This window comes from Coptis chinensis, chromosome 7, assembly GCF_015680905.1.
Source record: "Coptis chinensis isolate HL-2020 chromosome 7, ASM1568090v1, whole genome shotgun sequence".
NCBI lineage: Eukaryota > Viridiplantae > Streptophyta > Magnoliopsida > Ranunculales > Ranunculaceae > Coptis > Coptis chinensis.
In genome coordinates, this window is record NC_141462.1 from 81,625,536 (window position 1) to 81,769,714 (window position 144,179).

At 37.4% G+C, this 144,179-nt stretch overlaps 9 protein-coding genes, 5 long non-coding RNA genes and 2 pseudogenes across 23 annotated transcripts; 10 read left to right on the forward strand and 6 right to left on the reverse strand.

Moving 5' to 3' along the window:
• Positions 1-21,290: 21,290 nt before the first annotated feature.
• Positions 21,291-21,803, reverse strand: LOC147489294 (uncharacterized). Its single transcript, XM_086574609.1, has one exon. It carries the CDS (start codon positions 21,801-21,803, stop codon positions 21,291-21,293), a length of 513 nt encoding a protein of 170 aa, XP_086430735.1.
• Positions 21,804-28,374: 6,571 nt separating this feature from the next.
• LOC147489295 (uncharacterized) lies at positions 28,375-30,489 on the forward strand. The gene is made up of 3 exons (XR_015202520.1): positions 28,375-28,683; positions 29,778-29,927; positions 30,239-30,489. It is a non-coding gene; the product is annotated as an uncharacterized LOC147489295 (long non-coding RNA).
• An 820-nt stretch (positions 30,490-31,309) lies between these two features.
• LOC147489296 (small ribosomal subunit protein uS11y) lies at positions 31,310-35,328 on the reverse strand. Its single transcript, XM_086569973.1, has 6 exons — positions 35,233-35,328; positions 35,023-35,142; positions 34,892-34,937; positions 32,507-32,592; positions 32,240-32,369; positions 31,310-31,638 (listed from the first exon to the last, which is right to left on the reverse strand). The coding sequence occupies exons 1-6, from the start codon at positions 35,233-35,235 to the stop codon at positions 31,571-31,573; spliced, it is 453 nt and encodes a 150-aa protein (XP_086426099.1). The 5' UTR covers positions 35,236-35,328; the 3' UTR covers positions 31,310-31,570.
• Positions 35,329-35,416: 88 nt separating this feature from the next.
• Positions 35,417-38,877, forward strand: LOC147489297 (Polynucleotidyl transferase, ribonuclease H-like superfamily protein). Of its 6 annotated transcripts, none has more exons than XM_086569967.1 (8): positions 35,417-35,538; positions 35,610-35,681; positions 37,264-37,387; positions 37,475-37,562; positions 37,797-37,934; positions 38,026-38,113; positions 38,231-38,351; positions 38,458-38,877. In XM_086569967.1, exons 1-8 carry the CDS (start codon positions 35,457-35,459, stop codon positions 38,633-38,635), a joined length of 891 nt encoding a protein of 296 aa, XP_086426093.1. In that variant the 5' UTR covers positions 35,417-35,456; the 3' UTR covers positions 38,636-38,877. The 6 variants fall into 6 exon arrangements, with proteins under 6 accessions (XP_086426093.1, XP_086426098.1, XP_086426094.1 ...); XM_086569972.1 differs by having other exon boundaries at positions 38,463-38,877; XM_086569968.1 differs by having other exon boundaries at positions 35,422-35,505; positions 35,580-35,681.
• A 3,146-nt stretch (positions 38,878-42,023) lies between these two features.
• LOC147489298 (heparanase-like protein 3) lies at positions 42,024-45,757 on the forward strand. The gene is given in 10 exon segments (XM_086571240.1): positions 42,024-42,384; positions 43,313-43,349; positions 43,454-43,637; positions 43,760-43,908; positions 44,314-44,544; positions 44,629-44,757; positions 44,760-44,817; positions 44,891-45,016; positions 45,100-45,199; positions 45,287-45,757. Coding segments are annotated over 10 exon segments (1,626 nt in total). The 5' UTR covers positions 42,024-42,159; the 3' UTR covers positions 45,674-45,757.
• A 5,810-nt stretch (positions 45,758-51,567) lies between these two features.
• LOC147489299 (mediator of RNA polymerase II transcription subunit 18-like) lies at positions 51,568-58,596 on the forward strand. Its single transcript, XM_086572771.1, is given in 7 exon segments — positions 51,568-51,657; positions 51,806-51,869; positions 52,039-52,138; positions 57,407-57,464; positions 57,555-57,911; positions 58,324-58,369; positions 58,371-58,596. Coding segments are annotated over 6 exon segments (675 nt in total). The 5' UTR covers positions 51,568-51,657; positions 51,806-51,821; the 3' UTR covers positions 58,437-58,596.
• Positions 52,146-55,696, forward strand: LOC147489300 (uncharacterized). Its single transcript, XR_015202166.1, has 2 exons — positions 52,146-54,143; positions 54,884-55,696. It is a non-coding gene; the product is annotated as an uncharacterized LOC147489300 (long non-coding RNA).
• Positions 58,597-64,090: 5,494 nt separating the features above from the next.
• Positions 64,091-65,010, forward strand: LOC147489301 (auxin-induced protein 15A-like). Its single transcript, XM_086571670.1, has one exon. The coding sequence runs from the start codon at positions 64,300-64,302 to the stop codon at positions 64,723-64,725; it is 426 nt and encodes a 141-aa protein (XP_086427796.1). The 5' UTR covers positions 64,091-64,299; the 3' UTR covers positions 64,726-65,010.
• A 9,391-nt stretch (positions 65,011-74,401) lies between these two features.
• LOC147489302 (uncharacterized) lies at positions 74,402-75,432 on the reverse strand. The gene has a single exon (XM_086571699.1). It carries the CDS (start codon positions 75,100-75,102, stop codon positions 74,518-74,520), a length of 585 nt encoding a protein of 194 aa, XP_086427825.1. The 5' UTR covers positions 75,103-75,432; the 3' UTR covers positions 74,402-74,517.
• Positions 75,433-77,306: 1,874 nt separating this feature from the next.
• On the reverse strand, positions 77,307-77,750 carry LOC147489303 (basic form of pathogenesis-related protein 1-like). The gene has a single exon (XM_086574610.1). It carries the CDS (start codon positions 77,748-77,750, stop codon positions 77,307-77,309), a length of 444 nt encoding a protein of 147 aa, XP_086430736.1.
• A 951-nt stretch (positions 77,751-78,701) lies between these two features.
• Positions 78,702-81,742, reverse strand: LOC147489304 (uncharacterized). Its single transcript, XR_015202608.1, has 2 exons — positions 81,176-81,742; positions 78,702-79,341 (listed from the first exon to the last, which is right to left on the reverse strand). It is a non-coding gene; the product is annotated as an uncharacterized LOC147489304 (long non-coding RNA).
• A 677-nt stretch (positions 81,743-82,419) lies between these two features.
• LOC147489305 (uncharacterized) lies at positions 82,420-87,171 on the forward strand. Of its 3 annotated transcripts, none has more exons than XR_015203053.1 (4): positions 82,420-82,631; positions 83,329-83,436; positions 85,791-85,993; positions 86,824-87,171. It is a non-coding gene; the product is annotated as an uncharacterized LOC147489305 (long non-coding RNA). The 3 variants fall into 3 exon arrangements; XR_015203051.1 differs by having other exon boundaries at positions 82,426-82,631; positions 83,350-83,436; XR_015203052.1 differs by having other exon boundaries at positions 82,426-82,631; positions 83,350-83,436; positions 85,800-85,993.
• Positions 87,172-91,975: 4,804 nt separating this feature from the next.
• LOC147489306 (uncharacterized) lies at positions 91,976-98,745 on the forward strand. Of its 2 annotated transcripts, XR_015203012.1 has the most exons (4): positions 92,030-92,249; positions 92,902-92,980; positions 93,652-93,983; positions 98,126-98,745. It is a non-coding gene; the product is annotated as an uncharacterized LOC147489306 (long non-coding RNA). The 2 variants fall into 2 exon arrangements; XR_015203013.1 differs by lacking the exon at positions 93,652-93,983 and having other exon boundaries at positions 91,976-92,249.
• Positions 98,746-108,972: 10,227 nt separating this feature from the next.
• Positions 108,973-113,133, forward strand: LOC147489307 (putative pentatricopeptide repeat-containing protein At5g52630 pseudogene; annotated as a pseudogene). The gene has a single exon (XR_015202157.1). The product of XR_015202157.1 is annotated as a putative pentatricopeptide repeat-containing protein At5g52630 pseudogene (transcript).
• On the reverse strand, positions 112,132-112,945 carry LOC147489308 (putative germin-like protein 9-2). Its single transcript, XM_086572756.1, has one exon. It carries the CDS (start codon positions 112,943-112,945, stop codon positions 112,322-112,324), a length of 624 nt encoding a protein of 207 aa, XP_086428882.1. The 3' UTR covers positions 112,132-112,321.
• Positions 113,134-126,508: 13,375 nt separating the features above from the next.
• Positions 126,509-127,115, forward strand: LOC147489309 (germin-like protein 9-3; annotated as a pseudogene).
• Positions 127,116-144,179: the final 17,064 nt, after the last annotated feature.

Genomic DNA, 144,179 nt, shown 5'->3' on the forward strand with positions numbered 1-144,179 from the left:
CTGATTTCAGGCGAAAGAACTTCTTCATCGGGGCAGGGGAACCTATCTCATACTATAAGACCTCATCTATGTGGTATGGTCTTAAGATGTAGATTCCTTTCTTCGAGCTTAATACCGAATGGATTCTTGATAATGGTGAAAGTATTAATTTTGAAACTTTAGACATTCCAAGTTACATTCATCATATCCTCTGCATGGTGACCCTTTGGTGCAAGAGTTTGTGAGATTTCTACTTGGCCGTGTGTGCTCCTCAGTTTTTGAAATGGTGAGAAGTTGGGTTTTGGATGGGGAGTAGAATGACAATTATGCAAAAAAATCTGTGTTAAGTAGGTTATAGAGTGGAGTTCGTACTGTTAAGACTGATCAGGTTGAAGATAGAGTTGGGAAGATGCTTGGTCGGACACTTGTTACCAAACAAATAGGGTCTCCGGACAAAGTTGTCAACAAAGTCTACTTCTGCGAAAAGTTTTCACTTGTTAGTGACGCATGCTTTGCCATCACTCATGACCGTACAAACCTTGGTCCTCTTATCATTTATGGTAGAAAGGCTGGAACCTGCATCGAAGACCCAACAAAAAAATGTCCTAACATAATATAGAGAAAAAAAGAGTTTTTTTAACATAATATAGAGAGAAAAAGAGTTTTTTTTCTCTCATTGGCGAACAGATTGTTAGGCACGCCCGTGCTCCAAGTATGCCTGGACAAGGGCGGGCCCGCACTCTTTTCTTTGGCGAATGAACAGGTTGTTAGGCGCGCGCGCTCGAATGTTTTCCGAAATAGTATAAATATAAGTTTTTTCTGTAAAAACTTAACCTAACCAAAAGAAAGAAAGAAAGAGATTGTAAGAGAGAAATTGAGTTGAGTATTCATTCTTTGTAAGTGAATTGAGAGCTCTTGTAATCTGTTATTCTGGGCATCTAGTAAAGTTTGGAACTCGCCAGTGTGGACATAGGCAAATTACCGAACCACGATATATCCTTGTCTTGTGGTTGGTTTTCTTTTGCATTATTATATTTACTTTATATACTTGTTAAATTATTAATGAAAAGCGTTGGGATAGTACTTGGAGTGTGTTGAAGTCTTGTCTAGAGAGAAAGATCAATCATTGTGTAGGGTTGATCTATTTATAGTGGATAACGTTATTTCCGCATTGTTTTATTCACAACAATTGGTATCAGAGCGGGGTATACGACCTAAGATTTTGAGTTTTGGTAAAGAACCATATTGCTGAAAATTTGCATAGATAAAGTGTTCGATAAAATTCCTGAGTGAGATTTTTTTTTTTTTGGGTTATTGTGTGTGACTTGAATAAAGGCTCCCAAGATGTCAAATGCTAGATTTGAAGTAGAGAAGTTTGATAAAGAAGCAAAAAAAAAGACAGTGAGGGTGATGTCGAATGAGATGACTTCCACAAGCAAGTGGAAAGGTAGTTCGAAGAAGCCCTTAAAACATGTACGGTGTTACAATTACAAGGAAAAGGGGCATTATCTATATGATTTCCCTAGCCCGAAAAAGAATAACAAGATAAGTGGTAAGTTTGAGAATGAGGATGTTAGTGAAGCAAGTCTTGCTTCTGGCTTTGATAGGGATGATGTAAGTTTTTTGATGTTTATATAAGACAACCACATGACCGATAAGTGGATTCTTGATTCTGGGTGTTCCTACCACATGTGTCCAAATAGGAAGTGGTTTGCTACCTAATGAGAACTTGAGTGGAGATTCTATTTTGATGGGTAATAATGTTGCTTGTAAGACAGTAGGAATTGGAACTATACGGGTCAAGATGCATGATGGTGTGGTAAGGACTTTAACCGATGTGAGGCATGTTCTTGAATTAAAGAAGAACCTCATTTCTCTTAGTGTCTTGGATTCCAAAGGCCACAATTTTGTGGAAATGGTGGAGTCCTAAAGATCCTTAGTAGCTCTTTAGTCATTATGAAGGGTTAAAGACATAGAAACTTGTATACTTTGTTGGGTAGTACAGTGATAGGCGATGTAGCAGTGGATACATGTGTTGATGATTCTGAATGCACAAAATTATGGCATATGCGCCTTGGGCATATAAACCAAAGGGGATTGTCTGAGTTGTGCAAGCGAAGACTACTGAAAGATTTGAAGAAACCAAGTATGGAATTCTGCAAGCATTGTGTCTATGGCAAGCAGTGCAGAGTCAAGTTCGGTACAAGCAAGCAAGACGAGAGGCATCCTGGATTATGTGCATTCAGATGTGTGGGGACCTTCTAGAGTGGCTTCTAAGGGAGGTAACCGGTATTATGTCTCTTTCATCAATGATTATACACGCTATGTGTGGGTATATATCTTGAAGTCCAAGGATGAAGTTTTCGAGACATTTAAAAGGTGGAAAACAATGGTTGAGAAACACATAGAAAGAAAGGTGAAAACTTTGAGGTCTGATAATGGTACTGAGTATACCTATGGTCCTTTCAAGGAGTTTTGTGCACAACAGGGTATTGCTAGATAGTGGACAGTGAGGAGCACGCCACAACAGAATGGGTTAGTAGAAAGAATGAATCACACGTTACTTGAGAAAGCTAGGTGTTTGTTTTCCAATGTCAATATTAGCAAAGAGTTCTGGGCAGATGCAGTGGCCATGGCGTGTTACTTGTATAATAGATCACCAGTTCCGGCAATAGATTGCAAGACACCTTATGAGGTGTGGATAGAGAAACCAGCTGATTATGATATTTTGCGTGTGTTTGGATCTAGTGCTTACTACCATATAAAGGATAGTAAGCTTGATCCTAAAGCTAAGAAAGTTATATTCTTGGGCTACGCAAAGGGAGAAAAGGGATACGGATTATGGTGTCTTGAGAACCACAAGTTCCTAGTCAGCAGTGAGATTACCTTTGATGAGACTTCGGTGCTACATTTTAGCAGGCCGGAGAAGGCTGGAAATAGTTGTGATTCTATAGAATCTCAAGTGATTGAGATGGAAGCGTCAGAGGATGATATAGAGAGTGAGGTTATTAATGAAAGAACTATTCAACAAGAAGTAGAGCTACAACAACCTGAGTAGCAAGCTTTGGCTAGATCAAAGCCAAACAGAAGTGCGAAACAAGTTACGAAGTATGGGCATGATAAGCTAGTGAAGCATTATGGTCAACTGGACTCGGTTACATATGCACTGAATATCGAGGGTGATGAACCAAACGACTTCAAAGAAATTGTTAGAGATGGTCATTACAAAGATTGGTCAGTGGATATGCATGAAATGGTGGAGGCTCGTGACAAGTTTGTACTTGGGAATTTGTTTCATTGCCTACGGGCAAAAGGGCTTTGGGTTGTAGAAGGTTTTCTATGGAGTTGAGTTCCAACATTGGTTGGAGGTACTCCACAAATGGTGGAGGCTCATGCATTGTTGATTGATGCCTTTCGTAGGCATGGCCCTTCGTGGGCGTGATTGCTCTTTGTGAGCATGACTCTTTGTGGGTGGCTCTTCGTGAGCAAGACACTCTTTGTGGGTGGCTCTTCGTGGGCATAGCCCTTTGTGGGCATGGCCCTTCGAGGTAGTTGACGGCAAGTTTCAGGACTAGTGCTTCTTGCTAAATGTGTTCGGCTCGGTTTTATGTGTTAAAACCTCACCGAGGTGGAGAATGTAAAGAAAAAAGGAGTTTTTTTTTCTCTCATTGGCGAATAGGTTGTTAGGCGCGCCCGCGCTCTAAGTATGTCTGGACAAGGGCGCGCCCGCACTCCTCTCTTTGGTGAACGAACAGGTTGTTTGGCACGCGCACGCCCGCGCCCCATCGTATTTCAGCAAGACTTCGACTGTTTTCGGAAACAGTATAAATATAAGTTTTTTCTGTAAAAACTTAACCTAACCAAAAGAAAGAAAGAAAGAGATTGTAAAAGAGAAATTCTTAGTGAGTTGAGTGTTCATTCTTTGTGAGTGAATTGAGAGCTCTTGTAATCTGTAACTCTGGACATCTAGTAAAGCTTGGAACTCGCCAGTGTGGACGTAGGCAAATTGCCGAACCACGATATATCCTTGTCTTATGGTTGGTTTTCTTTTACATTATTATCTTTACTTTATATACTTGTTAAATTGTTAATGAGAAGTGTTGGGATAGTACTTGGAGGGTGTTGAAGTCTTGTCTAGAGAGGAGGATCAATCCTTGTGTAGGGTTGATCTATTTGTAGTGGATAACGTTGTTTCCGTATTGTTTTATTCACAACACATAACTAGTAAGGTACCTATTGGCGGTGTTAGAGGAATCGCGGATGAAGCTACTGCTAAAGTCATTGAAGGTTTGGATCCTAATGCAACAAATAAAGTTACTTCGATGAAACAAGTGAAGAAGCTATATAAACTTTTTCATGCACATGACTGCACCATGTTCGAACTCCCCTTGCTAAAACTTCTAATAACCAGTTGGTACTCGTTGATGCAAAGTTGGGCTTTTGAGGATAATTCCACTTGCTGCCAGAAAGAGAGCTTTGCATTTCATGATTCATCACAGCTAAAGATGATTTAAATAATATTGGTCTAGACAATGCGCTTGGGTGCGGTGCATGATGAATGGTGCAGGTTGGCATCAACATAGGACTGTCATTTATAAGCAGTATATGGTTCCCAAGTTTCATCCTTGAGGACAAGGATGTTTAGAGGGGAAGGTATTGTCATGTCCATATAGGACTAACTGACTAGTTTTCTAGTGCAAGGGTATTGTAGTATTTTACTTGTTGGACTGATGTATAAAGAGAGAAAGGTTGTTTAGAAAAATTAAGAAGAAAATAGTTAAGAACTCAGGTTCTAGTTTCAATGAAATAGAGATTAGGCCCTGCATTCTTTTTGAAGCAGAGATTGTTTTGTTTATTTTTCATTTTCAGTTACTTTACGTTTACTATTCATGAACTCCATTTACCATTCAGTGAACTAGGTTGCGAACTCGATTTACTGTTCACGAACTCGCTTTAAAACACTAACCCGGTCTAGTTCATAACAAAAACCCTCTAATGAGATGGAGATACCGAACACAGAGCTCTGTGCTCAACATATATTTCACCCCTAAGATTAATAATCCATATGAAGAACTTTTAAATTAAACATCTTTGATCTCCTATGACCAAACAAACTGATAATAGTACACAAATAATAAGACCAAATATCGTCTAGAATGTATAGAGGTACCCTCAATCTTCACGTACATTCACTTCTATCTTCTATCAAATTCCAAATCAAGAAATCCCCTCCAATTTACAAATCAAACAATCCATATAAAATCAAAATTATATGGAGAGAGAGAGAGAGGCGTTTTTCTTTTTCTTTTTTTTCTCTTGATTCGCAAAGAAGGTTTCTCTTGGGGGTGGTGTTTTCTTTCTTTTTTAGATGGTTAATTACTTAGTTACCCCAGCATACAGTTCAAAATAAGAGGGTGTATGATTGGTTTTTCTTTTATTAAACTGTGAAAAGACCAAATAGAATTTATTAAAATTACAAAGTAGACCACTTGCAAGGGTATTTACATGAGGAAAGTAAATAGTAATTTGGTAAGGAGTAATAAAAACTATTTGCTGACGTGGCTCAATCTGAGCATTCTCCATTCTCCAAAGGGAAGGGATCGGTTTCATTTTCTTACTCACTTTATGTGTCGTTCATTTGTACAATCAAATTCTAGTGGGCTTGTTGATGTGTATTTGTGTTAAATGATTCAGTTTATTCATGGCTTGGCTTGACAAGCCAGATTCTACAATTATTTTGACTTGGTCCAAGTCTCCATGTCAACAAATTTCTTGGCTTTAGATTTAGCAAATGGACGACACAGAAAGTGAGTAAGAAAATGAGTATTTAAGAGTGAGCAAACAAGCGATTTTTTGCTCCGAGCGTTCTTGCCTACAAGGACTCCAAGCCAATTAATAGCCACACACGTATTACTAGTTCCACCAAAAAAGGGAAACTATAGCTTGCACAAGATTCTCAAAAGTTCTGATTTTACATGTTTGTCCCTCCTCCTAAAACTAAAAAGAAAAAAAAAATACGAAATAAAAAAACGTACATGTATTCATTACTTGTGATAATCAAATATGCATTGTTATCAGGGATAGGATTTGGTTTATCCTACATGATCTTTGACAATCAAATATGCATTGTTACTATGTCAAGCAACTAAGGAAAAGAGTGAATTAGATTTCCACCCCCAGCAACTTTTCCAATTAGATTTCCACCCCCAGTTCTTTCAATATTAGACTTCCACCCCTAACTTCACACCAAAATACATTATGTCTGTTTGATGTATGTGCAAGTACACATATACCCCTCACCAGGTAAAATGACCAATAAACCCTTTGACTCCCCCAAGACCAAAACTCATCTAATTACCACGTGGCATCATCACACCCATCTAATCCAAAGAACCTAAATTGTTTTCCCTAAATGACGTCCACTACCCCTGCCCACCTAAAATACCGAAAATAACCTCACTCAAGTTTTCTCAATGGCCACGTGTCAACATCCTAACCAAATCCATCAACAGTGGAGAACAAAACATGCGCAACACGTCTCATCAAAGAACATTTTCAGTGGCACATGTTACTCTTCTTAGCTAAGCTAAGCTAAAGAAAAAAATTGTTGAATCATCCTAAGTTATCTTCTTCATTGTGAACTCCAACATGATGTAAAGCTCCATCTTGACAAACCCAACTTTATCTAGTTTACTAGACAAATCCATATGAACAAGAACTCAAGAACTCAAAGCAAGTAAGTAGGTGGTAGCTGGTTTACTTACACGTGATCTTACAAAAACTTCAAGGTAAGTTGCTTAAACTTCACACCTTTAATCAGTTTTAACATGTTTTTAGGTGGTTTAAAGTGTGTCAAGTGAGAAATGTAAGACTTTTAGTCCAATGTTTAATTTTCATGATAATGTTATTGTTAAAAACCTTTGTTTGAGTACAATCCATTTAAGTTTTTGTCATTATAACATGAGTTATTGTTTGTATAGTTGAAAATGTATATAATAGTGGAATGTTTTGTTTTATAAATATGTTTGATTCATGCTTGTATTGTAAGTTGGATATTTTGTTTTTTTGGTTGTTATAATAATCAGATGGAAAGGGACTATTTGCTAAAAGAAACTTGATCCTTCATTATCATGGGACGTTTCAAGAGGCACCTGATGGTTCACTATATTCCCAAGATAATTATCGAGGTAGTGTTATGGAGAAAATAAGGAATGTGGACGGGGATAGGATAAATTTTATGGATTTAGTAGATGATATAAAGGAGAACTATTTGTTTGATATTAGTGTAGGATTTGAAATAGTGTACACTTTGAATGGTGAGAAGGTGTATGTTAAGAATGACAATGATTTGATGCAAATGTGGGCTAACATGGAGGAAAATATAAGTGGGTGGAATCATGTATTTGTTGAACTTGAAGGGGAACTTATAGAGCTAGTTGAAACTATGATTGTGCCAACTTCACAAGTTACAACTCCAAAGTGTAGGAAGCCTACCAAGAATGTAAAGAAAATGAGTACAAGGAAAAGAAGTATCACTAAGAATAAGTCTAGCATTAAAGATAATGATGATTTTTACTCAAAGAAGTGTATTGGTACATTAGATGATTCTAATGGAGAGGATGACTGGAATGAGGATTTACCACCAATAGCACCTCTAAGTTCAGGTCCACAAGCTGATATATTAGCTCCGCAAGCTGATATATTATCTCTACCACCACATACAACCAATGCATCTACTCCACACATTTCAGGTCCATCCTTTATTTCAGATTCCACAACACCCATTTCACATGCACCAACACCTTTTTTACCTCCACCACCACCACCACCAAGACCCATAGATGAGATTGAGGATGATGAGGGGTATAAGAGTACACATTCTTCTGAGGATGAGGAAGACCATGTCATTGCAAACAAAGTAGACTTTGTTGACTTCATTGCAGGGACTGACAATATTATTGATATAGAAGAGGGAAGTGAGCAGTCTGTAAACAAACCATTAATTTGGGAGGTAGGAATGGAGTGGCCTAACATTGATGTTTTGAGAGATGATAAAAAAGATTTTTGTATAGGAAATAGGTTTGTTGGTGACTTAATCAAGAATGGCCCATTAAAAATTAGAGTGGTTTGTTTAGGAGAAGACAGAAAGAAGGTACAATGTCCATGGGTAGCTTATTTAAGGAGAGATGAAGATGGATTCAGAATGAGGCTGAATACACTGAAGCCAATACATACTTGTCAGGCTGATTGTGATATGTTGAACATAATGGCCAATGTAAATTGGGTAGTCAGAAAAATTCAAGATCAAATGAAGGTTAGTTAATTATAAGTGTGTGGAGTTTAATTATCTCATATTTGTCATTTTACATTGTACTAATGTAGTAACTATTCTATTGTTTTGTCCAATGTTCATTTTAAAACCATGACTCCTGTTTTCATAAAAGAAGAAGTCACGAGGGTTTTTCATGTCAATATAAGTTATTAGACAGCTTGGAATGCAAGATTCAAGTCTCTACAACAGATTTATGGTGATTATGAGGAAAGCTACAACATAATCCCAGTGCTATGTAACATGGTATACACTTTATAAATGTTTATACTTTGTGATTTCAACTGTCAAATTGATTGTACTGAATAATTGCATGTTTGTTGCTTGCTTGTAGATTCATGAAAGTAATGCTCTATCAACTATTGCAAAATACTCAAGAGATGTTGACACACTTCAGTTTGAAGGAGTGTGTATTTCATTTGATGCTTGTATTCAGGGTTTTTCAGTTGGTTGTAGGCTATTAGTGGGGTTGGATGGTTGTTTCCTTAAAGAGAAATATGGAGGCCAGGTGCTTAGCATGGTTGCTTTAGATGGAAATAATGGTTTATTTCCATTGACTATATACATTTGTAGATCTGAGTGTAAGCAGTCATGGAGTGAGTTTTTGAGTATCATGGCTGAGAAGCTAGAACTACACCCTTGGCCTGTTACCTTTATTTCTGACAGGCAAAAGGGTTTGATTCAAGCTGTTAAGTGCATATTTCCTAGAGCACAACATAGGTTCTATTTCAAACACATGTATAAGAACTTCAAAAAGTTGTTCAAGGGTGAGTATATGGAACAACTTGTATGGGCTGCCTCAAAGGCATATAAAAAGGAAGACTTTGAGAGGTGGATGGAAGTGATAAAAAAAGAAAACATTGAAGCACATAAGTGGTTGCAAAAGGAGAAATATGAAACATGGGCTAGGTCTCATTTTGCTGAGGAACTTAAAGTTGAACAAGTAAGTAGTAATTTCTCAGAGTCTTTCAATAGTTGGATCTTGGAACTGAGAGACCTTCCAATTACCTGTTTACTTGACAAATATCACATTTTGTTGATAAGTTTGAGGTACAAGAGAAAACAGACTTGTAAAGAATGGGATCAAAATGGATTGGTCCCTAGAGTGAATAAACATATATCCAAGATGATTGAAGTATGTCCCCACTACACATTTGAAGGTTCAGATGATCATCTTTTTGTGGTGAAAAATTACCATGGTGATAGGTGGGCTGTCAATATTGTGGACCACACTTGTGAATGTAGGGTATGACAGATGACTGGGATTGTGTGTATTCATGTGGTGAGAGTGTTCTTACCAAGGAGAGTTGAGTGGGTTGAGTACTGCAGCTCTTACTTTTGGGTCTCAGAGTACAAGCTAGCTTACACAAGTAATGTCAAACCCATGAAAGATGTCAAAGATTGGCCTAAACCTGTAAGTATTTATTTATATATGAGGTTTATATATTTGCCAAGTTTAATGTTCTTCAAATAAATTTATGTTCTTTAAACAAATTTGTAAAGTGTTTAATTTTCTTAGGATCCAACCAAACATGTGAAACCACCTCCTTTGGTGAGGGGTATTGGAAGGCCTAGAAAGGAGATAATGAGGGCTGAGGATGAAAATGAAAATGGGCATGTCTATAAAAAGAGGAAAATGACTTGCAGCAAATGTAAAGGAGAAGGGCATAATGCAAAGTCATGTAAAGATCCTGCTGCATCAGAAGTATCAAGCAATGGAAGTAATGGAAGAAATGCAAAGAAAACAACACCAAGATTGAAACCTAAACCGTGGACAAAGTCTAGAACTGTGATAGGAGAGTCCACTGTCATGGACAGGGAAAAGTAAGTTCTAATTGTACTAGGTTAGTCATTGTTACTAAAATGATACCAAATCTAAATTGTTTTTGTCTTGTTTTGTAGAAAAATTGTGTGGAAGACTCAGAGTGGTATTAAAAAGGCAAAATACAAGGCATTAAGAAATGACAGTGATGCTCCTGCAAGTGATGCTCCTCCAAGTGACCCCATAGCAGAACCACCAAGCAATGCACCAGTTAGAGTGGCACCACCAAGACATGAACACCCAAGGAAGAGCCAAAGCAATGGACATACCTTTTTCAAAGCACCAGAGCATAGACATATTATGGGTGACTTAATCATGAAGCAAGGAGAAGGGCAAAGGAATAGTGTAAGTGTTTTACATGCTGCTATGGGTGACTTGATCATGAAGCAAAGAGAGGGGCAAAGGAATAGTGTAAGTGTTTTACATGCTGCTATGGGTGACTTGATCATGAAGCAAGGAGAGGGGAAAAAAAAGAAAAAGAATAGTGCAAGTGTTTTACATGTTGATCATAAAGAAAACGAATACTGCTAGTGTTAGGGCTCCTTTCAAGGCACCAACAGTTGTAAGTAGCTGCTAGTGTTAGGGCTCCTTTCAAGGCACCACCTATCAAGCTAGTGGAGAAGCTATATGTGAAGCCTGTACAACCTAGACCAAAGTTCAAGGTGGTCAGTTTAGACTTGTTACTTTTGGAGTTACTTTTGGGATACTTTTGGAACAATAAACTTGGAACAATGCAATCAATGTATAGTTGGATGAATGATGCTTTTGTAAGTTAGTATGTTTGCATTTGTTTTGGTTGTTTTTTACTCATTTTGGACAGAAACATGGTGTATATTGGGTTTTAAAACTCATTTTGGTATGTGTCAATGTACAGCTCATTTTGGTTACAGACTGATGGATTAATGGCGTATCTTGGGTTTTAAAACTCTTTTAAAATTGGCAGTTATGGATTTATGGAATTAAATTAGCATATTAAGAAAGAAAGTTGTGATATTGTGTTTGCTTATATAGGAAGAGACTCATATATAAATGAGTACTCTATAGAAATAGAAATATTGTGACGAGTTATTGTGATAATTTTTCATCTGTTTTCTAGGCTGGCTAGTCAATGCCTCGTGAATAAACATTGTTCATCTCTGTTCTATAAAGGCATGACCACCCCTCAAGCACAACTCACATCACCAATCACATCTCTCATCTCCTCACACAAAAAATGCAAACAAAACAAACTCAACAAACAATGGTGAAAGCAGGAACAATGAATAAATTTGAGTTAGATAGCAAACAAATTGAACAATCTTTTGAGCAAATCAAGTCATTGCTCAAAGACAAGAAAGATCAGAGGGTGTTCTTGGAGATAATGGAGAACGATGGTAGGTTAAGTCTCAAAGTCTGTAAGCACTGCAATTGCATGTGCTATTTACAATTGGACTCTTATTTTGGTCGATGTGAAGATGAATTAGGATCATATCCTCCACCTGGCTTTGCTCCAAAACTAGGGTTTGCTCCTCCACCACTAGCCAAGGGTTTTGATTTGAAATTTGCATCACAACCAGAACCACCACAACCAACACCACCACTAACAAAAGCACCTCCTCTTCTTATCAGGCGATCATCAAGAGTAGGTGGTCCAGGACCATCACAATCACCTGCACGTCAAGCTAAAGAAATTGTCTTGGCACTAGAAGTAGCTGGAGTCTGTTTGACCAAGAAGAAGTCCAGCTACAAGAAGTAATCTCAAGTTTGTCTTGTTTCATGGTGTGCTCTATAGTTGAAGTTCAAGCATTCTATGTTTGAAGATCTATGTTTAGAGTCAAGTTAGGAGTTCAAGTCAGTGTCAAGTGTCCTATGGTGAGTACTCTCCTATGGTAGTTCCAATGTTTTGCATGTTTTGTCCTATTATTTTCAATGTTTAGTGTTGCTATGTTAGTTTCAAGAGTCAAGAGTACTCTAGTTTCAATGTTTAGAGTCAGTGTTAGTTTTCTCTAGTCTTTTCTTGAGTCTCTTTTCTGTTACTACTCTCCTCTGTTTTCAAACATACACTAATTGATTGAAGACTGACAAACATACTCTCCTCTGCAATACTGTTTTGCATACAGTTCAACATATTTGAGAAGACTGATTGATTTAAGAGTACTCTTGATTGAAATTGAATGAACATTTACAACATAACTAAAACTTGAGTAAAACTTCCGAGTACTCAAAACTTCATTAACAAACTAAAACTTCATGAGTATTTCATTACCAAACTAAAACTTCACTTCAACATTTAAAACTAACTCTAAAACTAAAACCTCAAACTTGACAGGATTACAAGATTACAACGAAACATCCAAAACAAAACAACAATACTGATAAAACTAAGAGTACTCTAGTTACAAACTACAAACTTAACCCTTCTCTTTTCCTTTCACAGTCACATTTGCCTCGAACCCATCACACAAATTATCCATTTCTATTTCAACTGAAACTCTCCACTTCCCATTAGAACTCCCTACAGAAGAGCTCCCCCCATCTACAGATAACAACTTACTAGGTTGTTGCTGAGTTTGTTGCTCGATTGACTCCTTCAGAGCATTCTTCATCCATTGAAAGCCCCAACACTTTGGGTTTGGGCAACTCAAAAACTTTTGACCAAATAAATGAGGTTGTTGTGAAGTTCTCACAACACAACCAACAGTGCATCTCTCGCAAAGAAAGTCGTTCCAGGGACAATTCTAAATCCAATGATCAAGCTTTCCACATGAGAAGCAACCACGATCCTAAAATTAACAAAAGAGTACTTTTAACAAAATTTAAGTAACAAGAAGTAATAGGTACAAAATGGAAATACCTTCTCCAATGTTGCTTTTGACGCGACTAATTCTCCACCACCTCTCATTTTTTTTGTTTTTCTTTCTTCCAGTTCTTCTTCCTTTTTGAGCAAGGAGTTCGCTGAGTGAAGAACAATGGTCATGTTCACTTAAAGGAGTTCGTTGAGTGAAGAACAAACGACTATTTTTGCCACGTGCGGACTGATAAGTTAGTTAGGATGATGCCACGTGGCGGTGATGGATTTGGTTAGGATGTTGACACATGGCCATTGAGAAAACTTGAGTGAGGTTATTTTGGGTATTTTAGGTGAGCAAGGGTAGTGGACGTCATTTAGAGAAAAAATTTAGGTTCATTGGATTAGATGGGTGTGATGATGCCACGTGGCAATTGGATGAGTTTTGGTCTTGGAGAAGTCAAAGGGCTTATTGGTCATTTTACCTGGTGAGGGGTATATGTGTACTTGCACATACAGCAAACAGACGGAATGTATTTTGGTGTGAAGTTAGGGGTGGAAGTCTAATATTGAAAGAACTGCGGGTGGAAATTATAAAGGCGTGATTCAGATTTCCTTTATATATAGAAAAAATGACCGTTTAGTACCATGAACTTTGGTGGTTTTATCAATTTAGGCCACGAACTTTTTTTTTGAGCAAATTGGGCCATGACCTTTCTTTTTTGTATCAGTTTAGGCCACCGTTATCATTCCATTACTTCACATGCTTATGTGGCGTGCCGGATGTATATGTGTCCGACCAAATGCTTATGTGTCACCGTTGAAGTGCACACCTAATCATCGGTGACATGGCATCGAAATTTCAAAGTGTTTCGAACCCGAAATTTCACATAAGTTTCATAGAAATTTCACCGAAATTTCAAATTCACATAAGCCCACATATTGATTTCGACCCAAGCCCAACAAAACCAAAAAATTCACTGTTCATCTTCCTCACCAACTCCTCCACCACCACCACCGGATTATGAGGATTCAACACCTTCCATTTACTTGATACCTTAATCATGCGATTAAAATTTTATGTGGACAACAATTCAGTAGTCAACACTCAACAACACTATCGTCATCAACGTAGGCAATGGAGAAAAAAGAAGTGAAGCGAGCAGCAGGAGCTACTGGTGCGCACCCTGACGCTTCCGGGAAGAAGAATGGAGGTCCAGTCGTGAAAGCACTCAACTGATGAGGAAAGGGCGCTACGCCGCTGGTCTCAAAGAAAAAAAAAGTCCCTGTGGTGTAAGCACTCATTGATTTGAAGGTCCAGTAATAGATGATGGTGGTGGTATCATCCAAAAAGTTGCGTTTGAAGGGACCATGTTAACGTTAACATTACCCCGGATCCTAAAGCCCACATAGGAACAAGCCCTTGATCTTTGCTGATATGTTGTTGCTGAAACTGCACTTGCTTGAATAGGTGCTAAACCAGAAGAAACAGAAACCCCATCGTTAATAGGATCAAAGAAATCACTAGTAACAGGACGTTTTCTTTTCTTCTTATTCATATCTACTGCTGGTGTTTCTTGACTTGGAGATGTAGTTGGTATCTTTAAAGTTCCACCTACAGACATAGCTATAGCAGGAATAGTTCCAGTTCTGTTGCTACAATAATAGCCGGGTTCAAAGATGTTCAAGTAACCATCTAATAGTTTCACCATCCGATTTATGACCAAGTTCTCGGTTAACTAAAATATTCTTGCTGCACATGTTGCTGGCATACGTATCCTTCTTCCTCTTCCTTCTACTTTTGTGTGTCTATCTTTTGTTGATGCTCTTTTTGTTGTTGTTGGTTTTGTTATCTTCATCTGGATAGGTTTATCCCTCTAGAAGGATGAAAGAAAGGCGGGATGCTAAGCATATGAAGACTCTCTTATGATATCATCATGCCACATCAGATGTTTCTAGGTCAATTTCAGAATTCAAAGGGTGATTTTACGATGACGACATTATGACATCATCATGCCACATCAGCTGTTTCTAGGTGTCGATTACAGCAAAGCCACATAAGATTCTGTTAAGCCACATTTGCATCCGTTAGTACATATCAGCATTTGAAATAACGGAAACACACCGGTGGCCTAACGTGATAGATTTTGCAAAGGTCATGGCCCAATTTGCTCCAAAAAAAAAGTTCGTGGCCCAAATTGATAAAACCACCAAAGTTCATGGTACTAAAAGGTCATTTTTTCTTACATATATGGTTGAATGGGAATTAGAAAGGGTTATTATTGGGACCGAGTTCAACTTAGGAGCGAACTGCCTACGTATCTTGCTCTCGATTCGGAGGGGAGAGAAGAATCAGGTCTGGCATAGTTCATAGGAGGAGTATTTATAGATGTTGAGAGTGAATCCTCACCCACCACGTGTAAAGTGTATCACAAACGTGGGGTCTAGATTGAGGAGGCGTGCGGGACCTGTCTTTATAGGTCTGCTGTGATGATGGGGATTATTAGTCTGGGCAAGTAGCTTGCGGCAGTGGTCAGTAGCTGGTGGCAGTGATTTGTACATGTGCATCTCTTGTTCATGATTGCTTCTAGAAGATAAGATGAGTCATGTTATAGCCTGGTTCGCGTGCTGGCGCGAACTGTTCTAGGAACGTTCTCTTATTTTAGGGACGCGATCTGATTCCACAGGTCGGTGAGGTATTTCCATCATGTTGAGTACGCGCCTGATATTCTTAAAGGAGAATATCACTCCCTTACACAGCCCCCTCTCAGTAGGGCGTGCTAATCATGGAAGCGGCTTGCTGAGAGAAAATGGTAGCGCGCGCGGAGCATGTTTAGAGTTGGAAATACTTGACGAGTTAATGAGAACGACCTATGTTATCCTGTGAGATGGTGGGCGTGGATGTTTGAAACTTGTTCATCACGTGAGAGGATCTGAGCAGTTGCAGAGACAACGTGCCGCCCGGTTTTTTCGGGATTTGAAAAGACAGGACAGCTTGTTGGAAGTCGTGTGCAGTTAGGGCTAGGGTGTAATCATGGTGCCTTGGAAACTGGAGGGGCAGTTGTTCAAAGATTACGCTTGCGATTTTTGAAACATCACTTTGCTGCTTCGCCTTGTAGAAACTAAGTCAGTACCGTAACAACCTTCAAGTTAGTTTTCTGCCATTGTTGAACTCCTGCTTCTTGCTTCGTGCTTAATCTTTGCTCTAGAGTTGTTAGGACGTTTGCTTATTTACTAGTGCCTAGAATCGTTAGGGCGAGAGAGAGATGTCTGACTCAGATGATACGTGATCTCAGGAGGTTCGCGAAGTTTCTCTTGGTTGGACTGATGAGGAGGAAGAGAAAGATGAGTTGGTGTGTGGGGTGACTGAGGCTGGTGATGAAGATGAAGCAGTTGAGGAGGCTAGAAGTGGGGAAGATGAGGCTCGATCTGCATCGTAGGTCTTTGAAGTGAGCACTTCCAGTCGTTAATGAAGGGTTAGAGTCCCGGTGGTCACTCTTGCCTAGGGCTGTGGACGGAACCGCTTTGAGGCGTTCCCCTATTTAAGGAAAAATATGGGATAACCGTAGCGATCACGGAGATCCCATGCCCGGATAAAGCTCCGGTTTTTAGCAATAGGTATACCCCACCGAACTATAGGGTTATCGTCTGTGAGGGGCATCTGAGGGCGCATATGACGATACCGTTCTCTAAGATGGTTTGTGAGTTCTTGAACCGCTGTGGCAAAGCACCTGTTCAGTTTGTGGGTAACACGTGGCGGTTGTTCAAGGTGTTTGACCTGCTGAACGCCAGTAGTGAATACCGGATAGAGGTCGCTGATATTATTGAGCATTTCTCCCTAAAGCAATCTCGGTTGCTTAACTTTAGCTTGCAAACCCGAGCTAAGCTGTCGAGCATCCTGGATGGTGTGAGTAACGAGTATTGGGATAAAAGACCGTTTCTACTTGTGGGAAATTACTGTGCAAGCGGGTTTAGTGTGGAGAATAAAATATGCGACTTTACTAGTGGGTACCAGTACGCTCTTTGAGGATATTGACCTTATATTAACTGAGTTGTACTGATATTGCTGTTTTGTTGTCTTTGTAGATATCCCCCTAGAAAAGGAGACGAGCCGAAAGGTGATTGAGAAGTTCGCTAAGTTGACTTGAGCTGAGAAACAAGCGAAGCTTCCAGAAGTCGCACACTTCTTTAAAGAATGGGGTGGACCTGCGATTAGGGAGAAAAGGGAGGTGCAAAAGAGCAGGGCGCGGGGTAAGGTGAGCGGGAGAACGTCGAAGAAGTCTGTGATGGAAAAATGTCGGAGTGATCTGGTGACTAGGGAAGATAAGAAACGCGGTCGTACTGGGGTGAAGCGACCCGCCGAAGGTGCTAGTACGTCTGGGTTGGGAGTTAGGCAAGGTCAAGAGGACTCTCCCTATGATTTGGAGGACTCTCTCTTTGAAATCCTTGAACCTCGCTTGTCGACGAGGAAGGGTAACGACCCCGAGTCTCGACCTTCAAGGTCATGCGAGGGTAATTTGAGACCACTGCTTGGGGGGTGGTGAAGCTTAACCGGGGAAGAGGCGGCTCGAAGTTCGAGAGCGAGACTAATGCCCCGACGTTACGGGTGAGGGCTGAGGTCGCGCCGACCCGGGGTTGTTGGAGATGCTCTGGCAAGTTTGAAGGGAAGGTTGGTATGAGAGATCGGTAAGGGGCACTCGGTCTTTGGGAAAGATGAATTTGGGCGCAACCTGATGTATATAGATGAAATGACTGGGAAGAAGCGCTATGTGAGGAGGTCGGACTGCAGCTACAAGTCCGTACCCATAGTTGCTTGTTTGCTGGAGAGTATGACGCTGGACGATGATAGGAAAGACCTGGATGCGGTGGAGCTGGAGTCGAATCTGAGGGGATGGATAAGGCGATGTGTCTGGTGAGTAACTTTTGCATTCAAACTTGGCTATGTTATTGTGCTATATGTTGTTGTTTGATGTTAACGTGATATGTTGTGCGAGTTATCGCCTTGGTGATATTGGCCGGGTATCGGTTGAAGACGGCCGCTTCGGTTATTTAATTTGGAGAAGACGGAGGTGGAGTCGCTGAGGGACGAGCTTTCGAATCTTCAAGCTGTGCAACAGTTTGAGAAGAAAGAATTGGACACTTTGAAGCCCCAACTCACTGCCTTGACGCTGCAGAAGACATCTGTGGTGAATGAGTCGATCGGGCTGAAGCATGAAGTGGAGGCGTTGAAAGGCCAGTTGGTCGCAGCGAAAGCTTATGTTGAACGATGTAAGACTTCCACACTACAGGCGAAAGAGGCCTATCTCACCATCCATGCTGAGGTGGAGGAATTGGAGAAGAAATATGACGACTTGCAGGAGGAGCGAGAGCGAAGAACTTCAGGAGAACGCGGGGGTGGGCCACTCGAAGATGCTAGCATTGTTCCTGCAGTCGTGCTTCCCCCTATTACTGGTGTGGTGAGTGATCAGCTTCAAGGTTCTGGCGAGCTGAATGTGGTCGTTATCGAGGCAGTTGTGGCATCTACTGGTGATCCGAGCTCTGCCCCAGTGTTGAATGTCAGTCTTGCAGAAAACTTTGATGATGTTGTTTGAACAAGTTGTTGGTGTTTGTGGTTGTAATTGGCCTTTAGCCGTAAACAATAGAGTTGGTTTCCTAGGTTGACCTGGGCAGCTCGTTTTTCTTCTTTGCCTATGATTATAATGACTAGTGGCTAACTGAGTTGGATTTCCTGAGTATTCTCAGCAGCTCGGTTAGTCTGTGAACTGAGGCTTCGCTGAGGTCATCAGTTCGCTCCTTTTCGTGAATGTGAAATATGTTGCTTTGCTCTATATAAGTAGTATTGTGTATAATATGAATGTTTGCATTCTGCAAGTATGGGTATGTTGTTACGACTTGTCGTACGGAGGGTACGGTGGCGACGACCTGTGACTTTGCTGGTCTATCATGCTTGCTATCCGATTTAAACGGTGTAGGTCGCACATGTCTTGAGGACGCGAGGGGCGTTCTCTACTTTGGAGCTGCCTGAGTTACAGCGCGTGCGTGGCACGTGTAAGAATATGGGTGGTCAGGAGTCATGACATGATGGCTGCCAGGTGGCCTGCCGTTTTGGCGTCTCGATGCCATCATGACGTGTCTTGGGAAGATACGTTACTTTACTGTAAATAGTAGTGCTCTTGGAAGAGCAAATGCCTTTGCTCTTCCTTTGCTCTTCTTCTTGCTGCCGCAGTTCTTCTCTTGCCTATGTTGCATCGTTTTACTTCGTCGGTTCACTCAGGTACATTTGGCTTCTTTGTTTAAATGTCCATATCTTTTGTTTTGTTGAAAAGGAACCTGAGGATTGTTTATTTAACCTACGTCCTGCGTAGGTTTCTTTATGGCCAGGTGCCGCAAATATGTCAGGGGAGAGGGGAGTTTAAGAGAGAGCTCCCCTCTGATAATGGAGGAAATGGAGTTCCACCTGCACATTCATGGAGATCGTGGTAAAAGAAAAGCTGTAGCGTTAAGGGCCAAGAGCAACAAGCGACCCAGGAGCTCAGGTCGCTCGACGGGTGGCATTATCTTCAGGTCGCCTTGGCAAGCTGAGGACACTGGTCGGGCTACTGAGGAAGCTAGCGACCTGGGGCAAGGCCACCACGTCGCTGGTGAGAGTTCGCCTCCTCGCATCGGGGATGTGAGGAGCAAATTCTACTATATGGGGAGAACGGGGAAGAAGCGTGCAGTGAAACGCTCTGACTGCAGCTTCCACTCGGCTCCCATACCGACCAGTCTGCTGAAGGGGATCGTGCTGGACGGCAACAAAGCTGAGGTTAAGAATGAAGATATGGATACGCTACTGGGCACCATGGACATGGCTACTTGTTTGGTGAGTGTTTACTTGCTAGGCTTGTCACTTTGTTTCGTAAGGGATCGTAACCTTGAACTTGTCCTTGTAGTTTCTGGCGGGGTACGACAAACTGAAGAGCGTTTGCAGCACGCTGATACTGATGTCAACTCCCGAGTCGAGCTGGGATGTCTGCGAGCTGCGTGGGGAGTTGACAAGACGAAGCTGGACGTGATGACAGATAAGTACCGTGCGGCTGGGGATGAGAACGCTAAGCTTGTTACAGCAATGACTGATCTGCAAGGAAAGTTAGCGGAAGTCACCGAGTACGCCAAGCAATGTCAGGGGTCACGCGCAAAGCTCAAGATGCGTATGCCACGGCCTGTGCTCAGTATGCCGAACTGGATGAGAAATATTTCCAGTTGAAGAAGGCACAAGGGGACCAGGGTACGGGTATGCACGTTGTGCTGAGATCGGCAAGGCAGCCTTCGTCGACCAGTGCTACCCCGGAAGATAAACATGTTGTGGTTGCTCTTTGATGGTGATTTCTCATCTTGTTTTTGAAAAAAGTTTAAGTTGGATAACTGCTTTGTGTGTTCTCCTCTCTATGAGAGTTTTAAACAATAGAGCTGTGTTTTTAGGCTTGCCTGAACAGCTCGCATTAGTTGATACTGAGAACTGGTTTCCACGGAAGTGGCAATTCATTAATTTTGCTCCCATTGTTCAAAGAACAGATCTGGATTTTCTAAGTAGACCCAGCAAATCGGTGGATTGGAACTAGTTTCCTGGCCTTGGCCGAGCAGTTCGATTGGTGAATGTATATGTAATGCCATGTTTTGCTTGCCTGCTTGTAGTTATTATTTTGTGTATGGCGCTTGTGGTATGCCTCTGAGATTTAGTTTAAGAAAGTGTTATGCTTGTGAAGTATTGCTCAGGAGAGCAACCTCCCTGAGGTGATCCTAGAGGTATAGGTCCCCAACTAATGAGAATTAGGGAGGCCATGAGCCGATAAGTTCCTGAGAGCGTTCTGCTTGCGAAGAGCATATTTAGCCTCTGAAGGCATACTGCTCACTGAGAGCGTATGTAGCTCCTGACGGCGTACTGCTCACTGAGAGCATTCTCACGAAGTTGATCCTAGGAGTATAGGTCATCAACTTAGCGAGATTTGGAGAGGCTATGAGCTTGTAAGCTCTCGAGGCGTTCGCTCCCGAGGCGTATTTGACCTCTGAAGGTATTATTGCTTTCGAGAGGCGTTTGTAGAAGGCGTTACTCTCATCGAGAGGCGTTCTCGAAGTTGATCCTAGAAGTATAGGTCCTCAACTTAGCGAGATTTGGAGAGGCTATGAGCCTGTAAGCTCCTGAGAGCGTTCTGCTCGCGAAGAGCGTATTTGACATATGAAGGCGTGTTGCTCGCTAAGAGCATTTGTAGCCCCTGAGGGCGTTCTGCTCACTGAGAGCGTTCTCACAAAGTTGATCCTAGAATAATTTGAATAGAGTGGTTGACAATACGAATGTGACTAAACTATCTGAATTGACAAAGATTAAGAACATGACTGTGTACAAGACTGAATTTTTATTGATAAAATCTCTTTAACAAGTAAGTGTTCCATGGTCGTGGAAGTGGTTTCCCTTCTTGTGTCTTAATCCAGTAAGCCCCATTGCCAACAACTCGATCCACTATGTACGGTCTTTCCCATATTGCTGCTAGTTTGGAGTCATCCTGTGTCTTTTTCAGGACTAGATCCCCAGGCTGGAAGGATCTAGGATGTACTCGTTTGTTGTAGGACCTCTTTAAAATCTGTTGATATGATGCCACTCTGATAACTGCCAGGTCGCGGCGCTCCTCCAACAAATTAACCTCTCGGGCTAGGACCAAGTCATTATGTCCTGACTCGACAAGCTCGGATCTAGTTGTTGTGATTGTCAGTTCGGTGGGAATAACAGCTTCTGTGCCATAACATAAGGAGAATGGTGATTCGCTTGTGCTGGAACGAGCTGTGGTGCGATGAGCCCACAAAATGTTCTCTAGCTGGTTTGTCCATTGGCTCTTGTTCTTTTCAATCTTTTTCTTTAAGTTTTCTAACATGACCTTATTGCTGGCCTCTGCTTGACCATTGCTTTGAGCGTACTGTGGAGTGGAGAATGCGTGAACTATCTTCCACTTGGCCAAAAATTCTTTGACCATTTTGCCTTTGAACTGGGAACCATTGTCCATCACCAAGGTGTGTGGCAGACCAAATCTGGTGATAATGTGAGTCCAAATAAAATTTCTAACATGTGACTCCTTGACATGTGCCAAAAGAACTGCTTCGATCCACTTAGTGAAGTAATCGGTTGCAGCTAAAACGAAGCGGAACCCTGTGCTTTTCTATGGGATGAATGGTCCCATGATATCCATACCCCACATATGGAATGGCCAGGGACTTGCGATGCTGATCAACTCGCGAGCCGGTTGGATGATGTTGTGGCCAAAGGTTTGGCATTTGATGCATTTGAGAACATATGTTTTGGCATCGATTTGCATGCGAGGCCAAAAGTATCCTTGAGAGATTGCTTTGTGGGCCAAGGAACTCCCTCCCGCATGATTGCCGCATTCTCCTTCATGAATCTCAGCCAAAATCAATTGACCTTGAGTTGGACTTATGCACCTCAAGTGAGGTCCTCCAGCAGATTTTCTAAACAACTTGTTATTCATAACACAATAGCGACGTACTTGAAGCTCTTGTACACCCAGCTGTAACGCCATTCTAAGCCCCATAATTACTGCCTCATACTCCGCTTCATTGTTGGAGGTCGCAAAGTCGATGCGAACTGATTTCTCCATTACTTCTCCGGTGGCGATACTAACTCGATGCCAACGCCACTTCCGCCAGGGTTGTTGGAACCATCTACAAAGAGGGACCAAACAGTCTTGTCATTGTGCTTGGGGGGTAGGATGTCTGTCTCTGGCTCCCAATGTAGATCGTCCACAGGGAAGTCGGCAAGGAAATCAGCTACGACTTGTCCCTTCTGCGAGGTGCGTGGGACGAACTCGATGTGATGTTCGCCGAGCTCTTCGGCCCAAACCACCATGCAAGTTGTCTTGTTTTCCTTGTGAAGTATCTTCTTTAATGGGAGGTCGGTAAGTACTTTGATTGGGTGTGCTTGGAAATATGGCCTGAATTTCCTTGCAGAGTATAACAGTGCTAAAACTGCTCTTTCGATGTAAGAGTAGTTCTTTTCAGCTGGAGTTAGTGTCTTACTCGTAAAGTAGATTGGTTTCTCTGAGTTGTTGTCCTCCTTGAATAGAACCGAACTAATAGCAAAGTCTGATATTGCTAGATAAAGCCCCAGCGTTTCGCCGTCTGTTGGTTTGGCTAAGACGGGAGGTGTTGTGAGATACTCTTTGAGGGTGGAAAAGGCTTGGTGACATTGATCGTTCCATGAGAACTGCTCGCCTTTTCTAAGGAGTTGTAGGAATGGTCGGCATTTGTCTGATGCCCTGGATATGAATCAGTTGAGTGCAGTAACCATGCCTGATAGTTTCTGTATCTGCTTCTTCGTCTGCGGGTCGGGCATATCCAAGAACGCGCGAATTTAATCTGGGTTAGCTTCGATCCCACGCTGTGAGACCTGATAGCCCATAAATTTGTCGGAGGACGCTCCGAAAAGGCATTTTTCTGGGTTCAGCTTCGTGCGAGTTCAGCATAACCTGGAGAACGCTTGCTCGAGGTGAGTGAGGTGGTCACCTGTTTTTTTGCTCTTGACGACCATGTCATCAATATATACTTCCATGGTGTCTCCTAACATGTCTTGGAACATGTCAGTTACCATTTGTTGGTACGTCGCTCCAGCATTCTTGAGGCCGAATGGAAGAACGTTGTAGCAATAAACCCCCTGTTCGGTAATGAAGGATGTTTTCTCTTGATCTTCCTCAGCAAGTGGTATTTGGTTGTACCCACTATAAGCATCCATGAAGAAGAGGAGCTCGTGGCCGCAGGTCTGGTCCACAAGTCGGTCAATCCTTGGTAACGGGAATCTATCTTTGGGTGTTTCTTGGTTGACATTGGTGAAGTCAACGCAAAGGCGGACCGTGCCATTCTGTTTTGGAACAGCCACTATGTTAGCGATCTAATCTGGGTAGTCGACCTTTCGGATGAACCCGACTTGCTTGAGTTTATCGACCTCATTGTTGATTGCTTTTTGGAACCGGAGTGATAATCTCCTAGGTCGCTGTCGAACTGGTCTGGCACTAGGGTTGACGTTCTACTTATGGCAGGCAACACTAGGATCTATACCTGGCACGTCAATATACGACCAAGCGAAAATATCTTTATTCATGGACAAAAAGTTTACAAGCTGGGCTTTGAGTGTGGGGTCGAGGTTAGCCCCTACATAGATGAACTTAGGGTTATCTTCCGTTCCTAGATTCACTCGCTGCCTCTCTTCAGCTGGTGCCACAGCTTGTGTTGGGAGAGCATCCTCTGGGGGGTTGAGCTCTGTGGATGCGTTGTTAGTCTGATGAGTGATTGGAGTTGCTGTAGGAGTTGGAGCGTTTTCTGTGGTTATGACCACGAAAGTGCGAATGACTTCGTGGTTATGACAACGAAAGGCTGGATTATCTTCCGATGCGTTTTTTGGCGATAGTAGATCTGGTGGGGCGACCTCTGTGGTCTGAACAGGTGGAGCACTGATTACGGGAGCGATCTCTGGTGTCTTGACGAGTGAATGAGTGGCTGCCTTGGCGACTTTCGGAGTCTGTTCAGATGGATAGGCTTTCTTGTTGGAGCCTCCAGCGCTCTGAGTTGGTGCGTTGCCTCTGACTTCGGCGACTAGGTCTTTGGCCATAGTGTAGCTGGTTGGCTCATCTCTTATGCTGATTGGGGCCTCAGTGGTCTTGTTTGCTGAAAGGATTTGATTACAGTGATAGGCTTCGAGCTGGTTGCTACGAAGCTCCATCATGCCCCTGGGGCCTGGAAAACGGAGGACTTGATGCAGTGTAGATGGTACGGCCTACATTTGATGAATCCAACACCGTCCTAAGATGGCGTTGTAGGACGACTTGATGTCCAAGACGCTGAAACGCGTGTTGAAGCTGACTTTATCTTCTCTTGATCCCACTGAAACTGGGAGTATAATGTCACCGATTGGGTTGGCTCTGGAGCCATTGAACCTATAAAGAGGAGCGATAGGATCTATGAAGACTGACTTGGGTAGGTTCATCTCCTGAATTGTGTGGTAGAACAAAATGTCGCATGAGCTGCCAGGGTCTATTAGGACGCACTTAATTATCCGATCGGCCGATCGGCGTGGGCGACAAAGCGCATCGTTGTGAGGGGAGCGCGACCGTCGCGGAGGTCGACCTGCGGAAGGTGATATCCCGAATGGCGACTGAATGTCGCAGGTAGGCGTGTCCGCTTGTGAAGAAAAATGATAGACTTCTTGAAGAGCACCGACACGCGCCGTTTCTCTACGGAAGAAATAAAGAATCATCTGGGAAAGTGATCATATGGATGATTCTGCCATTGTCACGATCTGACGAGTGTGGGCAGCTATCATGACGAGAACGTCGATGGGGCGTCCTCTGCTGCGGGAGCGAGCTTGGATGTTTTGGCGTTCTCTGCTAGGTGGAGATCTGCTACGCACTCGGCGGGTCATAAGCTTGTGGCGCAAGTCACCGTCAGCAATGTTGGTGTACTGTTTTATCTGTCCGGCTTCAATGAGATCTTGGAGATAATATTTGAGCCCCCAGCAAGCGTCGGTCAGGGCATGTCAGGTCGGTCTGCGGGTTGCCATATGCTAGGCTGGAAGTATGAGACTCGCTTGATCTTTTCTAGTGTGTAGCTGGGAGAGCGTGTCAGGACAGCGAACTCTCTGTTGTTATCCAAACGGTTGCCTGATTTGGGTGCTTGCGACCGGGACCGTTTTTTGGCAGGTGGAGTGTCGTCAGAGATCGCCGCGACTTCTTGGTCGTCTGATAGACCGTGGTGTCGCAAACCTTCTTGCTGCTTAATATATTTGTTGACCCGAGCATACAGCTCTGATAGGGTTTCTGGACGCGATCTCATCAGTGACCTGGAGAGGTCTGTGTTACGCACCCGACAGGCATTGGAGAATGCCAGTGTGGCAAAAGACTCTTTCAGGCCACTCTCCATGCATAACAGTTCGGCTTTAAACCGACCTAGGAACTGGCGAATAGTTTCATTCTCTCCAAATGATAACTGGAAGAGTGAATCCAGATCTGCATTTTTATGTCTATTGTGCGCGTACTGGCTAGCAAACAGATTAGTGAGCTGCTCGAAAGTCTTGATCGAATCTGACTTGAGTGAAAAGAACCAGTCAAGTGGGCCATCTTTGAGGCTGGCGGGAAAGAGCCGACAGTGAAGATGGTCAAACTCCGGGGAGTTGTAAAGGGCCAGGCTTTGAATGTAGCGGGCTACATGTTGACCGGGGCATGTGCTGCCATCATACATTAGGAAACGTGGCTGGACAAAATCTTGAGGAGAGGGTTTACTGAGTACCTCTATGGTGAACGGGGAAGCGCGGTATGTCTTGAGCATTTTCTAAACGATCTGGGAGGCGTCTTTGCGTACTGCGCTCTGGTCAATCCGATGCGACAACTCATTAATCTGTTGATTAACTTCGTTTATGCCGTTCTCAGTGACGTTACCAGCTGGTTGTTATTGAGAGTCAACTTGTGCACGAAGGGCAGCATTTTCTTGCCTGAGCAAGGAAATACTCTCATTGGTTAAGCCTAGCTGGTTTGCGAGGCCTTGAACTGAGCTTCGAGGCTTGCCATGCTTCATGGTCTTGAGATATTTGGCTTTTGGTGTTTGTTTCTTTTGGTTTGTATGAAGATGGTGTCTCAAGTAATCAAGACCACAGACGGCGCTAATATAAAGGCGTGATTCAACTTTTCTTTACATATATGGTTGAATGGGAATTAGAAAGGGTTATTATTGGGACCGAGTTCGGCTTAGGAGCGAACTGCCTACGTATCTTGCTCTCGATTCGGAGGGGAGAGAAGAATCAGGTCTAGCGTAGTTCATAGGAGAGGTATTTATAGATGTTGAGAGTGAATCCTCGCCCACCACGTGTAAAGTGTATCACAAACGTGGGGTCTAGATTGAGGAGGCGTGCGGGACCTGTCTTTATAGGTCTGCTGTGATGATGGGGATTATTAGTCTGGGCAAGTAGCTTGCGGCAGTGGTCAGTGGCTGGAGGCAGTGATTTGTACATATGCATCTCTTGTTCATGATTGCTTCTAGAAGATAAGATGAGTCACGTTATAGCCTGGTTCGCGTGCTGGCGCGAACTGTTCTGGAACGTTCTCTTATCTTGGGGACGCGATCTGATTCCACAGGTCGGTGAGGTATTTCCATCATGTTGAGTACGCGCCTGATATTCTTGAAGGAGGATATCACTCCCTTACAGAAATCTAATTGGAAAAGTTGCTGGGGGTGGAAATCTAATTCACTCTAAGGAAAATGAAGCTATTGTTTACTGGAAATTCTATAGGAAATCTGCAACAAATTAGAATCATTTTTCTCATTCAAATACCAACTTTAAACCTTGACAAACTTTGAATATACGTATGTTTTATCTAAATAATACTCATGCCTAGGAAATATTTTTTATGTTCGTTTTTGAATTTGAGAAGAGAACTGGGAAATATGTCGTGGAAAAAGATGAGAGGTTCGACCTTTTTATCTTTTTGTTCCAACTTTTTTGTATTCTATCGCCGTATTTTGTTTTTTTTTTTTTTTTTAAGAGGGACAAATCAGTAAAACTGAAATTTTTGAGAATCTTAACTTTCCCTTTTTTGTGGAACTGGTAATACAAGTGTGGCTGGTAATTCGCTTGGAGGCACGAACACTGTGAGCAAAAAATCACTCTGAGTAAACCGATCCCTTACCTTCTCCAAAACTCTAATATAACAAGTATGAAAACCATGCTGTACATTGGTTTTTTTTTCTTCTAAAGTCTTAAAGTCTTAAAACCCGTTCCTCGAGTTCGATAGTTAACATGATTTTTTTGGATTCTAATTGTAATTATATAAGAAAGGCTCATCTATTTTTTTTAATATGAGATAATTATGTTATTTAAGTGACATTAGAAAGATTTTTCTAAATTATTAATAAAAAAGAACTTGTTCTAATATTAGCTAGAGAAATTGGGGATAATTATATAATTTAAGTGATATTAGAGAGGTTTTTCTAAATTATTAATAAATAGGGGGTTTGTTCTAATTTTTGTGAGGGAGGTGTTTTGAAATTGTGCAACTATGGAGATTACAAATTGCCTACTCGATAGTTTAGAGGAGTTCCTAAATACCCGGCTATCATATAGTGTAGAGATAGACTAATAGTAGATACAGATGTCACCGCCATTTTAGGCTAGTTGATGCTCGGGCCTCCGGCCCACAATGATTGGGCCCTGTGTGTGTCAAATTTCGATATTGATATGGGTAGTGGCCTAGTGGGCCTGATGACTAAAAAATACGTACGAAAACGTACCAAAAACCCTACCCTGAACACCTGTAAACTAGTAGAACTATGGTCTGTACTTTGTAAGTTTGTAGTAATTAATTTACCTCGGAGTGTTAGGTAGGAGTTGTTTGGTTTGGTGTCGTACTGAAAGTTTTATTAATACACAGATAAAGTTAGAGCGATAAAGTTATGTTCACCATGACAAGCAAGACTGTAAAGACTGAAGACTGATAGATTTGGTCACATAACATTAAACAGTTGTTGTATGGGTTGGTCATGCAAACTCTAGCATTTTCATTTCATTGCAATGTAATAAATTCATCTTTCTAAACAACATTGTTTTATCCTTGAGAAGGTTCTCTCTGCTCCAACAGACCAACAACATAGAGAGCTCACTGTATACACAGAAGCAGAAAAATACCACAAGTTGAGATGAACAAAGAAAACGAGAACCATAAGAATCAATCTTCGCACGTCAATGTGAAGATTAACAGCCAGGTTTTATCCAAAGCTCACTCAACTTTGGTTCATAGTTTCTTTCTAGTTATTTTGTATGTGTGTATATATGTGCATGTACGTTATAGTGTTATTTTTGGTGTTAGATCTTCAATGATTTCTTTGGGTGACTTGGTGTTAGATCTTAAGGGGCTATTTGAATTGCATCTTTACTTGAAGTTATTTTTCTAGAGCTTAACTTGATTCAGTCTTTGATTTTAAGTGTCTAATATGCTCGAAAGAACCACTTCATTTGGACTAGTATCAACAGACAATACAGACCTCCAAATCATGCCCTGGCCCTGCATTTTCAACTGTAGCACCCCTGCCTTACATTTGGCTTCCCTTTGTTGAACTGCCTTGATATGTCTATTTCCCAATGCAGATCTATATAGGTTGAGTACATAGCTATCCTGACCATAGTACAAAATATTAGGATATGGCAAAATATCGATTTCTGATTTATAGATATGTACGTAGATATATCCTTTTTTTTGGAAATATTTGATATTATTTCATATGCAAATATTGTGGATATATCTAAAATATCGACAAATATCGTAGATATTGTAGATATTTCTTGATATATCATGATATATAATTTATATTTATTTGAAATATAATGATAAATATATAATAAAATTGTTATCACCAAAAAATATCGTAAAATATCGTAATATATCATAAATATCATCGATATTTGCAGTTACATATATCTCTAAATATATTGGAATATTTACGTATCTTTTGCTGAAATTTTAATATATATCGCAATATTTTGTACTATGATCTCACTACGAGTCAAAGCCAGCTCTTGGAACAATGTATTGGAAATGCATGTGAATGATGTGGTTCATTAAGTTCATTTTACAACCTTGTGTTAGTTGCTGTAGTGCCTGTATATGGTCTTTTTTTCGATAATGGATATATTTTCATTAACTATAGAAAAAGGGGTTCCACACCATACTCTGCAATACAAATTGGGAGATGACCCATACCTACTCCATTTGTAGCCCAAGCAGCTAGGTCATCACATACATATTACCTTGACAATGGTACCGAGCACTGATTTTAGTGTTCACTTTTTTTTGTTGTAGGATGGGAATCAACTCCACTTTAGGATCCGGAGAGATATTCCACTGAAGAATCTGATGAAAGTATATTGCGAGCAACAATGTCTTGAGATCGAAGCAATTGCCTTTCTGTTTGATGGTCGTTATATCAAAAAAGGGAAAACACCAGATGAGGTCTCTCTCTCTCTCTCTCTCATATTTAGGCCCCATTCTGCTTTGCTGAAATGCTGAAGTGCTTTTTTTGGGAAGATTTTGAACTTAAAATACATGCACCGATGCACGATCTCTTCTAAATACTTGCTGGCCTAAAAATGATGATCCAGAAGTTTAAAGTTCAAGCTTGTTCTTACACATTTGAGTTGAATAATTGATGATTTTGGTTTAATGCAAAGATAAATGCAGCCGTAATGTCTTTGAAATGCACATCAATTTGGAAGCTTGGTTTCTAACACTTGAGTTTGACTGAATTGTAATATTATTTACAGCTTCAAATGAAGGACGATGATGAGATTGATGCAATGCTACACCAAACAAGCGGTTCTCCAGCCAACTATGTAGGACAATTCCGTGAGCTAAATTGGAAAGGAGGGAGGGAAAGAAAGGGGAGGGCAAATTAATCACCCGTTGTAATCTTATTATGCAAGACTGTTTCAGCCATGCAAAACCATGCTTTGTAGAATTGTAGTCGTTTCAAATTTATAAGATTTTCACAGTTTACATTAGTAGACTTCACTCACTTCAGCAGTGTTCTGCACACAATCCACTATTGTTTACAATCTACCCAAACACCCGCCCTTTATTTTTGCGAATTTGAACTCATGGAATCAAACATATTGCTTAGCAGTCATTCATCATGATAATTCAACGACAAAGAAAGAACAAGTGGGAACTAGAGAACCAGAGAGGAGATAATGAAACTATGAGAGTGAAGCAGAAAAATGGCCTGGTTTCAAAAACTACTTAGAGCATCTCTAAAGGGGGCGGGAGTATAAACCATATAGAGTGGAAAGTTTACACTCCAAATATCAAAAAACTCGGGGATGCTAAACCGTAAATAATAGACTATTAATTGATAGAAAAGGTGGGAATTCCCCATCTCCCTCACTTAAAGTGAGGTTCCTCAAAAATCATCTAAAATCAAACTTTTTCACACTTCTACGTTGAAACAATATTTATAGACTATACAATAATTTACAATTAGAGTTATAAAATCCTAATGACACCTAAATAGAGTCTATGTGGAGGTATAATTTTACACCCCTCATTGTTGGAGATGCCCTTATAGATGACACTAACAAAGAGACTTTAGTTCAGATTTGAGGAAATTATTCCCACGCTCATTGTTGGAGATGCCCTTATAGATCACTGAAATCGCATTGGTTAGTTTATGTTTACTGAGAATTTTCCCACTCAACAGCTCTTATCTTATTTTAATCCTTCTACTACTTTCTCATATAATTACTACTATTTACTTATTTAGTAGGCTACCGTTCCTACAAGATCAAGAATATGCTCCAACTTTATCTTTTAAATAAGGACGTTACCCATGGGAAAAATTAGGCAAAAACCATACACAAGATTAAATTTGCACCGAATTCAACAAACCCAAAAGGGATACAGTCAAATTAAACCATCATACATAGAAGGGAGCTACGGCCACTTAAATGAATTCAAAATCCCAGCATAAGGGAAACTGGCAAGACTCATTTGAGTTAAAAAAAACTCTAGAATTTCTTGAGCTAGCCAATTTTAAATTGAACTTAAAATTACCACGGCAGTCTACGAGATGAACTGGATCTGGATGAAAAAAGAAAAGCTTAGAGCCTCCTCCCTCTTCGACCACCCTTTCGGCGAGTGCTGTCAGTGGGAATGGGGGTCACATCCTCTGAACGTATGAGCATGAAACAATGAATTAGTCAAAACTATTCATATCCTTGTAAATCAATTCTCTATGATGCTTATAAAATAATCCTTATAAATCAATGCTCTCCGATGCTTTAATGGAAAAGCTGAATAAAAATAATGACTAAAAAACAAAACATGGCTGAAAGGACCTATAAAGCACGGACAGTGACACACGACACAGATACGACCCAAGACAAACTTGCAATATCACTTTCTAATTTTCTAATGGAGAATTTCCATCCATTTGTAAGCATACATAATTCAATTTCCTAACCTAGGAGATATTCATGAGAGAAGTAACATAAAGGGGCATATGAATTTTCATGGCAGATATATTCCAGGTGATTGCATCAAGAGAAAAAAAATAGAAGGAAACCTTATTTCATGACAATACTCCAAACTGGAGTTTATACAAAGTTACTAACTGAATTAGTTAGAGAGACTATTCACACCACGGCAGTGGAGATGGGCATAGCCAGGACACTATAGACCTTCTATAAAACCTTCTTGAGCCAGTTAACTGACCTAGATATTTTGTGATTGGCTAACTAAATGCTAAAACTTAAAAGGCTAAGGCTTACCAATGCGACCAATTTTCATCCCAGATCGAGCGAGAGCTCTGAGGGCAGACTGGGCACCTGGACCAGGTGTCTTCGTCTTGTTTCCTCCAGTAGCACGAAGCTTTATGTGCAAAGCAGTAATTCCCAGTTCCTAAAAGAGTTGTAATGGCAATAAAAACATGATTACTACTCGGGATCACAGACAGACAGTGCAAGTCATTCAGCAAATATAAAGTCAAGAGTTCAAAAAAATGACAGTCACTAACAGAAACATATGAATATATGCACCTTGCACCGTTGAGCAACATCTTGTGCAGCAAGCATAGCTGCGTATGGAGAAGATTCGTCCCTATCAGCCTTGACCTTCATCCCTCCTATATAAGAAAGAATATACAAAAGGAGTATTATGCCAGGCGTGCTTGATATACCATATATAGGCTAAGCAAAAATAAAACTTTTTTTTTGTTTTGTTATTCTTTTTAAGCAAAAAATTCACAAATACATGTATATATTACGGTAAACTATATGAACATGTGTGTGTGTGTTTTTAAGTAAAGGCGTTTATTAATACTCAACCACCGGCTAGGATCTGAGCCTTAAAGGCGTTTGACGTGTAAGCCTACATATCCAACAAACACACATAAAACAGAAAAATACTAAGTTTCACTGACATGAATACATGCATCAGTGTCCGACACAGCACCCAAAAGAACACCGACATAGGGACACGGCTCATAGAGCTATATAGGTGTGTAACCATGCGTGTATAGATCTATAATTATAAAGATATTAAAAAAAAATCTGAATTTTAGTCATAAGCTTGGACAAAGATAATTAATCAGGTGTCAAGAGTATATTAATATGCAGTTTCTGGAGTATTGTTATGTACATCTTATTGGACCAGCATATCATAACCTCAAGTTAAACCCTTTGTACTCTCTCTCTCTCTATGCATAAGTAAGGTTTCAATTAAAAATTTTAAAAAAACTCTCCAAGAAATTAGGGTCTCAAGCAGTGCCGGCTCGTCCATTAGGTGAGTTAGGCGGCTGCCTAAGGCCTCTCATTTGGAAAGGCCTCATTATTACTAAACTAGCCTTACACTTTCACCAAATCTTATTTTCAATTGTGTAATATTTTAGTAAACCAAGGATACAAGTCATTCGATGCAACTAATTAACTAAATTCTTTCTCTTCTCGGACTAAATTTTGGAGAATATTAATTATGAAAAGTACACATTCCACAAGTTCATTAAAGATTATCATTAATCTAGCGGTCACAAAATGAGTCATGAACTTATTTCTTTATAAGTGTCCTCATTTAACCAACTTTCTTTCTTGAAAAAAAACTATAAATAAATAAATAAATAAGAGATATGAATAAATAACTTTCAACGAATCAAGAGTCCAACAATCTGTATTCATCTTCTCTCCATATTCCTTGGAACGCATCCTTACCATTGATAACCTTAGGCGTCGGAAAATGTGTTTGGTCAATTATTGTCAGTTGTGTAGAAAAGATGGTGAGTCTGTGAATCATGTACTTCTTTAGTGTCCTTTTTCTTGGAAAATATGGTCTGCTTTTCTTTTAGAGTCTGGAATGACTTGGGTATGCCCGGGCCGGGTATTGGATTTGCTTAAAGGTTGGAGTCATGGCCCTTTCTCTTCTTCTGGAAATCGCATGTGGAGCTTATTACCATTTGCGATCATGTGGGGCATTTGGCTAGAGCGAAACCGTCGTCACTTTGATGGCATCTCTATTTCGCGTAAGAAGACAATTCTCTCGATAAAAGTTTTGTTATTTCGGTGGTCTAAAGTCTTCAAAGAGTTTAGAGAATGCTTCTTTGAGGATTTTGTTGCTAGATGGGATCGTCTTATGTTTTTAGACATGGGGTGACGGTGCATGTCAGGGGTTTTTTGTTTTTTCTTCTTATGGTTTGTTTCATCGCTTGTAAATATTTATTTTTCGGTTGTTCTCTTGTAATGTAGGCCTTCTCAGCCTACTTTTCTATTATTAATGGAATATCACTTTTACCGAGCAAAAAAAAAAAAAAAAAAAATCTTCTCTCCATATTCCTGTCTCACTTCCACTTTATTTTCATCTCTAATTATTGATTGTCAATTTCAAATTTAGAAGGTAAGGTTTCAAAAAAAAAAAAATTCATTGTTCTACTCTGGGCATAACAAAATTTGGAGCTTCTTTTTCAATTTACTGTATGTATAAAAGCTACAAAATGGGGGTTTTTTCCATTTTCCAATTTTAGTACACTTTTATTTTACTTTTAATAGTTTACACTAGATCTTATTTTCCTCCATTAAAGGCCCCATATTTTGTCTTTGCCTTGAACCAGGGGCCTGGGTCTCACTATCCCTCTCTAAAGCACTCAGTCTTTTACGGAAAAAAAAGGGACCGATTAAAATGACAAGTTTTGCTGCTAAGAGAAGACTTCATAAAAACCTATCGGTATCTAAACCGTATCTGCAAGTGTAAACACAAGGATAACAAAAGATGAATAACCAGAAAAATATAAATCATCATAACTTAGAACTTAAGGGATGAGATACAACATGCGAAATGATTAAAAGAATTAAAATAATATAGAAAAACTTGAGCCTCTTGCACTTCCTATAAGGCTACAGCTCAGTACGATTTGAAATTAAAATTCAAGAACATACCTGTAATACGGACCATGGTTTCTCTTCCAGATAAATCAGTAACATGCTGCAGTTAAAATAATAAACATTTTTTTTTTATAATTGACCCCATGACAAATATAAAGTAAATAAAAAAAGTAATTATCACTCACAATAAAAGTGTCATTAAATGACGCATAAATATGTGCCACACCGAAAACCTGCTCCCCTTCTCCTACAGCAGGTCCTAGTGTCACTGTCTCTTCCTTTGGTTCTCTGACCTTCCTCTTTGACTGTGTAAAATTCACACAAAGGTATAATAATAAATCAGTATATCTTTAAAATAAGATCTAATTCAGATAAAAAGTGATGCCCCCCCATACCATGGTTGCTTGGTAGGGTTTTTGATATATAGCTCACCAATGACCAAGGAATAATAAACCCTACTTAACAGTTTTTTATATATACTTTAGTTTTTTCTAACGGGCCTGGTTCGGCCCAAACTGTGATGGGCTTTAAGGGCCCATGAACTAGAATAAAAAGTTGTTTAGCAATTTCTCATTTTCAGTCCTTGTCTACTCGAGTAGAGAAAATTGGGCGGGAGGGAATGGGGTCAGAAGGAATACGAGAATGGGGTTCGAAACCATGCATGATGGGTATTGATGAAGCTGGAAGAGGCCCGGTTTTAGGTACTACTATTTTTTATTTTTTTGTAAAATGTTTGATTTAGTATTGTGGTCTGTGTTTATTTGTTTTTCAGGTCCCATGGTTTATGGATGCTTGTATTGTTCTGTATCCTATAAAGATACTCTTTCCACCTTAAGTTTTGCTGGTGAGTTTTTTTGTTTTCTTCAAGCGCTTTGAAATTGGGTTTGTGTATTTGGTTATAGTATATTGACTACATTGCTGCACTAAGCCTGGTTGAAGAGGGTGGCTTCCGTTCTGTTGCTATCGGGTGAATCATGATCCTTGTTGTTGTTAAGGAAAATGAGAATATGCTGAATTTTATTAAGTCTTGGTTTATAAGACATAGACCCTTTTAGGGTTTATATGGAGAATTACATTGACCTCATATACAAACAAATTCACCTAGTCTAGAAAACAAGATAACCTGCAAATCTACAATATATTTTCCGTACACAACGTTGATATTACTTCACGAGATACGAGATAAAATTATCAAATATCCACCTTTCCATTCTTTCCAAAGCCATAGTGATGATTCAATGCTTCTCATATCACCCTATACTTTATGAGTAGTTGTATTAGCTTTTTTGTTTTGCCTTACTCTTTTGGTGGTAGAAGTTGTGTGCTTGAAAGAAGTATGAAGCATAACGATAACGATTTTCAAATATAGATCATCATTAGCGATACATTAGACTAGATAGTGGATTTCATATATGAGGCTTTAAAAGAATATGTTTACTTTTATTGTAGCGTCGTACTTACATACCTAGTGTAGTTCCACCTTCCTCTTAGCTCACTAAAAATGACAGCAGGAAATCAAAAGACGCCATTTTTTTTAAGTAACATTTCCATGAAAAACCACCGCACCCAAAAGTATGTTGAATTTAGGCTTGGGCCGCGCTGCCTCCCTTCCCTTCATCACTCGCGTTCTGATGGCTGTCGTGTGATCGGTCTATTGCATATGTATAGACCCCTTGTGTATGTAATTTTTGAGAGTGTGCTCACTTTTGTTGTTGGATGTGTGTGACCTGCAGTCCCATTGAAGGGGAGTGTTAGCTAGTTGACTCCATATTTGTGGGGGTGTTAATAGAGTCCATGTTAGTGGTATGGTATGTGCCTAACTGCCTATCATGTATTTGGTACCTTGGTATATATTGTTGCAGCCTCCCTCTACAAGTTTGAGCTTTTAGAGCAAGTGGTTCTGAACATTGTATCTGAGTGGTTTATTTCAGGTATGTTGCCGGCTCAAGTGCAACAGCAATATTAAAAAGAAATAATAATTAAAATGTTTGTCTAGCAATATCGCTGAGAAGGGGGGTTGTTGACAGATGTGTGTGACCTGTGATCCCATTAAGGGGATTATTTGTGCGAGGGTTAACAAAGTCAACTCCATGTATGTAGTACAGTATGTGCCTACGTTGTGTCATTCTTTTGGTATACATTGTTGTAGCCTCCCTAAACAAGTTCGAGCTTATGGAGAAATTCACAATTCGACAAGCTGAAATTTGATCTATTTGTGCAAACGGAGTTGAGCTTGAGCAAAAATAAAATAAATAAACAATAAAATAATAATAATTGAGCTCGTATGCGAGTGCTCACCCATTAAAGCTCAAGAGGCTCGGGAGCGTTACTTTCCTTTATGTTTTCTACTAGTATCTCAATGATATGATATTTGTATTCAGTATTACTAGTGTTCAATTTTTTTTATTTCTTTCATTCTTCTACAGATTCAAAGACTCTAAAAGAGGAGAAAAGGGAAGAATTATTTGAAAATTTGAAGGCAGATGAGTCAATTGGTTGGGCTGTTGACATTATAGATCCTAGAGAACTCTCGGCTAAAATGCTAAAGAGGTTAAAAACCTTATTGTGTATCTTTATCTTTTTTTCTTTTTCTCTTTTTCACATTTTGATGCAAGGATCCCTTCTGCTTGCAAACAGAACTAAGATAAACCTAAATGAAATATCACACGATTCCGCTAGTGGCCTTGTTGCCAGGGTGCTTGAACTCGGGGTTCTTCTGACTGAGGTAAACAGTTTTCTAGATAATATAAAGTGGTAGTTCCTCTTATTTACCTTTTCTAAAATAGTTAAATGTGTTAGCAACTCGCATTTTATAAGACCTGTTTCGACGGTATAAATATCCAGTATAAGTTGTTATCATGTCCTATGAGGATATTTCTATTGTACTTGGTTTTCTTGCTATTTTTTTACTCTCAACTTTTCAATGCTAAATGCCTATTTTCGTCGAAAATACTTCCAGGTGTATGTGGATACTGTAGGTGATCCAGAGAAGTACAGAATTAAGTTATCAGAAAGATTTCCAAGTGTCAAATTTGTGGTTGCAAAGAAAGCTGATAGTCTGTATCCAGTTGTCAGTGGTGCAAGCATAGTTGCTAAGGTTATTAGAGCCCCTTCATGTTAATCATCTCCTATAAATTTTTCATTGGGTCTGTTTCTTTCCTTTTTTGTAACTATCTTCTTCAATATAGGTGACCAGAGACCGAGCTTTACGTAATTGGGTACCTGATGAAACGGCAGAGAATATGCACACGAAGTTTGGGTCTGGATACCCAGGAGGTAAGGGGTTACTGTAATTAACGCACGCCCTAGGGTGCTTCCTATTTATTCTTGTTTTCCTTGTTGATTTGAAAAAATATAGGCGCTAAGGAATTTGATTTGTCTTAAATCACTTAGATCCTGCAACAAAGGCCTGGTTGGATGATCACAAACATTCAGTTTTTGGGTTCCCTACATTGGTCCGTTTCAGTTGGGGTACATGCACCCCCTACTTCAAGAAACTAGTGGAAGTTTTCTGGTGAGTCCAGGCTCTAGTCCATCTGAAAAAGTTAAATAAGTACTGCTATTCGGTATGGCAGGATATATTATGCATCTGGGTGTCCTTATATCTTTTCTTGTTTTAGGGAAGCTGATCTTGACGAAGAAAGTAGCAGCGACAAAAATGGCAATCGCCGCCAACTGAAATTAAGTAGTGTTGGTGTCACTGGATACAAAAGGAAGAGCGAGGAAATAGAATCAACTGGTAAAAGTCGCTGCAAATTTTTTGAAGCACGCAAACTTGATCTACTCACTCGGTTTTGAAGCACAACTTTAAATTTAGCATTGATGCTCGAGGGGATTAACTTATTATCAGCTTGTATTTTCATTAATCTCATTTCTGAAACTAATATTTATTTGGATCCAGTCAACACTTTTGTATTAAGAGAACCGCCAGCCCCTCATTGTACTATTTATGATATAATTTGTTATGTTTAGTAGGTAATTAACAACTACAGCATCATGTTGAAGACCAACAAATTAAACTATAAGAGGGTCTTTTTATCTGTCTGATTTATAATTAATGAATGTGGCCTTAAAACTTCAAAGGTGTTATACGCTCTTTATGTTATTAGCAGACCTTTCAGTGCAGGTTATGACGTGCCATTTTTGATGACGTGAGTGTTATATTGGTTGGAAATAAAGTAAGACAAACGATAAGCCGGATAAGGAGAGATCAATCTCTCATTGACTGAGCGCCGCTTCGTTATTAACCGTCCAAATAGACAGCCTCGTACTTAAACCCAATTAAAAATAAAAAAGACTGGGCAAACCCAAAACAGAAGGAAAGAGTAAAAACTTGTGTTCCGCCAAAACTAACAGATTATATCTTTCTGGTAAGAAGCCAACAACCCACAGCGAATACCCCAATCTCCCAGTAGATGGGAAATTATGGTCTCCTCTCCTCTCCCAACACACGGTCAACTTAGTTTGATTTTGTTAAATTGAAAAGTCAAATGTCTCCAAAATGAATATTTTTTAAAAAAATAATGACAATATAATTTTCCACCTAATTGAAATTGAATGGTGTTTTTTTTTGGAGGAAAATAATAAGAACATTTAATGGTGTGTTTAGAGAGAAACCCTAATTGGCTATCTAGTGGAGGAGAAATCCCAATTGGCTCATCTAGTAGGGATAATACTAGTTAACCCTTTGTTTAACAATCATCCGAAATCCTTGAAGTATTGTCTTTCCTAGATTGTTAGAAGCTTTTTATGGAATTTAGGGCAATTCCAAACTTCATACAAATCTTAACACATGTTATTTTGTTTACATCAAGAAAATAATAAATACATGTTATTTTGTTTTTTCGAAAGTTTGTTGCAATACAATTTTAAAACTCAAATTTAATCTCTATAACCTGCATATTGCCGGTTTTCTACTAATAAATTTGCCAAATTGACCAACAAAGGCGATTTTTTTCATTCTAACTTTATGTGCGCGATGATATGCACTATATGATAGCCTGGAGAACCACACTTCTCAACCGGCTATTTCTAATCTCTCATATTTTTTACGACCAGCAAAAAATAATTAATTTATAGTTGGCCTAATGTTTTTATATTGTTTTTAAAAAAAAGGTTTAAAGATTTAAACATGGGTAATAATTTATAGTTATGAAAAGAGTAAACTGAGTTTTGAGTTTGCAATTGAGAGAAAGTAACAGAGAGAAGACTAACTTCTTGTATATATATATATATATTTTTTTTTTGTAATTACTGTAGACTGCCTCGTCAGATTTTTTTTTGGCTTTATAAGCCATCTCGAGATAACCCCCATCTTCCTTTCAACAGTTATTACAAGTTGTGCTCTGATTCGGAGTGAGAATGATCTCGGCCTCTCGGGGATCATAAAGTAAAGTAGTAGGTCGGATAACCAGTGACGATTAAGACTGACACTGATAAAAAATATATATTAAGTCTGACAGAGTTAATGAGATTTTGTTCAACATTTATAATACTCCGGTATAGGCCTATATAGATTATAGAGTAAGGTGTCGATGGATACCCATTTAATTGGAACCAAACCGGAATCATAGAAAAAATTATAGTTTCAGTTTCTATTTTTAGAAATTGTTTAAAAATAGATACTAAAAAAACTATATTATATAGAACTGGAACCAAATAATATTTTAACAAAAAAAAAGGGACCAGAAATCGGATCGAAAACGAATGTTATGGTATTTTTAACATAAAAAATATCAAAATAAATAATAAAAAAACTCAAAATGTTCATTTATATATTACTAAATTTTATTTATTAGTATAATATGTAATTTTTATAATATTTAATGTTATAAATAATATAAAAATATAATTTATAACTTTAAATAGATTATCAAAAAAAATTAAATATATTATTTAATTTAATTTATTTATTATTAAATAATATAATTACTTATATCAATATTTAAAAAGTGACTCGTTTGTACGGTATTTTTGTGTTTTTAGTACACATTTTTTAATAAAACTAATAAATAATATGTATAAATAATAAAAATCTCTTAATAACCAAAATAAATAACCGGAACTGGAATACTCGTTAGGAACCAATAATTACATAATGCAATAATTATGGGTATAATTTCACAATTTTAACCAGAATCAGAATCAGAATTATAACCGTAAAATGAATGATTATTAGTTGTTAGTTGTTACAACACTAACAGACGGACCCGTTGACACCCCTACTATAGGGTGCATCTACGACAATATAATGTCACATCTAGGCCATGACCGGGGAAGGCCAAAACGTGACCATGATTAAGAGAGCATTTGCAGAAGGTGATGTTAATGCTTTTGTTTTTTGTTTTTTGTTTCTTCTTCATTCATTGAACCTGTTCTTAATCATTAATTGAGGGCTAATCTCACGTTGAACTGATATAGCGTCTCACATGAAGCTTTAAATAAGTGCAAAGTCCTCCGTTTAATCTCTTCAAATGGCAGTTTTAAGTTTTAAGGAATCCATGGCAGTGACATTAAAGTATCAATAGTAGTACTGTAACGCTAAAAAAAAAGAGAAGCAAATGGTATTATGGTGTAATTATGGACAGAGCTTGCTGTCTACTGTTATCATTGTATTCCAAAGAAAAAGAAAGGAGATGGTAGGATTCTCGTGTTCCTTTTTTTAACAATTATAACAGCTATACTTTGATGATGTAAGCACAAGTGGCACAACTGCTCAAGTGCTTTGTTATTCCTTACGGCACTGAAGTGTAGTAGTCAAGCAACCGCAGTGACATTTGTATGAGCTGAGCTGGTAAGTCTAGCTGTTTGAAAAAGAAATCGAGGAAGGCCTTATTTGAAACTATGGGTTTGGTATTATTCTTCACCTAATCCAAACTCATGACCCTTCCTTCCTTCCTAAAACATGGAAGTCATGGTTGCATGCTCAAGAATCATTTCTCAGACTACGTTAGGCTTATCAACTATGGCCCACTCTAATTTAGATAAAAAAAAACAAGCAGTATCTTTCCCAGAAGAGTTTTGTTTTTTTTCCTCTTGAAGCTAATAGAGGGAAGAAAAAAACAAAGACAACAACAAAGACGTAAAGCAAAGTCTATCGGCTGTATCTAAAATGCAATACTTTACTTGAAAACGAGGACCTACCAACTATAGAATATCCATGTTAACAACCGAAATCTGACACACCACAGATTAAACAATAATTAATATAAAAAACTGCCAATCCTAAATCCTCTCCCCTTCTCCAATGGGCAGTTCCTGTATTTTAGCTCACACTTTGATGCAGTTTTGAGGTACTGCCTCCTTTTTAACAAAACCAAGAGATGGGTTCTCGGTTGCAGCTTCTGGGGTTATGTGTGTTGTCCTTGATCAGTCTCGGCTGCATAACTGTGGTTTCTCAAAATGAGGAAGGGACTGTCTTAATTGATGGAAGAGTTGGTATTGCAAGTATAGATGACGATTTCATATGTGCCACTTTGGATTGGTGGCCTCCTGAGAAATGTGATTATGGTACTTGTAGTTGGGGGACGGCATCTCTGCTCAATCTGGTACGTCTTTTTTTGTACTCCTGTTATATTGTTTTTGCATTATGTTCATGTAAAAAGTGGTAAAAAAAATTGAATGTTCAAAGGTTGAACGTGATCAATAGGCCTTGATTTGATGTGGGCATTTGTCATTTTCGTTAACAGACTATGGTTCATGTTTTTTGCTGAGTGGTCCAAAATTTCAATTTGTTCTAAAGAGTATATAAATTGAGTAAAACTGATATACTGCTCTGCAAAACAGATGAATGATCCTTCTAGGACCATGTGTTTAAATGTTTCTGCGAAACAACTCCTAAGTTCTAGAGTTGTACGTGTTCTTGAGATGATAAATTTGAGATGTAAATTTTTAGTTTCTTTGTTAATTTCGGCTGTGTACTTTTGCATATGTCCTCATGACGATTGTACTTTCTTTCAGTAATTCAGTGGTACATAAAATCTATGTACTATTAATTCCCAGGAATTAATGTATATTGATTAGAAGATTCAATTGTGATTAGTTTCTCCTTAGTAATGAATTTGAATCCAAGAATAGATTCTTCCTTCAGTCCTCCGGTGGTTGATTTCTTAAGAATTTTTTAACTGAAAACAACTAGACGAAGGAGACGTATAAGATCATAGAGGAGTTAAGGGAAACCTTGAACGATTGTGCAAGGGGATCGAGTTGTTATCTTTAGAGGGTTGAGCTATCAACATTTCTCATGTAATTGGGACACATTAGTGGTGTGACTTTCCCTTCTTTCTTTTGCTTCTTGGGTTAGGCGGTATTGACTCTTAGTATCTTTCTAAGGGTAATCCATCTTGGTGTACTTGTAATACTTCTTTTGATGGCAATGAAATTGCATTTTATCAATCAAAAGAAAAACAACTAACTGTGGTAGAGGGCATGGGGTGTTATTTTCAGTTTCTGAACTCTTATTCTTTCGCCATGCAGGATATCAACAACAATATTTTGTTGAATGCCGTCAAAGGTCAGTGTTTCTTCAACAATATATAGTCTGAAATAACTCTGTTACTCAAATTTCTTGGACATTTAAGCGGATAAACTTCTCTCTTGTGCTCAAATTCTCTACAGCTTTTTCACCATTGAAGCTAAGGTTGGGAGGTACCTTGCAAGATAAGGTGATATATGACGTTGGGGATTCTAATCATCCATGTACCCAATTTATTAAAAATGGCTCGCAATTGTTCAGCTTCAGTCAAGGATGCCTCCCTATGCCTAGATGGGATGAGCTAAACAGATTCTTCAAACAAGCAGGGTAACAAGTTTTCTGTAAAATGTCTCACTTCTCTGGATGTAGTGTGTCACTTTGTACTACTATCTGATATATATAACATATTCTACATAATGCATTTAACTAAATCGTTAATTGTGGTTCAGGGCTGTGATCATTTTTGGATTAAATGCACTGAATGGAAGAACCATTGCTTCTGATGGGTCTGCAGTAGGAGCTTGGAATTCCACAAATGCTGCGTCTCTTATTCGTTATAGCGTCAACAAAGGCTATAATATCTACGCTTGGGAGCTTGGTATGAACTTCTCTCGTTGTTGCATAAAGCTGTAGAGGAAACTTAAAACTAGCTAAAACTGACACACAAGGACAAATACCTACGTACTTAGTTATTCTATTTGAAGAGTCTTGCCAGTTTGAAAATTACAGCATGTTTAGGACAGCTTTTATAAATATTTTCACAGTTCTAGGTCAAAAAGTTCTGTAATGAGATTGTACCTTGCATATCATAACATTGCTTGGTGATACTTTCTGGTTCTTGTCCAGCTCTCCAATGTTCTTGAAGGCTAACCACTTGAACATTTATATACTTAGATTTAGATGTAGTGATGATTCTATTTTCTCAATGTATATATGTCAACGGGAGTCTACTCTTTACGATGAGAAATTTAGTTTCTTACTCTTTTTCTTTTTCGCTTGTTAGGAAATGAATTGAGTGGTAATGGAGTTGGGACAAGGGTTGCAGCAGCGCAGTACGCCTCTGATGTGATCGAGCTCCACTCAGTTGTACAAGATATATACAGGGGCTTCAAATCTAAACCTCAAATAATAGCACCAGGTGGGTTCTTTGACGGGAAATGGTACAAAGAACTCGTAGACAAAACATCAGGTTCGCTGGATATAGTCACTCACCACATATACAATCTTGGTCCTGGTATGTTTATTTTACAAAAGTTTATTTTGGTGCGTTGAACTCTCGTATAGTTGGAGTCATTGATCATTTTATTTGTTGATGCAGGTGTAGATTCACACCTGGTTGAAAAGATTCTTAATCCAAGCTATCTAGATGGTGAGATGAACACATTCAGCGACCTCAAGAATATTCTTGATAGGTCTGCAACCTCTGCTACTGCATGGGTTGGTGAAGCTGGGGAGCTTATAACAGTGGCCATAATCATGTAACGAATGCATTTGTGTTTAGTTTCTGGTAAGCACACGGAATTATTTGGAAATCGTGTACTTTCTATTTTCAAGGGTTGATTCTCTGAATATCATTCTAGGTACTTGGATCAGCTTGGCATGGCATCCAAGTATGGTACGAAAACATACTGCCGACAAACACTAATTGGTGGGAATTATGGCTTACTGGATACTACAACTTTTGTACCAAACCCCGATTACTACAGGTTCTTGTTGCACTGTACCGTCTGTTCTCATATATATACACAGTTATAATTCCCATTCACTGAACTTTTTTTATTGTCTGCAGTGCTCTTCTCTGGAACCAACTTATGGGAAGAAATGTCTTGTCAACAAATTTCACAGGGACAAAGAAAATTCGTGCTTATGGACACTGTGCCAAACAATCAGTAAGTTGAACATAACGTACTTGGATACACTTCCATTGTTGAAGGTTTGCTTTCTGATTGATTAATCTAATTTGAAAAATCTTATAGGAAGGAATTGTTGTGCTACTGATCAATCTTGATGGCAACACAACGGTTAACGTACACCTTACAACTGAAACCACTGCCTCTAAGAGAACATGGACTTTGAATCACCAACACAAATCTCCAAGAACAAGATTTGCTCGAATACCTAGAGGATCAAGACAAACTGTAGGCACACAAAGCACAAGGGAAGAGTACCACCTTACAGCAAAGGACGGAGACTTACACAGCCAGACGATGCTGCTGAATGGCAGGATACTGGCTGTAAATTCATCTGGGAATATCCCTCTCTTGGAACCAATAAGTGTAAACCTTGTGGAGCCAATAAGAGTTGCTCCATTTTCAATAGTGTTTGCTCATATTCCTAGCATTCGAGTCCCTGCTTGCATTTAGGGAGGCCAAAATGTACCATAATTCATTCTGTTCGATTTAATCTGATCAACAGAGTAATGATATAAAATGCAAAGTTTTTGAAAAGGGTGCTTGTTCATGTGCATGATAGTTCTTCCTACAACCTATAAAATTATGAAAAAATAAATAATTAAAGTAAAAAAAACATAAAATAAAAGTGAAACTAAAAATTGAAGCCTATCGGACAACCACACAACCACCCAAAGCAACAACTTGTTACCTCCACATAGGTGCCACATAGAACTATTTCCTCTCATAGTTACCTTCTCGGTGAAAAGTTACTTAGGATTGCCCAATGCAAATGTGACTTTAAAATTCGGACGAAATTTTTTATTCCGTCTTAATGTAAAAATGTTGAAAAAAAAACACAACAGATGGAATAAAACATCCCGTCTAAAAAAACGAAAAAAGTTGAAAACTTGCAGGAAGGAATGAAACATTCCAACCAAAAAAAATAAATAAATAAAAATAAACGTGAGATGGAATAAAAAGTTATGTCTCATTAGTAAATGTTATTCTCATTATAACTTAGTGAAAAGCTACCCTCATTGTCATATTTGCATTGGGTTATTGTTTTTAGCTCATAACAAGTGGCTATTTGCCCTCAAAACTATTTGTACTGGGAATACTCTAAGTACTTAAGTAGAGTCATTCTGATACGTGGAAGAGATTCAGTATTAAATTAGGGAAGGGTTCTAGGGACATATTTTATCTTAACACATAAATAAACTCAAAATGATATTTATAAGTTTTGGATTAGGCTAATTTTTTGTAGATATTATCTCATAACTATTCTAAACATTGTTACAAATAAAAAAAAAAAATCAAAAAATTCCAAATTTGTCAAATGTAGTTAACAATTTACAAAATTTGGCTAATTATAAACTGTTCATTTTCACCATTTTTATTACTATATTTGGCAAATTTAGAAATTTTTAATTTTTTTAATTATTTGTGACAATATTTACAATAATTAGGAAATCATATTTACAAAAAATTAGCCTAATCCAAAACATAGAAATGCCCTAACGATTTTGAGTTTGTTTACGTATTAAGATAAGATATGTCCCTAGAACCCCTCTCTTAAGAGCATCTCCAATGGGGGTATAAAATTACACCTCCACCTAGGCTCCACATAGGTGCCATTATGATTTTACAATTCTAATTGTATATTATTGTATAGCCTATAAATATTCATACTCTATACTCTCCAATGGAGAAATGTAAAAAAAATTACATTTTAAACTCGGATGTCACTTAAAGTGATGTCTCTTTTTAATTTAAGTTGAGACATCACTTTAAGATTTTAAATGACGTCCGAGTTAAAAAAATTACTTTAGAATTAGAAAGGGACATTACTCAAAGTGACGTTCGAAATTTTTTTTGTTCGGACATTAGTTAAAGTGTCTCCCGAACTATTTATCAATTAATAGCGAGATGGAAAATTTTCTACCTTCTCTATCAACTAATATTCTATTATCTACGGTATACCACCCCTATTGAAAATAGTTTTTTTGACATTGGAGTGTAAACTCTATTACCTATTAACACTTTTTACGTAGTCCACCTCCTCACTATTGTACACAACAAACAAAAAGACCTGGCGGGAAAATAAAAAAGTAACGTTAGCGCGAAAACGTAAGTTATACACGAAAATGGAATCCCTATTCCCTAGTTATTCCCTACGCGGCCTCTTAATCTTTATATATATATTATAGCTCTACCCAGTTCAATTGAGAAAGCGTTTCTAGAGTGTCCACGTGTCATGGCTAATTAATTAAAAAAAGTAGGAGATAAAATAGAAAACAAATATTTATCTTTATCTTTAGATATATATTATAATTATACCCTTATAGAGACTCCAATTTTTCCTAAACTCTATTACTAAATATAAAAAAGTATGATATAAATAAGAAAACAATCCCATCTAGAGTTTCACAGACTCTTCAACTTTTCCTAAACTAATTACGAAAAAACAATCCCATCTAAAGTTTTACAAAATCTCCAACTTTTCCTAAACAATATAGCTAATTACGAAAAAAAAAAAATAGGAGAGAAAAAATTAAATTGCTAAAAACAATAATTTCCACCGAAAATGATTTTCCTAAAACCCTTTCGATTTTATGCGCCATGTGATTTAGACATTTATTCAGTTAAAGATTCAAAAAATCATAATTACGACATATTTCAATTCCTTAAATATATATTATAGTTATACCCTCACCAATCTATTTTTTGAACACTTTTTTTTTTTTTTTCTAAACTCTATTATTTCTTATAAAAAGTATAATATAAATAAGAAAACAATCGCGATCTAAAGTTTTAGAGAGTCTCTAGCTTTTCATAAACACTATAACTAATTTAAAAAAATAATCTCATCTAGAGTTTCACAGAGTTTCCAACTTTTCCTAAATAATATAGCTAATTACAGAAAAAAAAAAAAAAATATGAGACAAAAACTAAATTGCTAAAAACAATAGTTTCCATAAAAACGATTTTCCTAAACCCCTTTCGATTTGATGCTACCATCCATAATGGGATTTAAACATTTATTCATAGTTAAGGATTCGAAAAATCACAATTCTGGCCACAATAATTACGACACATTCCAATTAAATTTATAAATTTATAAATTTTCAACACTATATAAATTTTTCATATATATATATAATTAGGAATAACGAGATTGCTTAAAGTGGATGTTGGGCTTAAATAAATTATATACCAAACCAAAACAAATTACATGTGGAAAATTAAATTATTGAAAATAACATCACAAAATATATAATATAAAATGAAGAAAAAAAATAATGGCAAAGCAATAATGACAAATATTTTAAAACATATATAATATTGAATGAAACTAATGTCAAAGAACAATTAATGGGGAATCGAAAATTGGATGCAAATGCATCGAACTAACCTCAAATAATATTTAACGGGAAATCAAAAACTGGATGCAAATGCAAGCATTAAACTAATCTTAAAAAGTAATTAATAGAAAATCGGAATATGGATACAACTGCATTAAACTAACCTCAAAGAATAATTAACGGGAAATCAAAACTTGAATGCAAATACATCAAACTAATATAAAAAAAATAATTGTCAGGAAATCGAAACTGGATTTGAACTAACCCTCAAAGATTAAATTAATGGAAAATGAAAACTGGATGCAACTACATTGAACTAATCTCAAAGAAAAATTAATTATAAATTGGAAACATGATGCAAATGCGTGGAACTAATCTTAAAGAATAATTAACCGAAATCGAAACCGGATGCAACCGCACTAAACTAATCTTAAAAAAAATAAACGGGATGCAAATGCATTGAACTAACCCCAAAGAAATAATTAACGGAAATTGAAACCGGATGCAAATTCATTGAATTAACCTCAAACAATAATTAACGGAAAATCGGAAACTAGATGCAAATGCAACCTTATCAAATAATAAATAAGAAATTAGAATCATGCAAATGCATTAAACTAATCTCACGAATAATTAATGGGAAATCAGATTGGATAAAAATATTGAAAGTGGCCTCAAAGAACAATTAATAGGGAATTGAAAATTGGATACAAATGTATTGAACTAACCGCAAAGAATAATTAAAAAACTAGATGCAACCGCATTGAACTAACCTAAAAAAATGGGGAATCGGAAATTGGATTCAATTGCATTGAACTAACCTCAAAATATAGGGGAAAATCAGAAATTGGATGCAAATGCATTGAAGTAATCTCAAAACATAGTTGAATTATATGTTGTGAGAATGTCTCGATAAGTATAGTTTTGCATTTAAAATTGTGTTTATCTTATCTCTTTCCGTATGATTGGTAACTCCTTGCTATTAAAGTAGCTTCAATATATATGAACTTCGCTTTATTAGGCAATCTCACAAAACTTCAATCAAACTTCTATTATTAAACAACAAAATGAAATTGAAGGGTTTTATCAAATGTGAGTTCTTTTTTAAATGGAAAGTGAGGTTTTTACATTATAAGAAATTTGGATGAGTGATCAATATAATATTAATATATAATAGTTATGCATATTTAATATAACAATACCCATTCGTAGATAATCTTTGCAGATTCCACATAATGAGTCATGCATAATTTAAAGAATAATTAATGGGAAATCGGGAACTGGATAATCTTTGATGATCCAACATAGTAAATCAAATATAATTTATTTTTTATGTCATGTTTGCAAGGACACTACAGATGGATCAGTAGAAGTTGGTATTACACACCATAATGGATAATTAAAAAGAAATAGAAAACTGGATTCAAATACATAACTAAGCTTAAAGAGTAATTAACGGGAAATCGAAAACTTTATGCAAATACAATAAACTAAACTAAACTCAAAAAGTAATTAACTAGGAATTGGATGCAATTGCATTAAACTAACTTGAGAATAACTAAAAAAAAAATTAGAAATTGGATGCAAATCCTTGAAAAATATTTAATGGGAAATCGTGAAAGGGTATGCAAATACATCAAACAAACCTCAAATAATAATTAATGGGAAACTGTAAACTGGATGCAAATGCATTGAACTAAACTCAAAAAATAATTAAAAGAAAATAAAAATCGAATGCAACCGCAGATTGAACTAACCTCGAAAATAATTGGTGGGAAATTTAAACTAAATGCAAATATGCATTGAAATAACCTCAAAGAATAGTTAATGGGAAATCGTAAAACCGGATGTAATTGTATCGAACTAACCTCATTTCAATGCATAAATAATAAATTGGATACAAATGCATTGAACTAACCTCAAGAAATAATTAACGGAAATCAAAACCGGATGCAAATTCATTGAACTAACCTCAAACAATAATTAACTAGAAATGGGAACTAGATGCAAATGCAATCTTACCAAATAATAAACGAAATTGGAAACTTGATGCAAATGCATTAAACTAATAACGAATAATTAATTGGAAATCGTAAACCTGGATGCAAATTGACCTCAAAGAACAATTAACATGAAATTGAAAATTGGATACAAATGTATTGAACTAACCGCAAATAATAATTAACGAAATCGAAACTGGATGCAACCTGCATTGAACTAATCTCAAAAATAAATAACGGGAATATGAAATTGGATGCAATTGCATTCAACTAACCTCAAAATATAAATAACGGAAAATTAGAAACCGGATGCGGATGTATTGAACTAATCTCAAAAAGTAATTAACGGAGATTGGAACTTGGATGCAAATGCATTGAACTAATCTCAAAGACTAATTAATGGAACATCAAAAAACTGGATGCAACTATATTGAATTAACCTTAATGAATAACTAACGGAAATTATAAAATGGATGCAATTCCTCAACTAATCTCAAATAATAATTAACGGAAATCGGAAACTTAATGCAACTACATTGAACTAACCTCAAAGAATAATTAATAAGAAATTGGAAACGAATGTAATGTACTACATTGAACTAACCTCAAAGAATAATTAATGGAAAATGAAACTTGATGCAAATGCATTGAACTAATAACCCTAAAACATGTTTGTATTTATGTAGGGGGGAATAAATGTCTCGACAAATATAGTTTTGCATTTTAAGTAATGTTTATCATAATTGTTTTATTATGATTAAGAATGTCATGCTATTCAAGTAGCTTCATTATTATCTTCGCCACATTAGGCATTTTCACAAAACTTCAATCAAACTTCATTATTAAACCTAACAACAAAAAGAAGTTGATGTTTCCTTTTATAGAAGTGGTGCAAGAAATTTGAATCGATTAATATAATTTTCATATCTCATCCATAGTTGCTAATATTTTTACAATAATTTAATATAACGGCACCCGTTCGTAGGACGGGTTCGAAAGCTAGTTACATTTTTATATCCTTCGATTTTGGTCTAATTTCTGGTCCTCTCACTCCTTAAACATTTTCGGCATCCGTAATTTCGGGAAGCGCCAGGTAAAATTAAATTAAACTTATACTCACTAGCAAAATATTTACGCTCCTCGCGTCCACGTCATTAATTACTGAAATGTGTTTTACTTTTAACAAAATTTACCCAATTGTTTCTACTGTATCATTTATTTTCAAATATTATTTTTTGTAGAGTGTGAACTAGAACAATGGAGAGCCGCATGGAGTGTGCCGTTGAAGGAATTATAGAGGCACAGGTGTAATTTTAAGTTTACTCCAACCATATCATATTTCTTCTTGTTAAATTTTATTACCAAACAAAATTAGTTTTACTAGTTTTACGCTGTAGTAGTTCTTGGTTCTTGCAGTATGTTGATGACCACCGTCTTGAGTTAGTGATTTTAACGTGTGAGTGTTGACTTGCAGCATGTAGAAGCCCTTGAGATTCTCCTTCAAGGTCTTTGTGGAGTTCCTAAGGAACGGTTTAGGATTCACGAGTTATGCTTAAAAAGTGGACCGAATCTTGGTAAGTATCAACTTTCTTTCTTTGTTTATTTAGTTATATAATAACTACGAGTTCAGTTACATCTCAAGCCAAGGGGTCATGTGTGTAAACATCATCAATGAATCAATAATAAACTATTTAAGCTACTGAAAAGGAGTGATTTCAAATACCCTCGACTCTACTTAATTCGTCTGGTGGATCTTGGAGTAATGTGTCAAGTGTCAACTCATTCTCGCAGCTCTGGTAAATTGAGTTCATCCTCCAGTCTTATGAAGTTGTCTCCTACATATTCTTGATTATCGCGTATCAGTCCTTCTAAATCACCAAACATGAAATACGAAGGTTCTTAGCCTGTTTATTACTGTACAAAATGTGAGGGTTCAGCTATGTTGTTCGACGCAATCCCCTTGTAGAAAGTGAAACCTGCAATAAACTGACCTAAAGAATTTCTAAATACCATTATTGCCATTTCTTCCAGGATTTTCCCTGCAGGCAGTATCCTTATTTAACACGCACCTTCCTCAAAGGGACTTACATATGACAAAGATATGCTCTTTAAGTGAGGGTGGGGGAGGTTTCTAGAAATGTTCATAATTCTCATACTTGATGGTTTTGCACTTTTGGGTGGAGGTTATGGTCAAATATCTCTATGCTTCCATCTGAACCAAAAACATAGGACCAAGGTGTGGACAGTATAGAAGGTCTGTTCTCTGTTACTAGTAAAACCACTGTCCATACAGTCCCTTTCTGGATAAGTGCAAAAGGAAAATACCATAATAGGTATCCAATGGCTTCAGTATCACCGTCGCTTGTCGGACATAAAGGACTTTCAATGACCGAGAGCGATGCTAGGAGGTTGTTTGTAGGGTACTGGAATATAAGATGTATAAAGGTGCATGGAATCACTAGGTCTAGATTTATCTTAGTAGATTCAGATATTATTAGGAATTGATTTGATTTGATTCGAGTGGTACAAATCAAGGGCTTAGTTTATATGTTGAGTCACTGTAGATAATGCACCCATTGAGGTTAATGTTTAGTTTTTTAATAGTATGTTTGTATATCCAGATACATAATACACTCGACCCTTTGGGTATATATAAAGATTACAATGATGAACTGGAAACTTATTATATGGAAACTAATTTAATCAAATTGACTATGTATTTAGGGCCTGCTTGATAACAGCATTTTCCCGCTGGCAAATTTTGTTTTCCTATTTAAAAGGGCATTTGCCATTGCTTGGTACCATTGAGGACTCGACAAACTCTTTTGTCATTTGCCGGCAAACTCATCACGTGACCTAGTTTTCCCACTTGATGCGGGAAAAATATATCCAAGTTGAGGGTGGATATATTTTGCCAGAAACTTCATCCATAATTTGGCAAATCATTTGCTATACTAGTTCTCTCTTCCGCTCTCTCTCTCTCTCTCTCTCAAAACTCCATTCATCATATCCAAAACCAATGTTCTTCTTTCCTCCAAAACCCACACTTCCAAACCATTATCCACCAAACTAAACTTACTCTTGAAACAACCATTTCCAATTTCACTTCTGCTTCATTTACTCAAACACAAGAAGAAGCTCCTTTGGGCTAATCTTTCTTTTAACCATACCCAATCCTTGCCTATTCATTGTTTCGACCTCGCGTTAGCTACTGAGGCTATTGAAGAGCGTCTTGCTGGTGTACCCATTTATGCTCTTAGTAATTCTAATGAAGAGTTTGTGTTGATTTATGGTGTTTCTATTGGGAAATCATTGGGCTTGTTTGTTTTAATAAACAAGATGTTGATTCCGTTTTGGAGCAAATGAAGTCTATGGACCCTGGAATGCGACGTGGCTAGAAAATTGTAGTTGTTGCTTTGAACAAGGTTGATACTTACTAGATGTTTGGTTGGTATAATTGGTTTACTTGGTATAGTTTTGAGAGTTAATATATAACCAATGTTTGTCTTGTTTACACTGGTTTTCCAACTTAAGAATGATGGCCAACCTGATTCTTCTCAAATCAAGAATGCAATCAAGGTGATTGGTTTTCTAGCCTTAATTGATGGGAATTTATGTTTTTTCATGAAAACAATTGTATTGAAGGTATCATATTAGCTGGGGATATTCGAATAATTTATTTGAATGATGAGTTCTAGAGTTGTTTGATAAAAACATCGAGTTACAAAGTTACAAAATTAGAATGTATTTGGGCATTTGTTTCTCATTTGCCAGTTGATGCAATTGTGCAAACAAGCAGCGACAAAACAAAATTTTCCAATTAGATATTTGTCTGGCAAATTTTTAAGTGGGAAATTATTTTTCTATTATTTATTTACCCAACAAGTGGGAAAATTTATCAAGCAGGCCCTTAGAGAAAACTCTTTTTGAGATAGCACCAACAACGATGGACTCCTCTTCATAACGTACTATTAGATATATAGGATATTATGTAAGGGTAGTTAGGTCTTTGCAAGTGTATGTGGTATATAAAGCATGTAATAGTTAGGGGTTTTACATTATATTGAATACAATAGTTATCATAGTATCAGAACTAGCTTTCGGTCCTAGTAGTTGCAAAAAAAAAAAAAATCAATTGGGTTTCCAGCGGTGGTAGCCACCATTGGCACTGCCGCCAGGAGACAAATGTTCATATAGTTCAATTGAGATGCACGTTTCTGTATGTTAAGTAGATAGAGAGAGATAAAAGTGATTGTTTAGTGATAGAAATTGTTCGTTTCCGCAACCAGCGATTGAAGGTTTTTCTTTTTCCTTTCCAGCAACAAGTTTGATAGTTGGTATCGTTGGTAGTATTTGGAAGTTCACCATTTGAAATGTAATTTGATGGGTGCAGTGGCAGTTAGTTCATGGGTTCATAATATGGATAAAGTGAGTGTTGGTACACTTTGGGTAGTGGTTCACCTTGTGAACCTTATTTGTTTGATGAAATGCTCCATAGATGGAAACGGCAAATGAAGGGGATTGTTTGCACGGTGGTTTGTGGGCATGGATTGCACTTGTTGTATGGTGAATTGGGGCCTTTGATTGAAAGTGGTGCATGGTGTCGCATCGAACTTTTTGTTGTTTTTCAATTTATCGGGATTGTCGATGGTCGTTTGTTTTCTTGTTTTGGTTAGGCTGGGAGAATGGAAAACCGAAGTTGGCAGTGGCAGTGAGTGGCAGTGGCAGAGGTAATGGCATGGTAGTAGCAAGTTGAGTATTCTGGATGCTCAACTTGAGTGGGGGAAGTGTTAAGTTGGTATCGTTGGTAGTATTTGGAAGTTCGCAGTATGAGTAACATTTGGATTGTTTGTAGTCTGTACTTAGTGTACGGCGTTTGGATTGTAGCCGGTGTTCTTTCCTTCTTTCGCAGCCGGTAGTATTGATTGGTAGTTGATGGCAATGGCAATGGTAATGGCAATGGTAATGCAATAATGATGTGGCAATATAATGGCAATGGCATAGTAGTTGATGGCAATGACAACGACAGTGGCAATGTAGTAGCAGTAGCGTAATGGCTTAAGAAATGTAGTGTCTTTTGTTTTTGTTGTTGGCAAACTCTTGAGTCTTGATATTATACATCATGAGTTTGAGTGGGGGTGTTAGATATATAGAATATTATGTAAGGGTAGTTAGGTCTTTGCAAGTGTATGTGGTATATAAAGCATGTAATAGTTAGGGTTTTCACATTATATTGAATACAATAGTTATCACATACAACAACAAAAAAGCTCCTCTTTGTGAGGTTGCATTATCAACGGAGTATATCAAACCATGGGGAGGTTTGCATATCCAGAATCAGCACTAAACCCACCAAACAAAAAACGACGACAAAAAAAATTCATAAAAAATCATAACCTGGTTTGAGTGTTCCATTTAGCATGATAGGTTTATCAATGTCTTAATTGGAGGATAAGTCGTCACCTTGACTAAAATGGTTAATAATTACTTTTGATTCAAACATAGTGATGGGATTGAGGATGCATGGAAATCAACATTATTGCTACTAAAGGTTAAACCAAACAAAATATGAATACTAAACCCATGGATCGAAACCTAAGCTCTTGATACCAATATCAATTTGGATACAAGAATAATTCATTGACAATTGGATGACTTATTGAATAACTTCAATCGGTTTAAATTTTAGTTGCACGGAGCAGGAGCGAGTGCGGGTGCGGGTGCGGGTGCGGGATTGGGAGCGGATGCGGGGAAGCGGGTGTTTTAAAAAAGACATAGGAGAGGGAGCGCCTAAGGAGCGTCTGTCTGATATGTGTAAAAAATATATATAAATAAAAATGGTTACCATAGAATATATTGTTGAAAACATGACAAATATGAAACGGAGTTCATTGTTGATACGAGTTCTACATCCTTTTCCTAGGAAGATTTCCATTTGTATTTTTACACCTTTTGTAGTAAAAATAGTGAACATATTATTAGGTTTCTTATAAATAACACGGGGAAATCCATTATATTGCTATAAAATGTCACACACATCAATTTATCATTAACTTATTACATAAAATGAAAAGGGTTAATTTAAAATAAATGAATATTTAATAACAAGCTATATCATACAGAAATAGAACCAATTTTGTTAGGAACGAGATCCCAACTGGTAAGAAGTGAGATCCCATCTAGTTAGGAGTGAGGTTCCAAGGAGGATCCTAGTGGGCAGCGCGGAATCGAGGTTCCGGAGCGGGTGTCGCACCTTGTATACAAGGATCATGTAACTAACTTTAAATAGATATCACAAAGACTCAACATTGAAACTAAATACTTTTTTGCTAATCATATCAAATCAATTCCTAATAATATCTGATTGAGCTTACTGTAGGAGTTTTATCCTGAATCTACTAAGATAACACTCGACCTAGTGATTCCATGCACCTTTATACATCTTATATGCCGATATAAGGTGACTGTCAATGATTTAGCGTAACACTACGAGGTTGTTTGCGAGTGGCTTGTTATGTCTACACACCGAAAGAATGACTATTTTGAAGGGTTAAGGTTTGGCTGTGTCTCTAGTTATATCCATTTATGCTTACATGCCGCAGAAACAAGCATTTCCTTTGCAATGTTCATTTTTAGAGCATCTGGTGATTGTTATGAATGGCTTTATGACTAGATTTTGTATGTCTTTTTTACTCGCTGTAAGGCTAATATATTTAAATGTACTTCAGCTCTTTGTGTTGTACTAGCTCTAAACGTGGTAATGAGTTTTTCTATATGTTTTATGCCTATTTTATACTAATGTAAAAATAGTCATATTTAAGACAAAGGTAATTTCTTTCCAGGCTCCGTATCGTCAGAAGTTCGACTTTTGTGTGACCTTGAACAATCTGGACCGACTTGGTAAGGCGTCATTTGTTGTCGGAATATTACTGTAGCATCTGATCAAAGCATGTAAATTAGGTAAGAATTCATATATTATGTAATGTGTAGGACTGTTCGACATGTTGGGGGTGCCATGAGAGGTGCTGGTGCTGAGCAACTTTCTGTTGTGGTGAGAGCCATGGTAGAAAGCAAAGCAAGCAAGAACATGCTTCGCTTCTTCTATTCACTTGGTTACAAGTTAGATCACGAGCTTCTCAAGGTGGGATTTTCTTTCCATTTTCAAAAGAGTGCCCAGCTCAAGGTTTCTGTGACATCAGTTCATAAAATGCCAAAGCTCCATGCTGTTGAGGAGGCCATTCCAGTGACACCTGGTATACAATTGGTTGAAGTGACCGCTCCTGCAGCTGCTGATAACTACAATGAAGTCGCTGCAGCTGTTTCATCCTTCTGTGAATATCTTGCACCGTAAGAATCTTGTGTCCCTTAAAAAGAGTAATTACTAAGCAATTTGCCATATTTAATTGCTAGCAGTCCCATATGTGCTTGCATAATGCGTTTTGCACATATAAATTTTCAACATAACACGAGGATGCTTGTCAAAAATGCTTAATCATGAGAAATCTAATCATAGTCACGGTCAGAGCTAGCTAACACTGTTGGTTGGAACACCCTGCTTGGTCACATTTGGTCTTAGACCGAAGAATGTTTCATCAGTTGGATGGTCATTGCATTTTTTACGTCTTTAAAGAGCAAGATTAAAATAGAATAGACTAATAGAGATTGAATTGATCAATTTTTGGAATACAAAATATAGATTTCTCTTCTTTAATACTAACATTTTTTTTTGGTACTGGACCGATTTTTATGTGTATCACAGGCTTCTGCACTTGTCCAAACCGGGTGTTTCTGCTGGGGTTGTTCCCTGCTGCTGCTGCTGCTGCTGCCGCTGCTGCATCACTCATGTCAGATCGTGGTGGTAAGAACTCATAGCACCGTTTTTTGTCTGCTAAAGGTGAGGTGGTTCGCAAAATGTTGAATGATCCTTTCAAAGTTCACTCCGAAATGTGCCATGGATTTATTATAATGTTAAAATGCTTTTGGAAAGTTGAGAAAAACAATATATCCCATGCAACTCTGGTTTTATTGGTCACTCCAGTATTCCCATTTCTTTCTAGCAGAGTCAGTGAACTTTGGCTAGACTAAAATAGTTTTGGACTAAACAGAGTAGATGTTTCCACCACTAAAAAACTAAGAAAAAGGATGTAAATTTAGTGAAAACTTTGCCAGGGTATTTGGAGGTGGAACACTTCAAAATCATCCCTATTCTACTTCAAAATCACCCTAGTCCAGTTGCGCAAGCACAACTTGGTGTATTATTTCTTGTCTCGTTGTTTTGGTATGTTTTACATAATATTCAATTTGCATTTGTGCTTTAAAAAGGCCTCAAAATCTTTGACTGATATGAGCATATGATATTTAAGTGGAAATCCATGGACTTCTTGTTTTGGTCCCTACAATTGCTCTTAAATTTTCTTTGCCCACAAGAATTTTCTCAGCCCTACAACATGTCGAAAGAGTAGTTCTGACTTCAGAGTCGGTGGATGCAAAATGATCAATTCCACAACTGCCAATTGTAAACCTCAACGAGTTTGACACGAGTTTGCCTGAAAACCTTAAAGAAAACGAAAGGAAAGGAAGAAAAAAAATATTCTCTAAGCATTCATGATTTTGGACAAATTTTCTTAAACAGTTAAACCTATATTCTGACAAAATTGTTTTGATAATGTTAGATTTTGAAAATATGAAAGAAATATTAAGTGGATCTAAGCTTAGTGGCGGACATGACAAACGTTTAGTTTGAACAATACTATTCAACCTCATTATACAATTTAATACCACTCACAATCTGGTCGTTGCCAGGTTGGTTTATATTATTTTACATCTCGAATTAGAATTTCCATAGTCGTCAGAATGCTAGTTACCAACGTACTACTTTTCAATTTATAAGTTAATATAGAGAAAATGGGCAGGGCGGCATGATTTTTTCCTTCCTAATATTTAATCTGTCAGGCGCTGATTATACAAGCAGGATAATCAGATGGCCATATGACTATGCATGAAAATTCATATTAATAAAATGCTGTAAATAGGGAATGCTTTAGCTCGAGTTTCGTAAATATAAGAACATTATCGCTGTTAAGTAGTTTTTTTATTTTCTGTGATTAATTCATTTAGAACCGAGGTTTTATGAGAGCATTCCCAATACAAGTCATTATGGTGGGTTTGTGACTTTATTCACTTCCAAATGGTTCAAAATTTTGCTCAATGCAAAGGTGAATACTAAGGTGACTATTTTCCCAAGTCAAAATGAAGGTGAAATCTTCAACCGAGATAGTGGCTGAGTTGTGAACTTTCGGACGGGATGTTAGATTCCGTCTCGTGTGTATGTGTGTACATTTTTTTTTTTCGGACGGAATGTTTCATTCCGTCTCGTCTCGCATGATTTTTCGCCTTTTTTTCGGTTTTTAAAAAAAAAATTTAGATGGGATGTTTCATTACATCCGGAGTTTTTTTCGATTTTTACGTCCAGACGGAATCTAATATCCCGTCCGAGATTAATATTCACATTTGTATTAGGCACCTTACTTTTCACCAAAACGGTGGAAAAGAGTAAAAATACTGCCTACGAGGAGGTGAAAAGAGATAAAAAATAATAACTTGTGGGAATGCTCTAATTCAATTTTTTTTTATTTACGTTATACATTTTTATTTTTTATTTTTTAAAAAAGTGTGCAGGCTTAGACTTAAAATGTGTCTTGTAGGAAGTCTTCTGCCAACTTTACATTCTTCTTACAAAGGTACGATACATTCAGTACGTTTTCTGTACCGTCTTGGTCAATAATCTCCACCTAAAGCTAAATAAGCAACCCATGCTTTCAGACTTCTATGACTTCCAACTTCCAAGCACAAATCTCTCTCAAAAGAACTTTTAGTGTGTCAGTCAATTGATTGCAGCCATCAATGTTGCGCCGGCCATTCCAAGTAAGAAACTCGAATATTACAAGGTGAGTGAGTGGCATGATTCTCTAGGTCAACCATTCTTTCATTCTCTTCTGTTTCCACCTCACATGTTCTATCTTACAAGTGACTTTTGACTTTAAGTCGATTAAGAAATTTGAAGAACGTTGAGGGTTAGGATTCAGTGAAAGCAGCGGCCTAACCAGAAGTTTGTTCTGGACTTCTGGTAGAATTAAATTCTATGAGCCTCTGAACATATTTTGAGCTTAAATGTTTGAGGTTTCTCTGAGGCGTATTTAGAGTTGCAACTTAAATCCCAAACTTTGGCTTAACTTATGGCTTTGTTGGACTTGGCTGAAATGTTATTATGCGCTTGATACTTGATAGTACCATAGTTGCGGAGCCAATCCTTATGTCAATGGTCATAGTAAATCTCATTGTTACAATATTGCACATTTCCACCCCTCAAGTTAGGAATATATAAAAAAAAGTTAGGAATATATCAGTAGTAACATATGACTTTGAGTTTCGGATGATGACCTACTAAATTTTCCTTGTCGAAATTTCCACCTCACCCACTTGCTTCAATTCATGCCTCCCACCAAGGTCAATAAACTCCTGCCAACCTCTTTTCATTACCATGCCATTCTTCTACTCTAAATGTGGGATCCCTTTCCACTATATTTGATACATATAATGTCAAGAACTAAATAGTGACTGGAGAGTGGAAACCATGTTGGTTGGAATAAGTAACTTTAAATGGTTTATAAGATAACTGGGCCATGATATGGAGGACTTTTTGTTCCTTGAGAATTTTATAGTGGTTAGAACTTAGAAGTAAGCCGTATCTTGTTTGTTAGTGGAGAATCTAACAAGTGAGAGCAACGAGGGGGGTGAGAACAACAAAAGAAGCAAGAAATAAATGAGCTGGTCTTTCCCTACCACAAAAGAAAGAAATATCCCGGTTTTACACTTTTACTATCATTTTACCAAAAAAAAGAAACCTTGTAAATCTTCGATTTGTATTGGCACATATATGTCGGTGGGTGTGTATAATCTCGAAGCACAACATTAACTTTTTTGGGATAGCCGGACACACAATTTCGTGACGGCGAAACTCAATTCTCTGTCTATTGAGAAAACTAACTTTTAGCATGTCATATTTGTAGTTATTATTACTCGTTACCTTGCCGAAGATTTCAACTATTTCATTATGGATTCGATATGGTCAATGGATTGGGATAGATTAACTATACAGTATACACAGTGTTTACAATTTCTAACCAAATTTCGGAATTCCGCTGGTACAGGATATTTTGGTTTTTGAAAAAACCGAAACGGAATTGAAATATCAATATAGGGTCGAAAAGTGTTAATTTTTAAATCTTATCGGAATTCCGGACATAATTCTGGTGTTTCAACGATTCGGAATTTAAAAATTTTCAAAATCTCAAATTATGACTATACATAGACAACGCATAAATTCACATGCCACGCAAAAGAGATCAACAGGTACATACCTTAGTAAGAAAGAGCATCTCTAGGTGGTGTTCACAAATTGTCAAATTATGTGAACAAGTTTGATAGTGTGTATTCACACACACACAACATGTTAAACTCTAGGTATTTATTGTGTCACTGATATCTCTAAATTTGCTTTTATAGCCTCCCGTTGTCAGACTTTTGAACTTCAGAACCACATTTTTAAGATTTGTGGTTCAATGCATTTGGATGAGATTCTTAATGTTGTTAGCAGTATATTGAGTCTTTGTCTACCCGATTTTAATCTCAATTCTCTTGATGTAAATGCTATCGTCTCCTCAAAATCACAAATTTTTTTGACGGAAACGTTCTACAGTAAGATTGTTGTTGGTTTTGAGAGGGAGTTTGAGTTATATGCTCGTAAAAAAGTAGTTATTGGATGCTTGCAGTCAAAACACACCAAATATTTTCTACTTGTTATTTTGATAGAGGGAGTTGGATAGTGTATGTCGCCGGTGGAGCATCGTTCTATTTTTCGGTACCGTCTCATAATTCTTTTATACTCTGACGGTGATCTATGCCCTGTTTGCAAAAAGAGTAAATGGGATGCTTTCGGGGATCATGCAGCACATTGTAGATATTTTTCAGATTTCAATTATCGACATGATCATGTTAGAGACATTTGATGTGATGTATTTTGAAGGGCTGAGGTACAAGTGAAAAAAAAATGTTTCTGTTAATTTTCTCACTTATCCGAATGAGGGTAGATCGATGTTTCAGCCTGCGGATGTATTGATTTACAGTTGGTTTGAGGGGAACCATGCGTGTGTTGATGTAACTCGAGTATCTTCGTTGGTAGGGCTTGGGAATGGAGTTTTTGAGGTGGGAGAAACAACTAATAGAGTAGCGACATGGAAGATTGAGAAACACAAAGATGTTTGTAGGGGTAACCAGTATTGTTTCATTCCGTTCAATTTCGACACTTTCGGTTTCTTGACACAATAGTCTGTTGAGCTCTTTAAGAGGTTGCAGAAAATTATGAACAGTAACGTAATTACATCTGGTTCTAACAAGTTTATATTTAGGGTGGTAAAAAAAACATGTAAAACTTCGAGTGCTGTGCACCAGTTTGAGTGTCACGCTGCAACCGCAAATGAAATGCCAAATTTGTAAATACGGATGGAACAAAGTCGTTTGCGGCTGGATTTGCCATTACCTAGAGTTGTTTGCTACCACCTAGAGTTTAGAGATGTTCTAATCCCCTACATAAAAATGTGTTTAAGGCAGTAATTGCGACTAGAAAACTCCTCTAGCTACATTATCAGTTTCCACTTTTATCCATTTTATTTTTCATTTATTTCAAATATTGTTCAAATCCATAGAATGTGATAAGTTATACCTTATGGGGTAAAAAGTAATTTAGTTGTTGTACTTTCTATCAATGGGACATTTTATTTCCAGTTTTACCATTTTTTTTCAAAAATTACAATCCATTCAAAATCCAATAGTGTAAATTTGAATTGAAGTAAGGATATGTCATTTTAATCCAATAAATTTTTCAACAAACACATGACCCAACGTGTGGCCCACGTGTTTGGAAAAGTAAAAGATTTTTTTTTTTTCAAACATTATATTTTCCAATTATACCCTCTCTCATTTTATTAATTTACAATATCTAAAACACAAAAATCGAGTAAATTCAATTAAAGATAAGGATAGATCCGTAATGTAAAATTTTAATAGAAGAAAGTTGTTTTTTCATTGTTTTTTTTCTTCTTAAAATTAAAATGTAATTGAGAGTGCTAGAAATTGAAATAAATGTTTATTAAATGGCAACATTCATGTTGAAAGTGTTTACTTTTTATTTATTTTTTATTTCATTTAATAATATAGCGATTCTAGAGTGCACCGGTGCGTTGGATTCAGGACTCTAGATTCAAGACTTCTATGGCCTGTGGGGCAATACACCCTCACCTTTTGCTGGTGGAGGCCCAGATGGGAGAGTACACATGCAGCATGCATACTCTGGATTTTGCATTAATAATAAGAATTAACAAATAAAATAAAATAAATTTGACCTATCAAGAAAAAATAATCTATTTATAAAAAAAAAAAAAGATTCACGCTCATGGAGCTTGCACAAATGGCTAGTAATGATAAATAGAAATCACTGAAAAGACAAAGAAACGATCACACCATAGTGGTTTTTCTTAGAAGTCAAAGGGATCCTGCTTGTGACATTCCATCATAGCACAATACAAATGGCTCACAAAGGCTTTCATCATATTCTATATCAATAGCTGTGAGACCATCTCTTCTTTAGCTCTCTGCCTCTCTTCCCACCTTAACTCCCATGCTAATTCTATCACCCATATATATCCATTCTCATCCATCTTCACTCAACATGCTTGGAAAGAAGATGAAGTCAGTGAAGAAACTAGCTAAGAAGGTTAAGGTGATAGGAAGTAGTGGTCGCAAACCATCTAATTATGAATGCTTGCTCAGTGATAAGGAGGATTCACCTACATCCACGACACCAACAGGATTCTTTGCTGTTTATGTTGGAGAGGAGAGACAACGGTTTGTTGTTCCAACTAGCTTCCTTGTTCACCCTTTGTTCAAAATGTTGTTAGAGAAGGCACAGAATGAGTTTGGTTATGAGCAAAGAGATGGACTGGTGGTTCCATGTAATGTGTCTACTTTCCAAGAGGTAGTAAGTGCTGTGGAATGCTGTCATGGGCAATTTGATCTGGGAAGGCTGGTTGATGAGTTCATTTAGATATTAGAAGAGAGAAAAATAGTTTTTTGACCTTATGAGTAAATCTGTATTGGAATAGAATTTGAGTTTATCAGTTTATGAGTTTGTAGTTCCATGAACGAGTTGGAGACTTGCAGTATAGCATGTAATTAGATATTTAGATACACACTTCACTTTCAATACTGTACTCTTTCTGAGGATGGTCAGTTTCATCAAAAAGTTCGAAAGCTTTCGTAGCCTAGTGAAATTAAGTGCAGGGATCTTTAATAAATTTCTGTTGTACATATCCAAAAAGTTTTCTTTTGATTGTTGAAGCAGGCATTTTAGTACATTATATTCAGGGTTAGTAGCAGGTACAAGACTATTACTACAACGGCTAAGCTGGATCAGACAATGTTAACAATGATAGAACCGGCTAGGATTTTGAAAAAGTTCCACTAGCTATTATACTAGTAACTAGTTACTAATAGTCGAAACTATATGAATTTACACTCATTAAATTTTTTAAAGAAATGTCACTAGCACATTCTCAAACTTACAGTTCATGGTTCTGTCTTGTTTGTAAACTTGTTATTGGTTAGAAATGTTAATGAAGTAGCTATACTCGATAAACAATAATCACAGATTCAAATAACTATAGATTCATAGGCAGACTCCTAAAAACCGGGTCCATAATTAATCGGTGTCGATGAGATATACGTGACAGGATATAATCCAATGATCTTGCTAGAAATGCTCTTTAGAAAATGTATGAATTGGAGAAAAAATCATGTGTTTAACTTACAGATCTGATTAAGTATATCTGGATCTCCTTATAACTTGTGATCTCCATACCTGCAGAATCCCTGAAGTCATGTTTAGTGTAAATCCAAATGTACCCCAAGAAAGTACATTATCTGTACGTTCAATCCTAGGCGGTGAATTATCCCGTATTAGTTGTACTTGACGTGTACAGCAAGGGAAAACTTGTCCAATCGGCAGTCCACACGGGCACTGGTAAACAGTCAACTACTGGAAGCGTCTTATAAGTTTTTTTTTAGAACATAGTTTAGGGTTGAGGCAGACCCTGACCTGCCATTAAAATCTCATGAAATTTTTTCCTTCTTTATCCTCTTTGGCATACATAGTGAGTTTCTCATCCAATGGAGGTATAAAGAAGGTACATCTCTCACCATTAAACATGCTGGCTAGGTAGTCAGCTACCCTATTTGTTTCTCTGTAGACATGTATGTATGAAATGCATAACCCCTGTGCTAGCCCTTTAATAGCTAGGACTGTATTCATACAGTACCAAGGTGGTGGTTCTATACCCTTCAGAATATTGATGGCACTCTGAGAGTCAGATGCTGCCACAATCTCCTTTTTCCCAAGCAATGTGCATCCTTGCAAACCATAAAGAATCCCTTGGAGTTCCTGGTATAGTACGGATCTCATGCCCCCTTCTCCAGTGTAGGCTAGTAAGATTTCTCCATCTGCATCTCAGTATTGCCCCACCAATACCATTTGTTGAGTCATTCATAGCCCCATCGAGTTTAGTTTGATTGCATTTCCGTTGGCTTGATCCATGAGCATGGAGTGGGCTCTTTTCTCTTGAAATTGACTCGAATTCCTACCCTCTCCATGAGGATTCTTCCCTTGATCGTGTCTTGAACATCTTTAACCTGACTTTGTAAGTAAATTTTCATTTCCTTAATCAGATTCTCTTTCACTATCTTTCTTTGGGTTTTGCTTGTGTTCTCGAATCTTCTCTGGTTCCTTTCATTCCACGGTGACTAAGGTTGCACACACATAAGTTTTCAAGATCTCGGCTTCTATATCGTTTCTTGCACTTAGTTTCATCAGTAGCATCCATTCTCTATTTGAATCTCCCTGTAATCTAATCCCCAGTAGGCTTTTGACACCTGTCCAGACTTCTCTGCTATATGGGCATTCAAAGAAGAGGTGTTTGGAGTTTTCTCTTGAACTGTTGCATAAACAACACTTGGAGCTCTGTAGAATCTTCTTCTTTACTAGTCTGTCTTGTGTTGGGAGACTTCCACCCATGAGTTGCCAAGTGGTGAATGAGTGTTTAGGAAGTACAAACTTTCCCCAAACAAGGTTAAACCACTTCACCTTCTCTCTTGGGATTCTGAGGGCATTGTATGCAGATTTAGAGGTATATGCTCCACTCGGCTCCAAAGTCCAGACTACTTTGTCTTCTCGGATGTAGTTATTAATCTCGTAGTCATGATTTGGTCTTTAAGCTCTCCTTCGGCATGCCAGAAAACTATGTTGTTCCATGTACCATCGTAATTAGGTCGCTTCACTCGTGCTTCCAAAGTGGTATTTTGTATTTGAACTCTTGCTATACTATCATTTATGAGAAGTTTGTTGGGCACCAAGGATCATACCAAACATATGTGCTAGTTCCCGAGGCAATCTTTGTATCTTATAAACTTCATAGCCATGATCTCATTTGTAGTACATTTCTCCAAACCCGAGCAATCTTTTGGAATAGGCATACTCTAATTTCTTCACTTTAATAACTGTTGGTTCCAAATCCATTGTACCCAAAGACTTTCTCCTTTTCTCGCTATCTTGTGTACTAGACCACAATATGATGCCTTGTTCCAAATTTTGAGGTCAAGAATGTTGAGTCCTCCTTCAGGCTTGGTGAGGGCTGTCTTGTTCTTGCTTGCATGGTGCATGTTAGAGTTTCTATCAACTCCACTCCATAAGAAATCATTGCAGATTCTTGTTACCGTCAAATTTATTCTTGGCAACACAAAAGTTTTTGACCAGTAGACATGGAAGGTGTTAAGCACTGAGTTGATCAACTCAAGTCTTCCTGCATGTGATAGGACTCTAGACTTCCAGTTTTGGATTCTATAAGTGATTTTCTCAATCAAAGGATAACAATCCTTTATACCAAGCCTTGTAGATGTGAGTGGTAGGCCTAGGTAAGTAACAGGTGATTCAGTGAGAGTCGATGCCCATATGAAGTTGCCTTTCACCTTGATTCATGCCAGCAGTTAAGAGTGTTGTCTTTAGAGTGTTGGCTTTGAGCCCCGTGGCTTCAGAGAAGAGAACTAAGACCTCTTTGACAGTTGTCATTGATTGCATATCACCTTTTAAGAAGAGTAGTAAGTCATCCGCAAAGCATAGACTAATAACTTTTGTTTTCTTACATTTTGGGTGTGGCTTTATGAGTCCTTCATTGAAGCTTTGCGTTTCAAGAGACATGTGAGTACCTCCATGATCAAAACAAAGAGGTAGGGTGAGAGGGGGTCTCCTTGTCTAAGCCCCCTCTTTCCTTGAAAGTAACCCTCAGGTGTACCATTCACTAAGACTGAGAAGTAGGCTGTTGAGTAACATAAGTTAATCCATTTGAGGAGCTTGTTAGGGCAGCGTAGTCGTGTTAGCATTTCTTCGATAGCTTTCCAGCAAACAGAATCAAAAGCCTTGCTAATATCAACTTTCATTGAGCATCTTGCAGAAATGTGCTTTCTAGAGTAACATCTCAAGAGTTCATGAGATAACAATAAGTTGTCTTGAATGGATCTCACGAGAAATGAATCTGGTGGTTAGGACTTACCAAATGAGGTCATTAAGGGCTTTAGTCTATTTGATAAAACTTTGGAGAAACACTTGTAAGTGATGTTGCAGCAGGCAATAGGTCTGAAGTCATTGACTTTGGATGGATTTGGAACTTTGGGTACAAGACATAAGAATGTGGAGTTCATTCCCTTTGTCATTGTGTGAGTGGAGAAGGCATATGCAATGGCTTTTATAAAGTCTCCACCAACAATGTCCCAGCAAGATTTATAGAAGCATGCATTATAGCCATCTGGACCAGGGGCTTTGTATATATCCATCTCAAATAATGCATTCTTGATCTCTTCTTCTTGTATGTCGCCAATCAAATCCATTGCCACATTGTCTTCAATGATGCTTCTAACTTGCAGGTGAGGGATTATATTTTTCAGATCTTGGGGTTGTATCCTTTCCAGAAGTGATTTGTAGTGATCGACAATAATGTTCTACCGACTTCATCTCTCGTGGTACTTGGTCCCATCATCATCTGTTAAAGACCATATCTTGCATCTTGATTTTTCTCCTTTAGAATGTTGTGGAAATAGGGTCAGTACATCCGTCTCCGTTAACCATCCATGTGCATTCTAATATCCTCGTATTCCATGTTTAGCTTCGATTTCTTTACCACGGCTTGTCTTTCATTATTCCTTAGACCGGGATCTATGGGATTAGCTTGTAGAAGTGTTTGTGCATGAAACATCTTTCTTGCTTCCTCAGTTCTCTCTTTCAGTTTTGAGAAGTTCTTCTTGGACCAACCTTTGAGCACATCCTTTAGAATGTTGAGTTTCGATATAGAGATGCTATAGGATTTCAAAAGTGTTAGAACCCCATGCTTCCTTTACTAGTCCATGGAATTCTTTGTGCATAGCCCATGAGTTGCGAGAATCGAAAGGGAATGCTTTATGACAGGTTGCCAAACCACGAGAGAATCATAGGTGTGTGGTGAAACACCTTGTGGTATGAATTCTGCTGCAGATGCGAGGAAAGGCATTACTCCATTCCATATTCACCAAGCATCTGTCTATTTTTGAGAACTTGTCGAGTTGTTTGTCCATGTGTAAAGACTGCAGGAATTGCGGATCGACCAAATGAGTCATTTACAATTTGAAGTCTTCTATGTCGTGGGTGAACGGGGGCCCATTCGAAGAGTCTCTCATTAGTCTTTGAGTATATTGTTGAAGTCTCCACTAACACTCCATGGTAGTGTAATAGTCTGACTCCAGTGGTGATATCATCCCATAAGATTTGCCTTTCTGCCTTGCTATTGCTAGCATAGACTAGTGTCGGGTTGAACACTTTATTTGTAGGTAGCGATAAAACCTCGCGATTGGAGCATCGTGAGGGTTTTCGACAAAAGATTGACGGAAATGTAACTAGGATCCCAAAAGAACCATATCCTTCCACTAGGGTTGGATTCATAGTTATGTAGAAAGCGACCATCGTGGGCAGCATAAGCCGATGAGGTCGAACTTATCCTCTTAACTTTAGTTTTCAAGCAAACTAAACATGCAAAGTTTATTACGTAATCTTACTTTATTTATCTCTGTAGCTTTGGAAAGCTCATTGAGACCTCTTACATTCCATACTCCTAAATTAATCATTTAAGGAGTGTAAAAAGAGTTACTTTTAGTAGACCCCTTAGGTCTACCTCTTCCCTTGCGGTGCTAGTGACTTGGTTCTGTTTGCTTTGTGGAGAGTGTCGCTCTTGAGGGACTGTGGACTTAGAGCTAGTAGAGTTGCTCTTTGATTGCGAGGACCCATTGGAGCGAGCTGATGCTGTTCTTTTGCTTGGTAGGTGATCTGTAAAGGTTTCTACCACTGTCTTCGGTTCATTAATGATCTCCGGCTTAGCTTAGCTTTGCTCAATGTTTGTTGTCTTTGAAGAGCTCATGGTCTGCTGCATATTGATTGATTTCTGCTCCTCCAGAGTTAGGGAGTTCAATCATATGGGGCATTGAGTTTAGTGGGACCTCATCTGATGGCTGGCTTGATATAGCAAGTTCTAGCGGGGAAGTTGTAGCTTGGACTTGAGGCAGAACAAGTTCATATGGATTGGTGGTTCGGTTGCTTTCTTCCTCGCGATCGGTAGCACTGTTTGCAACATCAGGTTCTGTAGTTTCCTCAAAATGAATTACAGAGCAAGGGTTGTGGTTCACCAAAGTGTCTTGAGCATCTTCATCAGTGCTTGATACTCTTATACCTTCAGGTTCTTCCTCACCAAGGAAACATGCACTTGGCTCTAGAGTATCAGTAGCTAAGTCAGAGAGGGTTTCTCCTGGTGTTACAACAGGAACACTTTCAGTCTCTACCTCGATGGTGTTCAGAGGTAAATCATTCCTTACACCGGCAACTTGGATAAGGTCTAAGCTTTGGTTTTCAAGCTCCTCTTCAGCTAGAATATTAAAAGGATTGTAAGTAGTAATAGCATCAGTAGCATTTACTTCACTAACTCCAATAACTGCAGCACTTGCCCCTATTTCAGCATTGACCCTGTGTAGGCCAGTTTCACTGATAGGCATACCCGTATTTGAAGTTTGGACAGATGTAACATTTTGCCTTCTAACCCATTGATTGTTTGTTGGCCTTGTGTGTGTATTTCTCTGTGTATTTTGGCCTTGAACATTCATTCTCGCATCGGTAGCTGTAGCATCAGTAGATGCACGACAATTTGACTCCTTATGACCACTTTTGTTACAGATGGAGCAAGTCAAGGGAATCCAAAGGTATTCCACTCCCACTTCAGCAATAATTCCCTTGCCTAAATCAAATCTTAAGCAATCAGGGTATTTTGCATTTCTCGTAACTTCAATACATACTCGAGCAAAATCAAGTCGTTGTTTCTTTTGGGTAGCCGCATCCCTGCAGATTGGCTTCCCAATACGACTAGCTATAAAACTGATGCCTTTCTTAGTCCACATTTGCTTCGGCATATTCCATAATTTTACCCAGATGGGTAGGGTGGACATGTTTTTTCTCTGTGTTTCAAGCTCTTGGTCAAGGGTACTATGAACACCCTACCGGTGATGAATAGTGGTCCCATATCCAAAGACCCCTGTCTATCTTCTTCGTCCAATTTAAACTTAAAGAAGAACACATCTTTTATCGTGGAAATCTCATAATCCGCTTTTGTTTTCCATGTATTTTCCAAAATTTTCCTTACCACAGGGAAAGGTAATCTTTTCTCAACAAAAAACCCCACTAAGTGGTCCTTCCACAAAGATATACCTTCCTCAATGATATCTCTAGGGACTGCAACAACATCAGATTCACAATCTATATCAAACGATTCTAAAGAGTTATCTGAGTTTTCATTACTTGTAGGAGCGAACAGGGAGCTCCATGTATGAGGAACAGTGGAACAATTCCCCACATGGGATGAGGATATAACCATGTCGCTAGGATCAATCAAAAGAAGAAGAAAAAGATTTCTTTTGATGTTTCAGGCATAACCCAAATCGAGGAAACGAAAGAAACAGGAGGAGAATGAAACTCTTATAGGCTCAGATCTTGCTATCCTTGAAAGCTTAACCGTTGTATACGACCTTGGCTTTGTTAAAAACCAAGAGAAGTATACAAAGAGAGAATTTTCGTAGATAGGGATTTGAGGGATCAATTGACAAGCATTGATCGGAGGCGAGCACCTGAGCGGTACTGGCTCTTCTCTTACTTGTTTCTTGACCGTAAAGTTACTATAAGAGGTAAAAGAAAAGGATAAGGTGAAAACTGAGGAATACAGCTAAAGAAGGTTTAGTCCCACATGGGGCGGCAAGAGCGTCTTATAAGTTAGTGTGCTTATTAAGTAGATTAAATTTTGGAGTCTTATGGATTCCAAGACTAGAATTTATTGATTTATTTTGTCCATATGTCAGTAGGTCTACCATATATATATATATATATATATAGTTGCTAGAGAATTCTTATAGAAGGAAGACATGAGACTAATCTTCTGAAGTTTATGTTTCTATAGGGAGGGGGCAATAATGATATCCATTAGACCATTTTTTTTGGCGCTTAGGAGCGAAAATTCTTCTAAACACTCATCTACCACACATTTTTTTTAAACTAGTAATTAATTCTAGTTAATTAAAATCTAACCAAATATTTATTTTATTCTCTCTTCAAATTATTCTATTTTATTATTTACAAATATTCTATTTCTTTGTTTTTCTATAAAAAAGAAATCTTTGAAAAATTCGGTAAAACAAAATAAAAAACCTTGTATAATAAAATAAAAACTACTCTAACATTTATGAAAACAAAACGCTTAAATTTTATCATAATTATTTTTTAAAAAATGTAAATGCAATTACAAATTACAAACTTTATTACAATCCAAAATGCCAATGATAATATCCAATAAAAAATAAAATTGAGAAATTCGCGTTGTAATTGAATGAAGAGGAACCCCTTGAAGAATTTGCAACATAAAATTAAAAATTAATTTGTAGATTTTTGAATTTTGAATTGAAAATTAATATTTTATAATTATGGAAACACAAAGAAAGAAAATATTTGTAAATAAAAAATGGAATAATTTGGAGAGAGAATAAAATAAATATTTGGCTAGATTTAATTTAACTAGACACTAGAGTTAATCAATATTTAAAAGATAGTAAATGTGTGGTGGATGGGTGTTTATGAGACTTTTTGCTTCTAAGCACTTAGAGTATCTCTAGGTAGTGGTAGTATTTTCTTCAAATTTGAAGGCGAAATTTAGAGAAATTGGTCGCAAATTTTGACTAACTTTAAGTGGTCGCAAATATCATTCGCAAATTTGGAATATGGCTATCTTACGCGACATTACCACTGTCGCACAAAATTGAAAAAGTAAAAAATTAAATAACTCATGCGACATTAGCAATGGCGGGCGACAGTACCACTGGCACTGTGTGCTGGTTAAAGTCAAAAAAAAATTTGGGGCGACATTACCACTGTCACTCCACATCCGCATCCGAAAATCTCAAATTTGCGAACAAGAATGCAGCTAGACAGGTGATGCGACCGAATTTGCTTCCACCTAGAGTTGGATTTTCGCAAAATTCCGAGTTTTAGAAGCAAATTTGAAGAATTTGGAAGATGATACTACCACCCAGAGATGCTCTTAGGAGCGAATTTTTTCTCCATTACAAGGAATATATAAATCTTTTTTCTACAAGTAAGAATCATTACGAGTAATATGCCTATCATTATATATATATTTGTTATTTTTTGTTACTATTTTGGGTTTTAGTTATTTAATTGAGTAACTTATTAGTTATTTATTTATTATTTATTTTGTTTTTTGATTTTTGAAAAGAGAAATATAATTTGAATGCCACTGAAGATATGGAGTCCGGGAGAGTTATTAAGGGAGTCTAAATAGATTTTATTAAAAGTGATATGTATGAAGAATAAAGTCGATGCAAAAGGAGAACAACAATGGAGCTTATTTGGTTGTGCTTGATGGCATGGAGTCGGGGGTGACTTGTAAGTACTTACAACTTATAAGTTTGTGTAAGTCAATTTTTTCTAGTTACACTTTTGACAACATAAAATAGCAAAATATACCAAATAAAGAGTTTATTACTTATAAATAAGTAAACAAACACCTAAAAAAAAGGTTGTCCAAATAAAGAGTTTCATTTTCCTTGGATCATCTTTGAACTGGCAAGCCCATGACCTCACACATTAAGCTCTTTGCCAAATTGGCATGGATCCTTTTCCTAATCTTATTTTTGGGCTCTTCACCGAAGTCCGAAGACACTCCAATGAAGTAAGATAATGACAAAAGTTCCATGTTTTTCGGGGTTACTAGGTTTTTTCCGGTAATTGGGGTTACTAGTTACTACAGCCCGGTTGATAGTTGATAGTTGATAGGTATATTGCGCATACACTACTGCGTGCGGCATGGGAAATTGTTCTTTTCCAAATTCCAATAGTTAAACGAGAAACCGTTTGTTTTGTGCGCCACTGGTGGCTTGTCTTGCTGAACATTTTTTGTTCGTACTTCATAGTAATCGGCGTCTGGTTTATGTGGCCATAAATTGTGGAAGATGGGCGAGCTTTTGCTCCACATTTTTACCTTCTGTATTTTCACTAATTATTCCCATTATGTTTAAATCAGTTAATATATCTGAATACAAAATGAGATTAAAATAAAGATGGAACAATAAAATAACTTGATAGACTGAGTAGAATTAGTAGAAAATTTTATGTACATGACAAGTTGTTTTTGCGGCATTTAAGACATTGGGTTTATAATCATTTCCCTTGTATTACTCTCGGACAGCTAAACTCCGAACACCCTCTCTCCAACAGAAAAATCTTCAAATCCGACTTACTCTCCTGCTCAATGACATCAAGAAAAACAGGATCAATAACAAGATGACTATCCACGTGTACATTAAACTTATGGGCCCACCACAAAACTTTAGCAGTACCCTCAACATCAACAACCGCATCAAGCACCATTTCTCTCCGTGCAACATCAGAAAGTAATCTCGAACCATGGTGTGCCAATCTAAGTCCATCAAGCCGAGCCGGTAACTTTAACATACGACAACACATAGCCGGCTGTGAACCAGCTTGAACATGAGCTGTACCAAGAAGTGAGCCGTCGTAGAAAATGGACATGGAAGATGAGGAGTACTGGATCGGAACTATGTTGGGATTGGTTACGTGTACGGTTAGGATTAAATCTGTGTGGAGTTTTATGGAAGTTGGTTTTATGGATAGAAGATGGAATGTTGGGTCTTTTGGTCTAGCTAAAATTATGGCTGCTGTAGCTGTGACTGAAGCTGCTCCGATTAATGCGGAGGTCCAGCTCCATTTTGCCTTTTTACACATATTGAGAGAAGGTGGGAGATCTTTTCTCTATTGGGATTTTGTTGAGTAACCCAGTGAGAGTGGGTTGTGCCTTGTGGGAGTCATGAATGTTTTAGGACAAATTTGGTGGTGGAGGGTGACATTTTCAGAAAGTTTATTTGGTGCAATTCATTCATAGATTTCACAATATCGCCTAAATTTCAAGAAACTATTACTGAAAAGTTTGGTAATTTGATATTTCAGCAATATTGTTTGTTGAAATTTTTTAAGGTTTTGTTTTTTGATGCCGACATCGAGCTTCTTCATTGTCACATTGGGTAGACTCAATGAAGCACAATTTGTTGTATTTGATTTGGCATTTTTTTCATTGAGATTTGGGTTTTTGTGAAAATTTTTACTCAAAAGATTTTGCCTTTCGTGCAATACATCTTCAACTCTTAGTCTGAGTGGATGAGGGGTGGATTGGTGCACATTGAGTACATTTGACTTTTGGCACATTGAATTGAAGAAAATACCATGTCACTCTATCTATATCTGGACTTGATTGCCTGAAGCCAAACATAAGATTGTTTTCGAAACTTTTCTTCCTGATTAGCGAAAAATAAAAATAAAAATAAAAAACTTTTCCTCTTTTTAATTCGGCATCTCCTAACATTAAGCCATTGTGGTAAGAAATGAAAAGCGTACAATATTCAATACCAATACTGAATTCATGGATTTGGACCCATTATGGACCTAATGTAATTTTAGGTTTAAACTCAAGTGATTCAATATGAGGAGCTTTAACTATCAAGGGTCAAAAGGATTTTGGCCTATATAATTACCAGGTGGATCATAGTTGCAAACAATAAAAGTTCCCCCATTGCTGCAACTTTCCCTAGCACAGCCAAGTCGGACTGATTTACGCCATATCACCTGAGTATAGTGCAGGCACTGTCCACCATTGCATGAGTTGGCTTGGACATTATAAAATTGTTTCTCATTAACCCACAAGGTCACCGCTTCTGCGGCCGTCAAGACACCAGTGCTTTTAGCCAGATTCTCGCCATACGGTCCAGTGGAGTGCACCATATTGCAAGTAGCAGCCATCTTGTTTGCGTAATTTTGTGCGGTGGCTGCAACTGTGTTGTCCCATGTCATGGGTGCAACGCCGACTAGGGCTCGAGCTGCATTATGGGCTTTTAAGAACTCTTGTTCAGTGTCTGGAGTTTGAGATACAGGGCCATTATGGGTTTGAGATGGATGCTGTGGAGCATTGGGAGCTTCATTATGGGCTTTTCGGAAGTCATTTCCTTGTTTATGAGGATCTACTTGCAAATGAGGGATTTGTGGTTGTCTGACACGCTTAGGAGCTTCCTTATGGGCTTTCTTGTAGCCATTTCCATATTTAACAGGATCTACTTGCGAATGAGGGATTTGTTGTTGATGCGCACGCCCATGGCCTTGTTGAGCTGCAGATTGGGCTTTACTGAATTCTTGAACGGCTTTTCGGAATTCTTCTGCTGAATAATGCACATAAGCTTGGGATACCGAGAGCGCGGCTAAGCCCAAGAGGCAGAAAATAACAAGTTCCTGTGCACACAACCGCATTTTGTCGCCTCTTTTTCTCTGTAGTTCAAATTGTTTAGTGTCTGTTGAGGAAGATTTAGGCACAGTGAGTATGGTATTTATAGGACATAAGAGTCATAGATAGGCACATTTGGGTGGGCATTTTATTTATAGGCATAAGGAGTTAGGTATTTAGTTATAGCCTTATAGGACATACGATCATAGACACAATCAGTTGGGTATTTTAATATTTATAGGCGTCAGTTGGGTATTTAGTTTCTCTTGATGAAGATTGAGGTGATTAGCTGTTTTATTCTCCCTTGTCTCTTCTTTTTATTTTCTTGTTAAGTCAATTGATAAACTTAAATCCACATCCTACATTCTAAATTAAACCGCTGGTGTATAATTTTTTTGTGGTGCTCTCAATTACGGAGTCCCTTTGATGGTTGGTTATTATCTACATGAAACAAGTTGATTGGTAATGTAAATGCCAAGTCTGCAACATCAATATCGCAACTTGAATTCATGAGATTTTGAACGCACAAACATGCATGCTCTAAAAGTTTATTTTGTGTTTTTATTTCAAAAATCAAAAGATTAAGCACAAAGAGCTCGGATAGGTCTACCATATCAGCATAATATGGACGTTGGCCTATTATATATATTTTTTTGAGGGACTACATATCAGCATAATATGGACGTTGGCCTATAAAGTTTCCTGGTGGATCATAGTTGCAAATGATAAAAGTGCCCCCGTTGTTGCATCTAGCTTTAGCACACCCGAGTCTGATTGAATTGCGCCATACAACCTGTGTGTAGTGCAAGCACTCTCCACCGTCGCATGCGTTAGTGTTGTAGTTATAGAATTGTCTTTCGCTAACCCACATGTTTACTGCACCTATAGCAGAGAAGTCACCTGTACTACCAGCCAGATTCTCGCCATAAGAACTGCTCGAGTGCACTAAATTGCATGTACCGGTCATCTGGTTTGCATAGTCTGCAGCGAAGGCTGCAACATTGTTGTCCCAAGTCATGGGTCCAACGCCAACTTGTGCACGAGCTGCGTTATGAACGCTTAGGAAGTCTTGTGGTGAGTCCTGAGCTAGAGATACGTGCACCATGACTAAGCCCAATAGGCACAAAGTAACGAATTCCTGTGTACACAATCCCATTATTCTAGCTTTAAAATTTTCTGTATTGCACAATTAGTTTAGTTTTCTTGATGAATTTAGACAGAATGAGCTTGGTATTTATATAGGGAATATAGTTCATACATAATGATCAGTATGAACAAAAAAAGTAATTAAATTCACAAATGCATCAACCTTAGATGTTATCTTTAGAAAACGTGGGAAAACTGAGAGCAGCCCATGTGGGGCGCAGCTATGTATATTCTGAAAATAATATATATGAGGTAATTTAAATAGGGATTCTTCACAGAAGTCTTATCCTAAAAGGGAGATATGTTTGCATTGATCAATCTATATGCGTTGTTTATTATTCATGGACCAATATATGCGTTTATGACTTACACTGGACCTACTACACAAGAAATCAAAATAGATAATGTGCATGGAAAGTCACTAATCTTGTCTGATGATGGTAACACACTAACACCTAACCATTTTATATATATTAATTTTCTTTTACAAAGATTGTATTCCTTATGGCAAGAGCTGGCATTAGGACTTAGAAGTGAAAAAGGCTGCTAAAAAATGCAAATTGCATTTGATTTGATTTAAGTTAGTGTGGATAAGATGATTGATCGTTGCCAATAAGTATTTCATCCACAGTCCACAATGAAATGTTAATTGTAACGGTAATTCAGGCAGTTCAGCAGTTGTGAGATTTTAGGTACACCAGGTCGTCCAGTCGACTGTGTTTAGTCTTGACATAGCGCGCAATTTTAGGTACTCCTATCGGGATTGTGAAGGAAATCCTTGTGAGCAAGTTCTTCTATCAGATATTCTTAGTTCTGTTAATTCTCTTCGTTTTTCTTGTAAAGAGGTGTGCCCCAGCTCACTAGCTGCAAGTTCTCAAACGGATAAACAAACACTGCCAATGGACATGGATCAGTTAAGCACAATCCAATATTTTATGAAGGTTTTGATTGTGACTGCAATGACCCTGTCATGGCTTGGATCTATCCTTTAATTACATTACATTCTCCATTGTGACCGATTCTGCTCTTGTTGGGACCGATCATCTGTCTTTGTTCTTGTCTCTGACCGATTGTAAACTATCACTGAGCTGCTTCCTGTTTTCATCCTTTTTCTATGCTCCTAGTTTGTGAATTCAAGCCACAGTGTGTATCTAATACTATGATACAATTGAAAAATGCAAAGAACTTTCTTTTGGAAAAGATGGTAAAATAATTAAGTGATCCTAAAACACTATTTACAGTAGAATAACAAGAAAAGCTAAGATGGCGAGGCTTGGTGCTGTAAAGGCCAACTTTGCTGTGATAATGGATAGCAGAGTTCTTATGTCGGCCTGCATTACCAGCTGCATATAATGGGATGATAGGAGAGGGTCTTGCTATTTTAGGGGAGCCTCCACCATTATATGGCTTGCCACCAACACTACCTCTAGCACCGCCGCCTCTAGCACCACCACCACGCCTGTTCACATCCACCAAACTGTTACTTGTTTCCCTGGTTGGTGATTTCTCATTTATTCTTTTGCCACCCATGATGTTTCCTTCAACATTACCTACAAGATATGCCAACAGAATCACGGATCAGCATGGAAATACCAAATCTTGGTTACGTTATACTGGTTTGTTTGCCGAGGAAAATAAAAATGTTGGGTTACACTGCATATACATTGAAGCTTTGTTTAACAATCAGAAATTCTAACATGGCTGTTATGATGATCTCAAAGTGTGTTTAGTAGTCTTCATGAATTATAAATAGCAATTTAAAAAAAGTTGGTCCACTCCAAATAGACTAGGTAAAAGAAACGAAAAGTTTTCTACCCAAACTAAATGTAACAGTAAGTCACCAACTACTACAATGCACTGCAAATAAGCTATGACATATGCAATATGTGTGAAGTGAACAGCAAAGTACAAAAATAAGGCCAGAACAGTAAAGCAGTCTATGAACTGTCGGACACACGTCAGACGCAGACACAGGAACCAACGCAGCACATGCGTTCCACGTGGTCAATATAATTGGACACGGTCAGGATGCGATCACCCCAATCAATGGTCAAGTCGCGGGTTTAGAGAAAAATATGAAAAAAACTCTATCTGACCATAAATTTATTCCTGTGTCATCTTTTCTCCATTCCCTCTCCTTCTCTCACAACACCACACCTCTGCCACTCACACTTCACCACCACCCTCACTCTTCAGTCTTTAACCACTCATACAATAGATGCATGTATGAAATTGTAAGTAATGCAGAAAACTGTTCACTTCTAAGAGAATTCTAGCTGAGATTAAAGGTGCCTTTGGTTCTGGGTATTTACCAGGACCAAAAGGAGAGGACAAAGTTTTACCAATTGGGTGTGAACTAAGACTCTCAATTGGAGGACAGGGACTAGTGAGAACACAGCAATTGTTATACATAATAGACAGTGTTATGGTGCTGAATGCACATGTACAGCTCAAGGGCAAGAAACAGGACATTCTGCTTCTTTACAGGGGGAACAGCCGACCTCGTCTATTAAATTGTGTTTCTACATCGCAGTATAATTTATATTTGTTAATTGTTACAACTATGTAGTAGCAGTATTCAATCAGGAGTTAAACTTCAGCTAAGGCTTGTTTTTCTTTGTTAGAATCTACTACTCAACTTGGTGTTGACTGTTGCACATATCAAGACACTCATTACGTTGGCTGGAGATTCTCAGTTGGTATTTGAGCAGCCGAAAAGTGACTCATTTTACTTATATTTTGGGCCAGGTCGATCTATGTATTTCTAGCTAGAGTTTTATAGCTCGCTTTGTTGTTTTGTGAGTTGGAGGATATCTTTCACTCGTCTCGTTTATTTGGTTATCTTCCATAATGGGTGGGGGGTTTTAAGATATTTGGAATTCTAAAAAAAAAAAAAAATGCCTTCTGATACAAAATTTGATCGAATTCTGTTGACATGACCAAGCTATAAAGATTCATTTGAATCCAGGTCATTACTTGAAATATATACCAAGATAGGAGCATATCCTATTCCTTCAAACCCCAATATATATATACCAAGAAAAAACCAATTTCGAAAACAAATAGTTTGCGCATACTAGTATTTTTAAATTAACATGGATTGTCTACGCATTGGCAATTATAAATTATAAGCAGTATCTATTTAGAGCATTATATAAATCTGCTATGTAACATATATAATATAATCTTGTGATAAATGGTGTTTGAGTTCCCAGTCTTTAAACAAATTTTCTAGACATACACTAATTAAACTTACACAGTATATTGTGAAAATTTAATTTTATTAGCAAACTGAGTTAAAAGAACAAAAAACTAGTAACCATGGATTTGTATAACTATATATGAAGAAGAAGAAGAAGAAGAAGAAGAAGAATAGAAACATACCTGAAACAAAATATGTTTGTGTTAGAGAACGAGATGCTGAGGCACATAGGAAGCAAGAGAAGATGAACAGGAGCAACCCATTTCCTCTAATACCCATTCCTTCTATGGGTTTGTGTATTCAGAGTTCCAAGTGAACACTCTTGAGTCTTGACTGCTTATCACACTAGCTTTATTACTGATTTTTTCAAGGAGGCGATAGTGAAGTTTCTGACTACGTTAATAAATTGATAAAGCATGAACACTAGAATTAAAATCATGCCGACCTGTTTTTCAGCTAGTTTCTGTTACCTTGCTACTTTTCCTTTCCTTATTATTCGTTGTTTTATGAGAAACATTCAGAAGCACTTTATTGTCGAATCTAAATGATTTTATAAGAAACATTCAGAAATATAAATCGAATCTATCACAAAATATTTAACAACTTTATTATTGTTGTTTTGGTGAATCTTCCATTCTCCTAGTCCCTACAACAGATCGTCAGAAGGTAGAGTAGCTTTTGCATGTGACAAAGTAAAGACTTGCAGTAGCTTTATGATATCACTCTGTCAATATGTCCCACACAGACGCAGACGCAGACGCAGACGCAATGGACCACAAGATGACCAAGAAATTAATGGGACTATATGAACGTTATACTCCTACGGGCTTGTTTGTTATGTCGGCACATTGAAATTGAAGTACTTGAACACAAGGCCCAAAATATCGATATCGATCAATATATCGGTGTATCCAAAAACCGATATATATGATATATATCGGATATATCTATTTTTTTGTGACCATTCCAAACTATTTAAAATATCAGAAGTATTGGATATATCAGACATATAATATCGGAAATATCGGATTTATATTAAAAAATGGTCAAAAAGTCAACTAATATATATCGTAAATATCGGATATATCGATTATATCGGCAATATAAAATTTTATATCGAAAATTCCGATATATATCGGAAAAAAAGAGTTCTATATTCGGTGGATATATGTCGGAAATATCGATGCCGGTGTACCAAAATATCAATATATATCGGCGATATATCAGATATATCGGCGATATTTTGGTCCATGCTTGAACACATGCTCTACTGATCTTTGGCAGAAAAAATAAAAACAAGAAATTTCGTTTCAAAACAACTCTAGAGGACATGGTTTTTTTATCCGAAAAGCTAGGGTACGCAGGGTGTATAGGTGCGCTGGATTTATGTCCACTCGTTTTAAATTTTGGTGACCGGGTGAGAAAGTTTTAGTAAAAGGAACAGTAGAGGGTAATAATGTAACAACACATCTCACATCTCTTTCGCTCGATCTAGTCCATTTTCTCTACGGCCTTCTTCCCTATTTTCTCTCCTTCTCTATCACCTTACCTCACTTCATTTGTCTTCACTAATTTCTCATCTCATATTTGACTCCGCTTTCTCGCTTACAACCCACCGTTCGGTTTATCGTGTAAAAGGTAATCAACAACTTTTTAATGTTTTTTGTTTCATTACCCCATTCTTTATTTAGTTTTGGTTTGAACAAGTGTTGGTTATAGATTAAATACGACATCAGTAAAGACAACTAATGTTTGGATTGGAAATCATAAAAATCACTCAACCATGCTCTACTGTCCATGCCCATGTTTGCTCCATGGCCCCAAGCTTTTTCGGCTGAACCATATGAAGGTTTTTTTACGGTGGTTGGTAATGGGTGTGTCTTCATTTGCAAATTCGCCGTATACTTTAGTCAATTTACTCAATGGGAAATGACACATGTTAAAAACCATTCACAAAGTAGACAGTGATGTCCCACGACTTCATTATTCAGTGTGTTTGTATTACTTCAAGTTCGATAAAGCCTTCCCCACCATGCTAAAAGTGGGCAGTTGTGCGTAATTTTCTTGTTAAGTGTACTTCGGATTCAATTTGGTTCATACTACTGCATTGTTGTTGTAGTCTGTTAATAATGGTAGTTGGGTGGGAAATTAGAAACAGGTCTTGTTAGTAGCTATTGATTTAATCTATAGTTTCAATTGAGGTTTACCATTGGTTATAAAAAAAAATAGTGTTATGTTTGAATTATTACATAATTTATCAACCTCGCGATACTTGAACAAGTGGTGTCTGATCAAGTTGATACCTACTGACCTACATATCTTTCACACTGAAAAGTGTCTACGTACTGAATACCAGATGGAGAAGGTTCTCAACTGCTCGCTAGCTAATTGGTTGAAGGAGAGATCATTTGGTTTTTAATTTGTCAAGGATAATACATTCCAGGTGATTTATAGACTACTTTTCAATTCCTTGTTCATGGTTTTAGTTATTGCACTATCTTGATTGATCATATGGTAGGGCATGATTCTTTTCTTAGAAAAGGTAAGGCAAGGGCCTTTAGGTATTCTATTCATAGTAAAGATTTTAGGAGATTTTATCATTCTTGCTCATACAAAGGTTGCTTACTTAGGCGCACATTTGCATTTTAATTAAACATCCTCGGCCCCTTTGTTGGCATGGTCTACAGTCGAAGGATACTATTTCAATTCCCTACATGTATATCTATATTTTTTAACGTTCAAAAGAAACAACAAAAAAGGGAAAAAACTTGCTCACACAGGAATAATTTTTGGGCAGATTTATATTGCTCCCTTCTCAGTTCGTTTATTGTGCGTGGTACTTATGTGTATCTTATGTCCTTGATAAAACTGGGGTTGGTGTTTGTTGTCTTGCCTGGTGAAAGATTATTCAATATACCGAGCAAAAAAAAGAAAAATTATCAATATTTTTTCTCATATGTAGTTATATACTTTTTTCTTGTTTATTCTTGTCGTTATAATAAGGATTATTTATGCAAGTGGAAATGTTGAGACGAGTTGAATTATGAAGTGCACAATAGTGTGATCAGTTTTTGTTTATTTCTTTGTTCTATTTTCAGTGACTTGTTTGTTATTTTTTTTTGGCGCTGATTTATTTCTTTGTTCTATTTATATTGACTTGTTGTGTTAATGCATATCTCAAAGGCTTATATCTCTGTCAAGTTGTGTGATTATGTGTAGTTGTTTGAAAATATTTCAACTTGTTGGGGTTCTGTTTTGTGGGCAGTAGATGTTTGATAAATGCTTAGCTGGGGTTTTCATTGATCGATATGGTTATATCAGAGGCTTACTAGATGAGTGAGTCTGTTGGACAGTTCCCCTTGATGTGCATATGCTTAAGATGTTGCAAAACGTTTAAGTCTGATGCAGAGAACGCCTTTAGTCATAGCTTACTCTTGAAGTGTTTCTAGCTTCATTGTAAACTTGTGGCAGACTGGGTTAAACAACACATAAATATTACTAGATCCCAAAATACGTGGGTTGGACCTACTGTGGGTGTAACTAAGCTTAATAAATAGCATGTTCATGGAAATTCTATAGTATAGTTTGGCTTTTGATTGCCCTGTACATTGCGGTGGGGTATTAAGTTGGAAAACATTGCCCTTTTTTCTTGTAATTGCTATTTTGTTAATACAAGAACACCTCCGATAACAACCTTAGCTTTGGAATCCGATACCCCTTTATATTGTCTATTGTTGACTCATTTATTGCTCAATTCCTCTGGGTAAAGTTCAATGTGGTGGATGTGCATAACCATTGGTGTTTTCCATAGGTCTGTCAGATCAAGGATAGATGTTGTAACTTCTAGAGAGGATTAGTGGAGTAATTTTGTTTGTTGCATGCTAGCACACTGCCCCATCATATCCCAACCTCCTTCCATATTGTTATCCTGGTTATGGTTGGCTATATTCATTAACACCTAGTCTTGATTGTTGTAACTAGTTAACTATTTTAATGAAGTGATGTTACCACTTTGAATAAGTTTATAACCACACTTACAATTTTCTGGTCTGTTGTGTACTAGCAATTATTCTTACAAATGTTGTGTTAGAAACCATCTATTACCTCTTATATATTGGCTGGAAATTTTATGCAAAAATCCCATGAAGAAAATCGAAAATTAAAGTGTCTTCTTTGGCTATTAGAACTCTACGTAGCTACATATTTTATTGGTATGTGTTTAAGGGATCTTTTGTGTGTAACAAAAATCTGGTATGCATTTGAATCCTCGAGTTTCTCTTCTTAATAAGGTTGTGCTCCTAGATAACTTGTGCTCATGCTCATATCTTTTTCAGCTTTCTCTGAATGGTGATTGGCATTCCGTATAAACTATAAAACTGCTCGTATCGAATTTTGGGACTCCAGAGTCTAACTGTTAATAAATTACTGATAAGATTTTGTATTAAACCAATAGAAATATAAAATGCAGTATTTAATTTCTACATCTGGATCATTTTTCTAGAAAATAAATTACTCCACGAGTGGTATGTTTACTATATGTTCGTAGATATGGTGACACCTGACTACTATAAGTTAATGTACATGTGTCGTTAAATTATGTGGAAGGTTGAGTTTAAGAGCTACTAATGCTATTGAATTTTTTTATGATGTCAATAGACTCGTTGGTGAGAGAACCTTTTTGATCAATTTCCTAGACTATGAGTTAGTTTTCAGCATATGGTGCTACTAGTTTGTGACTCAAATAAAATGTTAGTTTTCTTGCTAATCAAGAGGATAAATTCACATTCTTTGTTTTAGGTGTTATAGGTGTTATAGGTAAAGGCGTTTTTGTAGATTGTTACCGAAAAAACAAAGGCGTACTTGTAGATTCGTATACTTGAGGAGGACGGTTATTGTACATAGCGACCCTATTTGCATGTGAAAGGAACCTACCTCTTCTTATGGCAGTCATGGAAGTCCGTGCTAACAATGGAAAATTCTTGTTCTTCGTACATGCTAAGGTATTACCAATATTTAACACATAGTGTTGCTGCTATAAGTGCTTGGTGTTTCAATGCTTTAATGTTGTCATCACTTGTTACATTGTGGAGACATAAACTTGAAGGCGTAGTCCTCAAGTATACACTAATCATTGTGAGACTTATGAATGAGTGGGAAGGTATATCAACTGATTCTCCATTCCGTTTTTAATATTGTTTAATCATTTTGTTTGCATATATTGTTGTTATTTAATTAATCCATTTAATTTTTGTCATTCAATCAGCAAAAGATCCTTGTCTTATGATCATCTTATGATCAGTAACCAGTTATGCATAGCTCTAGTAATCTGGTTTCTTTTCTACTGGATTGTATTCTTTAATTTTGAGTTGCGTTAGAGGCCTCTAGTACCTCATTTATTCTTTAATTATGTTATTTCTAAAATTTTAAGTTTATAATGGACTGGTGAGGAAAGGGATGGTGGTTCTACTTTTGGAGTGGGTGCCTTTTCACTAAGTTGGACATATGATATGGAAAGAAAAGGTGCACATTTGACGTCTGAAATAAATTTTTTTGATTACTAGAATTAACATCAATTGTTGGATAAATGTGTTTAAGGAGGGGATGTGTGACATTTTTATTGTTAAAAGGACGTTCGTGAAGCTTTGATCAGTAAAAGATTTGGTTGTTTCTATCGAGACTATATCCTTTGTCAAGATTTTTGAAAAATGAAATTACTTTATCTATTGATTACTATTTCAGTTTGCTTAACTTGTTGAAGTTTTTGTAATTCTAATATTTTATTTCGTTTCTTGTGGTATGAATCTCTGATTTTTCTCTTTGTTTTTTGTAGGTAAGCTTAATTAGGTAAGGTTGGATTGAGGAATGAAAGGGTCGGGGATACAATTGCCATCTATGCACTAATCTAATACAATTGCCAACTTTGAATTACAATTTTCAGCTGCTCATTTGATGGGAGCTAAGGGATTTGATGCAGATCTTTTACCGTCACGTGTTAATTAGTTAAGTATGCAGGGAAATGCAGTTGTATATGATTTACATGAAGAAGAAATGAAATATATCCATTTTAATCATGTTGTATGAATGAATTTTGGTACGTGATTTGACACACTTTGTTCTTCATATCATGTACATTAAGATTATAACTTCTAAGCGAAATAGAATTGTATCCTTCGCATAACCTTCTTGTGGTTTCTATGTGTAATAGCGCCTATGGGTGAACAATGTTATTTTATTTGTATGTAATTTATGACGGTTGAGTTGTGTGAATGCATAGAGGTACCACACTTAGTGAATTGTATGGTAAACTCTTTGGTCACAAAAAATACTAGTCTCTTTAGTTGGATTGATTAGAAATATTGATTTAGATTTGATTTGAAAAGCATTATGACGGGTTTGACATTTTTTAAAATAGAAATTCTAGCATGTGCTGGCTGTACCGGTACGCAGGGCTAGGAGAACCTAGATCCAATACCTTGCCATGCAATACACCCTCACCTTTTGCTGGTAGACCATCACCTTTTGCTGGTGGAGGGCCCAGATGAGAGAGTACACATGCAGCATGCGTACTCTAGGTTTTGCATTTTTAAAATGTCAATATACAGAGGAGTCCTTTATGTCAAAAATTCGGAAGGAAGGTCTATGTAAATATTGCGCCTTCTAAAGGGACTCCATTAATAGACTCCCAAACTAACCAAATGATTTGTACTGTGTAGAGATACTATAATTATAGATACTGATTTTCGTCTATAAGACTTGTAATCAATGTTACACTAAAGAATGAGAATGTGGATTTTGAGATGAATAGGTTAGGGATGTTCTTCTTCAGTGAACAAGATGTCTATGTATCCGATCTTTTTGGGGGGAGTGGAATCAATCAAAGGTAGTTTTGGGTATCCTTTTATAGGTGAGATATTTCCTGAGATCGCGTTGCCATAAATGGAAGGCAATAACACGCCAACTCATATATGGAATGTATTTGAATACATTAATGAGTAGATTTGTAACGGTTGCATAGGATTTAGAGATCCATTGTGCTAGAGAAAGGAGTGCAAAGCGTGTACTGGATCTTGTAATGGTTATCTTCTTGATATCGACAATGAACCGTTGTAGACGGTCTAGGATATGAGATGTCATATGATCTTGTAGGACGTATATGTATATAAGCAGAATGATCATATAGGACGTATGACGTTGTAAGGCATATGCTCATATAGAGCATTTAAGTATATAGGATGTTGTACACACAAAAATGTGTGCCTAGGTCTAAGAAATTGATTTTAGAGTCGCTACCTAACTTTATCAAGGAAAAGTTAAGTAAAACATATGTGAAGGACGTACTTGGTATGATGTGGGGAAGTGTTAGGCTCCCACACTCGCCCAGTGAAGCCAACCTTACTTCTATTGAGGTGTAAAATTTAGATGATAGGTAAGAGAGAAGATGTTGAGATTTTATTCAAGACCGAAGCTTCTACTCAAGATCAAACTAGGAGAAAATGGAATTAATAAGGACGAAGAACATGAAGAACTAAATTAGAAAAACCATGAAGTTGAAATTTTACCTTCATCTTAAGATTAAATTAAAGAAGTTTTAACATAAAATGATGAACTGGCTGGAAAAAAAAAGAATAATACTAAAGAAAAGAAGACTACTAAGCAATTAGTTCGTTATCTGAATGACTAACTGAAGATGATCTAATGAGTGAAATGAGATCCCATATTTGTAATGTTTTGAGATGGATTTTAATATGGTAATGAGTATTCAGGCATAAAGATCCAAAGGATGATAAGTTTCGTGATCCTCTTATTCAAATAAACAATATCTGACCCTTGATAATGAAAGTGGGATGAGAGGTGCAATCTTGGTCGTTGATTTTTTAGGTTTTGTATATGTCACATTGTCCGTTATGTTAGTATATGTACGACTTTAGTGAGGACCATTAATATGCAGCTTTGTTGTCGTTGATTTGTATACAAAATGGAATGAGGGATTAATACCCGATTTTCTAATTAAATTGCAACAATTGGTTTGGTTTATTTTAGGCTCTTGCAAGGACACTAAAATTCCATGACAATTGACACGAGATTGGTACTTAAATGTGGTCAATGAGCACTTGGTTAGAGCATCTCTAGGTGGTGGTAGTATACTCTTCAAATTTGAAGAAGAAATTTGGAGAATCTGGTCGCAAATTTTGACCAACTCTAAGTGGTTGCAAATATCGATCGCAAAATTGATTGTAGACTCCCTCCAGCCCATTATTAGTAATGTCGTGGCCAAGATTCATCACTGTTGTTGGCGCCATTGTCTTGTCGTAGCGCCATTACTAATGGCGTATGCTACCGAGTAGAAAGTCGGAAATTTCACAAATTGCTTCATTTTCACCCAACACTCCAAAACTATCTCCACAACCATTTCATTTTACCATGGCTTCTTCTTCATCATTGCAAAAAACTAGCCAACATATCGACATTGGCGAATCAACTCAACAATCATGTTATTTTGATACACTCGATCAAGAGAGGTGCCAAATTTGCACATCAAGAAAACACCTTGCATTATCATGCAAGTATCTGAATGCAAGGTGTCCTAAAACACTATATTGCCAAGGTTATATGCTCATGCATAGAAGTTGTAACGAAGATGGTGAAGAAGTAAGATTTTTGAAATGCATGTATGATATATGTCCTGGTATGGAATATATATGGAGACAGTTTGTTGATATGCAATTGTTATGGTGAGGATGATCATTGGTATAGGTATTGCCCCTATGCACATATACCATGCCCAAATGGTTGTGATGGTGTTAGAAAGCTGAAAAAGTTCGCGAACCTTAAAGGAAAAGGTCTTGATCTATTGAAGTGTTTAGTGTGTGGAAAATGTGAGTGGTTGGGTGCTATAATGGAAAAGGTTAAAAGTGGTTAATCATTTTATTTTCTATGACTATGTAACGTAATATGTTTTTTTTTAATATGAATAAACTTTTATTTGATATAAATATATATTAGTTTAAATTAAAATATATATATAATAAAATAGAAATTGATTAACATTGTTTATTGATGATTAAAAATAAACATGCATCTACGAAATTAAATTAAATTACAACAATCAACGTCGGTCACCCCTAATGCTCCATATATGCTCGACAAGGTCGTTTTTAAGTCTATCATGCATAGTCTTTGATTGAACTCGTAGAGTCCCCTCAATGTAGTATTCCCGAGAAGGTGGGATCTGTGGTTGTCCTTCTGGATCAGGAATGTACCTCATCATTTCATAATTTTTATTCTTAGCTCCGATTATCATATTGTGCAATATGATACATGCTCTCATAATGGTACCCACTGTCTCCACATGCCATAATTTGCAAGGTTTTGCCAAAATCCCAAATTGAGATTGCAAAACCCCAAAAGCTCTTTCAATATCTTTCCTTGCAGCTTCTTGCATCGTTGCGAACTACTTTGTCTTTAGAGCATTAGGGTTTAAAATTGCTTGTATAAATGCCGCATAGTCAGGATAGATACCATCAGCTAAATAATAACCCATATTATAGCTATGCTGATTTACATCAAAATAAACAGGCCGGTGTAGAAGTACTATTGATCACGTGCTCAAATACCGGTGAGTTGTCCAACACGTTGATGTCATTGTGTGACCCTGGCATCCCAAAGAAAGAATGCCATATCCACAGGTTTTCGGTTGCAACAGCTTCGAGAATAACATATGGTTTTCCAGAACGACCATTCTAAGCACCTTGCCATCTAGTTGGACAATTATGTCATTCATAATGTATACAATCAATACTTCCCAACATACCTGCCCATCCACATATGGCAGAATGTACAAGCAAGCATTATGTATCTGCAATATTTGGCCTTCGCAAGTAGACTGAACCGTACAATTTGATAATTGCATCACATAAATGTCTCAACGCCTGGTTTCCACTTTGTTCGGAAATGTATAATTAATCGTCAATTTGATCAGCCACCGTACCATAACAAAAATACACAAAGCTACAATCACCTTGATTAGAGGATCTATACCAGGTTTACAAGCATTGTTAAATTTAGGCTGAAAGTACTGAAAATGAGTCTGAATATCATTGAAGATGTGAAGGAATAAAGATTTTTTCATACGAAAGTACCATTTGAAATCCTCCTTCGGAAAAACAGGACGATCGACGAAGTAGTTGGCCTTCAAGATTTCCAAAGTCAAAGCATAGTTTCTATGTTTCACTTTTCGACCCTTCTTTGAACCACCATGTGGTGCCTTTGGAGCATATACTTGTGCTTGTGCAAGTACAGCGAAATGGTGCTTCATAAGGGGAATAACGTTAATAAATTCTTCATCAAGACTATCTGCCAAGTCTTCTGCTGGAGAAAATGAAGAAGAAGACGACGATGAAGATGAAGATGAAGATTGAAGGGGAAAAATCTCATACACTTCATTATCCATTTTTTGGCAATGTGTGTGTGTTGTTTGGTAAGGATTGATGTGAAATGGTTGAGTTTTTTTATAAGAATGTTTGAGTTGAGTGTATGTAAAATGAAGAAGGAGATGAGTGTAGATATATAGATGTAGAATTCTGGCCATTTTTTGCCGTTTTTTTTTTTCTTCTGTTGGAGTACGCGACATTGGCAATGGTGCGCAACAGTACCACTGGCGCGTTGGGCTGGTCAAAGTCAAAAAAAAATTTCGGCGACATTTGCAATGGCGCGTGACATTACCACTGTCGCTCCGCATCCGCATCCAAATTGCCAAATTTGAGAACAAGAATGCGGCTCGACAGGTGATGCGAGCGAATTTGAGGCCACTTATAGTTGTAATTTCGGGAAATTTCAAGTTTTGGAAGTAAATTTGAAGAATTCGACATGTTATACTACCACCTAGAGATGCTCTTAAAATGTGACACCTGCAATCTGGCGTAAGCGACGGTTAGTTAAAAGCCTTTGTAATAAAGCATGGGCCAGTAGTCAAGGGTCACGTTATGTGAAAATTTGGGGCACAGGCTCATTCTTGCTCTAATATTTCGTGAAAAAATTTGACTCGTCCTGCTAAATTTTAGTAGGGGCCACCCAAAACTTTTGAGAACTTGAAAAACGCTAATCCAACATTCATCTCTTTGACGGAATAATAGAGAGAGTGAGAGTGAGAGAGAAAAACTAGGAGAATTTAGAAAGTGAGAGAGAGAGAGAGAGATCCACTAGAAATCAAGCAGTTTTGTTTTATTATAAAAGCTTGGTTCCTTCGCCATCGACAACGTAATTTCTAATTCTCTTTTGCAATAACTCTTTGAATTCTTTTTTGATTTCTCATTCTTCAGTTGAGATCTCCCATTCTCCAGTTTTGAATTATTCTATTCATTTCACATCAATTCTTCGATTTCTATTCTAGAGTTCCGATGGATTTCTTTTATGCTCGGTCATCCAATTAACATGTATTTTCGCCTATTTTTTTATTGATGGCTGTTATTAGTCAAAAAATTAATTATTGTTGCTGGTATGTTATTATTATTGCAATTTATTTTTATGAATAAAGGTTGAATATTTCCTAAAAGCTAATACATTTAATGTTTAATTCATTGTAAGAAAAATATAGGGTTGCAATATCTGTTATAATTTTGTAATGTATTGTGCAAACAATTTTTTTAGCTTGGTAAACATTGAAGTAACACATAAAACCATACTAGATCTTGATTTCATGTGTTATATATAAATAGTCAATATATTTAAGGCTATTTGGTGGCTTGTTTTATAAATGGTTGCATAGAATACGCGTGTTCCATATGTGCCTCTATATTCTAGTTAAATAGAAGAATTAAAATTGTTTCAACTTGTTCTAGTTCTTTGTGATATATTTTGGCTCCTTTTCATGAGCTCATTGTTTTGAACTCCAATCCTGATTTGATTTCAGATTTGGACGTTTTTATTTGGTAGTTCAACATACGTCATTCCATTCTTCCAGGTCGTCTTTCAATTCCAAACCCCAAAAGGTATATCTTCTATATTCTTTTTCTTTGTTTTAATACTTTTATTAATTTACTTTACTGGTTTGCATATCACCCTTCTAATGTTGTTGGTATTTTCGGGAATTCACTGATAATTAATTTAATTGCAGTTAACTCAACGAGTAATTGCTTGGCATATTTCGTAGTTTTTCTTTACGTTGATTGATAATAACAAAGAAAATAACCAAGCGGGAGGTTATAAGTTTCTTGCTCGTATTCTTAGGAAAATAAATTAATTAAAAGAATTGACCAGAATATTAAGGTCAGGATTACTTGTGAGTTATATATTTACTACAAGAGTTATTGTTGACTATTCTAGTGTTTTGAGTTCTTCTTTCTTCATGCTATGTTAGGTTTTTGAACTCTGTTTCTGACTTTGAGCGGTATTAATCGCAATATAGATGGAATATCAAAAGTATTTGTTGAAATGTTTATGGACCTCCCCGTAAGAAATGTACACTACTATTTTGGGCTTATATTGAAATGGTTTCAATAAATCATTAATGCCGATAAGATTGTTTATTTGGGTAGTGCATTGTTGGTTTCTTACCATGGTTTGTAAATGCATTGTTTTGGTTTAAGTTGGGTTTAATATTTGAGGTTTAATTTGCTAAGTTTTTTGGATGACAAAACTAATGGTTTAAGATTGACAATAGATGTACAAGGTTGGACCACTGTACCCTTCATGTGCTAATTAGTTGGTTACTTGGCTTTGGCGTCTTATTAGCATGAGGTGGATTTTAGGTAAGTAGTTCACAACTCTTTTGAACCGAGAACTTGTATTTGGAACTCACCAGGTTAACACTTCTTACTTATGCATCTTAGCATGTATGCTACCTCTCAAATCTAGTTATTGTTCATAGCTCTTTCGGAATTATATCTTGGCAACAAGCTTCTTGCAGTGGTTCTCTTTATAATCTTTCTTGGCTAGACTGTATATGCTCATATCTCCACTGACTTCAAGAAGGCGCCTGAAAAATGGCTACATGTGAGTCATCAAAAGATTCCCTTAAATAAAATTTGTGATTTTTGAAAATTTACTCTTTAAACAGTTCATGTTCTTCTCTATATTGTTGTCGGTTGCTATACTATATATTTTTGCTATACTAAATGAGGAATGCATGTCTAGGAACTTGAACTCAATTCAAGGCCACAATGGTGGTAGTTTAATAATCCAATCTAATTTACTGACTACTCAATATATTTAGAGGACTAGGAATGCTTCTTCAAATGATTACGTGTTGGAGTTTAAGATAGGCAAGTAAAACTATACTATAATGTGATGCGAAATAATTAGCTAAAACTTTTAGAACTATTAGTCGTCTTCTTGTTGTGTAATACTCGATCAACTTATGATATGTTGCAATGTAGTTAGGAGCAGCAGCTATGAGTTGACTTCGAACTCCATTTTGGACACAGTTAGAGTTGGATTTGGGGTGGGGTTAGGCTGGTGGTGTTCAGTTAGTTAGTATGTGGTGGTGGTTTGCTGGTGGCTAGTGTGTGCTGGTAGGTAGTGTGTGGTGGTGAACACACTACCTACCAGCATGCCGACTTGTCAAATGAACTTGATATTGTGTCTAGTTAGTGCAAGTTTTGTCTACCAATTTTATCCCAATGTCAAATGAACTTGACATTACGTCCAATAAATGCAAATTCTAGCTAACTTTTTTCCAATGTCAAACGAATTTGACATTGATTTTTTCCAATGTCAATGAATTTGACATTGCATCTAGTGCAAGTTCATATCCACTAATTTTATTCCAATATCAAATGAACTTGACATTGTGTTCAATAAGTGCAAGTTCATGTCCAGTAATTTGTCTCCAATGTCAAATGAACGTGACATTGATATTTTCCAATGTTAGAACTTGACATTGCGTCCACTAACTTTTAACTCAATGGTGAATAGTTTCAAATTATTTTTCAGGACATGATCCCGGCCTCTAACCAATAAGATGAAAGTGAATGAATAAGTTTTTTGTCTTAAAATTTGTCATAAGGCTTTAAGTAAATTTTTTTCATAGGGTGTTAGTCTACATGAAAATTACTGCTAAAATATATGTCAATAAGCCTAAACACTCACATGAACATTAACAAAATTTGTTTATATTTATAGGGCCAATTATTGTTTAAAGGTGAAAATTGTCTTACTTGCATTGTCATTTCTATTGGATTGGATTTTCTTGTTAGCACAATTTCTTATACAAGTAGGATTATATATACAAGTATGCAGCTGATAGTAGCATACATTTCTGGCCTTACTCATCCACATAGTAGAACGGTTATAACCAACATGTTATATTAATGTGGTGTTTCCCATGATAAATAGATTAGTACGCCACTCACGTGTTCATTTGACTTGGTGGTCATGAACTCCCACTAACTAACGCAATGACAAGTTCACTAGAGTCAAATTACGATTATGTTTTTGCGTTCAAGTTACCTTATTCCAATCTGTTTATGGCTATATTTCAAAGATTCTTATTCTAATATATCTTTACCAGTTTGCCTTCACAAACAACTCGTAATACTAATTCAATTCTTTTTTTATGTAGTAAACTACAATATGTCATTTGTTCTTGGATACTAAATTATATGCTACATGTAGTGGTTCAATTCATTTTTCATGTAGTACACTTAGGGTTGACTTTAGATCGGATCAAGGGCTTTCGGAAAAGAGGCATTTGTTAGAGGAATGAGAGCTAGGTTGCTAAGCTTTGGAATAAAACTTATTTTTGGATGATTCAAGTTTATAATTTATGTCCATATTTGTGTAAGTTGTGTGATGGAGGTGCTATGTTGGATAGTTGATGTGGGGTAGAGTTGTAGGTAATCTGGAACTGCGACAACCAAGTAGCTTAGTTTTATAATGGAAACTTTTCTTTTTGTTAGAGGTTACTTTCGACATGTCAATTGTAATGTTGTAGGTTGGATATCGTGTATCAGTTTTTAGATGGAATATGCTATTTAGTATCTAGGACATGTGTGTTATACAAACCAATTAGAGGATTCTGATGTAAATACCATCAGAACTCAGAAGGTCCCTAGGTATTATCTTTGGACCTCTTTTGTTTCTTTTTTAGAAAGTTGTATAGTAAGTACCATTTGTTAATGATGTAAACCTTTTGATAGCTATCGGACACAGAAGTATATATTTAATTTGTGTTTTTGGTAATGCCTTTGTACGAGGTGCTTGAATGATCTGTAATTAGTCGAGACATTCAAATTCTTTGGCATACTAAGTCTTACTATTACAGTGATCTCATTTGTGTCAATCGGTTATTTAACTGCTCTGGCATTCGTCGAGACGGTTAAGTAGCTGGGTTAATGACTGAGAAGTATATTGTTTTAATTTTCAGGTTATGACAGGTCTTTTATATTTATGAAATGTTGAAAATACAGAGGAGACTCTGCCGAACTTTTTTTATAGAAAAGTCACGTATCTTAGGTATATAATTGTTTTTGATTTGGGGCGTGTTTATTGAAAGAGTCTTTGTTTTTTATTTTGATTTACTTTATTTTTTTAAATAAGTTAGATGGTTGCTCAAGTTAGATTAGGTACAACATAAGTACTCTGCACATGAAAAGAAAATGACAGCTTAAGTACTCGACTCATGTTAGATTAGGTAGAACATAAATATTCTGTATTGTATAGTTGACCTTCATAATATCAAATTGTAAACTTGTATTGTTTTCTTTTTTTATTGGTAATTAACATACATTTGGACTTCATTTGATGGAGACAGCCATAAAATAAGAGAAAAGATAATGAACTTTCTACTAAATTGTAATTAGGCTACTACATGCAATGTCATTTGGTAGTCCTAGTATCAAATAATAGCATTTATACTAGGACCTCATATAGTAGAAAGTAGGACAAGTAAATATGAAAAGAAATGTAAATCAAAATGCAGAAAAACACAATGTGAGAAGCCCTCGTCTTCTTTTAATCATAATAGCATGTGTCTATGATACAATAAATAACATATGAGAATCGTGGTTGACTGGTTATAACGTAGTTTGGTGTTTCAATCTTGGGTTGCACTTAAGTGTTTAAGTTTGTGTTTCAATGCCTAAACAACATTGTGGTTTGGTTTTTGAATCACGGCTATGTTTTTAAATGAAATTACGACTATATTTGGTACTTAAGTGTTCACATTTAAATTACAGGTATGTGTAGTACTTGAGTGTTCACACTCAAATTATGGCTACGTTTTCGGGTTCAAATTATCATCGACATATTTCATTATGATGTACGCTTTGTACATCTCTAAAAGACTCTTATTCCAATATAGCTCTGCCACTTTGCCATTGCTCGTAATACTTATTAAATCCAATATAGTGATTTAATAGGAGTATGTTACATATAGTGGTTTAATATTAGTATGCTACATCTAGTAGTTTAACAGGAGTATGCTACATGTAATAGCTTAATTGGAGTATGCTACATCTAATGTTTTAATATAAGTTGGTAAATGCATTTGTTCCCTCCGTATGCTCCAACAGTCTAACCCGTCCCTCCTTTTACATTTCTTCTTTTATAAACATCATCAACATCTAGGGTTAGGGTTTAGGGATTTCTTCTTTTATAAACATCATCAACATCTAGGGTTAGGGTTTAGGGTTTTTACTTTTTTTAAAAAAAAAAAATTCTCAGTTATTGCTACTGCATAAGATCCAATCAAGCATAAGAAGGACGAAACAAACATAAGAGCACGTTAATTTTTCAAAAATGAAGGTAATTTCCTTTTAAATTCATGAGTTTGATTAAGTTTAAATTTTATGGGTAAATAAGAGAAAATTTAGAGTTATTGAGTGTCATTCTTCACTTCGAATTTTATCAAGTATAAAGAGCATGAATAATTTGATCTTTGAAATGTTAACAGAGATAAATTTTAGTTGAGGATTTTAGTTTATCAAGTATAGAGAGCATGAAAAAATTTGTTGGTTGTGTGAAGGTTTTCCATCCTTCATGGATTAGTAATTCTTGAATAATTGAACTTGGTTGAGTTATTGGTCTGAACTAGCCTATTAAGAAGTTTAATTTCTGTATTAGTTGCTGAGACATTTGTTCATTGTCACTATCTTCATGAGTTTCAAATTGAGAAGTACATTTTTCGTTCACGACAGGTTGAATGTCAGGTATGTGATCAACTTGGGAACTGAGCTATTGAGTGCCAATTTATATACTCTCGCTGTAAAGAAACTACATGTGATGGGATCCGATTGTTGGGCATATCGCAAACAACAAGCAATCCAGGAAGGAAGTACTTGAAGTGCCAGCATGATTCATGTCGAAGTTATTTGCAATGGTTGGATGAAGCTGTTTCTGATCAACTTTCTAGATGAAGCTCATCAACAAACGAATGCTTTAAGTGTGTGGTCAACCAGGCCATTAGATGAATGAATGCCCTTGGGTAAACTGTGAATGCAATACAAAAGACTGTATGGAAAGGAGGACTATTAAGACTACCAAGTATGGATTAAATGTTGGAGAAAAGTATTTGAAATGCAAGAGCTGCCAGGGATTTCAATGGCTTCGTGATGCAGTGAAGATGGCATCAAGAAAGAAAACAACCACTTTGACTGCGGAACCCATTGTTACATTGAAAATGACTCTGTCTGAATTCTCAAACCTAAAAATAAATTGAAAAATGTAATGTGTAATGCAAAGATCAACTTTGAACTTCTGCACAGTTATAACTTTGTAAGATGGCTCCTTGTAAGATGTATTCTAACATTTTTCTCTCTTTTTCTGATTGCAAGTTTTAACTTGGTAAGATGTAACCTGACATTTTTATGATTGCAACTCTATAATGCTCACGATGTATGTATCTGAAGCACTCGACAAGCGCTTGACAACTTTTTTAAACTAAACCACTTATCTGTGTCTTTTTGCTCATTTTGCTGTAACATTTTCGGTAATAACCCATTTTGTTATGTCTGTTCAGCCATGCTAGCAGTTAAGTAAGATACAATCTGATGTAACACGTTTGCACTGTGAACACATGACAAGTATGAAAATAACCTGTCAGAACTCCATAACTCTCTTTTTAACATAAATCTTCTTTACTATATGGAATCCATAATGTAGTGACATACAAAACAAAGTTGCACTAACTAGACACAATCTCAGGTAGTATGCCGACTTTTTAGGAAAAATAGTTTGAGATACAATGGTTTTATCATATGATTAAACACAAACTTTTATCATATGATTAAACACAATCTCAACACCAGTTTTGTAGCACTTAAATGTATATCAAACTCAGAGTATCATACTATTAAATTATATGTAACTTCGAGTATCATATTATGGAATATGTGACTAAGTGTAGCATAGTATTGAAGTATTATACGATTGATAGTATCATATTCCTGAAATATATGAAACTACTAGTATCATATTATTGAATATGAGATTAATAGTATTATACTATTGAAGTCTATGTAACTTAGAGTATCATATTATTGAATTTGTGACTAAGAGTATCATATTATTGAAGTATTATGGGCTTTATAGTATCATATTCCTGCAATATATGTAATGAATAGTATCATATTATGGAATATGTGATTTATAGTATCATACTATTGAAGTATATGTAACTTTGAGTACCATATTATTGACTATGTGAGTAAGAGTATCATATTACTGAAGTACCTAATCTTGGGTTTATATAGGACATGGTTTGAGTGCCACAAGCAAGTAATGGGGTTTCCTAATACTTTGCACAACAATTTTGCTTCTATAGAGGAAGGATAACGAGCTATAGAAGGACAACGAGCATGGACTCTCTACAATAGTCAACACACTGCTTCATGTTAGAGTTATCCCTCACATGAAGAGAGGAGAGAAATTCATTTTTCAGCTTGTATGGAGAAGACAAAGCACGCCCCGCGCCCTCCACAAGCCATTCTGAAGCGCACCTTGCGCTCAAGAGCCTGGACATCGTCCAAGGCATGAGCGCACCCCGCGCCCTCCATAGGCAAATATGGAGCGCACCTAAGCGCCAAGCAATGCTGGACATCGTCAAGCAAAAGAGCGCACCCCCTTTGTTGTAGTACAGTCGAGCGCCAAAACACATGAGAGATAGCACAAAAGTCAGAGAAAACCCAATCTTGAAAGCTATCAAGATTGAGAGATAACCTTCACATAGAGACAACCCTATAAAAAGATAAGAGTGATATAGTAAGGTGAGAGACTGAAAGGAGAGATTGTAATATTCCTTCCCACTTTATAAAAGGATTAGCTCTTGTGGAAGTAGACATCATTGGCCGAACCACGGTATATCTTTGTGTTGTGGTATGTGTTTAATTCTGTTTTACATTATTATCTGTTATTAATAGTTGTTTAGCGAGTTGGGCATGTTAGCATAGGTTGTAGTTGATATTTAGAAATTTGTCTAGAGTTGAATTGTGTTCAAATACAAGTTATCAGTGTAGTGGGGAAATCGATTGGTATTGGTATAAACCACAACACTTCACCGCACCCTTCAAAAGGCCACATGCAACTATGTCTCGAGCTAATAGGTCAGAGGTGCTTCCTGAAGTTCCAATTGTCCCATTGAATTTTCCATCAACACTATCTCCTCTTCCAGCTGTGCCTAATCTCGTTCACTAGATTTAATATGTCATTTATTGTTTGATACTAACATATATGCTATATGTAGTAGTTTAATTAAAGTATGCTACAACTAGTGGTTTAATGGGTAGCTTAGTGACCCAATTGAAACTTCTTCACCCGGTTATTCCGGTTTTACCTTTCAAAATATGTGGCTGAAAATTCTGCGCATGCGAAATTTGGGTGCACCCGACGCACCCTAGACGTCCTCTTTTTTTATAATCACTCACAAACCCAATTTTCATGTTTTAATAACCCACGGACCCAAGATTGTAATTAAAATAACCCTCAAGAACAAAATAAGTTGGCCTGTTTTTTTTTAAATTTTATTTTTACCCTTCAAAGTTACCCTTCGCTATTTTATAAGCTATCAAAACACCCATTCTCTCATTCTCACGTATGTTTTTATCCTTCCCAAAAACAATCTCACTGAAAAGAGAGAAAATTGTGATGGCGATCTCAAGTGATTTATGAGTATGTGCAGTAAAATAAGAAGATCTAGTTCTACCTCACATTAGAAAATAAAGTAAGAAGATCAAGTAATTTTTCTTTTTCATTTTTTTAAAATTTTTGTTGATTTGAGATGGTTTTTTATAGTTGTGAATCAGATCACATGATTTTTATTGAGTTTGATGATTTGCGTATTGCGTTTGTGGTTCTTTTGATGTTAGTTAATTTAGTGAGTGAAGTTTTTGATCGTTAATAGGAGCTTTCAAAAACGTTTCAAAAGGCGTTCGATAAAATGCCTGTAAGTGATTTGTATTGAGTTTTTACCGATTCGTGTTCAACAGAAAATCCTAAATCTAACAATCAATACATCTACAAGCGTGGTAGATCTTTAGGTGGATTTTTTATTTTATTTTATTTTATTTTTTATAAATTAAACCCTGGTGGATCTTTAGTTCAAATGGTCGAGCGCTTTGGAGATATCCAAAGGTGATGGTGGTTCGATTCCACCAAGATCCTCTAAAATTTTAACGTTAATCAAACAATGATTGTTCATTTTTTACTGTTGAACACGTATTGTTCATACCTACTTTAAGTATGAACATTTATTGTTTATATCTGTTTTGGGTTTGATAAGCGCATAAATATTACATTATTCACGCCCAATTTTATATTAGTTAGTTCGTTTACTTTATTTGTTTGATTTAGTTAGTACGTTTTAGTAATTTTACAGGAATTGGAGATAAATTGATTAAATGTGTTGAAACTGACGAGATACGTGAGTTCCTGGTTTGGTTGGTCTGACATTGATTTTACTGTTCACTTGAGGTGTCCAATACTGGTGAATAGATTATTTGTTTGCGTTAGATGGCTTGTTTTATTGGTTTGGGCTTTGTAATATTGGGCTAAGGAAAAGAGGACAAAAATGAAATAAATTGAAAGGGCCATGAACTTAAGTGGCACGTGATTAGCCCATAACCAAACATAAAAGCCCACACTTCCAAGCCCATACAAGCATATAACCCACCAAGCCATATTCCAACTATGTTGCACCTTGGACCACTTGATTAAAACAATAGTTTCCTTCTCCATCTCCATTTCTCACCAACCAGAAACCGATCCCTCTAATTCCGGCGATACAAATCGAACCAATCAACCTAACCAATGAAAGTCCACACCATCATAACCCATCAATCATTTCTTCCATACAACCTAAACCACCAAATCATATAAACCTACCCATTCCATGTTTAGTTCAATCGAACACCCACACCAACAACCTTTCCAATTTGGTGGGATTGAATCCCGAAAATCTCGAGACTGAAAGAGAAACTCCTAATTCTATTCTACCACTTTCATGACTTAAACAAAGGCATATAAATACTGAGGAAAAAAGGCAGTTTGTAGGAGCTATCCAGAACGCAGAAAGAAAGCAGTAGATAAAAGATAATAAAGCCAGAGAGAGCTCGAGAGAGAAGAAGAGGGAGAACAGGAGAGGAGTCTCACAAAGCCAAAACAGGTTACATCTTTTGAGGCCGGGGTTTGGAGTAGTACAATAAACTGGATTAGTGATCAGAAATCGAGACTGCGGAGAAAACAAGCTCACCGTGACAATGAGTTCTTCTATCTTTTGTTTCGTTTACTGTTCGATTATTATGTGCAACTAAACTATTAGCTAGGGCTAAGATGAAGCCCTAGCCTTGATGTTATTATTTTGAGTTTGGGTTTTGATGATTTCACTTAGATGTTAACCAATTAATCTTCTTTCAGTATATTCATGATTGATAGTAGTTTATTCTTTCACTTTGTATATCATGCATCTTTAGTCGTTTGAATATATATTGTTATTGATCAAACCTTGATTTAATTGCAAATATTAAATTTAGATATTATTCATGCCGTAAAAAGACGAGTAATCTTTTACGTTTGATCTTTAGTGCTGAATTTTGAAAGATGCTTTTATGTAACAATAGCATTGTCACGATAAAATCCCGAGAAACACTGAATTCTCATTCGGATGTTTCTCATATTAATTTGAAACATTGAAACCTAATCTTAAAATATTTACTAAAAGGTTTAGTGGCGGAATCTAAAGTCCTAGTATTTCTCTCCAATCGTTCATTTAATTTCAATTGTTTAATTTATTATTTTCGTAAACATAGTTAAAATAATTAGCTTTAGTTAATAGTAATTCCAAATTTCTATAAAACAACATTGTCGAATTAGGTTAGGTAATATTTTAGTATTCAATTGTCCCTAAGTAGCAATCTCTGTGGGATCGACTCGTTCGCCGCAACTATTTTCAACGATAGCTGTGCGCTGGCGGTTTAATTATGGGGTTTAATTAGTCTATTTATTTAGGCCGGTTAATTTTCTATCAGGGTTCATGTTTTTTTGTTGGTATGAACACGTATTGTTCATACCTAAAGTAGGTATGAACAATCAATATTCATATCTATTTTGGGTATGAACATTTATTGTTCATATATGTTTTGGGTATGAACAATCAATGTTCATATCTGTTTTGGGTATGAACATTTATTGTTCATATATGTTTTGGGTATGAACAATCAATGTTCATATCTGTTTTGGGTATGAATACAGATTGTTCATACCTAAAGAAGGTATGAACAATCAATGTCCATATCTGTTATAGGTATGAACATTTATTGTTCATATCTGTTTTGTTCATAGTCCAATAGGTATGAACACTCATTGTTCATAGCTAATGTTCATAATTGGGGGTATAAACAATAATTGTTCATATCTGTTTTGGGTATGAATAGTTATTGTTCATATCTGTTTTGGGTTCATGTTTTCATAGCCACAATCAATGTTCATAGCTGATGTTCAACATGGGTAGGTATGAACAATCAATATTTATACCTATTGTGGGTATGAACAATCAATGTTCATAATTGGATCAATGTTCATACATGGATATGTATGAACACACTACTAAAGAAAGGGTTTTTTGTGTCACTTTTTAAGTGACACAAGAAGTCACTTTTGTCACTTTTGAAATTAATTATGAAGTGACCTAACAGCCCCCGACACATAAAGTTCAACCAAAAGTGACACAAAAGCCTTACTAAATGTGCCACTTTTTGTTAATAAAATGACACTTAAGAATAGCCTCTTGTGTCATTTTTAAGAAAGAGTGTCACATGGCTTGTCAAAAGTGACACTAGTTGTATCTCTTTTGGACTAGAGTGGGACATAATTTCGTCCAAAATGACACATTAAATATACTAGTTGTGTTACTTTTGGACCAGAGTGAGGCATAAGTATGTCAAAAGTGACACATTAAGTACACTACTTGTGTCACTTTTGGACCAGAGCGTGATACAAGTACGTCAAAAGTGTCACAAAAACCCCCCACTTCTTGTGTCACTTTTGGGAATCAACTTCATGGAATTCATATGAAAAAGAAAGTGACACATAAGAGTGGTTAGTTGTGTCACTTTTAACAGATATTATGTCATTTTTCCCAAAAATGACATTAATATATATATATTTTTTTTTTTTTTCTCATTTTTGTATTGGATCATATACATTCATTTATCAACTTGCATCCTATACGTCATAACCAAAATCTCATTAACCAACTTTATGACATAAAGAACATCCACATTATCAAAACATCACAACCAAAATCACATTAACCTATTTTATGATGGAAACATCCACTCGAGAAAAAAAAGACAACATTCAAAACAATTAACTTCTATTGATTTCATTGATCAAACCAAGTATCTATCATCTAGTTTGACTCCTAACAAAATAAGTCATTCCAATACTAAAAGAATAACAATAAAACAAACAAAAGAAAATTACATGACGCTAACACTATCCTAGCTATATCTTAGCTTGTTGTGCGCACTTCTAACACAAAATAACCTAGCTGCCATTTATTCATCTGTTAATCGATCCATGCATCTGCATCACAAAGTACTCATTCCACTATGGCTATACAAAATTAAAGAGCAAGTGAATCAAGAAGGGTACGGTATATTGCACAAGTAAGAAAAAAAAAATCGATAAGAACAATATACGTTAGCAAGAGAGTCCAGTAGAGTAACTCTGGTTCTACCATATCTTATCATGTTAGCAAATATCGTTATATATATTGCATATTGAGACTTATAAGTAGTGCATATGAAGAGAGGTGAGAGGGTCAGTGAGGATGGTAAGGAAAGCTCACATCCAATTAAGTGAATTCAACATTAAATAAGGACATACAAAGAGAAATCTACTTCCTGATTAGACTTGCAGAAGGTGAAATGAATTTCAGCAATTTTGATTCAAACTAGTAGAAAGAGAAATAAAAAAGTAAGAGGATTACAATTAAGAATCAACTGCTATGAATCATATGCAAGCATGAATAGAAATAACAGTACCTAATTAAACCTAACTTCGTTTCTCAAAAGACATCGTTATCCGTCCAGTTGTTAGTCCATCCACCAAAACTTCTCGTTCAAAGTCAACTACTAACAAAAAGAATGAACAAAGAGAAGTATCAAGTAGTTAGTATGACATTAATCATAGTGTAATCTTAATCAACTTACTAGCATAGTTGAAGCTTTACATGGCTCTCCCATATCAAATTATTTATGAGAATTACTTATAATGCTTGTTCATAGCTCAAATAGGTATGAACACTCATTGTTCATAGCTAATGTTCATAATTGGGGGTATGAACAATCAATGTTTCATAGCTAATGTTCATACATGGATAGGTATGAACAATCATTGTTCATGCCTATTGTGGGTATGAACAACCAATGTTCATAATCGAATTGTTTCGGTTGGGTCGGGTTGTTTATTTTTTTTTCTTTAGGGATATACTTGACATTTCATCTACCCAAGTCGTTGTTATTTAGCATCAAGGGTAAACTTGAACTTTCATCCACCCGGTCCTTGTGAATGATTAAAAAAAAAAGTGTCCTCTAGAGTTCCTTTTTCGGCCGATTTGTTCTCTAGAGTCGCTCCCTGAAATAAAAAATAGTTGATGAACTGTGCTGCTTTACTTGCTTCCACAAATAGCAAATGACAAGTAGCTAATTTGATTACGTGGCGTTCTTTACGAAGTTTTGCTTTCACATGTAGCCGTTTTAGGCAAAAATACAATTTTCATTCACGTTTTACCATTTACCTCTCCATACTTCACTTTAGAGCAAGTCCAATAGGGGGATATATGGGCTACTAAAAGCAAATATAGCACCCCAATCACAAAAATGTCATTCCAATGGGGCTGCTAAAAGGGTCTTAAATTTGGAAGGAGTCAAAAACCCAGGCAAAGTTAAGACCTTCACTAGCAGTTGTCATAATAAGTTCCGGGAGACGGACGACATAGTTTCTGCCATCTGTTGGTTATTTATGTACAGACGGCAAAAACTATGCTGTCTGTCTCCCATTTTAATTAAATGGACGGACGATAGAAACTCTGCCGTCTGTACCTGGCAGACGCAAAAATTGAGAAATATTGTTCTTCTTTTCATATACAAATTCATATCAACTCACTCCACAATCCATTATCATTCATTCCACAACTCAACAATCCACACATCCATTCAACTAACCAAAATTCATTTATTAAACAAACATAATTTAATTCATTCATTAAACATAATCCATACAAACATCAATCAATATAAACATAAAAATAATAATAATAATAATAAACTAATTTCGACTCGAACCCTCACCAGGTTGCCTCTTCTTTGATTTACTCTCTTGCCATGATTCTCGCAATGCCATTTCTAGAATTTGCGCTTCTAACTTTTGTTTCTCTTTTCGCTCGGCCACCAAATAATCTCTCCCGATCTGTACCTGTCGGGCACCAACCTTCGTCACTCTCTTTCATCTTCTCCATGAACTTATTCACAAAAAAGGAGGGTTTGATACCACCTTTAGCCCAATGCTCCGGCCTTATATTCGGCCATTTTTGCTGTGCATAATCAAAAGTCGCGAACCGACCTTCTCCAAACGTAACGGCCTTTCCCCTTCCTACACACATTCCCATGAGCATAGTAATATCCATTAGAGTGATGCCTATCTCGCCTTGTGGAAAGTGAAAAGTGTGAGTTGTGTCCCACCACCGCTCGATCAAAGCGTATATCAAACCACGATCGGTGTTTTGATAACCACATCGAAAAAATGACCCAAACGGATATTGTAAAATTTTATTTCTTATGCCTTCAAAACAATCTCCTTTGGCAACCATTATCTTCCACCAATTGTTCACGGATGCCCAACAACACCGCAATTTCATCCCCCCCCCCCCCGCCCCCCATCCCTAAACATTTATTCAAAATATTTATTCATTAAAATTAAAGAAAATACAAATTATGATGTTAAAGAAATCAAATTTAATGATCAAATGCTTACCATATTTACACGATGAGAGATGTGAGTTTCCGGGTTTCTAGTCAATGTAGCATGTGTTAGTAGATCGACTGGGTCCGGAAATTCAATTACTGGATGATTTTGCAAATTATATGTAGACTTCATCGACGTTTTCATCCTCATCGACGTTTAGCGTTGACGTCAACTCTTTTGTCAATCTACTAACTGATTTTTTACCGAAAAATCATTTAACCTTGTTGCTCATTTTGTGTGGCACCTGCAATTCAATCAACAATATCCTCTTTATAATTTCAATTTAAACAAAACACACAATTTCAAACTAACATTCTAACATCAATTCAATTCAATTCTAAAATTCAACATTCAGTTCAATTTAATATTCAATTATAGTAGTCAACATTCAATCAAAATTAAACTAATCAAAATAACTCACAATCAATCAAAATGAAGTCAATAAAATCGAATTTCAAAGTTGTAATAATTCATACCTGGTGAATGTATATCAGAAATTGAGGTGAGAGAGAGGAGGCCACAAGATTGAGAGGGAAGATACGAGAGAGAAGTGGAGAAGAGAAAGAAATTCACATTTTTAGTAACTGCCCTATACAGACGGCATAGTCTCTGCCGTCTGTTGCAATTTAACAATTGCTAAAATGTGTGATTGGAATGGTTTTTTGGTTATGGCCTGCTAAATATGGCTGGGCCTGCTAAAAGGCCTATGTGGCACCTTTTAGCAGTCTTCCATTGGACTTGCTCTTAGGCAATTTTAATTCCAGTAAAACGTATCCAGCTCTATTTTTCCAGGTCATTTCTGGCACCTGAAAAGTGACGTGGAATTATGTTTTACCATAAGAAAATATAATTCCACGTCACTCTTCAGGTGTCGGAAATGAACTGGAAAAATAGAGTTGGATATGTTTTACAAGTCCAGAATTAAAATTGACTAATGTGAAGTTTGGAGAGGTAAAAGGTAAAATGTGACAAGTTCGAGGGTGAAAACTGCATTTTTGTCGCCGTTTTAAATTGCCCTGTGCAACTTTACTACGCAACCCTCAAACTAGCAGCGGTTCAGCAACTTCAATATAGTACACTTACTACCATAGTACAAAATATCAGGATATGGGTATTTATCGATATTCAATTTCTGGATATGTATCGTGGATATATCTCTTTCTTTGGGGATATTTGACATTATTTCACATGCAAATATCGTGGATATATCCAAAATATCGACAAATATCATAGATATTGTAGATATTTCTTGATATATCATGATACATTATTTATATTTATTTAAAATATAATGGTAAATATTAAATAAAATTGTTATATACACAAAATATCGCCAAATATTCCCAAATATTACAAAATATCTCCAAATATCACAAATATCATCGATATTTGCAGTCGTATATATCTCTAAATATATCGTAATATTTATATTTTTTTTTCTGAAATCTAAATAGATATCTCCAAATATCACCACATATCAGAATATTTTGTACTATGCATGCTAGACCCTGATTTTCCACTTGCATCTTGATCTTACACAGTGATTTAACATGAAATTTCAGTTTTTTTTTGGATAAACAGTGTAGTGACACTGACATTGGAAAACTTGTACCCTGTCGTTAAAGTTATGTTCAAATTCAAAAAACAAGTCAGTGTCTCTGTTTCCATCTCTAAACAACATGAAAGACTACTCCACTCCTCAGTTACAACAATGTCAGATTCCATTACACCACACCCTCAACAAGAACCACTCATTAATCTCCATATCCAAAACCATCAATTATCACAACCCCATTTCTATATTACTAATCTTCTCACTTGTAAAAACGTTAATCAAATTCAACAACTTCATGCCCAAGCAACCAAAACTAAAATGACTCAATATCTCCCTGTTGCAAACAAGCTTCTATACATTTACGCTCAAAACCTCGCGTTGAATGATGCTTACGCGTTTTTTAACCATATGGACGTGAAAGATTCTTTTTCTTGGAGTGTAATGGTAGGTGGGTTTTCAAAGTTTAAGGATTATATAAATTGTTTTCGAATTTTTCGTGAACTTATTCGTGCCGGTGTTCGAGTTGATAACTATACTTTACCGTTTGTTTTGAGGGTTTGTAGAGATACATTGGACCTTAGAATGGGTAGAATGAGTCATGGTCTTGTTTGTAAGAATGGGCTGGATTTAGATTGTTTTGTGTTAGCTGCTGCTGTTGATATGTATGCAAAATGTGGGGCTATTGAAGATTCTAGGAAAGTGTTTGATGATATGCCTAAAAGAGATCTTGTTACTTGGACAGTTATGATTTACGCGTTTGCGGATAGTGGGAATCCTAACGAGGCGTTGCTTTTGTATGATTCAATGATGAATTCAGGTATTGTTCCTGATAAAGTAGCTATGGTTACTGTTGTATACACGTGTGCGAAATTAGGATCCATGCATAAGGCTAGTGTTGTGCATGATTATATAGTGGGGAAAAAGTTTTCATTGGATGTGGTTTTGGGGACTGCGATGATTGATATGTATGCTAAGTGCGGGAGTGTTGATACAGCTAGGGAGATTTTTGAAAGAATGAGAGTGAAGAATGTTGTTTCGTGGAGTGCTATGATTGCAGCTTATGGTTATCATGGGTGTGGACGGAAAGCTCTTGAATTGTTTCCTATGATGTTGGACAGTGGGGTATTGCCAAATAAGATCACCTTTGTTTCCCTATTGTATGCCTGCAGTCATGCAGGTTTAGTTGATGAAGGTCGACAATTCTTTTCTTCAATGTGGAGAGATTTTAATGTAAAACCTGATGTCAAGCATTACACTTGTGTGGTGGATCTTCTTGGCCGTGCAGGTAAACTTGATGAAGCCTGGGAGTTGATTGATAGGATGACAGTTGAGAAAGACGAAGCATTATGGGGTGCATTATTGGGGGCATGTAGAGTCCACAGTAATATTGGCTTGGCTGAAAGGGCGGCAGAATCTCTTCTTCAAATGCGGCCCAATAATTCTGGTCACTTTGTTTTGCTTTCTAATATATATGCCAAAGCTGGTAGGTGGGGAGATGTTGCGAAGATGAGGGAAATAATGACACATAGGAGGTTGAAGAAGATTCCTGGTTGGACTTGGATTGAAGTAGATGACAAGATCCACCAGTTTAGTGTAGGAGATAATTCTCATCCTCACTCCAAGAAGATTTATGAGATGTTGAGAATTTTGAGCAAGAAGTTAGAAATTGTTGGATATGTTCCTGATACTAGTTTCGTGTTACATGACGTGGATGAGGAACTCAAAGAAGAAATCTTGTACACTCACAGTGAGAAATTGGCAATCGCATTTGGTCATATTTGCACACCAGAGGGCACTCCCATAAGGATTACGAAGAATCTCAGAGTTTGTGGGGATTGCCACACTTTTAGTAAGCTATTGTCAACAATTTTACAAAGAGAGATTGTTGTCCGTGATGCTAACCGTTTTCACCACTTTAAGGAAGGGGCTTGTTCTTGTGGTGACTATTGGTAAGGCCGTAAGGGGTTATTTCCACATTCAGCCCAGAATTTTCTTTTGCATAGTTATGATACCTAATAGTCATAAGCTTTATTTGATTGGATGAGGAACACAGTTATTGTCCTTTATAAAGTAACATTGTGAGTGTTGTGTATGTTTGTGCTATATTATGGGACATGCATTAGGTTAAACTGGTGCAGAAATATATATTTATGAGAAACTTCCCTCGGATGTGGTTGTGGGGACTGCAATGATAGATATGTATTCTAGGTATGAGAGTGCCGAGTTTTATAAGGGGGATATTTGACAAGATGAGAGTAGAATGTTATTACATAAAGTACTCTGGTTGCAGCATATTAATACCACGGGTCTCGCAGAAAAGCTTTTGAGTTGTTTCCTAGGATGTTATGTGAGATATCCCCAAATTGGTTCACCTCCAATTCCCTGTTGGATACCTATAGACTGTAGTCATACAGGTTTAGTCAATGGCGGTTGACAAATCTATTATTCTCTGTGGAGTCGTGCACGGAAAGTTAGTGAACCTTGGAATTGATTTCATGACAGTTGACAGTGATGAATGGTTGCGGGTGCATTGTTGAGGGAATACTCAATCCAGAGGAAATATTGACTTGGCTGAGCTGGTAGCAGAATGCAAGATTCCCTTCTTGAACTGAGCCCAGCAATCCTGGGCACTATGTCTGCTTTCCAAGATATATGGAAAAACAGGTATGTGGAAAGACGTTGTGAAGATGACACGGTCGGTGGCACACAAGTTGTAAAGTTGGATTCTAGGTTTGACATGCATTAAAGTGGAAAACATAGTTCAACCTGTTTAATTCGTGATGATTTGCGATTATGTGGGAAGTTTGGACTTGCTGGATTTGTTCCTGCTATTAATTATGTGGTACATTATGTGGATGAGGAACTGAAAGAAGATGCTTTGTACACTCGTAGTGAGAAGTTGGCGACTGCATTTGGTCTTATTAACACACCAAACTGCCAGAGGAAACACCAATCAGTAGTACAAAAGAATCTAGCTCACAGATCTTAGCGACTTACACTGACTCAGTAACCTAGTAACGGCCATTGTACAAAGAGAGATTGGTGTCCCCTTATAATCAGTTGAGGCATTAGATAGTCACCTTGTGGGCAAGGATAGTTCTTGATTAGTTGAGACATTAGTTAGTTCCCTTTTGATTGACAATTGCAAGATTTCATTATCGTTAAACAGCATGAAAACTGACAAACATGGATGATACCACCAGAACGAAAAGAGTTTCTGCATAAAAGAAGCACAGAGTCATGTGCAGCAGCAATTTTCTTTCAGATAGGCGCCACACCAAAGTATCCGTCATGTCATTTATTAAGAATTAGCTTTAACTTATGCCTTTGGTGTAAGACCAGCCTTGATCTTTTTAATGGTTGCAACATCAGTTTTGAAGGATTTTGCAAGAACGACATCATTAATGCCAGTGGTGAAAATGGACCCGGGTAATGACACAGTTCCAGCATTTGCACTTCCAAAACCGGAGATGACAGTAGCAGATTTTTTTTTGTTGGAGTTGAACTGGTAGTGTACAAGTCCTTTTGGAAACACAAACAAATCCCCAGCTTGAAGTGATTGAGTGTAAAGAATATTTTTTGTGTCCACAAAACCCACCTCAAGGCAACCATCAACAAGAAACAAGAGCTCGGCAGAGCGGGGGTGGATGTGAGGGGGATTTACCCCGCCTGCGGGGAACTGAAGTATGGCTAAGGAAACACTTTGCCCGTTAAGAGCTGGAAATTCAGCCATGCTAGCTTTTGTCACCTTAAAGGTGTTTGTTATGTTGCCGAGTACCTTTCGCATTCCAGTGTAGGCGAAAAAATTCCCAGGAACGGAGAAATAGTTGGATGGGACAATGAAGTCTGATGTGATGTCTGGATCACCTGCTGTGGTCATTGTGGGTATGGCCAAGGAAATTAGCAACACAAGTGGAAGAAACTTAATACGTTCAAAGGCCATGGCTAATGAGCTTATGTGGTTTGTGGTTTAAGGAATCAAACTTGAACTACTATTTATTTGGCGAAGATAAATGTTGCATGCCCATGTGTATTTATATGTATAGCGGATGATTATGGTTCCACCTGTGCGAACTTGCAGATGGTTGCCAGTTAAGGTTGGTATTAACTAGGTTGATTTATGTTTTCTTCTTTCTTGGCTCCAAGTGGAAAATTGACAGAGATTCTTTCGACTAACTATGCTTCTGACAATCTACTCCAAGGTTAAACAGAAACAACAAATTAAAGGAAAAACAAAAATCAGAATGTAGGGATTTGAAACTTGCATAAGACAGTGATCAAACTTAGATAGTTACACAGATTGCATTGCAAGTATGTGGTCTCAGATTTCAAGTCCAATTTTTTGCAATCACTACGAAAAGAGAACGTGAGAGACCAAGCTGGAGTGAGCTTTTGATCAATTTTGTATGGCCTTTTTCTTTTGTTCCTTTGGAATCAAACTAGATGTTATAACTTATAAGTATATTCTGTATTCTTATGGCTGTGATATTGGATATATGCCACTATTTGCAATAAGAGAATCAACTTTTGATCGCTACAAAGATGGCAGTGTATCACGGAGTAATACTACACTGACACAGAAAAAATGACACAGTCAAGACATAGTGACGTGGCATGTTGCAACGTCAATGTTGCAGTGGTGAAAATAATAGCTAAAAATCTTTTTTCTCTCACTCAAAACACTTATTTTCTTTCTATTCTTATTTTATTATTCTCATCTTTTTTTCATAGCAAACCATCAATTCCATTGATTTTTCATAGTGCAACATGCATCATTGATGTTGCAGTGGTTTTCATGGTGCAACATTAACGTTGTAGTGGTTTTCATAGTGCAACATTGATATTGCATTGATATTTCTTTGTGCAACATTGATGTTGCAGTAGTATTTCTCGATGCAACATTGATATTACAGTGGTGATTTTTTATATTACAATATTGATGTTGCAGTGTCACGTCACTGTGTCGGTCAACTGTGTCAAGACCTCTGTGTCAGTGTAGAATTATTGGTGTATCACGCTTGTAGTTTTACATCGAAAAGTTATGGGCGGGCACTCCAATTGGTACCCCTTTCCTGAATTCTCTAGTATTGGCACCCCTCTATTATTCTCAACACAAACACGCAGAATTTTGTTTCCGTCACATACTCTTTTTTCCCAACGGCAAAAAATTTCTATGAAATGCATTTCCCACGACAACAAATTTCCGTGGATTTTTTGTTTTTCACAGAATTGTTTTTCTGCAAGCTAGCAACCCATTTCCATTGTGACACATATGGCATAACCATTTTATACCAAGGGGTGCCAAACCAACTTTTTGAAGTGCCAATACCGCCACCCAAAGTTATTCCAGACACCATGAAAATAATATGCTTGATTATATAGAACATTAGTTTCATTCCTGGCACGGATAACGAATATGCTTGATAATATAGAAGATCAGTTCATTCCTGGCATTGAAGAAATGGTAAATTCCCCAGACCGACCATGATAATGTTAGTGTGTTCGCATCGGCTACAAATAGCAACACATTGCATTTTATCAGTAACTAGTGGGGTAATGGTGAGCAACTTTTTGCACTGAGTTACTAACAATGGTCGGATTGGAAACAAAATGACATTATCATGGCCTATTAGAGGAATTTACCCTTAAAGAAAATGAACTATGAATAGAATATCATATGAATAGAATATCATTATGTACATCATAGAGATTTGAGTTAAAAGTTTTGTAGAAGATACTATAGTTCAGATTTGAGTTAAAAGTTTTGTAGAAGATACTATAGTTCTGCTCAAGAAAGATAGTAAGGCTTAGACCAAAGCTACCTTGTAACGCCCATCTAAAAGACATCTAGTGTCGGACACTTCAAAACGTGGTTTGAGTATACATGAGGCCTTGACACACAGTCACCCTACGCAGGCATGACGGTTGGGTGGGTCCGGTGTTAAATGTGTAAGACAGTAAATTACATTGTTGATGGCATTATGGCGCATATCATCTATCCCATTCCTTCCGGAGTTCCAGTCCACAGGTCTCCGCAGGGGCTGCATATTGAAAGATTTGAAACTCTTTTCCAGGACTAGCTTAAAAGATCATACTAAATTTCAAAATTTTGGAAAGCTGATTTGTTGTTACTTGTTACAGAATGTCTGCATATGCTTGCATTATCAATCCCGTTCTCAACGTCAATGACCCATACCACATTTATGTTGGGAAGGATTCTAAAGACATATATTATCTTGACACGTAAACAAATTCAAAATCGTTAGGACATTTATAAGTTTTGGATTAGACTAATTTTTTATAGATATGATCTTCTAACTATTCTAAACATTGTCACAAATAATCAAGAAAATAAAAAAATTCCAAACTTGTCAAATGTAGTTAATAATTTACAAAATTTGGCTAATTGTAGACCGTTTATTTTCACCATTTTTTATACTATATTTGGCAAGTTTAGAAAATTTTTATTTTTTTGATTATTTGTGACAATGTTTAGAATAGTTATGAAATTATATCTACAAAAAATTAGCCGAATCCAAAACTTATAAATGTCCTAACGATTTTGAATTTGTTTAGGTGTTAAGATAAAACCCTTCTTTTTATGTTATACACCAAATGATCCTTTGTTGTAACTTTGAAACTTGAACATCATGTTGGATGTCAAGTTTGTTTGGTGTTTCTACCAGAAACCCTTGGTCATTCAAGTTAGATTTCTGACGCTGGGTGCTTTTAATGACAGCACATGGAATGTCAAACAGAAGCTACGACGCCGGACACCGGACACCGCACCCCCATATTACCATTTCAATATTCTCAATTTTTTCACAGGAAATAGATGTGCATGAAATCGATACTGACACCCAATAATACATTACGAATATTTCAGATAAGCTACTCATATGGTCAGATATTTATATATGAGCGTGTCTATTTCCTCAACTGTCAGTACTTGTTGTATCTATGTCTTGGCCTCTTTGTTGATACCTCGTATGGATGTCGTACTGTTGAGTAAACATAGCATAATTTCGTACTAGTAAACACCGTCATCAGATCGATGTGCGTGTGTATGTCTATCTGTATGTCACTTTGTCCACGAAGATTCTAGATTCTTCGCTTAACTGAGCTCTCTCCATGACCTCCAAAATAGTAGGTTTTAAAATTAACATCTTACTAGCTAAATAATGATGTAAAATTCCATTGCTTCAATATACAAAATGAATGTATATATCTTCAATCCATAATCTCTTTCCAAAGCAAGAAACATGTATCTACCAAATTCATGACCATGGGGATGACATGTCTCAAAGACCGAGGTAACTTAAGAAACCAGAGAGTGAGTCACTGAGGATATAGGCCGCGTACTTGAGGCGATGAGTGGGACGGTTAGCGGTTATGAACCGTAAGGTGGAGATCGTGGAATCGAAGAAGGTTAGCGGTTAGGGAGTATAAGAGAGGAGAGAGAGAGAAAGAAAAAAGGGGAAAAAAGAAAAACTGAGAGAGAGAGAGGAGAAAAGAGGTTGTAAGATCAGAGGTTACATAGGGATTTCAAAGGTTGTAAAATCGATTATACATTTAAGCGCCCCTGTTGGACACCACGAAAGTGACCTACGGTTTAGAGACAAGAAGAAAGGGTTATAGGATGGCAACGATGACTAAGAAAGGGAGAGGGAGACCAAAAAAGTGAGAGAGGGAATCGATGAGGAGAGGCTCACGAGTGTGGAGTTGGAAGAAACACCGGAGGAAGTTCAAACGACGGCGGAGACAACAACCGGACTCTTTGCGGGGAAGAAGTAGCGAGATTGAGGGAGGAGAATGAAGATCTTAGAAGAGAAAGGGAAACTACACAAAGAGGGAGGGACTAGAGAGCGGAGAATAGCGAGATGGGGAACAGAGTGAGGAAGCCTCGAGGGCCAAGAGGTGATCCGGAGGAGGCGGTCCACGGCTGGAGGTAATCCAGGCGATGATTGAAAAGGATAGAGAAATAAGTCGGACGGCGGAAAAAAGCCAAGGGGTGGTGAGGAAGGTAGTAGCGGACTTAATCGAACCGCTAGCGGATTCCGTTTGGAATTCGAGAGGTACCGAAGAGGTTTTACGCAACCGAGGTTCGGCGATATGGCCGGGGAAGGGTGATCCTGCGGACCACTTACACCATTTTAGGCGGCGAGATGCGGCGTGTGGCAAGAGAGTAAGTATGGCGGACTCCGGCGCATGATGTTTCCGCTTAGTCCGAAAAGGGAGCTTCGGATTGGTATTACCGATTGGCGTCGTAAATATAAAAAGTTCGAGGATTTAGAAGCGGCATTCGTGGACCATTTCATTCATCGAAAACGGAGAATAGTGGATATCGCGGACCTCTTCAATGTCAAACGAAATCCGCCCGAGACGGCGAGGGAATTTTTGTGTAGGTTCAAGGAGGAGGCGTTGAGGGTCGAGAATTTGGATGAGCACACCGCAGTAATAGCATTCGGCATGGGTTGAAGCGGTACTAGAGTCCATGAATCTGCGGTCCAAAATCGAAGTCCACGGCGTTACATGCACCGTATCCAAAGGTCGAAATACATCACGATATGAGGATATCTGCAGAGAACCGCTAAGGAGCCTAGGAAGGCGGAGAAATCGGTGCATAGTGTAGGGACGAGCGACCCGAAAGAGGAGGAGGAAAGGCTGCGCCCGTGAAGGGGATCTTACGAGGGAAGAGACACACAAAGTCGAGAGAGGTCGAGACATAGCGAGGAGAGACTTTCTGCGAGAAAACCATACCGCGATATAGCGACAACTCCTTTGAACAAAACTTTAGAGGAGATATTGCCGTTAATCAAAGGGATGCAGTATTTTGAAGGTCCGGAGAAGCACGCCTAGAGAACTGGAAGAGAAGCCCGTTTTTGGCGTACCACGAGATCGAAACCACGAACCAATGAGTGTTTCGCTGCGGTGGTTGGTAGAGAATGATAGAAAAGGGGTTCTTGAGAGAGTTCATCGGGAGGCACATCCGGTCAAAGAAGCGCCAGCCGTAGCGAGGATCCTAGGAACCATCAATGTCATCTTGATGGGGAAACAAAAGGGAAGGAATGCTCACGGGACAAAGTCGGGGAGGGCGTCCGACTTTACGGCAGATAAATGAGGTCTCGAGCATTCGCGACGGTGCCGCGGGGGAGCCCGGAGGGGATGGTAGGATAGAATTCTCACCAAAGGATGCGGAAGCGGTAATCTCTCCCCACGAGGATCTGGTTGGTGATAACAATTGCAGTGGGTAATTACATGGTGAAGAGGGTGTTAATAGATTGCGGAAGCTCAGTTGATTTGTTGTTTAGCGGTGCTATGGAGGAAATGAATATTGAGAAGAAACAATTGAAGCCTCCCCGGACCAATCTGTTTGGATTCAACGGTAGCATGACCGAACCCATAGGGGAACTGGAGCTACCAAGAAGCGGGCAGGTCCGGTAACGGTGTTCACCCGTTTCATGGTTGTGGACTCCACATCGCAATTCAATGCCATCTTGGGAAGGAGATGGATTCACGAGATGAAGGCAATTCCATCCACCTACTATCAAGTGATCCGTTCCCTAACTAAGGGAGGAATGTATGAGATAAGAGGAGACCAAGCCGCGGCTCAAAAAGAATACACCGGTGGTGGTTCGAGAGTTGATCCGCCGCCGCGAACGGGGCGGGAAAAGAGGGCGGATGACGAGGCATAGCAATCACAGATCGCGATAACGGGCCCGTGAGTTGCCGATTGGGCGAAAACAATGGATGAGGTGGAGACAGTGAACGTAAGTACTGGAGAGGAGGAGAAACTGGTGTCTATTGGGGCCGATTTATCGGAGAGTTGGAAAGCAAAGTTGACCGCCTTGTTGATTGAGAACAACGATGTGTTCGCATGGTCTGTGGAGGATCTGGTGGGACTGGATCCAGAATTTGCTTGTCACAGGTTGCATATGAGAGAAGGGGCCAAGCCCATCCGGCAAAAAATGAGAGGCTTAAAGCCGCAGTATGCGCAGGGGATACGGGAGGAGATACATAGGTTGAAAGCGGCGGGGATTATTCGCGAATGCAAATTCACGGAATGGCTCTCCAACATTGTCGCGGTTCCAAAAAAGAATGGGAAAGTAAGAATGTGTGTCGACTTCACGGATGTCAATTTACAATGTCCAAAAGATTGTTACCCAATGCCGCGGATAGACGAGTTGGTGGATCGGACTGCGGAGTTTAAGTTCTTCTCTTTCATGGACGCATCTATGGGATACAATCAGGTGTTCATGTATGAGTCGGACCAAGACAAAACCGCGTTTATAGTAGAGGGGGGAGTTTACTGTTATACCCGAATGCCTTTCGGCTTGAAGAACGCCGGGGCTACCTTTCAGAGGATAGGTGAGAAGATGTTTGAGAGCAAGATCAGAAGGGGAATGGAAATCTACATAGATGACATGGTGGAAAAGAGTATGACCGAGGAGGAACATCTGGAGGGATTGAAGGAGACGTTTGCAATATTACGGACATACAAGCTGATGTTGAACCCTGACAAATGCACCTTTGGGGTGACGTCCGGGAAAGTTCTTGGGTTACATCGTCACATACCGCGGAATAGAAGCAAATCGGACCGGATCGGGCTTTGGTAGAGATGCAATCACCCGGGATGTGAAAGAGGTCGAGAGGTTGGCGGGGAAGAATCGCGGCTCTCAACAGATTCATTTCAAAATCCTCGGACAAGTGTAGACCTCGTACACGCTCTTGCGGAAAACAACGGACTTCCAATGGACCGAGGTGTGAAAAAGCTTTCCGGGGAGTTAAAGGTTTATTTGGGAAGAGCCCCTATCTTGTCGCGACCCGGGGCAAGGAGAAAAAGCTGTATGTACTTGGGGGTGTCTGAGATGCATAATCAGCTCCGTGTTGATAAAGGGTGGTGGACAAGATAGAGAGGGCGGTGTATTTTGAGAGCAAAACCATGTTAGATCGTAAAACCGATATAGCGGGGATCGAGAAATTCGCTCTGGCGTTGGTTTTTCGGCTTTGAAACTAAAACCGTGCTTGATGCTCTTTCGGTAGTGGTGGTGACAAATTTACCACTCAAACAGGCCCCGAAAGCGGAAAAGTCGGGAAGAATGTTGAAGTGGGGCGGTAGTCTTTGAGTTCATCGACATAGAGTACCAGTCGGGCAGAGAAGGCCACTGAGGCTATGGCAGAATTCCTGGCAGAATTCCCAGCCGAGGACCCTACATGGGGAGAGGAAATGGTTATGGAACGAGAGGGCGATCCTAGTCATGACCCATTCGACCCTTGGGATATGAGAAACGGGTGGAGGGTCTTTGCAGATGGATCCGCGACCGACACCGGAAGCGGGATCGGGGTGGTGTTGGTTACACCGGAGAACAACCGATTAGAATTATCGATGAAGTTGGGGTTCGCAGCTTCGAACAATGAATCAGAGTATGAGGCGGTGATAGCAGGGTTGGAAATGGCGCCGATCTCGGGTGAATGAATTAGCGGTGTATTCAGATTCCAATTTGGTAAAATGTCAAATGAAGCGGAGAGTTTGCAGCCCGGCCCGGGATGGCAAAATATTTAGAGGTATTACAGAGAAAGGCTAACAAGTTTACTCAGATCAAGTTTCGCCCACGGGCGGCGGTGGTGAGAACCGACCGCCCGATCGTTAGCATATGTTCTTGGCCGGTGCTACCGGAACCGCGAGGCCGAGCCGTCGAAATTAGGGTCTTTGAACAAACCAAGCACGTCGGAGGGTGAAAACAGTTTTGGGAGTCACGAGAATGAGACAGGTGGAGGAACCCATAAAGAGTTTCCTTGCGGGTCGAGATCGAGGACAAGCGGGAGAGAAAAGAATGGAACAGTGTCTCAAAGATACACTCGATAGATGGTGACTTATCTGACGCATAATGTCATTGGACCGTTATTGAAATGCATCGGGCTTAAAAAAGCGAAGAGGTCTTGAGTGAGATTCATGAGGGGGATTGTGGGAGTCATTCTGCCGGTAGGACGACGGCACATCGATTATTATCTCAAGGGTATTTTTGGCCGCACATGAAGCGGGACGCAACGGAGTATGCCAAGAGGTGTGAGAAATGCCAAAATTCTCACCGCTGATACATGCTCTATTTGAGTCTTTGCATAAGGTATTCAGCCCTTGGCCTTTTCGCCATGTGGGCTTCGATATCGTTGGACCGCTCCCCGGCGGTGGCAAAGCGAAGGTTCGTGTTGGCGCGGCGGATTATTTTCACCAAATGGGTTGAGGGTGTGGCACTGCAGCAGGTTAAGGAGGAGCAAGTCAAGAAATTCCTGTGGGAAAATATAATTTGCCGATTTGGGCTGCCGCATACCATAATCGCAGACAACGGTACTCAATTCACTGGGGGCAAAGTACGCGAATTCCTCCAAGCATTCAAGGTGAAGCAAGGATTCTCAGCTCCTTACAATCCAGAGGGGAATGGTCAGGCAGAATCCTCTAACAAGACAATAATGGATAATTTGAAGAAGAAGTTAGAAGATCGAAAGGGGGCGTGGGCAGACGAGTTGAATCAGGTGCTATGGGCGTACCGAACAACACCACGAACTTCCACTCAAGAGTCGCCATTTGCCATGGCCTATGGAGTGGAGGCGGTGATTCCCGTAGAGATGGTGGAGGCGACAACGAGAACCAGAGCCGTAGAGGGAGGAGTCAATGAAGTTATTTTAGCTGCGGACCTGAACCTTACAGAGGAAAGGAGGGATATGGCGCGCATCAAGTTGGAAGAGTACCACAGGAGATTCTGCAGGCGAGATGACAAGAGGGTGAAGCCACGCGGCAGTTCAGTGGGGACCGCGTTCTGAGAAGAGTAACTCCAGCCACCAGAAAAGAGAAGGACGGAAAGTTGGGGCCCAACTGGGAGGGGCCATACACCGTGGTCGAGAAGGGCGGGGCCGGGACCTACTCGATTCTGGAGACTACGGCGAAGGGGAGGACATCGCGAGACCTTGGAACATAAGAATGTTGAAGAAATTTTATGAGTGATGCTTTATGCAGTTTTATTTTAATTAAAGACAAGCTCACGGAATCAACAGAGATTCTCATCTAAGTGTATGATGATGTTATGTGTGCGCCCATCTTTGTCATCGAAATCAGTACAATCGAGACCAAAGAATTTGGCGGTGTAATGGCCGTGAACACTCGGGGGGGAGAAAAACCGAAGGCTGCCCCAACAGCCTCACGGCTGTAGAGACAGCGAGGGGGACGAGCCCTTCGTGGACGATGAGGTCCAAAAACAACTGGGGGCAAACTGAGCTGCCCCCAAAGAGCCTCACGGCTGAGAGAGATAACGGAGGGGACGAGCCCTTCGTGGACGATGAGGTCCGAAACCAACTGGGGGCAAACTGAGCTGCCCCCAAAGAGCCTCACGGCTGAGAGAGATAACGGAGGGGACGAGCCCTTCGCGGACGACGAGGTCCGAAACCAACTGGGGGCAAACTAAGCTGCCCCCAAATAGCCCCACAGCTGCCAGAGACAGTGAGATGGGAAGCCATCCGCGGATGCGGTGGTCGAAAACAAAAAGGTTATGCGGCCCCAAAACAAATTGTCCACGCGGCTAAGCATAATATAGTTGAGCAACTTGGAAAAACTTTTCCCCAAAAATATCTAGATACATCGAGATTGGCAAAGGTTTGAGCCCGCTGGGAACACCCAGAAATACGGGGCACGCATAATATCCAGAACACCAAGTAAAGAACAAGTATATTACAAAAGATATTGAGATATAAAACAAAGGGTTGAACTCCGATCCAGCTTTGCTCCTCGGCGGGTGCGGGGAGTAGAGGTGTCCTCGGGCATCTCTTTTCGGGGTGAAGCCGCCGATATGTTCACTACCTCATCGGTGGCCACGGGACGATCTACCGGGCTCCTTTGTCGACAACCGGAGGGAGGTAGCGAGATGGATCGGCTGTTTGCTCCAGGGCGAGAGGCGGCGGCGAAGAAGTCTCCCAAAGCGGTAAGCTCGGCCATCGGACGCTTGTTTCTAGCGATTTTTTTTCGCTAGAGTGCGGAAGCGGTCGAGCTGGCTACCGAGGATTGGTCAAGGGTGGTTTTGCGCGGCCTCCATTGCTGCCTTCTCACTAGTCGTTTGCTGAAGGTCCGCTATTTCTCGACGGAGAGCCCCTTCGTGACCTTATTGTCGTGGTGTGCCTTGAGGGCCGCGATCACGAGAGTCATCGCGTTCTTTCTCAACTTGGCATATTTTGCCTTCCGGCCGTCCTGCCCATGGATCTCCTGCTTCACCGTCTCCAGGGTATCCAAGGTATTAGTCAATCCCCGGATGACGTAGCCTATATCCAGGCTCAGCTGAACACAGAGAGGAGTTAGAGGTGACACAAAGTAATGATGCAAGGCAAGAAAATCAAGATGAGACTCACCTTCTCCCACCCAAGATAGATGATGGCGGTGGCGACAACGCGTTCCCGAAGTCACCGTGGAGGCTTGATCTCGTGGAAGATGGGATGAGAAAAAGAGAGGCAGCCACCGCGGCATTGTCTAAAGCGGAGTCTCTAGTGGTGACGGGCGATCCCCGGCCTTGAACTTCGGGATGCAGATTTCAGCCCAACGGCAAGGGATCCTTACCATGACGACGCGATGGGACCAACGGCCGTGGGGCCGCAGCTACTGGGGCTGATGGGGCAGCAGGAGTGGAGGTGTTTCCGCAGTTCTACACCTCTTGGCGGGTGGCCCGCGCGCCGAAGTCGGTCTCCGCTCATCTTCGTGGTCAGCGGGTCCCACAATTTGAGTTTGTTGACATCCATGTTCTGGGTGGGCGGAGGAGAGTCGGAGACTGCAAAATCGTCCTCCCAATCAGCAAGGGAAGAATATGAGCCGGGGACACCTGCTGGGGTGGATTGGTCCTGGAGCAGCGGTAGAAGGTTTCTTGGTCCGCGGCGGCGGGCTCTAAGGGCCTCGGCTTGTGAATGAGAGATCTTTTTGGTGTAGCCTCTCTTCTTAGTCTTGGGGGGAGAAGGTTTGGGCAATCTCTCTTTAGGTGGAGGCAGACGATAGAAAGGGCCTTGATACGGGCCGAAGTCTTTGAGGGTTGGGTCGAGAAGGACCGGAGTGGCTTTTTCAGGATCAATGCCTAGAAGGCGCGACCGGTCGTTCCCGGATCGCGGAGTTTGAAAGATTGCGGGAGTAGACGCCGTTGTAAAGTTGTGAATGAGAATCGGGCCTCCAACCCTGTGACAAAGAAAGTTAGCGGCAAGGTCAAAGACGGATAAGAATGAATACAAGGACACACCAACCGCTTTCGGATACACCGCGGCCCCGAGAAAGTGTAAGTGCCTTAGAGAAACCTCAGAAGGGATGTCCGCTGACAGAAAGTTCCCGGACACATACAAAGGGTAATGGTGCCACACTTTGTCAGAGGTGGTGATGTGAAGAATGAAAGATTTCTTTCGTGGACGACTACAAAAGGATTGATAGCCTACACTGCCAAACTTGGTACTCTTTTTGATGAAGTAATGGGCAATGACATCGCGGAGTTTGATCTGGGGAGAGTTGGTTTTGTTGTAAAAGTTGGCAGCGTACATGACACGCCAAAAATTGCCAATGCCTTGGCATGGCGGAATGTTGAAGTGATTGCATACTTCTACGTCAAGCAAAGACAGGGGGAACCTTAAGCCGGCTACTATTTGCCCAACGGTAACGACCAGGCTCCCTGGCCGCGGTTCTACGAGATGGGGAAAATGAGTTATGCCCCGACACATGCTCTAACAACACATCATCCGGGATGCCATAAGCGGCTTTGGCTTGCGTCTCTAGGTTGGGTCTGCGGTAGTGTAGGGGGTGGGGAAGCTTAAACGATCTCCCCGAGGTAGAAGGGATAGCGGGGGCTTGTCGCCCGAGGAGGTGGGAGAGTCCGATCCGTCGCCGATGGTGTTACTAGATCTAGAGGGTGGGGTCTCCGATCGATCGATCGGACGACGAGGAGTTCGAGGACTCCGGGCGTACATGATATTCGAGTGGGCGAGGCAAAAGAAGCAGGGATTTCCAAAATTCGATCAAGATAAAGATATCCCACAGCCTAATGGGCGGGGAAAAGAGATGAACAAAGGATCGGAACTAAATAAAACCAAGAATGGAAAAGAGGGAAGAGGAAGGAGAGCAAACCCGACCTTCAATGGTACCGCAAGCAAGGAAGAGAAAGCACAAATGCCGGAGACAAGAACGGTAAGAGAACATTTGGAGGAAGATGCTAACAAAAAGAGCGGAACAATTAGAAGCAGAGGAAGAGGAAGAAGAGAGAGAGGTCTTTGAGGTTAGAGAATGAAAGATGGAAGAATAATGGGAAAGATGAAGGGTTTGAGGGTTTGAGCGGGATTCGAGGCATCGAGGGGTAACCAAGTAATATTCGGGAGGGTAATATCCAAAGGCCAAGAGAAATGGTCCGCAGGATGGGGCCACGTGGATATCGAAGAACGAGGTGTCGGGTTCTGCGGGTAATCATGACGCGTCGCGGGCATGCTAAGCACGCGTGTGAGAGAACAGAGCAAGCATCGTGTCCGTTGAGAGATAGCGTGCCCGTTGAGAGGAAACACACGCCGATATCATTAAGCAAAAGAAGTAGGGGGGCGGATCGATAAATTTGAGAATATCTCGGACCCCCAAACAAAGTTCTTCACGAGGTTCGGGGGGCCGAGAGGGGGCATTTGTATCTACCAAATTCATGACCATGGGGATGACATGTCTCAAAGACCGAGATAACTTAAGAAACCAGAGAGTGAGAGTCTGGGATATAGGCCAGCGGTACTTGAGGCGATGAGTGGACGGTTAGCGGTTATGAACTGGTAAGGTGGAGATCGTGGAATCAGGAAGCAGTTAGCGGTTAGGGAGTATAAGAGAGGAGAGAGAGAGAAAGAAAAAAGGGGAAAAAAGAAAAACTGAGAGAGAGAGAGGAGAAAAGAGGCTGTAAGATCAGAGGTTACATAGGGATTTCAAAGGTTGTAAAATCTGATTATACAAAACAAAAGCCACAACTTCCACCTAACCTTTTTCCGGCCAAAAATGCATAAATAGGGAGACACGTTTGGAGGTTGGACTCAGTGTTTAGAAAACCGGACTGAATCGGTGGTTGAATCGGAGCCCGATTGGAACCGATAAATTTTCGATTCGGATCAGTTAAAACTTGAGTTTTTGGTTGGACTCTCGGTTTAAACTTAAACCATAGTTGAGTTGAACCTAACACCTAAACAAAATAGTCCAAACTCCAAACCAACACGCTACTATGTGTTTCTTGTATAAAAAATTCATTTTGATATATAATACTAATTAATATTGAATTAAAATATGTATTTATTCATTTTATTATTGTAATTATTAAAAAATTTGCTAAATAAACATCAATCGGTTCGATCGAGTCGAACCATGACTGAACCTGATTAAACCATTTTAACAAAAAATCAGTTCGATCACCGGTTCAATTTTCAAAACATTAGTTGGACTTGCAACATATCCTACTACCTCACTCTCACAGCTACATACACCATGACCTTCAACATGCCTAACATTGATTTGTTTGTGTTGTTAGCTTCTTTGGCTCTGGCAACCATTGCACAAGCTGGTGATCCAGACATTACTTCCGATTTCTTTGTTGGCTCATCAAATCAGACTGCCCTTGATGGTAATCTCTTCACCCACAGTGGTTTCCGAAGTGTTTTATATGCAAAGCCTCCTTCTATGTTCAAGGTCACGAAAGCAACTCTTGTTGAATTCCATGCTCTTAATGGCCAGAGTGTCTCTTACGCAATGTTACAATATCCTCCTTATTCAATAAACCCTCTTCACACCCATCCCCGTGGCTTTACGTCTTGAGGTCGGACTCAGACACAACTAACAAGGGCTCTTTACACAAACACTTTACAAGGGAGACTTGTTTATTTTCCCAAAATGATTAGTTCACTACCAGCATAACACCAACAAATAGAAACCTACTGTTGCACTCTCAGCCTTTGGTAGTGCAAATGCTGGGACTATATCAATTCTTGGAACCCTTTTTGCAATCGGAATTAAGGTCGATACACTTGCCATGTCGTTTAAAACTGATGTTGCCACCATTAAGAAGCTCGAGGCTGGGATAGCCCCCAAGGCATAAGCATAGATGGATATAGGAGGGTGTGTGGAGTGGCGGTCGCACCCCCTGAGATTAGAAAAACTCCACTACCACATAACTAATTGTCTAGAAAAATCTTAAAACTATAAGGACTCGCACCCCCAATTTTTTTAACAAACTTCCACTACCGCACCCCCAAATTTTTTACATAGTGAGAATATAATCAATAACAAAAATAGTATTAAAAAAAAATTAATAAAAAACATTCCAATAAACCAATTTTTTTTTTTTACTTCTCTTTTTGCCCACAACATTATCATTTATCATTTACTTTGAGTCCAAAACCATTAAAGAGGGACAAATGTGTCTTTGAATGCTTGATGGATTAATGAAACTAAAACAAATAACCAAAGGCCTAGAGTTCAACTCATCAGTTTGTATAATTCTAATCACCCATAACAAACCCGTAAGCTCTTCCTCATTTCTTTCACTTTCAATTCTTAAACAAGCGTAAGACCTCAAAAAAAAAAAAAACAAAATAAAACAAAAAACAAATTAAGAAAGGACTTACGTCGCAACTTGTTGCACACTTGTCCTAATTATTTGTAAAACTTGTTATCATTATCAATAACATTTTAATTTCACAAAATAAAAAAAATAAATAAATAAATAATTTTTTTACTTTCAATGTTAATCTTTTATAGTTTTTTCCACATGATAATAGAGTTATATAGACTTATAACATTATAAGAAATTAACAATTTGTTGAATTGTTGTAGACTTGTGGACTAGATTATGTAGATATATATAGTCATTGTAGTATCAATTAATGGTTTAAGTGATTAAGTAGTTAACTTCATCAGTCCATATTAAATTCTTAGTAGTCAATCCACTTTAGTTTTGTGAATTAAAATAAACACATAGTTTTGTTGATCTTTATTGTTTAGACTTTCTGACAAAATAATAATAATAATAATAATAATTGTATACTTTATTATTTTTTTGGGGGTGGGTGGGCACATAATCTCGCACCCCTTGGCTTAGAATCTTGGCTCCGTCCCTGGGCATAAGGACATCCAGTTCAAGATATAACTGCCCTCTGTGGTTAGGTTGATCTAAGAATCATATCCTAATGCGTAAGTTGTGTAGTTTGCCCCTAGACAGTTTCCTTGTTATGCTAGAGCATATGCGATATTGATTAAGAACCTCACAAATCCAAAAAATGTTGGACATGCATAACTGAAATAATCTGGAAATTACAGCAAACGTGATGTTTAATTGGTTTAACAAAACTCTAGTTTAAGCCAAGTATTTATTGAGCTACTTAATAATTGCATAAAACATGTACAATAATATATGTTGGAGAGTAACGAGTGTATTCCGTTGAAGAATAATGACTGAATGAGAATGAAATAACAACGAACACCAAGAATGCCAACAAGAAGTAAAAACTCGTAAAGAATAATAATAAACAAATTAAGTTTTTTTTTTTTTTTTTTTTTTTAATCATAAACAAATTAAGTTGTAGATAACTTATTTAGGTCGAGTAACGAATTTGATACGTCCTTAGAGTTTGACACCTCTTTCTCTCCCATATTACAACAACATCCAAAGTGAGTGTAAGGTACACTTGATAGAAGGAGTAAATCTCTACCGTTAGTGTCTATAAATTACAACTAGATTTTTGGAACCGTTCAACGAACGGGGACCCTTTTTATAAAATTTATTATTAATGTATCAAAAATATTATTTCCAAAATATATTGAAACTCGTACAATAAATTTGTTGATAAAAAAAATTGTTTACCTAGAATTAGTGTAGTGGACATATAAAGATAAAAAAGATACATCCGTAATACACAATTTACAAAAAAAAAATTAGTGCCCAATTTCCATTCTAACTAAGAATAATAATACACTGACATCCATCGAAACCTCTAACCTGCCATGAATACTTGCTTACTTAGTATAGGATGACCTTTTAGTTTTTGAAGAGCTTAGCGTTTTACATTTCAAATGAAAAATGTGTAGTTCTTCATTCTGCAGGTTCGACGAACCATCTGCCTAAATAGTTCATAAGATGATGTATATCCTTCTCATGATAAGTTCCCTTTAGTAGACTTTGTTACTCACTAATTGACTAAGAGAGTGAAAAGTTGATGTTCAATATCTCCCTCCCCCTCCCTGTTACTTCTATAGTTTTTAGTTCCACAAATTGGAAAAATATTCTCAAGGTAACAACTGTATCAACAATATTTTACAAAATTTTAACTTACATTACATCCGCAATTTGTAACTCTACTATCAAAGCACATTCTTAAAAAAATGAAATATCATATTAGGGTTTCCTCCCTCAAAAAATTCATTCTCAATAGAGTAGGTCTCCACACTATTATCATTATCATTTTGAAAATGGTATACACATCAATGTAAATTTCAAAATGAGTGTTCTTGATACAACATCTAATAGTGGATAGTGTATTTCTTAAGCCAATAACAAATAGTACGCATACCTGAAAAAACATTAATATTGGCTTTTACTATATCAAAGAATCAAGAGTTACTTAATGACAATAGCAACAACACTTCCACATTCATCTAACATTAGCCATGTCAGATGCATTAAGTACACAAAACATTTTTTAAGCAAAAGAGATACAACCAATTCCAAGCCTTTCAAGATCTCTGTCTAACAATATGAAAATCCTCTTCCCATTCTAGTTACTATTACAATTATTACCATACATCAATGGTCCCTAAAATCTAAGATCACAAACCCCATTATCCTCCAAAGAAATTCTTATAGCCATGTTCTTTGATCCATTGTGATTTATACTCTATTGTACTTGTCTTTTAACAACGACTATAAATTTATGGTACAGAGGTTTTTTATATGCTAAATCTAGTAAAGAATTTCCTAAGATCCCATTGTGTACCATGTCTGTAAGAAAATGAAAGAAAATCAGCAAAGCACATGTGCAAGTACTAATATCAACATAGATGGAATGGCGTTCATTAGATCATACAAAGCTCTAAAGAGCATGTTAAAATCAACGTCAGAGTACAATAAATTATAGATAACTACTATTCAATTTTCCTGCCTTGCTAGGTGTTTTCCTTACATGGGCATGCTGACAATTGCTCTTCAAGTTGGATGAGAATGTAAGAGTTACCAAATGGTCTGACTCTACCAAGAACTACTTTCTTTTAAAGTTGTAGATCAATAGCTCTGGCCTTGACATGAGCTATATCAAGAACATATACATGAAGGTATACCTGGCATACCCTCGCTTGGTTCATCTTAGAAACATGTTTTTGACATTATCCACATAGCTCGCAATCTGCAAACAATTCAACTACTGAGAGAAATTCTAGCAATTGTGCAAATCAACAGTGGTTGTAATTGTCTAATCCATCCCCAACTCTCATGTCATCCACACTTCATCTATTTATCCCGCTTCACGCAAATGGTGATGAGTTGTATTAGGTTCGTAAACATTATATTCCCTTGGGAGGCTTTATCAATGTCCATGCTTGCAAACACAGAAGCTATTGCAAGTGAAATGCTCTGCTTAATTTAATTGTTTTTTAATACTTCATTTCCCCCAAAGCTCTTTTGCTAAATATAATCCTCCTAGACAGAGAATTATAGTGCCTGGCCTATAAAAACATCTATGTTACAACAAAAGTGTATTTTTTATTTAAAAGATTCTGAAACATGAATGAGGCATGAAAGAAGTTCACGAAAACAATACAGTGTTAAAGATCGTGTGAGTTTTTTATTTTTTGGATTCTTAACCCTTTGCACTAATAAGAATCTAATTTATACCTCCTACAAAGCACTGCTGAATAAAGATGTTTTTTCCCGAAGACTCACCGACAAAAACACTCACTCTCCACTAATATTTGATAAACTGATAATGATTGTAGTTGATAAAAATATTTTGCATTTTCTTACATAAGCTTTTAAGTTACAGCAGGACAGAGCACATGAGCAATATCCATAACTGAATTATCTCCTGATCATACTTAAACCATAAATAGTGATAAGTACAGACATAAAGTTACTGCAAGCAATAAAAAAAATGATCGTTGATGTGCAACAAAGAGTAAAAACAGCAGATGTTAATCTCTGCACATTGATGAATAGATACATATCATTCAACATTATATAAGGTTTATGTTTTTAAATATTCCAATGATTAATATATATATATATATATATATATATATATATATATATGGGGATGGTTATACTAACTCCACCTTATAGTGACTCCAAAGTTACTCCACTTCTAATAGTGGACTTATAAGATGAATTGAGAGCTAATTTTTTGTGGAGATATACATAATATGATGAAGAACGCCCCCACAAAAAATCAACTTAATTGAATATGTTTAACCTTGTCAAAAGTTATACCGAAATTAAACAAATATGGGCCGTTGGATAATTTCAAAACATTATAAATGATATTTGACGAGGTTGTACATCTTCAAATGAATTGATTTTTTGCAAGGATAATCTCTATTATGTAGAGAACATCCCACCAAAAATTAGCTTCTAATTCATTGTATTTAGTGGTGGAGTTTGTTTGGAGTAACTTTAAGTGGAGTTCATATAACCACCCCCTATATATATATATATATTAAATGATATTGTTCAATGATATTTCCAATGATATAATGAAGTTCCTTAGTCACGAAATAACAACAACAACAGTTACATATGCCACCAGCTATTTTAAAAACATAACACTTTTACAATCAACATAAACAAATAACAAAAGAGCGTGTCACACCCCGAATTTCAACAGAATTCGGAAAAGCAATATTTGTTCCCGACTCTTCGATTTTCGAGGTGTGACGCACTCTCAACTTCCAAAAACCCATAAACAGTTTAAATATGCAGATAATTAAAAACCAATAAAAATTTTAAGATTAAACAAAAGTCATCTTCATTACAAAAATTCACAAATAAGATTAGGTTACAAATCTCTTTTCAATAACTCTTTATTTAAAATTACAAATGAAAATACAAATAACATTGTCTCAACTGAAAATCTATTTCACCTCAAGGGAAAACAAAACCTATCTTGAAATGCGACGCTAACGTAAACCACAAGCAGCAACCAACCTTCTTCAACACTAAACCTGTCAAGACTTATCAATTATGTTCATTTAATGAACACACCCGATAAGCAAATATGCAAATCGGGTCAGCATTATAAAAATGCTGGTGTAAGTAGCTCTAAAATACAACATATACTTATACATATACATACACAATCCATAAGGCAGTTAGTTCCTCCACTGAGACGCCTTAACTTCCAACAACTAATACAACATTCTTAACTACAATAAGTAAGGCAGGTAGTTCCTCCACTGAGGCGCCTTAACTTCTCACTAACCACACAACAAACCATACGCATAATAAAAAGACATTTAGTTCCTCCACGAGACGCCTTAGGTTCTAACTAAACTAATAACTAGCCAAGCATATTCTATACTTACCGCATTTCATGCTCAATTACAGAGTGAGTCATCTCTGCATAAGTAATTAGTTTGACTCACCTTTTGCAAAATCATATATAATCATCTATCTAAAGATATATCATTAACCAACATATTACCATAATTATATTAATTAAGGCTTTCTTTGCGTGTCCCTAAAATCACGTCGTATCTATGTCTTACCTAGTTTTCCTGGCTACTACAATCGCTTCCCAACACCGAACATGTACATCCACATGCCTCCCCTCACATAATGAACTACTCCGTGCGTAACTACCCTGAGCGGGATGTCGCACACCAGGTAACCCTCACCCGAAAGCCATTATGTGAGTACTGCCATTATACGGCATAAAATATCGCGCATATCGTTCTAATTTTGCGAACGGAATAATCAAGCCACTATTCGGCTACGCCAGAAGGGCCATTTAGATTTACTGAAACACCAGAAAGGCCAATCAAATTACTTACGCCCGAAGGGCCATCCAGATTTACTGAAACGCCAGAAGGGCCAATCATATCACATACGCCCATCACAAAGGCAAATCACATGAGTTGTGGTAGCTAGGTTCTAGGATTTTCGTTACGTAATTTATTCAAGTGTCATACATTTATATCTCATAATCATTCCACTATATCACGTGCAGGTCAAATACCTTATTGCACTAAGCCACAATATTTATAAATATCTCAATATATCTCATAACCACTTTCATTCCTTCACGTGCCAATATATTATTGCACTACACCACAATCCCGTGGGAAATATCCACAAATACTCTACTACCTCCTAGTAATATCTCACAGATAAAATAATGGAGCGTTTATACATTTATTTCTCCAAAACTATTGCATTTAATATATATATCCCAACATTTTATATAATATCACAATTGCTTCAAACGTATCGCATAACATTTTTATAGCGTTTTAGGAATATTATATCTCCTAAAGTTTCTATCTCGTCACGTGTCAAAATATACACAATATCAACGTCAAATCTTTCTTAGATAATGACAACCAAATTTATACAAGCTTCCACAGCATTTTAGCATTTGATTTGCCCATACAATTTACAACATAAAACGTAGCACAATTAAACAGTCCACAGTCCACAATCAAAGCCCAAAAATCTAAAGTCCATGAATCTGAGTCCATATATAGTTTAATTCTCATAGAAACGTATATATCTAAGTCTTATAAGAGTTCCCCTCTTGTTACGTGCCAATATTTATATTCTTTACACATTATCCACGTCAAATCTTAATTAGATAATGACAAACCAATTTATACAGGCTTTCGCAATATTCTATCATTGGACTTGTCCATACAATTTACAACATAAAACGTAGCACAATTAAACAGTCCACAGTTTACAATCAAAGCCCAAAAATCTAAATATTTAAATATCCCATTGGATCTATTTTAAGTTATATGGACCGGCCTAAAACCAACTTAGAAACTGGCTCAAAACACACATGGGTTCGGCCCAAAGAATTTAAACTGAAACCGGCCCAAACTTAAACTAAAATTGGTCCAAAACTTAAACTAAACTGGTCCAAAACTTAAGATTAATCCGGCCCAACAACTAACTAGTGTTTAGGTCCAAAACGGAAATCAAAACCGGCCCAACCAAAACAAATGAACTGTTGTCCCAAACAACTTAAACTAAACCGAGCCCAAACAAAACAAAATAAACTGGCCCAACAACTAAAATCTAAAGGCTTTGGCCCAAAGCCCAAATCCCAAGCCCAACCGACCAACAGGTCATCTTCTCCATCAGGCTTCTTCCTCCACCGCACCAGCTCGCACCAGCCACCACTCCTCACCTCCTCCTTCCAGCGGTTTTGTTCATGAACGAAAACCCTATAGCTTTAATGAAAGCTCCAACTCGATTCGCTACCTCGATCTCACTCCCTCCAAACTGGATCTGTAAATCTTCGTCCTCCATTAATGGCTTTTACAACCTCCGACAGCCCCCACCCAATCCAGCAATTCAATCAAACATCAATAGCCAACAATTTAACATCATAACAAAGAAGTTCAAACAATCCATCAGGATGATCTGGGTTCCTTTGGCTTGGTGACGCCATCTGCGCTTGTCAAAGCTTCAAGCTTCCAACCGCACCCATTAACCATCAATAACCAACCATCAAAACTCACGCTATTCCCATACCACCCAACAGTTTACCCACCGATATCAAACAACCCATTCAAAACCACAACAAAAGATGAGGTCAAACAAAATAGCAGGTGGTTTTCTTTATCTTGGGCTCGGACGCCATTAACGGCCTAAGGAATTCGAGCAGTTCAATAATTAAGCAAAAGATATACTAACATTACCTAGTTTAACAATTCGACAATATCGCCGAATAACTACAGAAGAACAAACAGAAAAATGAACGGAAACATTGGACAGTAGAATTTTGTTTGTATACCAGTAAAACTCGGGATTCCGTGAAATAGAAAAACTAACTACTCACCTGTCTTAAAACTCCACGAATCCCTCATCGTCCGAATCGTTGCGCTCCAACGCTCTAGCCAACGAGCTTTTATCTCCGCCTCTATTTTTTTATTTTATTTTTATCTCCAAAACCCTATTCTCTAGAAAAATATGAATATATACTCGGGTCTGAAACCTAAGCCTAACACAGACTCGGGCCCAGAAATTAGGCCCGCATATCCCAAATCCAATCCAGCGAATTTTAAATAAATAATTAAATTAATTAATTAATAAATAAATACGTATTTTAAATATGGTGTTACAGAGCACACATACATTATTGGTTTAATGAAGTTTGTGCATACCTGCATAATATATGTATAGTAACTGTGATAGCTAATTCTTCTTATACCACTGTGGTGCACACCCAAGTCCCAACCATATTCACCAAAAAGCAACATAAGAGAATACTGTAACTAATCGTAATATCAAGCAGTATCTGAAATTGGTCGAAGTTCACCCATCTGTGTTTGAACAACAATATCTCTTGCTTCCAATCCTTCTAGATCATTATCTCCTATCAATATTGCAGCCACCTGCGATGTTGTTGGTAATGCACGCATGCTCCCGGCGGTCAGTTCTTAAGTGAGATCAATGCTGGCATGTCATCTAGATCTCGATCATTTATCGAGCATAAACAACTGCTTTATCCTAAATACAATTCAAGAAAATAAGTAGAAACATAATTAACTTTCACAAACTCTTATTCATCAAATTTTCATTTTTCATGGTTCATTAAACAATATATATTCTAACTTGTTCTAGATGTTTCCAATGAATGCCAATGGAAAATGTTAGCAAGCTAAAAGAAGGCATGCAGACACACGAAAAGGAAATGGGGAAACTAAGTAATATATCTTTGAAAGTTGAAGGCAGTAAGAATGTGACGTCATTTACTATTTGGCAAGTCCTAGCTTCAAGTTTGCAAACAAAATACTCGTGTGTCTAGCAGCTATTGTGATCTACATAGCAAGTAATGGGTTCAAGTCGGCAGCATCCCCATGCAAATCAGTATCTGCCATATTCGTCCACACAACAACAAGTGCTACGGTGCTACCTATAAAGCAGGATAAAAGGGGAGGAGGACAGGAGTACGTGGGAGGAGAAAGATCGTATTTGTGTGGGTTATGGCCTTTCCTTATAGGGTACAAAGCCAGGTGATTCCACACTTGCCATTGCTATTGCTACTACAACCTAATTAAGTACACTCTAAACAAATTTACCCATTGTATCCCTATAGTTGGCTCCCCATATTTTTTTCACCATCGAAGAGTCTAAACAGTTATTTGTATCATAACCAACAACAGGAACGCCATGATGCCAGCATATGTACAACATATTGTCCTTGTTTATAATTTAGTCTCAAGTCTTTACAACCAAAATACATTACATGCTTCCATTCTCAGACCTTCATCTCATACTGTGAGAAAACTTATACCAAACTTAGTGAAAAATATAGAGCTATATATATAGCAGTTATTATCAATCACACGTTTATGAAAAATGGGGAAAAAAAGAGAAACACTTGTAATTGAAGGTACGATACTCACCCGTAGTCGCGAAGTCATATCTGAGCTAAGTACGACCTCTCCTACCCTCTTCCCCTATGGTCATTTTATTTTCTAAATTAAGACTCCCAAATGCTATATATAACTGCCGAAATGAAATTTAAGCCCACAATTTTCTTATTCTCAATTAAAAGCAAAACACAATGTCTTTAATGAACTCTTTCAACTATGGAGATCCACCTCCATTAGTGATTTCGAAGACTCAAGGGAACCTAGGAAGATGGGAAAAAATCAATCACGTCAATGTACCTACTGAGTTTGGAATATCAATACTTATGTTGTCAAGGCACCTACATACTCTATCCAAACGTTAAATGAATTGACAGTATTATCACGCTTCGCTCCGAAATGAAGTCAGGTAACTTTGACCAAAACACAAGATTTAGAATACCCCAATTTCAAAACCAACGTAATTAAAGTACCTCAAATTATAAGTAGCAAAATACATTGCAATTATCACTCTTTACAGGTGCAGTTTATCATACATACTAATACTTTGTGCATTCTTCTTTACTCAGCAGCAATTGGTACATAGAAAGTATATTACCTAATGAACTTTTAAGAAACATAGATCATATTATTAAAGTTAGAGATTTTGGGTTACCTTGAAAGAGATGGTGAAGATAGCATAGTCGGAGCGCCAGAGAGGAGAGAATTCTTGGGATTTTTTGTGGGGGTTTTATATCTTGTATATATCTTTGACGAATTGTTTTTTCTTTGGGTCTAAGTGTTTAACTTTTCATGGGTTTTTTTAGGTTTAGGTTTGATCACTTTTGGGAGTTTAGTCAAAAGTACATAAACATAACAATTTAACATTCAACACTTAACAATCTTTTAAGAATATAATTCAAATTCTATTTAACCATGAACAATTCAATTGAATTAATAAACACGTGTAAGAATAAAGACGCAACTATCAATCAAAAATATATTTTATTATAAATTATGATATATTGTTTGATGTTCCTTTTTGCAGGGCTTGCATCCAAGTGTTAGAGACCTCAAGAAATCAGTTGCAAAGGAGCTTGTTTCTCTGTAGGAGAAACTCGATTCATTGAGCTGCCAAAACGTGGAAGCGGCATAAAAGCCTAAAGCTATAAACCTAGATGAGAAGCAGGTAGTTTTTTGTGAAACTAAACTCAATAATGGATGCACACCACCAGATCTAACACATGGAACGGGTAAATGAAGTTGAATATCAAGTTAAAGTTAAAATTCTACTGAGTCACTTTCTGAAACCGAGGCAAAGAAAGAAAGTCTACCCATATTGGCTGATGAATTCAAAAGAAGAGATGACAGTCGAGGCAGTGGAGAATGCACCTAACATGATTGAAGAACCTGGTTTTGGGCCGAAAAAAAATATATATGGATGTGACAGCATAGAAATTTGCAAATTTGAAGTAGCAAATTAAACTGAGCTACATAGAGATAATTTCAAACATTTCCATAATGAAAACAACAAAACTCAATGCCCCATTCTAAATAAACAAAAAATAAACAATATTTACCTCAAGAGCAAGCTTAAATCTTCAAAAATTCTTTAACTCTTTAACATCACGACAAAGCTCCCACCTTGAAAAGATTCTTCCCCTTTTTATCAACTTGATCCAAAAGAAAAGAAGACCTAACATCATGATTCTCTATTAATGAAATCCTCTTATAAACCCTAGTTCATTTCTGTAATGGGTTTCTTTCATATTTTTTGTTGTTTTTTTTTTGTCATTGTAAAATTTGGGCATCCAACAACTTATTGAACGGTTAGTGGTACGTGGGTTTTGAATGAAGGTGGGTTAAACTATTAAATGAGTTTTGAGTATAATAATGTTGAAGATATTAAATGGTGTCAGAAACGTTTAAGAAGTTTGAGAAAGAGCGATCTCGAGAAATAGAGCAGAGAGAAAGGGTAGGCAAAATGGGGAGATCGAGAGAGAGAAAGCGAAATGGGGAAAGAGAGAGAAAGAGAGAGCGATTAGAGAGAGAAAAAATCGAGAATTAGATAGAAGCTTTTTTAAGTGACGAAATTTTCTCCTCTTTTTTCGTGAGTAAATAGGATACTTAAATTTGCAGACACCCTCGAAGCGCAGCAAAAGAGACTACTATTATATATATATAAAGATTAGAGAAAAGCAAGAGTTATAATGATACGCGTCTGTAGCTGGCTAGCTGCTATGGTAGTACGACATATTGGTACCACCGCACTAGCGTACCACACTTCTTGATAGTCCACTTCCCAGGATAAAACAGTTTAGCACTTTTGCATAAGGGTGGAATTTGAGCCGAGGGCTCGGAGCTCGGCTTGGGCTTGACTCGTTTAAGTTCGGCTCGAGCTCGCTTGTTTACTATATGAGCCGAGCTCGAACTCAAATTAAAACTCGTGTAACAAATGAGCTTGATGAAGCTCGGCTCGTTTAACTCAAATAGCATATTTATAGTGTAAAATAACCGAGCGGCTCGGGCTCGGCTTGGGCTTGGCTCGTTTAAGCTCGGCTCGAGCTCGCTCGTTTAACTATATGAGCCGAGCTCGAGCTCAATTTAAAACTTGTGTAATTAGCGAGCTGAGCTTGAGTATGATAAAACTCGGCTTGTTTAGCTCGAATTCCACCTTTACTTTTGCATAGTAGTGTGCTGTCCATCTGGGTCATGATGTGAGCTCTTATTTGTTAGGCTAAATGCAATTGTAGAAAAAAGCAGAATTTGTGCATCTCTTCAGAGAAGTCACCACCAGTCTTTCAAATGTACTGTTAATATGTCCTTATGTTTAACTGAAAATATAAAGATTGTGATGCGAGTACTAGCAACGACATCAAGTAGACTAGAACTTATCCACCAAAACGGAAAATAATAATAGAACTTAAAATTTAATCCGACACAAACAAAATCTTTCTTGGACATTGACAAGCTAATTGAGTACAACAAAATGTTGGTTATTCAAATTTGTTGAAAACTAGTTTCTTTCCCAGTTTCCCTCTTGGTCTAGAGTCTAGCTCAAATTACGGCCAGAATTCTCATCACTCAAAGCGAGAACTGAAATCAAAATTAAATCTAAAAATATATCCAAATACAATCCCATTATCCGTCTCATATAACTTCAAAATCTTACTCTAGTCTACTAGTTTCTGACAAGATTGTCCAAAATCCTTCTTTGTCCCCCTAGTCCCTCTCACCTACTCTTAGCGTTTCATGATTGTTTTTCAGGTCCTTACTCAATTACCTGAAGTAACAAACTGATTTTTTTTTTCTTTTGCCAATATACTCAATTATCTTAAAAAAAAAAAAAAAAAAAAAAGAGTCCAAACTCCATACTGTTGGAGAAGTAGAGAGCACACATGCTAGCTTTCTATTCGCTAGTCAAGCTAATACTCTCCGTAGTCCATATTATAGTACAAAATATCAGGATATGAATATTTATCGATATTCAATTTTTTGATATGTATCATAAATATATTCCAATTTTTAGAGATATTTGATATTATTTCACATGTAAATATCGTAGATATATTTAAAATATCGATAAATATCATAGATATTGTAGATATTTCTTGATATATTATGATACATTATTTATATTTATTTAAAATATAATTGTAAATATTAAATAAAATTGTTACATATACAAAATATCTCAAAATATCGCAAATATCATCAAAATATCACCAATATTTACCAGTTATATATATCTCTGAACATATTGTGATATTTATATATCTTTCTCTGAAATCTCAATAAATATCGACAAATATTATGATATTTTGTACTATGGTCCATACTACATTTGGTTTAAACAACTCACATTCTCATTCTGCATCCACTTCCAGGTTAAAAGAAAAAGGAGAGGTACCACCATCTAATAATGTAGTGTTCTCTGAGCATCTATTGATGATGAACCAGGCATCTCACTCCAAAAAACTAGAGATGATGGTTTCCTATTCTGCCGGGCTACGATTGACGAGACGCACAAACTAATAGACACCATTGCACAGTTTTCTAAAACCACGGAGAATATTTTTTGAAAAATCTAGTGTCCTTTCAGTGCCAATATCCACCACCGGAACAGGAAAATGATTCACAGGGTTTGCAGTCATAATTATAATTTCATAGAAATCTGGTAAATATCTTGGTCTTTTCCCATGTAAAACAAAAATGCAAACGTTTGCATTATTTGGTTTTCTTTGGTATCAAGTCTAACTGAAAAACTCCAGTTCTGTTGCTATGATTTTTTTCTTTTTTTGGTAAAGTTCTGTTGCTATGCTTACAACTTCCTAAAATAAAAAATTGTCTGTTTACTCTCTTCCTAACAAGTTGTGTAAGAGTATTGACAAAATATGCATAAGTTTTTGGTGGGATGGCACTGAGAAAGTGTATACCATTCACACCATAAACTGGAAAATTTTATGAAAACCTAAGATACAAGGGGTTTATAGGGGTGGAACTTGGGTTGGGTTAGTCCAAGCCCGATGGACTAAAACCCAATTTTTGTTGGTCTTGGGCTAACATGTCAGATTCGTGGTCCGGATTTGGTTTTGTAAAATAAAAACATGACTCGGTTTTGGATTGGGCTCGGGTTAGAATATCTAAAAACCGAAAAACTTAAGCCTGTATGCATATCTATATCTTAATATTAAAGCTCCCACAAGGAGTATTTTTCGAGTTCTATTAAAATTCTACATCATCTCCTATTAAAACGAGAATTTCTCTTTTATTTGAAAAATGGAATTCTATTATAACAGAAATTCTCTCCTATTAAAACAAATTCTAGAACTTCTAATTAAAGCGGGAATCATTCTCCTATTAAAATGTGAATTCCTCTCTTATTGAAAAGGGAAAATCTATCATATCTAATTAAAACGATAATTATTCTCCTATTAAAACATCTCTCTCCCAATTGAAAAAATGGGTTTTTAAAACTTAATTAAAACTTCATTTAAAATAATTTGTTAGAAAATTAAAACAGGTTAGCGACTAAAACGGTAGTCAAAAGAGCCGATGCGTATGCACGGGCCTATAAGCTAGTCTTAATATTAAAGCTCCCACAATGGATATTTTTCAAGCTCTATTAAAATTTCACACCATCTCCTATTAAAACGAGAATTTATCTAATATTGAAAAACGAGAATTTATCTTCTATTATAACGAGAATTCTTCCCCTATTAAAACAAATTATAACAATTTTAATTAAAGCGGAAATCCTTCTCCTATTAAAATAAGAATTCCTCCCCTATTGAAAATTAAGAGAAAATCTAGTGTATCTAATTAAAACGGGAATCATTCTCATATTAAAACAAAATTTCTCTCCCAATTGAAAAAACGGGTTTTTAAAACTTAATTTAAAATAATTTGTTTGAAAATTAAAAACGGTAGTTAAAAAATATAAATTGAAAAGCGGTAAAGTCTATTAAATTTTCTAGTCTTAATATTAAAGCAATAATCATTCTCCTATTAAAACAAAAATTCTTTATTTATTAGAAAAAAAAAAAGGAGTATTTTTCGTTATCTCTCTATTAAAAAAATTTCCACATAATTTGTTAGAAATTATATATATCTTATTAAAACAGAAGTCTTTTCTCCTATTATAACGAATTCTATTAAAATTCCACTCTCATATTATAACAGGAATTCCTCTCATATTAAAACAAATTATAGCATATCTAATTAAAACGGAAATTATTCTCCTATTAAAATAGGATCTCTCTCCCAATTGAAAAAACGGGTTTTTAAAACTTAATTAAAACTTAATTTAAAACAATCTGTTAGAAAATTAAAACGGGTTAACAACTAAAATGGTAGTCCCAATTTTCTAAAAAAAAATCTAAATGTTTTCAAAAGAGCCGGTGCGTATGCATGGGCCTACAAGCTAATCTTAATATTAAAGCTCCCACAAATGATATTTTTTGAGCTCTATTAAAATTCCACATCATCATCTCCTAATAAAACAGGAATTCCTTTCCTATTTATTAGACACTTCTAAGTAAAACGGGAATCAATTTCCTATTAAAACAGAAATTCTTCCTCTATTAAAAAAAAAGAAAGTCTAACACTTCTAATTAAAACGAGAATATTTTTCCTATTAAAACGGGAATTCCTTTCCCTATTGAAAAGGGAAAATGTAGCATATCTAATTAAAATGAAAAATCATTTTCCTATTAAAACGGAAATCATATTTCTAAATTAAGCCAACTATTAAAACGGGATTAAAAAATGGGTTTTTAAAACTTAATTAAAACGATTTGTTATAAAATTACAATAGGTTAACGACTAAAACGGGAATATTTCTATATGTATATAGTTATGATTGTTGAACATGTTTTTAAAAGAGCCGGTGCGTATGCACGGACCTATTTTCTAGTCTTAATATTAAAGCTCTCACAATGGTATTTTTCGACTTCTATTAAAATTCCACGTCATCTCCTATTAAAACGGAAATTTCTCTCATATTAAAATAAATTCTAACACTTCTAATTAAAGTGAAAATCATTCTCCTATTAAAATAGGAATTCCTCCCCTATTGAAAAGGAAAAATCTAGCATATCTAATTAAAACGAAAATTATTCTCCTATTAAAATATGATTTTTCTCCCAATTGAAAAAACGGATTTTTAAAACTTAATTTAAAATAATTTGTTAGAAAATTAAAATTGGTTAGTAACTAAAACGATAGTCCCAATTTTCTAAAAAAAATCTAAATGTTTTCAAAAGAGCCGGTGCGTATGCACGGGCCTACAAGCTAGTATGTACGTATATCTTTCAATCTTTCTATTCTTATAAAAAATAAAATTAAGAATCTCTATTTTAGAGAGAATAATGTAATCAACAAAGTTATCTTCCCTTTCAAACAATCAAATATCTTTGATTTCATTAGAAGATTTCAATTTCAGTGTTTTTAAAAACCGAAAAACCCAAGCCCGTATACATATATGTACATATATCTTTTAATCCTTCCATTCTTATAAAAAATAAAATTGAGAATCTCTATTTTAGAGAGAATAATGTAATCAACAAGGCTAGCTTCCCTGTCAAACAATCAAATCTCTTTGATTTCATTAGAAGATTTCAATTTCAGTGTTTTTAAAAACCGAAAAACCCAAACCCGTATGCATATATGTACATATATTTTTCAATCTTTCTATTCTTATAAAAAATAAAATTGAAAATCTCTATTTTAGAGAGAATAGTGTAATCAACAAGGTTAGCTTCCCTTTCAAACAATCAAATTTCTTTGATTTCATTAGAAGATTTCAATTTCGGTGTTTTTTGCCTCTTAATTCCAAAAAAAAACTCGAAAAGTTTGACCAACCCGAATTGGTCCGGCTAGGAATTGGGCTGAAAATTTAAAGATCGGTTAAGGCTTGGTCCCAGGCTCAGGTTGAAGTATTTGAAACTTGGGTTGGGCTCAGGTTATGCTTCAACCCGACCCAATCTGCCCGAGTTCCACCCCTAGGGGTTTAGGTTTCAAAGATACTAAAGTTATGAACAATACTCTGTTGGGCAAGCAATGTTTCAAGCTGCTGACTGACAATACCTCCCTTTGGTCC

Bases quoted from the DNA above. Each gene is read 5' to 3' on its own strand.
- LOC147489294 (XM_086574609.1), bottom strand. From the start codon at position 21,803: ATGTTAGAAAACTTAAAGAAAAAGATTGAAAAGAACAAGAGCCAATGG.
- LOC147489296 (XM_086569973.1), bottom strand. The intron at 34,938-35,022 runs GTGAGTGATAAT...TTTTAACTGCAG, and splicing joins CATTTAATGACACTTTTATT to CATGTTACTGATTTATCTGG. The intron at 32,593-34,891 runs GTATGTTCTTGA...TTTCTTATATAG, and splicing joins AACCATGGTCCGTATTACAG to GAGGGATGAAGGTCAAGGCT.
- LOC147489297 (XM_086569966.1), top strand. From the start codon at position 35,457: ATGGGGTCAGAAGGAATACGAGAATGGGGTTCGAAACCATGCATGATG. The intron at 35,539-35,579 runs GTACTACTATTT...TGTTTGATTTAG, and splicing joins TGGAAGAGGCCCGGTTTTAG to TATTGTGGTCTGTGTTTATT. The intron at 37,563-37,796 runs GTAAACAGTTTT...AAATACTTCCAG, and splicing joins TCGGGGTTCTTCTGACTGAG to GTGTATGTGGATACTGTAGG.
- LOC147489301 (XM_086571670.1), top strand. From the start codon at position 64,300: ATGCTAATTCTATCACCCATATATATCCATTCTCATCCATCTTCACTC.
- LOC147489302 (XM_086571699.1), bottom strand. From the start codon at position 75,102: ATGTGTAAAAAGGCAAAATGGAGCTGGACCTCCGCATTAATCGGAGCA.
- LOC147489303 (XM_086574610.1), bottom strand. From the start codon at position 77,750: ATGGTGCACGTATCTCTAGCTCAGGACTCACCACAAGACTTCCTAAGC.
- LOC147489308 (XM_086572756.1), bottom strand. From the start codon at position 112,945: ATGGCCTTTGAACGTATTAAGTTTCTTCCACTTGTGTTGCTAATTTCC.